Source organism: Gorilla gorilla, chromosome 13 (assembly GCF_029281585.2).
Source record: "Gorilla gorilla gorilla isolate KB3781 chromosome 13, NHGRI_mGorGor1-v2.1_pri, whole genome shotgun sequence".
NCBI lineage: Eukaryota > Metazoa > Chordata > Mammalia > Primates > Hominidae > Gorilla > Gorilla gorilla.
The window spans coordinates 36602229-36746407 of NC_073237.2; the positions used below are offsets into that span (position 1 = coordinate 36602229).

Here is a 144179-nt window from a genome sequence, read left to right on the forward strand (position 1 = left end):
CTGTAGGGTAATTACTAAATTACCCTGGAACAACAGGCATAAATAAACTGGGATTGCCTCAAGCAAGCTGCACTCTATTTGGAGCAAACTAAAGCCTCTCCACAGGAACTTTCACCCACTTATCCTCATTCTTCCTTTTGGAGCCATAACCATCAGTCGAATTTCATTTGATATTCTTTTAAATCAGAATATAGCTATTCTGGCATCCCTCCTGGTTCTTTAACCGTTTCTTACCCAGAATCATAATAATGTAAAACAAAATCAAATGTGATTGAAAGGAATGATGGGCCAAGTCTCCACCTGCTGTCTTCACCTTGACCCTTGTGGTGGTGCCTGAGGCACCTCCCACAGCATCCAAGGCATTGGTGTTTGAAAACCCTGCCGACTAAGTAAAGATCACTAGGTGACCTTTCCATTACTAAGTTTTAGATTCCTAGGTGACTGCATTTTGAATGCAGGAATAATATGACAAGGAAAAGACTAATATTCAATAGCCTTGCAATTCTCAGTATTTATACTGTAAATATATGTATATAAAAGTGCATATATTTTTATACCGTAGAGTATAAAAATACAACTAACATCCAAGTAAACTTTAACAAATTAACCAAATCAAATGTTAGCATTGCATCTGAAACTGTGTCTATTTCTCTTTCTCTTCATATCCCCTTCTCTCTCTCAACCTCCACCCCAAAAGGTAACCACTATCTGGAATTTGTGTGCATCCTTCCTGTCACAATTTAACAGGATACCTTTAATCAAGGCCAGGAAACTGGATGAAGCGGGGGATGAAGACCCCACTAACTGAAAAGGCAGCTCTCTGTCATGCATGGCCTACAATTGGCTGGCAAGACCTTGAGACTATTTTCCTTTGGAAAATATGAACCATTGGAATTAACGGTTCCATTAATTGAACCATTGGAATTAATAAAGACCCCAGACTTGGCTATCTTCCAAGCTAATTTGATGTGGCTAGTACAGAAATGCCAATTCCACACCGCTGTGCAAAAAGCTTAAGGTTTTCACTGAGGAAACAGGAGAATCTGGCACAGAAAACCTTCACAAACCAATGATTGTCCTGGTGTTTTATGCCCAGAAATTGATGGCAGCAGTCTTTTCAAAGAAAAATGGGGCACGTTTAAATCAAAAGGCTGACTGAAGGCAGAAGTTAACAAGAGAAGATACTGTAGAGAGAGGGTGGAGGCTGGTGGGAAGCTAAATCATTTGTGGTCTAGCCCCTTCAATCACTAAGTCAGAAGGTATTTTTTGAGATCCTATGTTTTGCCTTGCATAGTCCTTGCCCACATGCTGTTGAAGTCTCATGTGAGAAGATAAATGCAGGGAATAATTATTTTATTAACAAAGTGGTATGCCATTGAACAACTTTACACACGTGTACATTGAAGAATAACAGAGCGCCATGTAGCTAGACAGTGATTGTGAGAAAGAGCTAGTAAGTACAAAAGATATGAAAAGGTAAAGATCAGTTTGGCTGGCATCAGAGAAATCTTCATAGAGGTAGCAACAATTCAGCTGGGCCTTGAAGACAGGGTGGGAGATGAAGAAATAAAGAGTGGATGCATTTTTCTACTAATAATGAGAACAACTAGCATTCATTCAGTGATGGGCACTGCAGAAAGCACTTTTACATGCATTATTTCATATAATCCTCCCAACAACTCTTGGAAGTGTAATTCTACCCATTTTACAAATGAGAAAACTGAGACTCAGAGAGATTAAGTAATTTTTCCGAGTTCAGGTAACTGGATAGTAGCAGTCAGGATTGAAGCTCCAAATGTTTGACCAAACAGCCAGCGTAATGCTACACTGCCTAGGTAGAGGAACAGAGTGAGAGGAAGCCCAGACATGGGAGGAAAGGAGTCAGCAAGGATCAGATGTATTGAAGGGGCGACGGGGCATAGGTGATTGGTCAAGTTATTCCTCTGCTGAAAAGTTTTAAGTATCTGCCCCATCCTCTGCACTTTGCACAAAGAGATGTTCAAGACTGCTTATTAAATTTAATTGGCAATGTAAGAAAAGGCCCCAACATGAGAAGCAATTATGTAACTGGGGATCTTTGCTTATTATATTTTCCAGTTTGGCTAATATTTTAAAGTTTCACAGGGCATGAACAGATTTATAGGGGGAAAAATATCTTAAATACCACAGTACAAGTTCGGAAAATGAGAGATAATGCAAGAATGAGTGTAGGAGTAGACTTTCAAAAGCTGTGAAGATTTTTTTTAATTCATTCAACAAACATTTCCTGATTGGCCACTTTGTATAGTTTGTGTGCTGGGTCACTGGAGTTGTAGGTGCCTCCAAAGGGGCAAAACAAAGGGGGACACAGGATTCCACCATACTTTATAACAAAATAGAATTCAATTGAACACCTGCACTATGCATTAAACAGTGGGCATTTATCAACCCCCCTCTATGTACTGGATGCTCTAAAAGATGATAGATACACATTCTTGTCCTCAAGGGCCTCCAAGGGAAGATCCACAGTTGAGCAAATAATTTCAACACAATGCAATGAATACTACCTAAAGGGGGCTTATAAACTAAAACAAATGTTTATACCAAGGGAGGATGTAAAATCCTAATCTGTCTACATCTATTGAGTTCACTCAGAATAATTTTAGTAGTTTTCTGCCTTGGTTAATTAAAATGTTCATCTCTCTGTACTCCAAGGAGTGATCAGGTGACCTCTTGAAGAATTTTGAAGCTCTAGGATTCTGTTTTTGCACTCCCCTAGCAACTGAGAAATCAGGACATCTTTCTCTACAGGCAAGAAGAGGAAAATAATACATGAGTGACAGAAGATTAAGTACAGTACTGAGCTTTGCCAAGTAGACCAGGTAATATTCACTAAAGGTTAATGTTAATTTTTTAACATGCCATCAAAAAAATTTATTCAGAAATAGGTCAATGTTCCAATTTTACAATAGTAAGGAAACATCTATGAGCTTTCATCTAATTGCTAAATTCCAGTATGTCGGTAGTGGTCCACTAAGAGTCAAATTTTATTAACTAGAAAAGGTAAATTCAAGCAGTAGTATCCGATCAGTTTGTTAGAAGTACAAAATTTAAAAAAATTAAAATTCAGAAAGTTCAATTGCACGTATTAAGAAAAACAATTTCAAACCAACACTCAATGATCACACAAGAAGGATTATAATAGCAAAGACGTTCTTTCCATTAAAATTACTAAAAGAATATAATCTCAGGATATAGCTTACTAGTTTGTGTGACATGCCAATCACTTACTCTTTCTGGGCCTCAGTTTACTCTTCTATAAAATAAGGAGGTTGAACTAAAGGCTTCATCTTTATCCTTAGCAATTTAGAATTGTAGACACAGCAATTTAGAATTGTAGTCTAGGGATGGCAAATATTTGAACCTCGAATAACACACATCTTCAGTGAATTGGTATTTATGAGCTGCCTGGAGGGTGGAGAAAGATTCTGTGGCTTAGTCCAGGCTCAGCAGGAAAGATCCGAAAACGTTTAGAAATATCTGGATGGGGTAAATGAGATGAGGGGCACTCAAGAGCCGTGTTTGTTCTAGTTGAATCCTCATATTTTAAAATTAGGGTTCAGAATGTGATTATTTGGGTTCATGCTATGGTTACAAAGAAAAGTAATAAGTAACACAATTCTAAGTTGAATTTGTATTACCTCTCATCTTTACTCTCTTTTAAAAAAATAACAATTATTGTGTCATCTTGTATCTTGTCTCCAAAAGAAGTTAAAGTGGCTTATAATAGCGTTTATAATGCAGTGAGATTAATGAATACAAAAAAACGAGACAAAAGGAAATCTATTATTTCATTTCATTATACTTAATGTCAAATTAACTTGTCCAAAGCACAGTTCAGATTACGTTACTATCCTTCTCAATGATTCTCCGCAAAGTCTTTCATTATCTTTTCTTAGCTGCCCTTCCAAACCTGTATTCTAGTTGCACTGTGCTACCATTCTCCCTGCACAGCACAGTAGCCGCTCTTCAGGGTACGTCTGACCAGCATGCAAGTCATCTCCCCACATCTAGGAACCTCTGGATCTTCTTCCCCCGGAAGCAGTGTTTATTTATGACTTCACTCTCCTGGCAATAGTTCCTAAAACTGACATAATGTGGGGCAAGAAGATTCTCCTTGCTGCCTTTCAATTAGTTGGGGCAATCGTAGTCAACGATGTGAATGGAAAAGCAGAGAAAGCAAGTCTGCAGAGAGAAAGAATGAAGCTGAAGCAGGACAATACCCGGGTTCCTGATTGTATACCAGTCTTGATTCCAATTAGTTCCTAAGGTCTGGCTGTATGTCTGCCTGTAAGTTTCCCTCGAACACCCTAAATGCTAACAGTAATTTCCCCTTCTCTTAAGCACACTTTTTGGGTTACCGACAAGTCTTAATTAATCTGCATCGCTTTCTGTGCCTTTGCCTCGTCCCACACCCTGCCTTCAAGTTTGTGCTCAAAGTAACTTTCTCCAGAAAGCTCTTTTTCATTCCAGGAAGTAATGTCTTCATCTTACGAATTCCTACAGTAGTACTTTATCTGTATATTTCTTATGATACCTCAGCCTTAGATCACACCTTTATCATTACACGTTTGGTTTTTTTTTTGTTTTGTTTGTTTGTTTGTTTGTTTGTTTGTTTACCATAGTTCTAAGCTTCTTGTGGGGAAGAATCAAGGCCTTATTCATTATTGTAAATTCTACACACCAAGCAGAGTAGAAGTGCGTAGTTGTCAACCTATATTTGTTTAAAAAAAAATGGATGAACAAATGAACACCTTTTATTCATTCTCTACTATTGCATGAATTCCTAAGCCTCACTCCTCCAGGCTGGTATTACAGAAGTGGAGATTTGATCAGCCAATTTACCCAGTTAATGTGAGCAATGTAGACAGACAAATAGGATAATTGTGGCCCAGAACTCTACTCCTGGGCCGGAATGATGCTGTTTAGTTGTCAATATTGATCACATTTAATTAGAAAATTGCCAGATCTCTGCCATTCTTAGTGCTGTGTGGGCATCACCTAAAAGCAAAGGGATGACAAGCTGTTCTGAGCATCTGCAGTCTTTATGTAATAAACATGTTTTCATTCGAGAAAATTGGTGCCTGTTTCTGAGAAAGATCAGAGCCTTTTAGAATTTCAAACCTTGTCCCCATACAAACTTTCTTCAGTGATTATGATGAGGGAACTATTACTGTATAATTTCTAGAGTGATTAAAATAATTAATTGTTATTAAAATAATTAATTCGCACCATGTGAAGGAGTACTTGCAGAGTGGATTTAGAGTAGGGTTAAAAATCAAGATTAGGGTTTAAGAAATAATCACCTCAGGAAAAGAATGGAGTTGCTGGAGACGCATTGTGACTTTGTGAAGTGAGTTATTAACCTGTCAGGTACCTATGTCCCTTCCAAGCACTCCTTTGGTTTTTTATGACCCTATCAGAGCTCTTTCCAGATGAAAGCATAGCTATAATCACTGTGTTTTATGCCATCCACTCAGTTTCTCAAATAGCAGGTGACACTCCTGGTGTGACTCGCTATTTGAGCTGTCTATATATATGTTGATCCACCATCAGAACTGAAAAAAACCTGTCACTCTGAAGTAATAGTTAATAGAGGGTGAGGGTAGCAAAAAATGTAAGTGTTTATTTTGCTAGTACTTATCGTTTGAAATGGTCATCAAGCAGTAACCAATTTGCTCATCTTAGTATTCAGGCTTAAGCATGTTACATTTGCCTACAGTTACCAGTAAGTAAACGTCAGGTGTGAATCAGTAAATCATCAAGAATAAACCAAGGATTCAGATTATTTATATCTATGGCATTTTCTTATCTGTACTTATTGACTAAGTAGGCTTAAATTATGAACCTGCAATAATTCACCCATGTTTTGAAAATACATATTGTAAAGCCATAATTCACTATCTTGAACAGAAATAATTGATTATTATATCTTCTACATTTGAAAGTCTTTTTCTACCTGAAAGGAACAAGTCTCATAAGACTGTTGAGAGAGAAATTTGAAAGGAAAATCTTCTCTTAACCTGTTAAATTCCTTTTAGCCACTTAGGATAGAATAAAAGAAAAATGCAGAAAACCAAAAAGAAAATTTTTTAAATCACCCTTAACACTACTATCTTGAAAAAAGTAGTTAAAATTTTGGTTTTATATTACTTCAGTCATTTTCTATACATATACATATGAGTGTGATTAAAACTTATGTTTAAAATTGAAATAATACCTACAATTTATAGTGTTTCATAATATGCTTTCTCTCACTTAACAATATAGCACAGATATTTATCTGATCCAGATGTGGGCAAAATTTCTGTAAAGGGCCAGGTAGCAAATATTTTAGGCTTTGTAAGCCACACAGTCTTTGTCACAATGACTTAACTCTGATATTATAATGGGAAAGCAACCGTAAATATATACAATATAAACAATATATAAATAATTGGACACGGCTGTGTTCCAATAGCACTTTATTTATTAAAAAAACAGGTAGCAGACATATTGTGTTCATGGATTGAAAGTCTCAACATAATAAAGATACTAATTCTCCTCAAATTTATGTATAGGATTAACATAACTCATATTAATTCCCAGCAAAATATTTTTTGCAGATACAGATAAGATTATCCTAAAATTGATATGGAAAAGCAAAGGAACTAGAAGAGCTAAAACAATTTTTACAGGGAAAAACTGAAGAGGAAAGAATCAATGTATCTGATTCAAGACATATTTAAAGCTATAATAATTAAGTTTGTGTGGTCTTTTTTACGATACAAATATTTGTACATAATTATGAGGTATGTGTGAGTTTTTTACGTGTATGGACTGCATAATGATCAAGTCAGGGTATTTGAGGTGTCTATCACTTCAAGTGTGTGTCAGTTTCATGTGTTGAAAACATTTGAAGTTCTTTCTTCTAGTGATTTTGAAATATTCAGTACGTTGTCATTAACTACATTCATCCTACTCTGCTATTGAACATTAAATTTTATTCCTTCTATCTAACTGTGTGTTTCTACCCATTAACCAACTTCTCTTTATCGCCCTACCCTCATTACCCAACACACTCTTCCCTGCCTCTGGTAGCCATCATTCTACCCTCTATCTCCATGAGATCAACTTTTTACACCTTCTACACATGAATGAGAACATGAGCTAGTTGTCTTTCTGCCTGGCCTATTTCACTTACTATAATAGCCTCCGCTTCCATCCATGTTGCTACAAATGACATCATTTCATTCTTTTTTATAGCCAAATAGTGTTCTGTTGTGTATATGTGCCACATTTTCTTTATGTATTCATCCATTGTTGTGCATTTAGGTTGATTCCATACCTTTGCTTTGTAAATAGTGCTGCAACAAACATGGGAGTGCAGGTATCCCTTCAATACATGGATTTCTTTTTCTTTGGATAAACACCCAGTAGTGGGATTGCTGGATTGTATGGTAGTTCTATTTTGAGTTTTTTGAGAAATCGTCCTACTCTTTTCCAGAGTGGCTCTCCTAGTACATCACCAGCAAGAGTGTATATGTGTTCCCTTTTCTATGCATCCTCACAAGCATCTGTTATTTTTTGTCTTTTTAATAGTAGCCGCTCTAACTGGGGTAAGATGAGATCTCATTGTAGTTTTGATTTCCATTTTCCTGATGATTAATTATTTTGAGCATTATTTCATGTAGCATTGACCATTTGAATGTGTTCTTTTGAGAAATGTTTATTCATGTCCTTTACTACTTTTTAATGGGATTATTTGTTTCTTTTTTTTTTTTTTACTATTATTTCAATTCCTTCTATAGTCTGGATAATAGTCCTTGTCAAATGAATAGTTGGCAAATATTTTCTCCCATTCAACAGTTTGTCTCTTCACTCTGTTGATTGTTTCCTTTGCTGTGAAGAAGCTTCTTAGTTGAATAACTCCCAATTGTCTATATTTGTTTTTGTTGCCTGTGCTTTTGAGCTCTTAGCCATAACATATCTGCCTAGACCAATGTCCCAAAGTCTTTTCTCTATGCTTTTATCTAGTAGTTTTATATGTTATAAAGTCTTACATTTAAGTTTTTAATCCATCTTGAGTTTATTTTTGTCACTGACGAGAGATAGGGGTCCAGTTATAGTCTTCTATAAATATCCAATTTTCCCAGCATCATTTATTGAAGACGATGTCCTTCCCCAAATGTATGCTCTTGGCACCTTTGTAAAAAATGAGTTGGCCACACATGCATGGCTTTATTTTTGGGCTTTCTCTTCTGTTCCATTGGTCTATGTGTTCATTTTTATGCCAGTACCATGCTGTTTTAGTTTCTATAGTTTTTATATCATAATTTGAAGTCAGGTAACGTTATGCCACCAGTTTTGCTTTGCTCAGGATTGCTTTGGCTATTGGGGGTCTTCTGTTGTTCATAAAAGTTTTAGGGTTGTTTTTTCTATTTCATCGAAGTATGTCATTGATATTTTGATAGGGATTACATTGATTCTGTAGATTGCTTTGTTTAGTATGAAAATGTTAACAATATTACTTCTTCTTCCTATCCATGAACATGGTATATCTTTCCTCTTTTGGCGTATCCTCTTCAATTTTTTTAATCAGTGTTTTACAGTTTTCATTGTAAAGATTTTTCCCTTCTTTAGGAAAATTTATTCCTAGCTGTGTCATTTTATTTTATTTCATTAGCATTGTAAATGGGATTGCTTTCTTGGTTTCTTTTTCATATTTTTTTCTGTTGGCATACAGAAATGCTACTAATTTTTGTATGTTAATTTTGTATACTGAAACTTTACCAAATCCATTTATCAGTTCTAACAGTGTTTGGTAGAGTCTTTAGATTTTTCTAGATATAAGATTATATCATCTGCAAATAGGGACAATTTTATTCTCTCTTTTCTAACTTGGATGCCTTTTATTTCTTACTCTTGCCTGATTGCTCTGGCTAAGACTTCCAGTACTATGTTGAATTGGAGTGGTCAAAGTGGGCATCTGTGTTTGGTTCCAATTCTTAGAGAAAAGGCTTTCAGCTTTTCCTCATTTAGTATGATGTTCACTGTGGGTTTATCATATATAGCTTTTATTACATTGTGTGGTATGTTCCTTCTATTCTTAATTTGTTGAGAATTTTTATTACAAAGGGATATTGAATTTCATCAAATGCTTCTCTGAATTTATGGAGATGATCATATAGTTTTGGTCCTTCATTCTGTTAATGTGATGGACCACATTTATTGACTTACAGATGTTAAACCATTGTTACATTCCTGGGATAAATCCCACTTGAACATGTTGTGGGTTTTTTTGTTGTTTTTGTTTTGTTTTTGATGTGCTGTTGGATTCTGTTTGATAATATTTTGTTGAAGACTTATACATCTATGTTCATCAGAGATATTGGCCTATAGTTGTCTTTTTGATGTGGCATCCTTATCTGTTTTGATAGCAGGATAATGCAGAATAATCCTTGTCTGTTTTGATACCAGGGTAATGCCAGCATTACCCTGCTATCAATGTACAATGAATTAGGGAGAATTCCTTCCTCTTCAAGTTTTTAGAATAGTTTGGGGATAATTGGTATTATTTCTTAGAAAGTTCATAGTATTAGGTTGGGCATGGTGGCTCACGCCTGTAATCCAAGCACTTTAGGAGGCTGAGGTGGGTGGATCACCTCAGGTCAGGAGTTCAAGACCAGCCTGACCAATATGGTGAAACCCCCTCTCTACTATAAATACAAAAATTAGCTGGGCATGGTGGCACACGCCTGTAGTCCCAGCTACTCAGGAGGCTGAGGCAGGAGAATTGCTTAAACCCAAAAGGCAGAGGCTGCAGTGAGCTGAGATCATGCCAGTGCACTCCAGCCTGGGTGAGGACACCATCTCAAAAAAAAAAAAAAAGAAAAGAAAAATATAGTTTATAGTACCAAATGCCACATCAAAAAAGCAGCAAAATTACAAATAAACCATCCAAAGTTGCACCTCGAGGAATTAGAAAAGCCAGAACAAATCAAACCCAAAATTAGTAGAAGAAATAATAAAGATGAGAACAGAACTAAACAAAATAGAGACTAAAAAATTATACAAGGGATCAACAAAGTGAAAAGTTGGTTCTTTGAATAGATTCAAAAAATTGATAAACCACTAGCTAGACTAACCAAGGAAAAAAGAAGAGGTGGGTATGACTATAAAAGGGTAGCACAAGGGAGATTTGTGTGGTGATGGAAGAGTTAGTATCTTGATTGTACTTGTAATTACAAGAATCTATTCACACATTGTACTAATGTCAATTTTATGGTTTGATATTGCACTGTAGTAAGATTTAACCAGTAGAGGAAACTAGGTGAGGGGTACAGAGTACCTTTCTGTACTCTTTGCAACTTCCCGTGAATATATAGTTGTTTCAAAAGAAAAAATTAAAAAACAAAGCAGATTGCAGGCCATTTTGCCATAGTTTGGCTATAGTTTGCTATCCCTAAGATCTAGGTCATTAAGTGTTTTGATAATAATACTTTTATTAGCTGCATAGTGTTCTTCATTAAATATAAGAATTTATTGAACCCATTTTCCAGTTTCCAATTTTTCTCTTTATAAAGTCAAGACCTTATATATTTTATATCATTTTATACATCCACAATTATTTCTTCATAACAAATATCTAAAATTACAGTGTCAAGTTTACAAAGTTTATACCTTTAAACTTCTGAAATAACCTTTAAAATATGTATAAAAATTTACATTCCTATCAGCAGTGGACAAAAGGGGGTTACCTAGTTTCAGTTTTCTGCATATGGCTAGTCAGTTTTCCCAGCACCATTTATTAAATAGAGAATCCTTTCCCATTGCTTGTTTTTGTCAGGTTTGTCAAAGATCAGATGGTTGTAGATGTGTGGTGTTATTTCTAAGGTCTCTGTCTGTTCCGTTGGTCTATATATCTGTTTTGGTACCAATACCATGCTGTTTTGGTTACCGTAGCCTTGTAGTATAGTTTAAGGCCAGGTAGTGTGATGCCTCCAGCTTTGTTCTTTTTGCTTAGGATTGTCTTGGCTATACAGGCTTATTTTTGGTTCCATATGAAATTTAAAGTAGTTTGTTCTAATTCTGTGAAGAATGTCAATGGTAGTTTGATGGGAATAGCATTGAATCTAGAAATTACTTTGGGCAGTATGGCCATTTTCACAATATTGTTTCTTCCTATCCATGAGGGTGGAATGTTTTTTGCATTTGTTTGTGTCCTCTCTGATTTCCTTGCGTAGTAGTGGTAGCTCTCTTTGAAGAGGTTTTTCAAGTCCCTTGTTAGCTGTATTCCCAGGTATTTTATTCTCTTTATAGCAATAGTGGATGGGCATTCATTCATGATTTGGCTCTCTGCTTGTCTATTGTTGGTATAAAGGAATGCTTGTGATTTTTGCACATTGATTTTGTATCCTGAGACTTTGCTGAAGTTGCTTATCAGCTTATAGCAATTGTGGATGGGCATTCATTCATGAATGAATTGTTGGTATAAAGGAATGCTTGTGATTTTTGCACATTGATTTTGTATCCTGAGACGTTGCTGAAGTTGCTTATCAGCTTAAGGAGTTTTGGGGCTGAGGCAATGGGGTTTTCTAAATATACAACAATGTCATCTGCAAACAGAGACGATTTGACTTCCTCTTTTGCTATTTCAATACGCTTTATTTCTTTCTCTTGCCTGATTGCCCTGGCCAGAACTTCCAATAATATGTTGACTAGGAGTGGTAAGAGAGGGCATCCTTGTCTTGTGCCAGTTTTCAAGGGGAATGCTTCCAGCTTTTCCACATTCAATATGATATTGGCTACGTGTTTGTCATGAACAGCCCTTATTACTTTGAGATACGATCCATCAATACCTAGCTTATTGAGAGTTTTTAACATGAAGAGATGTTGAATTCTATTGAAGGCCTTTTCTGCATCTATTGAGATAATCATGTGTTTTTTTGTCATTGGTTTTGTTTATGTGATGGATTACATTTATTGATTTGCATATGTTGAACCAAACTTGCATCCCAGGGATAAAGCCGACTTGATCATGGTGGATAAGCTTTTTGGTGTGCTGCTGGATTCGGTTTGCCAGTATTTTATTTTTGGCATCGATGTTCATCAAGGATATTGGCCTGAAGTTTTCTTTTCTTGTTGTGTCTCTGCCAGGTTTTGGTATCAGGATGACGCTGGCCTCATAAAATGAGTAAGGGTGGAGTCCTTTGTTTTCAACTGTTTAGAGTAGTTTCAGAAGGAAGGGTACCAGCTCCTCTTTGTACCTCCAGTAGAATTCAGCTGTGAATCCATCTGGTCCTGGGCTTTTTTTTGCTTGATAGGCTATTAATTACTGCCTCAATTTGAGAACTTGTTATCGACCTATTCAGGGATTCAACTTCTTCCTAGTTTAGTCTTGGGAGGCTGTATGTGTTCAAGAATTTATTCGTTTCTTTCAGATTTTCTAGTTTAATTGTGTAGAGGTGTGTATAGTATTCTCTGGTGGTAGTTTGTGTTTCTGTGGGGTCAGTGGTGATATCCCCTTTATCATTTTTTATTGTGGCTGTTTGCGTCTTCTCTCTTTTCTTCTTCATTAGTCTAGCTAGAAGTCTATGTATTTGCAGGGCTTAAAACCTAGATGATAGGTGCAGCAAACCACCATGGGACATGTATACCTATGTAACAAACCTGCACATTTTGCACATGTATCCCTGAATTTAGAGTAAAATAAAAATTAAAATTAAAAAGGGGGTTACCCATACACTCATCAACAATGTATATTATCTTTTTTAAAAAATATGTCTCTGCAAAGAGACACTGTCAAAAAAGAGTATCTGAGGTTTTTCTATTTTTTCAATTTTTTTTGTTTGCTCATCTTGGTCCCCTGCCTAAGACAGTCTCCCCTTTATCTCGCTAATTTGTACTTAACTTTCAAGTCCCCAGTAAAACATCACTTCCTGCTGGAAGATTTCCCTGATCCCTTTTTCTGGGTTAGGTGGCCCTCTTATTCACTTTCCTGCCACCCTGTACTTCCTCTACCATACCAATTGTGATCACAGCTTGTTTAATTGTATATCTGTCATCACTAGATCTTAATCTATGTGAGGACAGGGGCTGTGTCTCTCTTGCTCCCTCTTTTATGCACAGCATTAGCGTAGTGCCTGACAATACATATTCATTAAATATTTATTGAACCAATAAATAAAAAAGAATCAATCAGAAATGGGATGTTCTGCTGTTTGAAAGTTTACAGCAATAATATGAGTACTCTGTTTCCAGTACCATGCAGGAAAAAATGGCCTCCTACCTATGAATATAAATATCAGGTCAGAATGGAGGACCACTCCTATATCAGAAAGATGAATTCACGAGATTATCATAGCTTTATGACACTGGCCATTAAAATTATCTAAATAACATTCATTTTGCTGACTATACTCTCTAAGTCACTTTTTAGTTATTTAGCTTTTAGGTATAAACTATAGACTTCCCAGATTGAGAATATGCATGTGTCATTAAAGCTTAAATTCTCTTGTCTTTAAAACAATTATATTTTTACTGAAAATTAATAAAATGACATCTGACTTGTGCATCCATCACTCATGAATTTTATTATGAGTACATTCCCAAGATCTCTATGATAACCTCTTCTGCAAGGGGGCAATCACACTCATGTGTTACCAAACGCCATTCCCTCTGGAGACTCTCTGATTGTTGGCTTCCTCAAACTACAACAGGCATGACTTTTAAATCGTTGTGGTTTTTATACCAAAGTTCTATTTCATTTGACTTTTCAAGATTTCAAATACCTTCTGAAACTCTTCTGGAAGTCACTAACATACTTCTGTGCTCCAACACATCAATAATCTCCTTCTCTGTAGCCCCTCCCTTAACCTGTCCCTCCAACACACCACTCAGCTTTTAAACTTCCTCCATAGTCGAGGATATCAGGTCTCACCCTCAAATGCTCAGGTAGCCCAAACCCAGGTCACTTACCTTGGACTTGTTCTAACCCCTAATTCTTGGGCCATCCCAACCCAAAGAAAGAAGTTAATTTGGGACATGTCCCTTCCCCACACCAAAAAAAAGGACCTCCTCTCCTTCTTGGGCCTTGTGGGATACTTCCAGCTGTAGATTCCCAAATTCAGCTTGCTGGCCAAGCCACTCTACATGGCTTCACATGGGCCCATTCTAGAAACCCTAAACCCAGCTTGCCCCATCAACTCACACTTTAAAAAACTAAAAAATGCCCTTATAACGGCCCTGGCACTGGAACTTCCCAACCCCACCAAGCCCTTTACTCTGTATGTATATTTTGACTAAGGCCTTGCTCTTGGACTACTCTGCCAAACGTACAGCAGCGCCCCACAGGCCATTGCATACCTCTCAAAACAACTGGACTCTGTCATTCAAGGCTGGCCATCCTGCTTAAAAACCGTGGGTGTGGCCACATTGCTGACCTCAGAGGCACAGAAACTCACTCTCTACCAATGCATTACTGTACTCATCTTCCCATAGCCTACAGAACCTCACAAGCCATCAATCTCTTCTAATTGTCCCACCATCCAACTTACAGCAGGTACCCACCTTATTCATGGGAAACCGTCTAATCACCTTCCAGAGATGTAAAGCTCTCAACCCAGCCACCCTCCTTCCTGTAAGCACTTCCAACTCTAAGCTCTCTCACTCCTGCCTGGACCTTTTAGACTCCCTCTCCCCTACCACCTTCCAACACATTTCAAAAACCCCTTTTTGGGGAAGACCTACATGGTTCATTAATGGAACCTTTTTTAGGGAGCCATGTTCAGCCATCATTGCTGATATAAACTCCTAAAATCCAATGCTCTCCCACCCCATACTACCTCTCAACAGGCAGAACTCCCTCTCAACAGGTGGAGCTAGCTATCCTAACCAGGGTCCTCACCCTAGCAAAGGAAAAGTGACATTTACACCAATTCCAAATATGCATACCACATCCTATACTCTCATGCCTTAATCTGTCAGGAAAGGGATTCTCTAAATACAAAAGGAACCCCCATAGGAAATGGCAAACTCATACACAAACTGCTGGAGGTGGCTAAACTACCGTTACAGTCCATCATTATTCATTGCAAGGAATACCAAAATGCCATAACCAAGGGGAACTCTCTGGCAAATTTGGCAGCCCAGTAGGCAGCCCTTAAAACTCCATCATTATTGCCCACTTTTCCCAACATACACCCTATATATACCCAGGAGGAACAAACCATCCTTGCCCAGGCTGATGCTACTCAGGAAAAAGTGGTTCTACCTCAATGATAAAATTGCCTTGCCCAAGTTTTAAAAACTTTCTGTACTTTTATATGTTCACAGTCATTTCCATTCCACCCCTACTCTAGCTCTTAAAAACTTACATACAGTCTCCCACCATGGCTTCCAATCTCAAAGATATTACTAAGGCATACTCCCTTTACACTCAAACTTCCCCTCAAGAAGCTATCAAACCACCTCCTTTCCCCACACACCAGGCCCAAGGACACCTGCCAGGGCAGGACTGGCAAATCAACTTCACACACGTGCCCCCTGTAAAACTAGTCTGATACCTTCTGACAATAGTAGATGCATTCTCTGGATGGATAGAAGCTTTTCCTGCCACCACTGAAAAGGCGCACACTTGCTTCTATTATCCTCACCCATATTATCCCTGGTTCAAACTCCCCTCTTCCATCCAGTCAAACAACAGGCCAACATTTGTTTCACAGGTTAACCAACAGCTGGCAACGGCTCTAAACATTAAATACCCTTCCATATTCCTTATCGCTCCCCCGCTCCTAATCTTCAGGTAAAGTTAAATGGACCAACGCCCTTTTAAAACACTAACTAACCAGACTCTTTCTAGAGGTTAAAATGGCCTGGACTTCACTTCTCCCATTGGCCCTCATGCGTTTGCCAGCCATTCCCCCAAAATCCCCTCAGCCTAAGCCCATTTAAACTCTTGTACAAACACTTCTTTATCCTCCAGCATCTCCCTGTATCTTCTTCCCCTTTTATGCAAGATACTTGGCTGGCATTACACCTTACTCAACATCTAGTAAGACAGTATGCAAACACTTACTTGCCCCATCCGGAAAGTCCATCCTCCAGACACTTCTCCCTGTCCCTACAACCAGGGGACTGGGTCTGGATCACAGACTCCTCCTCCTCCCCTCTCCAACCTAAGTGGATGAGTCCGCACCAGGTTATCCTAGCCACTCCCACAAAGGCAAAGATTATATCCTTTCCCCACTCGATACACCATTCCAAACTAAAAAGAGCTCCAGATCCATATCCAGAAATGTCCTCCTCCCAAATTTTTCTCCCTCCCTCAGAGGACCAACCTCACTTCACTTAACAAAAATTCCAGAAGTTGCCAATCCAGGAGGCCATGGTCCATAACACTGTCTGCTTCCAATTTCAAATCTTTTATCTCATACCTTGTTTCAGATCTCTCCTGGTATTCCCTCCCCAAGTCCCTGGATAATCCACTCCAATACTCAAATTAATCCAAGAGCTATGGCTGAAGAACTTTCCAAAATTTCACTCCTACTCAAATCTCCTTGTTCTCATTTTGTCTTCTTTGTCTGTGGGATACTCTAAGTCCCCACCCCTAACCTCTGGCAGTTGAGCCCCCTTTGTCAACCTCAAACATCACCTCTTAAATCAGTCACACTCCTGTCTTTCTTCCAACTGTTAAATTTGTTGTCCACACAAATCCAGCAGTTTACAGCCCTTCCTGTTAACCTAACTGCATAAGCCCGGTCCAAAATAAACCTGCATCTCACGTACTCGGCCAATCCATTCCCAAAACCTGTTTATAATCTTGCTTGGCTAAACGCCTTTCCCGCAATCTATCAAATCCATCCACATCATCACACAGGGCTGTCACCCTCTTTCGCCTCATGGCCTCTAAGCTGGATTCTATAAAACACCCCTTACTAACCCCTCCCCTCTCTGCTGGTACCCCACTCCATGTAGTCAACTCAAGGGCGCTCCCTGGAGAAACTGCACAAACAATTCCCTCAACTGCAACCTATATCCTTCTGCCCCATCAGGATCTCAATGGCTTAGTTACAAAAACCCATTTATCTCTGTCTCTCCCAAACCAAACAGCCTTCATCTCCTCTCCCACCAACATTCCCTATCAGGCCCTTACAGGCTACCCTTGCTGGCAGCTATTCAACTTGGAAAAACAAAAAAGGATGGGACAAAAAGTTTATTCAGGATTCAACCCCCACCTTGTCATGGCTTTCCACCATAACCTACAACTTTTGTCTGTCCACCCACAGTGTCTTCTTCCTTTGCAGTGCAAACTCTTAACTCTGCCTACCGGCCAGTTGGTCAGGAACATGCACCCTGGTGTTTCAATCTCCAAACACTAACATTTTGCCTAACAACCAAACTATTCAGGTTCCTTTAGTAATCCCTATTTCTTCCTCCTCCACACACACCAAGCAGGCTGTACACTTCATTCCCGTTAGCAGAACTAAACATCTCTGCTCTGCTGCACTTAGCACCAGGATAGGAGGTTGCCCCTTTCTTAGGGCCCCTAATTTTCTTCCTCAAAATACTAACAACTGGCCCATGTGTATTCACCTTCATATCCCGCTTTACCTCCCAAAGGCTAAACTCCCTTATCCAGACAACACCCAGAAACACATTAATACCATCCTCCTCCTCCACCAAGTTCGGTATCAACGTCTCAAGGAAAACAACTCTGAAGTCAAACACCCACTACTTCAAAACCCAAACTCTGAGTACAGTGCCCCTACTCAGCAGGAAGCAGCCAGATGATCCACAATGCCCCTCTTCCTTTTATATTAAAGTAAAAGGCAAGAATGTTAGTCCAAACTGCACTATGTTGTATGCTCCCTGCTATTTTGCAGACCTTGGTCAAAGTGAAACATTTTACAGGGGTTTGGGCTGTGAGAAACATCCTTCCTAACCACATGACCACAAGGCAGACAAAGGCCCAACTAAAAAAACATCCCTATCATATCTTGCTGGACAAAAGTCCATGGAAGACCACGATGACATCCCGCTGGAACAAGGGCAGAACTACCTCATCATGGGCGCATCTTATCAATATCCTGCCAGGCAGCAAGCCATACTGCCCAGACCCCTCCCACGCATACCTATGAATTGCCGCAGCCTGTAGGCAGTGGTGGGCTCTGGCATTAGGCTGGTCCCCCTTTTCTGTAGGTTTTATGCTGGACATAAAGCCTGCATTTGCTGCTGAGCTGCCCTCTTTCTGTGTGTGTGTCTTTAATCCTCACCTTCCCTTCAAAACCTAACAACTAACAAACCTCTGTGCTTTTTCTGATTTAGCCAGAATCTATTTTTGATTGTAATTGAATTTGATCTAAACTTGGGGAGGTATTTTAATGTTCCTACTCCTGATCAGGCTGCCATAGTCCCTCTTTCACAAGGAGTTTGTAATGTGATTCTATCCTTTATCAAAACTCCTTTTTTGAATGTAAATTTGCTACTCATGTGTAAGACGTAATTGCTTTTAACATACCACTAATTTATTTGAAGTAGTTAGGTTTATTGTATGTGCTGATTTTTAGAAAAGATCAGAAGATATGTTTAGTGGATGAGAGTTTAGTATGTGTGAAACAGAATTTCTTGAGAATGTACATTCTAGGCCATGAAAGTTATAATCAGTCGCTAAGGGAGACTATGGAATGAAAGGCAGTCTGACCTGGAAATAAGGGGAGAGTCTAGAGGAGTAGGCAATATACATAGGAAACATACCAGAATTAGTCCCATTACTAACTTGCTAAGAGACTTTGTACTGGTCACCTAACCTCTCTGAACCTCAGTTTCCTCATCTACAATCCAAGGGAAGTGAACGAAAAGAAAGATAAATTCCCTTCCAGCCTGGAAGTTCTGTGATTCCATGACACAATTTGTCTATCTTTTCAATACTCAATCTCAATTAGTGAAATTTATTTTAGAAATGCCCCTACAATCTACTTAGGATCCCTTCCATTAGACATCAATCTGTGATGTACATTTTTTTGGTCCAGATTCTCCTCCCTGTTCTCTGTGCTTAGCAATATAAGGAAACCCTCACTAGACTTGACTTCAGTTGGTCCATGTTAGCTCTCCCTCCCATCTCCAGCTTTCCTCTTCCCACTCCTTGCCTAGCCTGAACAGCTCTCATTCTTATGTTTTCTGGGCCAACTCTCTACTTCTATCTAAACCAATCTTTAGACCCAGAAGGAGGTCCAAGGCAGCACTCAGAATCTCCTTACCAAATATTATTCTTACATGTTCACAAAAGCTCTCCCTTTTTATTCTAACCTGAAGGAGGGACCTTACTTGAAGAAAGAGGGAAAGAAAACTTAGATTTGTTAAATAACTGCTGCTCATCACATTTATATATAATACTCATTACAGCTTTTTCTTGACATATGTCCTATTTCGCTTTTTTTTTTGAAGTTGAAAAAACTGATCTTCAGGGATATTAAATAAATTGCTGAAATCAAGAGGTATTATCAGGAGAGCTGGGATTCCAACTCCTAGACTGCATAACTTGAGAATTTGTCCTTTTTCTACCAGATCATAGAGTCTCCTATGTTCCGCGAAGCCTCAGAGTTCTGGAGTCTTATTTCAGGGCCCTCCAAGGAAACAGAATAAGAGTTAAGGTCCAGCTCTGTCTTTATTTAGAGGTTATCCAGAACGTGTCCAGTGGTATTTGTTTTATAATTCTTACTAGTATTTGATCTGAGGAAAAAAGATCCCACTGATTTAAAAATGTTAGTATAGCACTTGCTAAAGAAACAACACCTTAATCTAGAGCATCATCTTTTTCTACTCATACACAATTATTTTCATAGACAGTTGAGGTAATAGTCTCAGATGGAATAACCAAATCTCATCATTTATGTGTACTTAGCTACAATCTGAGAGGTAATGAAACCATAGTAGATAGTCAACAAATCTTACTCTGTGCCATTCCTTCTAGAGCTATCTAAATTTAACTATATCAAAGATGTCCTCAGGGTGGTATATTAGGATCCAAAGACACTTATGGTTTGTAAAAATTCTACAGCTGCTGTAGATGTACAATTTTAATTTTATGTTAAATATGCTTAGAGCTACATCGAGTCACATAACCATTTTTTAAAAAAAATTTTCCCTGTACGTGAATCTGCCCTCTTCTTTTCTTTGAGCCAATGAGTCATAATGTGTGAAAATAAAGATCTTCATTGAGGAAGAACGGATGTGCTGCAGGCTGCATGTGTGAAGAATGGTAGATAACGAAACATGCTCCTGGCCAGTGTTCTTTGAAGTAGAATGTTTGGCAATTTTGCATTTGGAGGAGGGATAATAACATCTGAAGTAAGCTACAGGGCTTAGAAGTGTCTAGCATCAGAACGGTCAATATGTGAATAGGCAAGGAGGAAGCCAGAAGAAACAGCAGCTTCTTCTGGGGAAACAGATAAGGAGCAAAAACTATCAGACAGCCTCAGACTTGGGAAATGGTCTCTAGGTGTTTGTTTGGCTGGAACTCTGGAGTACTGAGTTTTACTATTTCTGACCCTTTTATAATTGTGTTCTTCATCAAAGAAGCCACACTGGAAATGGAGAGCTAGATTGAGTGATTTGTCTGCTGACTGAAAGTTACTTACAATTTGTCCAGCAATGGCATAGGGACAGAGATGAAGGCCTCCCATTTCCTCCATGGGACTGCTTCACAAAGCTGGAAGATGGCCAGTAGTCACCATTTTGATCCACGCAATCACTACAAAGGCAGTGCACCACTGAAGGGACATCCCAAGATTCTTAACCGAGGCATTTTCTTACCCCATGAATATTTACTGCCAGGACCAGTGCCTCCACAGGGGCATAACAGGATATCTCAGACATGGAATGAAATCAAATAAGATTGTATTCATAGCCATCCTCAGCATTGCAAGTGATGCATAAGAGGTATTCACAACAAATTGGTAACTTTCATCTCTGAATTCATTTCAGTTTTCTTCTCTGCAAAGTTGAGATGCCTAGGAGACTGTTACATGGAGATGTCAGTATTCAGTGGGATCGTATTGAAGATATGGCTCAAGTTCAAAACTGAGAAGCAGGTTTATACAAGTGGGAAGGGGTGGAAGTGGAAGATAGCCAATGGTAACTGTACACTTAGAGGTCATATGTCTTTTCCCAAGGGCTGAGAATCACCCTGCAAGCCTTTAGCCTTCTCACTTACATTTCAGTTACCAGTTGGCCAGTGACCTGACTATGGACCATGTTTATTGTATACATTTTACGATAAAATAGGCGGCTAAAAACTGAAGTCACTGGGCCCAGTGTTAGGAAAAGGAGATTTCTTTGAGGACTTATTTCCCTTATAAGTGCCTACGTGCTTTCCCACACATCCCTGACCTGAAATCTAAGCTTTAGTAATTGCCTCAATATCTTCCATTCTCCATCAACAGAAGTGCTAGTGGCTCAGGTCATGGCCTCTTCTCTTCCCTTTTGCTTATAAAGAAGAAAAAAAACACACATTTTAGACTTCAATTATGAGTTCTCTCGCTTGACCCTGCTGGCTTTGAAACCATGAAATGATCTCTCTCTCTCTATGTTTCATAGTTCTCCTTTCAGAAAGAGCAAGTGAGATTCGATTGGAAAGAACATTATGAAAAAAAAAAAATTGGAACGAAAACTGAAACGGCTTCAAACACCAGATGCCAAAAGAGCAAAACTGGTTAATGATCTAATTTTTAAATATATTGTATGCTTTCTAGCGAAGAAAACGGAAGTAGGAAAACAGGCAACATAAATATGTCATGATGCCCACCAGCTTAAAAAAACATTGCATTCTAATGGGGCTGGGACTGGAGGGAATAAGGAAAAAATACAAGTAATGTTATTTGAATGCCTACTATGTGCCAGGTACCTCGACATATATTTTAAGTGTTACTTCATTATCTGTAACCTCCTCATATAACCTCCCATAACATTCGAGGTTTCAGGAATTGAAGTCTGTTTCTGTTTGAGCATTGGGACCTATTAGCTGCCCATAATAAAAGCTCTTTTACTATTTCTTTAAAAATAAAAACGGAAATCGTGTTCAAGAGGATGTGTCAAGAGTCCCCATGTTTAGACATTCACTAAAAGGATTCACGGGACTCAGATACAGTTGTACTCATGGCTAAGATTTATTACAGCAAAGTACTAAGGATAAACAGCCAGATCAGAAGGGGACATATGCATTCAGAGTAATCCATAAGCAGGTTTGCTTAGGCTCTTCCCTCCCATGAGGGGTCATACAGAGTACACTTTCCCCAGCAATGAAAATGCAATATGCATATTGTGTGTCTGCTCAAGCAAGCCTATAGAGACTCAGTGCCCAAGATTTTTATTGGGGGCTGTCACATGGGCACTCTCTGCCTAATACATACCAAAATTCCAGTCTCGCAAAAGGAACACAGGTATTTAGCATAATCATATTGTTAGTATAGTCTAGGCACAGTCAACCAACCTTATCAGTTAACTGTTGATGTGCACTGCTCTGACAGCCAAGTTCCCAGATGCCAGCCAAAAATCACCTTGAAAGCAGGACTCTAAAGATAGCTATCGCAGGAGTGCTATATCAACTCTTCTCTGAACAGATGGTGTAGTAAGTTAATGCTTTCATGTATATTCCTGCCCACTACCACCATCCTTTTCCAAACACACGGCAATGATAGATAAAAATATGAAAAGGTAAAGTAAAAAAGATAGCTGGGCTTGAAAAATAATCTTTATGGACCAGAAACAACATTGTAAAGATACAGCAATGTAGAGCTATAAGTGAGACTGAAGCACAGTATGTAACTACAATGAACCATGAAGAATGCAACAGTATTGGAATAGACTAGAGTATAAAGTCAAAATTTATTTATGGAATATTAGACCTACATTGGAAATTTGTCCATTTGCAAGTGGCCTTGCAAATGGAAAAGTTGGCATTATTCAAGTAGAAAGTACTCTTTAGAGTAGTTCACACACATTATGACTATTTACTCAGATTGAACCTAAGCAGAATTAAACTACAATTTTAAAACTTAACCAAATGACAGATCTGCTTGATCTCAGAATGCTTGATTTCAGAATCATGCGTTTAGTCCTCAAATGACATCAAATGTCCCACAAGTAGCTTTAAATGCAGCCCTGTCCAATAGAACATTCTAAGATAATGAAAATGTTCTTGCTGTCCGATATAGTAGCTACTAGCCACATGTGACTATTGAACATTTGAAACATGGTTAATATGACTGAGAAATTGAATTTTTATTTTATTTTAATAGTTATATGTAGATAGTGAGTTCTATATTGGAAACAGATTTTCTAATGGGTTCACTGCCTTGTTTACTCCTTTCAAAGGAGCTTCTTTCCAAATGTTTTTGACAGAGCTGTTGATTTTGAGAGATTGAGAGAGAGAGAGAACATGTCTTGGGGAGAGACAGCAACACCATTTACAAATGTATATACCCAATTATCAGAAAGAGAAATCTCAGCAGTATTTTTGATCATCCTAACTTAGCTCATCCATCATCTCTTCACATTTGTAACTTGAATCATTGAAAAAATCTAAATTACATCTCATCCATTTAAGTGGAGGGGCCAAGTGAAATTTGTTGAGTATCTAACTTCTTGATAATCTCACTAAGTTAGCTTTTTCCTTAAAAAGAAGAAAAAGGAGGAGGAGGTAGTGGTGGTGGCAATATCTAGCAGAATCTGTATTATGTATGAAGAATGGCTCAAGTTATACTTTACTTGCTGGATTTCACTTTTAAAAAAAAGCATGGACTATTTTCCATTTTTGCCTATGAATTTATATTGTTGTGAAACTAAAGACTCATCAGGACACCATCTGAATTCTAAAAATGGTATTGACATGCTGAAACATTAGGCTAGGTCATGATGAGTAAGCTTCAGGCAGTGATACTCATTTGCTCATTAACTTCATGATATGTACTGAATGTCTCCATCATGCAAGTCACTGTGCTAAGTCCAATGGATGATATAAAGGTAAATCCCTGACCTCAAATAATTCTGATCAAGAACCAGCACTGGGAGTAAGCCAACCTTTAAAGACATGTTAACACAGCATACTCCTGACCGGATTTTGTAAGTCTAAAATTATTTTTAAAATTAATAGTTTGTTAAAAATAGGTATTGAAGGATAAGCAGGGTTGTCTAAAGCCCCTGACAGTTCTCTCTAGGTTGACTGGCAATCAGTTAGCTGAGGCTAGGGACTGCCCTCCCCACAGTAGGAAGGTTTATACCTGACTTCAATGTCTCCCAAAGACTCTAGTAATTCCTATAAGCAGCTGGCACTCAAGCCCAGACTATTTGGCAGTCTATCTCAAAATATTTGTCTCCAGTGGCAAGGCTACTCTAACAGTTGCACTCTAAAAATGTACAGCAAAGGGGTGGAAACCCCCTTCTAGATACAATCCTGTCCCCAGGATGTGTCCAGCTGTGATCAGGAACACTAGTTTGAGAGGCCAGGAGACCTGTGCATCTTCTGACCCTTCTTTTTGTGAATTCCAGTCTGTGCTATATTCATACAAGCCATTTCAAAAAATAATACTATGGAAATGCCTTCATACTTTATTTTTTAATTTTCCATTTTGGATATCTCCATGTTTTTTTACGAACAGATAAAAGTTTGAATAGTCTACCTTTTGAAAGTTGAAAATCAAAGGAAGTGGGGAGGAAGGGGGTGGACAAGGAACTGAATAGAACATAGATTTGAATATGTAAAGATAAATCTAAAAGTATAGATCAGTTAGTATTTCAATTCCAAAACCAGTTTTTAAATTGTCATTCTAACTTTAATGTATGTGGAATTTGCGCAAACAAATGAGTATAAATATTTACACATGCTTATTTAAAAAGCTTTACTTATACAAATAAATTTCAACAACATCCTCAATAATTTAAATGTCTAGATGTATTTTTATAAGCAAATATTATAATTATAGATTTAAAGGATCCATTAATTTGTGTGCAGAAACTTAGGGGTTAGGGTAAAATCACTTTAAATACAGAAAAGTTCAAATTCTGGAAAATGTCTGTAGAAAGCTGTCACTTTCCAGATATTAGTCTGTGTACTTAATGAGGAACATAGCTTGCCTTCGCAATTTTAAAGGCAACCTGAGGTTTTTACACATTGGTATAGACAAGCCTATGCGAGACCTTCTCACATCGAGAACAGGTTTTTAAATAATGTGTGAAAATTCTGATGTTGTAATATAGTTAGTACTCTCACATGACAAATAAGAGAAGAAAAATCAATTCCCACCCTAAGAAAGAAAGAGTAGTCCTGCAGGGGCAATATACCAACTGAATGAACAATTTCAAATTTGGGCAATAGACTTTTTGGAAGAACAAATTTATATCCTTTGTGAAAATGCAGGGCTCAGAGTTTCTTCAAATAGTTTCACAGGCAAAAATCAGTAAATTTCTTTGGAGAGGGGAAGAAGAAATAGGAAAAGCAGTCAAAGGCAAAGCTGTGCCCGAATCTTTTATATTCCCCCTTCCCTAAGGCTTCCCAGAGCCCATATGACAATTATTTTCCTCCTCCATCCTCTCCAAATCAGGAAGCCTTCTTCATTTTCTTGGTAATCAGACAACAAAAAGGTATTTTTCAGCTTGCCCCTGGATATTTTTCAAAAGGAAGTAGAGATTATCCCCCAGCATTGAAGGAAAACTCCACTGTGGCCTATATTATTCTCTGATTATAAGTAAAACTACTTGACGAAATATAAAAAGCAACTACCTGAAGACTCTAAAAAGTAAAAAAAAAAAAATGCTTGATATTTTGTAGTTATGTGAGTTTTGTTGTCATGCTGTTATGCTAGGTCTTAGTCCTGTGAATTCTGGCTGCATTGAGATCTTTGAGATCTACCGAAGCTTGTTGCCAGAACTATGAGCGAGCTGACAGCACTGTTTGGTCTCAGTGACAGTGAATAGTACCCTCACACTGTGCAGCCCAGAGGGCTTGGTCAGGTGTGACATCCACCCACACTGTGCCCTAGAATGTAGTATGTGGAATATTTCCCTTCATTTGTACCTGCACATTTCTCACTTTCATTTCATAGCCTACGATATGCTGCTTTTTAAAACAAAGAGATATTTGCAAATTGTATTTTCAACACAGGCTTTCTTAAATCAAATTTTAAAGATTTTTTTTTATTTAGGACGTAACATTCTTATGACTTCTGATCAATAAATTTTCTAAAATCCTTTCAAAAAATGAGTATGTTTATCAGGATGGAACTTATATCTATATGACATGTGAACCATTCACTAGCTTACACAGTCAAGCTTTCTTTGGAAGGATAACATATGTATATTAATGCCTTAAATTTCTAGAAAAAAATTGTTTTTTTTTTGAAATTTTATTGCATGGGGCTTTAAGATTATGTGAAATAGGCTTTGTTGAATCCAGTCATCTCTTCCAACATATACATATCCTTCCCCCATCTCTATTCACGTAGAAATTTTCCCTCATACTCTGTCTTCTTTAGGGGACATCATCATCACCCTTCCTTATACTCCATTCTGCTGTTTATTACTGGAGCACCCTGAAGTTGTCCTTTTGTAAAACACATATTTGTTATAATTACATGTAAATGTCTATATTCCCATTTTACACTAAATTCTATAAGGACATTGAATATGTTTGTTTTGTTTACACTTACTTTTTATTATCTAGCATAGTGTCTGGTACATAGGAGGAAATCAATAAATGTGCTTCAATGGATGAAAAACTAAATGTGCTATTGCCACCAAGGAAAACTGCCTCCAAATTACATGTATCATGAAGTAAAAACATCCAATAAGATGTTGTTCACATCCCTTGAGGTAATAGCAATAGTTTTCACAAGAAGATATATTTTTTGAAAAGTATTTTCAACAAAAATGAATGTAATCATCTTCCTTTTTATTAATGAATACATAATTATTACATCACCATTTTTTGAGCTATTTGGATTAAAAAATATTTTATGGCCATACCACCCAGGGTAATTTATAGATTCAATGCTATCCCCATCAAGTTGTCATTGACTTTCTTCAAAGGATTAGAAAAAAGTACTTTAAATTTAATATGGAACCAAAACAAAGCCCATATAGCCAAGACAATCCTAAGAAAAAGAACAAAGCTGAAGGCATCTACGCTACCTGACTTCAAAACTATACTACAAGGCTACAGTAACCAAAACATCATGGTACTGGTACAAAAACAGATATATAGACCAATGGAAGAGAAAAGAGACCTCAGAAACAACACCACATATGTATAACCATCTGATCTTCTACAAATCTGACAAAAACAAACAATGGGGAAAAAATTCCCTATTTAATAAATGGTGCTGGGAAAACTGGCTAGCCATATGCAGAAAACTAAAACTGGACCCCTTGTTTACACCTTATAGAAAAATTAACTCAAGATGGATTAAAGACTTAAATGTAAAACCCAAAATCATAAAAACCCTAGAAGGAAACTTAGGCAATACCATTCAGAACATAGGCATGGGCAAAGAATTCACGACTAAAACACCAAAAGCAATGGCAACAAAAGCCAAAATTGACAAATGGGATCATATTAAACTGAAGAGCTTCTGCACAGCAAAAGAAACTATCATCAGAGTGAACAGGCAACCTACAGAATGGGAGAAAAATTTTGCAATCTACCCATCTGACAAAGGTTTAATATCCAGAATCTACAAGGAACTTAAACAAATTTACAAGAAAAAAACAACCCTATCAAAAAGTGGGTGAAGGTTATGAACAGACACTTCTCAAAAGAAGACATTTATGCAGCCAACAAACGTAGGAAATAAAAGCTCATCATCACTGATCATTAGAGAAATGCAAATCAAAACCACAATGAGATACCATCTCATGCCAGTCAGAATGGCAATTATTAAAAAGTCAGGAAATAATCAATGCTGACAAGGCTGTGGAGAAATAGGAACAGTTTTATACTGTTGGTGAGAGTGTAAATTAGTTCAACCATTGTGGAAGACAGTATGGCAATTCCTCAAGGATCCAGAACCAGAAATACCATTTGACCCAGCAATCCCATAACTGGGTATATACCCAAAGAATTATAAATCATTCTACTGTAAAGACACATGCACACATATGTTTATTGCAGCACTATTTACAATAGCAAAGACTTGGAACCAACCCAAATGCTCATCAATGATAGACTGGATAAAGAAAATGTGTCACATATACACCATGGAATACTATGCAGCCATAAACAAGAATGAGATAATATCCTTTGTAAGGACGTGGATAAAGCTGGAAACCATCATTCTCAGCAAACTAACACAGGAACAGAAAACCAAACAGTACATGTTCTCACTTATAAGTGAGAATTTAGCAATAAGAACACACAGACACAGGGAGGGGAACAACACACACTGGGGCCTATCGGGAGATGGAGGTCAAGGGGAGGGAGAGCATTAGGACAAATACCTAATGCATGTGGGGCTTAAAACCTAGATGACGGGTTGATAGGTGCAGCAAACCACCATGGAACAGTAGTTTTTTCTAATTCTGTGAAGAAAGTCAGTGGTAGCTTGATGGGAATAGCATTGAATCTACAAATTACTTTGGGCAGTATGGCCATTTTCACAATATTGGTTCTTCCTATCCATGAGCATGAAATGTTTTTCCATTTGTTTGTGTCCTCTCTTATTTCCTTGAGCGGTAGTTTCATGTCCCTTGTAAGTTGTATTCCTAGGTATTTTATTCTGTTTGTAGCAATTGTGAAGGGGAGTTCATTCATGATTTGGCTCTCTATTTGTCCATTGCTGATGTAAAGGAATGCTTGTGATTTTTGCACGTTGATTTTGTATCCTGAGATTTTGCTGAAATTGCTTATTAGCTTAAGAAGTTTTGGGGCTCAGATGATGGGGTTTCTAAATACAGAATCACATCATCTGCCAACAGAAACAATTTGACTTCCTCTCTTTCTATTTGAATATGCTTTATTTCTTTCTCTTGACTGATTGCCCTGGCCAGAACTTCCAACAATATGTTGAATAGGAGGGGTGAGAGAGGAGATCCAGCTTTTGCCCATTCAGTATGATATTAGCTATGGGTTTGTCATAAATAGCTCTTATTATTTTGAGATGTGTTCAATACCTAGTTTACTGAGAGTTTTTAACATAAAATATCTATTTGATTCTTTTATATATATATATCAATTCTTTGATGAGGTCTTCCATCTTTTTTTTTTTAAGAGACAAAGTCTGACTCTATGCTAGAGTGCAATGGCGTGACCTTGGCTTACTGCAACTTCTGCCTCCCGGGTTCAAGTGATTCTCCTGCCCCAGCCTCCCGAGTAGCTGGGACTATAGGTGTGTGCCACCACCCAGCTAATTTTTTTGTATTTTTAGTAGAGATGGGGTCTCACCATGTTGGCCAGGATGGTCTCAATCCCTTGACCTCATGATCCACCCACCTTGGTATCCCAAAGTGCTGGGATTATGGCATGAGCCAACGCGCCCGGTCCTTCCATCTCTTCATCTATTTTGTTAATCTTTCCCTCTATCTTGGGGGCATATTATAAAGTCCTTCTTCTACTAATTCCAATAGCTAAATCACCTGTTCATCTCTTTTTGTTGTTGTGTGTTGATTTTTATTGTTATTTTTTAACCTTAGCTTTTAGGCTATAGTCCTGTATCTTGGCATGCTAGGAATATTTTATTAAATGTTAGGTATTATCTTTAAAAAGAAAGAGAGAGCCTACATGAATTATTTTTATTTCCTCTACTACTGAGTTGAATCAGAACTGGTTGGTAATTCTGATAAGGCTTCATTTTCCTTTTCCTTTAGTTCACCTCTGCTCTTAAGGTGTGAGCTTCCTAGGTTTCAGACTTGAGATCAGTGCATTCACCAGGGCCATTTCACTTGGTAGTTCCTAAACTCTAATCTTTCCACATCAGTGCCTTGAAGCTGCTAACATAACTTGCTTTGTTTTTCAGAGGCTTTCTGCTTGGTTTCATGGCCTCCTGCCTCTTGTAGTTTCAAAATTCAACAAATATATTAAAACAGAAATGAGCCTTTATCAGGCTCAGTTCTCCACTCCTCCCTTCTATTTGGGATCTTGGACTCCAAGGTCTCCAATTTTGCCTCTCCAGCCCCACAAGATTTGCCAAAACTCTACTGGTTACTTCAATCCTCAACACAGTCCCTCTGCCTAGGAAAATCATGGGTTCTCAGCCTCTTGCCCTGTACCCCCAATAAGCAAATGTCCCCAGGAAGCAAATGTGGCTGCAGAAGGTTAGATCACCTGTCTGCAGTTCCCCTTTCTTCACAATCTTGGCCCTTGTAGACCTGGTTACTTTAACAGCTCTCTAATTTCTTTAAACAGATTTTTAAATTAGCATTTTTAATTATCTTCAGTGATAGCAATGATCTGCAATAAGCTACTCCACCAAAACTACCAACAGAAATCTTTCTTGAATTTTTCCCACTATATCTTTAATTCATTACAAAGACAAAAATATATGTTTAAAACATTTTTAAACAAATAATAAATGATGTATAATGAAAAATAAGATGTAGAAGACTTCTATCAAATAATTATTTTTTATATTGTTTATATGTATTTTTGATTATTAAGTTATATCAAGTTCTGTTTGTTATATTTATCAAAACTGTCAGCAATTACAGTTGTTACTCAGAAACACAAAGCCTCATGTAGTTGTTTTTCCTTCCTATTGCACTAGTCTTTGCAACTGAAAAGTGTGGATTTTCTTAATTTTCTACCTTTTGGAATAATTCCAGGAGACTATTTATATTTGCTTCTTCTTGGTTCCCTTAGATCTCTCTAATTTTGTAATACTTTATTCATTGATTTCATTACATGAGTTAGTTTGAATTTGAATGGTTTTCACTGGAATTGCATCAATGTCCTTTTTCAGTTTACAAGTAAAAGAATAATTGATTATTGAAGCAATAAAATAATGAAATACCACAAGTACCATTATGAGTTCATAAAAAATAATTAGGTATTTCTTTAGGTACTTTCACATTAGTAGGTACTTATTTTGAAGCACATGGGATTATTCTGCTTATATGGTTTATGCTGTGGAATAAACATAAGTGCAGTCCATTTAAATTCTTCACTGACAATTTAATGTAGAAATTGAGCTTGAATAGAACTTTACAAATAATATTACTTTCTTTTTAATATTGCCTTTTAGCAATAATAACTAACTTTTTTGCTTATAATCATTTGCAAACGAATAATAGTTTAAATATTAAGAATTGACATATATTGTTGGCTAATAATTAACTCAAAACTCACATGACATTCTTCAGAACATAATTAGATTAATATGCTGGCCATATTCACACAGAAGCTAATTATTTTTCTTTATTTAACATGCATGAGCTTAAAGAGATGGGTAGAAAAAGTCTTTTGTCAAGGAAAGAAAGCAACAGCTCTTAGCCTCATGTAACTTCTTATTTACAAAACCATAAATACCAATATAAATGGACTTTTCCCCTCTGAAGAACTTTCCAACCCCTAAGACCATCCCTATCTCCCCTAACAAACACACATCCACATACACTTTTGGGAGGAGCAGTACCAACTAACAATTTATACTAGACTGGCTAAAACCATGACAAACTTAAGTGTTTTCTTAAACTATTGAAAGAAATCAGAGAAAATTGATGTATTTTCCAAGTAATATTTCTCCCTAGTTTTTCATTTACCTGAGTCTTTGGGAATATGGACAGAATTTTTTTTTCAGAAAGGCTGTGGAAAGACTTACATTTTTAAAATGGCTGGTGCTTATACTCAAATGGAATATTAGTTGGGGGGACAGTATTATCCTTCATTCAACTAAAGAATTCTCAGGTTACAAGAGACCTTATGAGTCATCTACTCTAATCACCCATCTGAGGCTGAAATGCTCTCCTCAGCTTGTTCAACATGTTACCCAGCTGTCACTTCCAGTGAGTAGAAATGTTTGTCTCCCAAAGCAGTTTAGGACTTCCTTAGACCATAAACTGAAATCTCCTGGAAGCTTTTTACTGGCCCTCACTAAAACCCTTCCGACAATATAAAATAAGACTCTCCCATACGCAGTCTTTTAGTTAATTGAAGACCTCCATACTATCAGACCTAAGCTTTCTACTCCCCAACTATTACCCATTTGACATAGTTTTAAGTTTTTCTTCAAATAAATATTTAAGTGTCACTGGATTGGAAAGTACTATGTTTGGAGCCGAGGGATAGTCAAATAATTTCTCAACATACTTCTACAAAAAGAACTTTAAGGAAGCCTCTATAGAGGAAAATAAGCCTTGATGAGACTATTAGTCAGGGTACTCTAGAGGGACAGAACTAATAGGATATATGTATATATGAAGGGAAGTTTATTAAGGAGTATTGACTCACACGATCACAAGGTGAAGTCACACAAGAGGCCATCTGCAAGCTGAGGAGCAAGGAAACCAGTTTGAGTCCCAAAATCTCAAAAGTGGGGAAGCTGAAAGTGTAGCCTTCGGCTTGTGGCCAAAGGCCCAAGAGCCCCTGGCAAACCACTAGTGTAAGTCCAAGAGTCAAAAAGCTGAAAAACTTTGAGTCTGATGTCTGAGGGCAGGAAGCATCCAGCACAAGAGAAAGATCAAGGCCAGAAGACTCAGCAAGTTGGCTTCTCCCGTCTTCTTCTGCCTACTTTATTCTAGCCCTGCTGACAGTTGATTAGATGTTGCCCACCCAGATTGAGGGGTGGGTCTGCCTCTCCCAGCCAGTGACTCAAATGTTAATCTCCTTTGGCAACACCCTCACAGACACACCCAGGAACAATACTTTGCATCCTTCAATCCAATCAAGTTGACATTTAATATTACCTATCACATTGAGTGACTAGTAATTGTTCATTCATTCATATGTTCAACAACACAGGAGAGTATCTATTATGTGCAAGGCTCTGTGCAAGGTGCTGAGAATTCAGAAATAAGATGAAAAAAGTATCTGTTGGCTGGATAAGTGAAAGAAAAATTGGACTGATAAGACATAGCACATGCCCTCAAAAAACTCACAGTCTAGGAAATGTTAGTTCAAAAATTTCTTAATACCTTTTACACTTATGTATCAGTTCACACTGCTATAAAGATATATCTGAGACTGGGTAATTTACAAAGAAAAGAAGTTTAATCATTTCACAGTTCCACGGGTTGTACAGGTTTCTGCTTCTGGGGAGGCCTCAGGAAACTTACAATCATGGTGGAAGGGCAAAGGGGAAGCAAGCTTCTTTTACATGGCCAGCAGGGACGAAGAGAGTGAATGTCGAGTTGCTACACACTTTCAAACAATCAGATTTTGTGAGAACTCTCTCACAAGATAGCAATAGGGAAATGGTGATTAACAATTAGAAACTGCCCCCATGATCCAGCCACCTCCCACCAGTCCCCACCTCCAACACTGGGGATAACAATTCAATATGAGATTTGGGTGGGGACACAGAGCCAAATCATATCATTCCACCCCTGGTCCCTCCAAAATCTCAAGTCCTCCTCACATTTCAAAACACAATCATGCCTTCCTAACAGTACCTCAAAGTCTTAACTCATTCTAGGATTAACTTTAAAGTCCACAGTCCAAAGTCTCATCTGAAACAAGGCAAGTCCCTTCTGCCTATGAGCCTGTAAGATCAAAAACAAGTTAGTTACTTCCAAGATACAATGGAAGTACAGGCATTGGATAAGTGCTCCTGTCCCAAAAGGAGCTCCATTGACTGAAACAAAGGGGCTACAGGCCCCATGAAAGTCCAAAACCCTTTCATTAAATCTTAAAGCTCCCAAATAATCTCCTTTGACTCCATGACTCACATTCAGGACACACGGATGCAAGGGGTGGGCTCCCAAGTCCTTGGGCAGCTCTACCCCTGTGGCTTTGTGGGGTACAGCCCTTGCAGCTGCTTTCATGAACTGGCGTTGAGTGCCTGCAGCTTTTCCAGGCACATTGTGCAAGCTGTTAATGGATCTACCATTCTGGGATCTAGAGGATGGTGGCCGTCTTCTCACAACTCCACTAGGCACTGCCCCAGTGGGGACTCTGTGTAGGGGCTCCAACCCTGTGTTTCCTTTCCACATTGCCCTCATAAACGTTCTCCATGAGGGCTCTGCCCCTGCAGCAGACTTCTGCCTGGACATCCAGGTGTTGCCACACATCCTCTAAATTCTAGGTGGAGGTTCCCAAGCCTCAGCTCTTGCCCTCTGCACGCCTGTAGGCTTAACATCACATGGAAGCTGCCAAGGCTTGCAGCTTACACCCTGTGAAGCAGCAGCCTGAGATGTATCTGAATCCCTTCTAGCCACAGCTGGAGCTAGAGCAGCTGGGATGCAGGGCCATGTCCTGAGGCTGCACAGAGCAGCAGAGCCCTGGGCCTGACCCACAAACCATTTTTCCTTCCTAGGCCTCCACGCTTGTGATGGGAATGGTTGCCACAAAGGTCTCTGAAATGCCTTGGAGTAATTTTCCCATTGTCTTGGCTATCACTCTTCAGCTACTGTTTACTTATGCAAGTTTCTGCAATGGGCTTGAATTCCTCCCCAGAAAATAAGTTTTTCTTTTCTACGACATGGTCAGGCTCGAATTTTCCAAACTTCTATACTCTGCTTCTGTTTTAAATATAAGTTCCAATTTCAGGTAATCTCTTTGCATACACATATGAGAGGACACAGCTAAAGGCAGCCAGGTAACACCTTGAAAGCTTTTCTGCTTAGAAATGTCTCCCACCAGATACCCTAAATCATTTATCTCTGGCTCAAAGCTCCACACATATCTGGGGTAGAGGCAGAATGCCTCCAGTCTCTTTGCTAAGGCATAGCAAGAGTGACCTTTACTCCAGTTCTCAAAAGTCTCTTATCTCCATCTGAGACCACCTCAACCTGGATTTCATTGTCCATATAACTATCAGCATTTTGGTTAGAACCATTCAACAAGTCTCTAGAAAGTTCCACACTTTCCCTCATCTTCCTGTCTTCTTCTGAGACCTCCAAACTGTTCCAGCTTCTGCTCTTTACCCATTGCCAAAGTTACTTCCACATTTTTAGGTATCTCTGACAATGCTCCCTTCTCTGGTACCAATTTTCTGTATTAGTTTATTCTCACACTGCTACAAAGACATACCTGAGACTGGCTAATTTATAAAGAAAAGAGGTTTGATTGGCTCATAGTTCTATGGGCTGTACAGGTTTCTGCTTCTGGGGAGGCCTCAGGAAACTTACGATCCTGGTGGAAGGGTGAAGGGGAAGCAAGCTTGTTTTACATGGCCAGCAGGAGGAGGAAGAGAGCAAAGGGAGAGGTGCTACATACTTTCAAACAACCAGATCTTGTGAGAACTCTATCACAAGACAGCAGTTGGAGGATGGTGCTAAGCCATTAGAAACTTCCCCCATGATCCAATCACCTCCCACCAATCCCCACCTGCAACACTGGGGATAACAATTCAACGTGAGATTTGGGTGGAGACACAGAGCCAACCCATATCAACTTAAAAATATTCTAAAATATTCTGAATTATCACTCAAGGGTTTACAAAATTTTACATTTAAATTAGTAAGCATACTTATGTTTTATGACTTAGGAATATTTCCACAGTATGAGTCAGAAAAAGAAATGTTCAGATTAATTTAATCTTCTGGTAACCAGTTTACTGAATTATGCAAATCACTAATGTAGCCTCAGAAAATATTAAATGCTATTTATTGGCACCATATTTGGAATGCAGTACTCAGCACTTCCCAGAAGTTCCATCCCCTGTGAACAGAACCTGTATGTTTGCTTTCTATATTTGGCATCAGTGAGTTTCAGAAAAAAGATCTTCCACAAAATCAATGAGAAAACATTTTGTTTTAAGTTATAACTTCTTAATTTTCTCAATTATATTTCACTAAAGCTGAGAAAAAGTAACAAGAGGAGAAGTCACTTTGAAAAGCAGTCTGGGAGCTCTTCAAATAGTTATATATAGAAATCACATGACCCAGCAATTCTAGTTTTAGGTATATACTCAAGAGATATTAAAATATATGTCCACATAAAAACATATACATGAATGTCTATAGCAGCATTATTCATAATAGACAGACAAAAGTTGAAAACAAACCAAATGCCTATCAACAGATGAATGATTTAAAAACTGTGGTATAGTCATACAATGGAATATTATTTGGCCATAAAAAATAATGAAGCACTGATAGCTATAGCATGCATGAACTTTGAAAACATAATGCTAAGTGAATGAAGCCTGTCACAAAAGACTGCCTATCACATATTATATCACTCCATTTATATGAAATGTCCAGAATAGGCAAATCTACAGAGAAAGGAAGTATAAATTAAAGATGTCTTAGGGTTGGTGGTATAGAAGATAGGGTGTGATAGCTAAAGGGTATGAAGATGTTTTGTGAGGTGATGAAAATGCTTTAAAATGAACTGTGGTGTTGGTTGCACACATCCACAAACATACTAAAATACATTGAATTGTGCAGTTTAAATGAGTGAACTGTGTAGTATATGAATTACATACCAATGGAATTATTACAAAAATGAAAAATCATTGAAAACCAGACATTTTCCATATTGCGATGTGATAACTCAGTCAACAAGATCCTTTATTTTTCCCAGGATTTTTCTTTTTTTTGGAGGGGAGGGTTCTTTGTTTTTGCTATGGGTTGTAATTGTTTGTTTGCTTAGTAATAACTCTGAACTATTTTTAAGACAGTATTTTTTGGTCATGTGTGGTTGTGAATATTCTGTAACTTTTTGTAGCTTTTAAAAAATTTATGTTATTAAAAATGTTTTGGATATATAATAGTTGTGCCTATTATAGCATACATGTGATATTTTGATATGAGCATACTACATGAAATGATCAGTTTGGAGTGACTGAGATACCCTCACATTGGACATTTGTCATTTCTTTGTGTTGAGAGCATTCCAGATTGTCTAAGTATTTTGAAATATACAATATGTTATTATTAGCTACAGTCTCCTTATTTTGCTACCAAATACTGGATCTTATTCCTTTTATCCAGCTGTATTTTTGTACCCATTAACGAACCCTTTTTTATCTATTCCTTCCAATTACCTTTCCCAGCCTTCATTCAGATTTCAAGATCTAATTTTCTTCTTTAGAGTAGAAAACATATGTTATGTAAATACGTAATAGAAATGACAGCCCTTGATTATTTAAAGGCTTTGTTGTCACTAATCTCTCTGATTATGCCAGATTTATGTTACTGCTTTTGTTTTAATATCTTGATATACAGGACCACTGTCAGGACATATTCCTTGGCATTTCCCCCTGTAATGGCCCTCATTCACAGACCATAAAACAAATGTGTGTGTTGTGCTGATTTCCAACTATGTCTTCTTTATATATGCATTTCAGATATTAGGAAATACTATAACAGTAGACTTAAGATTCCTCTGTATTCTTTGTGAGACAGAGTAAAGGAAATGATTCATTCATCACTTGACTCCAAAGCCACCACTTTGATTTGTAAACCACAGGGGATTTTTGTATTAGTGTTTGCTCATAGCCAGTTTCCAGTTTTCAAAAAAATTGATCTTGATACTTGCTTTTACTTAATTCACACTTTTCAAGGGAACAGGCCACATTTCCCTTTGAGCACTAATATTCTGAAAAATGTTTAACCAGCTATTGCTTTAAAATATGTTAAAAAGGTACAATAAAGCAAGAAATAAATGAAGGAATAATAGAGAAAGGAAAGAAAGAATGAATGAAAGATAAAAAGACATGGGGTAGCTGGCAAGATGGCTGAATAGGAACAGCTGTGGTCTGCAGCTCTCAGCAAGATCAACACAGAAAGTGGGTGATTTCTGCATTTCCAACTGAGGTACCTGACTCATCTCACTTGGAATGGTTAGACAGTGGGTGCAGCCCACAGAGGGTGAGCCAAAGCAGGGTGGGGTGTTGCCTCACCTGGGAAGCCCAAGGGGTTGGGGAACTCCCTCCCCTGGCCAAGAGAAGCCGTGAGGGACTGTGCCTTGAGGAACGGTGCACTGTGGCCCAGATACTACTCTTTTCCCATGGTCTTCACAACCCGCAAACCAGGAGATTCCCTCAGGTGCCTACACCACCAGGGGCCTGGGTTTCAAGTACAAAACTGGGCAGCTGTATGAGCAGACAGCGAGCTAGCTGCAGGAGTTTCTTTTCATACCTGACTGGCCCCTGGAATGCCAGTAAGACAGAACCGCTCACTCCCCTGGAAACAGAGCTGAAGCCAGGGAGCCAAGTGGTCTAGCTCAGCAAATTCCACCCCCACGGAGCCCATCAAGCTAAGATCCACTCACTACCAGCACAGCAGTCTGAAGTCATGCTCAAACTTGGTGGGTGGAGTGGCATCCACCATTACTGAGGCTTGAGTAGGTGGTTTTCCCTTCACAGTATAAACAAAGCCTCTAGGAAGTTCAAACTGGGTGGAGCCCACCACAGTTCAGCAAAGCTGCTGTAGCCAGACTGCCTCTCTAGATTCCTCCTTTCTGGGCAGGGCATCTCTGAAAGAAAGGCCGCAGCCCCAGTCAGGGGCTTATAGATAAACTCCCATCTCCCTGGGACAGAGCACCTGGCAAGAGGGGCGCCTGTGGGCACAGGTTCAGCAGACTTAAACATTCCTGCCTGCCGACTTTGAAGAGAGCGGCGGATCTCCCAGCATAGTGCTTAAGCTCTGCTAAGGGATAGACGACCCCCTCAGTTGGGTCCCTGATCCCAGTGCCTCCTGACTGGGAGACACCTCCCAGCAGGAGTCGACAGACACCTCATACGGGAGAACTCCAGCTGGCATCTGGCAGGTGTCCATCTGGGATGAAGCTTCCAGAGGAAGGAACAGGCAGCAATCTTTGCTGTTCTGCAGCCTCTGCTAGTGATACCCAGGCAAACAGGGTCTGGAGTGAACCTCCAGCAAACTCCAGCAGACCTGCAGCAGAGGGGCTTGTTAGAATGAAAACTAACAAACAGAAAGAAATATCATCAACATCAACAAAAAGGACATCCACACAGAAACCCCATCCAAAGGTCACCAACATAAAAAACCAAAGGTAGATAAATCCACAAAGATGAGGAAAAGCCAGGGCGAAAAGGCTGAAAATTCCAAAAACCAGAACACCTCTTCTCCTTCAAAGGATCACAACTCCTTGCCAGCAAGGAAACAAAACTGGATGGAGAATGAGTTTGATGAATTGACAGAAGTAGGCTTCAGATGGTGGGTAATAACAAGTTCCTCTGAGCTAAAGGAGCATGTTCTAACCCAATGCAAGGAAGATAAGGACGTTGAAAAAAGATTAGAGGAATTGCTAACTAGAATAACCAGTTTAGAGAAGAACATGACCTGATGGAGCTGAAAAACACAGCACGAGAACTTCGTGAAGCATACACAAGTATCAATAGCCAAACTGATGAAGTGGAAGAAAGGATATCAGAGATTGAAGATCCAGTTAATGAAATAAAGTGTATAGTGAAGATTAGAGAAAAAAGAATGAAAAGGAATGAATAAAACCTCCAAGAAATATGGGACTATGTGAAAAGACCAAACCTACATTTGATTGGTGTACCTGAAAGTGACGGGGGGAATGGAACCAAGTCAGAAAACACTCTTCAGGATATTATACAGGAGAACTTCCCCAACCTAGCAAGACAGGCCAACATTCAAGTTCAGGTAATATCGAGAATACCACAAAGATACTCCTCAAGAGCAACCCCAAGACACATAATCGTCAGAATCATCAAGGTTGAAATGAAGGGAAAAATATTAAGGGCAGCCAGAGAGAAAGGTCGGGTTACCCACAAAGGGAAGCCCATCAGACTAATAGCAGATATCCTTGCAGAAACCCTACAAGCCAGAAGACAGTGGGGGCCAATATTCAACACTCTTAAAGAAAAGAATTTTCAAGCCAGAATTTCATGTCCAGCCAAACTAAGCATCATAAGTGAAAGAGAAATAAAATCCTTTACAGACAAGCAAACACTGAGGGATTTTGTCACTACCAGGGCTGCCTTACAAGAGATCCTGAAGGAAGCACTAAACATGGAAAGGAAAAACCAGTACCAGCTACTGCAAAAACACACTAAATTGTAAAGACCATCGACACTATGAAGAAACTGCATCAACTAATGGGCAAAATAACCAGCTAGCATCATAATGACAGGCTAAATTCACATATAACAATATTAACCTTAACTGTAAATGGGCTAAATTCCCAAATTAAAAGACACAGACTGGCAAATTGGATAGAGTCAAGACCCATCGCCATACTGTATTCAGGAGACCCATCTCATGTGCAAAGACACACATAGACTCAAAATGATAGAGGAATATTTAACAAGCAAATGGAAAGCAAAGAAAAAAAATGGAAGGGGTGCCTTCCTTGTCTCTGATAAAACAGACTTTAAACCAACAAAGATCAAAAAAGATAAAGAGAATTCCATAATGGTAAAGGGATCAATGCAACAAAAAGAGCTAGCTATCCTAAATATATAATAACCCAATACAACAGCACCCAGATTTATAAAGCAAATTCTTAGAGACCTACAAAGAGATGTAGATTCCCCCACAGTAATAGTGGGAGACTTTAACACCCCACTGTCAATATTACATCAATGAGACAGAAAATTAACAAGGATATTCAGGACTTCAACTCAGCTCTGGACCAAGCAGACCTAATAGACATCTACAGAACTCTCCACCCGAAATCAATGGGATACACACTCTTCTCAGCACCACATCGTATTTATTCTAAAATTGACCACATAATTGGAAGTAAAACACTCCTCAGCTAATGCAAAAGAACAGAAATCATAACAGTCTCTCAGACCACAGTGCAATCAAATTAGAACTCAGTATTAAGAAACTCACTCAAAACCGCAAAACTACAGGGAAACTGAACAACCTGATTCTGAATGACTACTGGGTAAATAACAAAATTAAAGCAGAAATCAAGAAGTTCTTTAAAACCAATGAAAACAAAGACACAACATACCATAATCTCTGGGACACAGCTAAAGCAATGTTAAGAGGGAAACATAGCACTAAATGCCCACAGGAGAAAGCAGGAAAGATCTAAAATCAACACCGTAACATCAAAATTAAAAGAACTAGAGAAGCAAGAGCAAATAAATTCAAAAGCTAGCAGAAGGCAAGAAACTTCAGTTCTGCTTCAGCAGAACTGAAGGAGATAGAGACACGAAAAACCCTTCAAAAAATCAATGAATCCAGGAGCTGGATTTTTGAAAAGATTAACCAAACAGACCACTAGCCAGATTAATAAAGAGGAAAAGAGAGAAGAATCAAATAGACACCATAAAAAATGATAAAGGGGAGATCACCACTGAGTCCACAGCAATACAAACTACCATCAGAGAATACTATAAACACCTCTACACAAATAAACTAGAAAATCTAGAAAAAAATGATAAATTCCTAGACACATACACCCTCCCAAGACTAAACTAGGAAGAAGTTGAATCCCTGAATAGACCAATAAAAAGTTCTGAAATTGAGGCAGTAATATATAGCCTACCAACCAGAAAAAAAGCGCAGGACCAGATGGATTCACATCCGAATTCTACCGGAGGTACAAAGAAGAGCTGGTACCATTCCTTCTAAAACTATTCCAATTAATAGAAAAAGAGGGAATCCTCCCTAACTCATTCTATGAGACCATCATCATCCTGATACCAGAACCGGGCAGAGACACAACATAAAAAAGAAAATTTCAGGCAAATATCCCTGATGAACATCGATGCGAAAATCCTCAGTAAAATACTGGCAAACCGAATCGAGCAGCACATCAAAAACCTTATCCCACGATCAAATTGGCTTCATCCCAGGGATGTGAAAGCTTGTTCAACATACACAGATCAATAACGTAATCCATCACATAAACAGAACCAATGCCAAAAACCACATGATTATCTCAATAGATGCAGAAAAGGCCTTCAATAAAATTCAACTCCCTTCTTGATAAAACTCTCACTAAACTAGCTATTGATGGAACGTATCTCAAAATAATAAGAGCTATTTATGACAAACCCACAGCCAATATCATACTGAATGGGCAAAAGCTGGAAGCATTCCCTTTGAAAACGGGCACAAGACAAGGATGCCCTCTCTCACCACTCCGATTCAACATAGTATTGGAAGTTCTGGCCAGGGCAATAAAGCAAGAGAAAGAAATAAAGGGTATTCAAATAGGAAGAGAGGAAGTCAAATTGTCTCTGTTTGCAGATGACATGATTGTATATTTAGAAAACCCCATCGTCTCAGCCCAAAATTTCCTCAAGCTCATAAGCAACTTCAGCAAAGTCTCAGGATACAAAATCAATGTGCAGAAATTACAAGCATTCCTATACACCAATAACAGACAAACAGAAAGCCAAATCATGAGTGGACTCCTATTCACAATTGCTACAGAGAGAATAAAATACCTAGGAATTCAACTTACAAGGGATGTGAAAGACCTCTTCAAGTAGAACTACAAAACCACTGCTCAAGGAAATAAGAAAGGACACAAACACATGGAAAAACATTCCATACTCACCATAAAAAAGGATGAGTTCATGACCTTTGCAGGGACATGGATGAAGCTGGAAACCATCATTCTCAGCAAACTAACACAAGAAAACCAAATACCACATATTCTCACTCATAAGTGGGAGTTGAACAATGAGAACACATGGACAAAGGGAGAGGAACATCACACTGGGGACTGTCAGGGCGTGGGGGGGCTAGGGGAGGGATAACATTAGGAGAATTACCTAATGTAGATGATGAGTTGATGGGTGCAGCAAACCACGATGGCATGTGTATACCTATGTAACAAAACTGCACATTCTGCACATGTACCCCAGAACTTAAAGTATAATAATTTAAAAAACCTTCTAAAAAAAAAATTCCATGCTCATGAATAGGAAGAGTCAATATTGTGAAAATGGCTATACTGCCCAAAGTAATTTACAGATTCAATGCTATCCCCATCAAGCTACCATTGACTTTCTTCACAGAATTAGAAAAAACTACTTTAAATTTTATATGGAACCAAAAAAGAGTGCATATAGCCAAGAAAATCCTAAGCAAAAAGATGAAAGGTGGAGTCATCAAACTACCTGACTTCAAACTATACTATAAGGCTACAGTAACCAAAACAGCATGGTACTGATACAAAAACAAGTATATAGACCAATGGAACAGAACAGAGGCCTCAGAAATAATGCCACACATCTACAACCATCTAATTGTCTACAAACCTGACAAAAACAAACAATGGAGAAAGAATTCCGTATTTAATAAATGGTGCTGGGAAAACTGGCTAGCCATATGCAGAAAACTAAAACTGGACCCTTCCTTACACCTTATACAAAAATTAACTCAAGATGGATTAAACACTTAAACATAAGACCTAAAACCATAAAAAACCCTAGAAGAAAACATAGGCAGTACCATTCAGAACATAGGCATAGGCAAAGACATCATGACTAAAACACCAAAAGCAAGGGCAACAAAAGCCCAAATTGACAAACAGGATCTAATTAAACTAAAGAGCTTCTGCACAGCAAAAGGAACTATTATCAGAGTGAACAGGCAACCTACAGAATGGGAGAAATGTTTTGCAATCTATCTGTCTGACGAAAGGCTAATATCCAGAATCTACAAAGAACTTAAACAAATTTACAAGACAACAACAACCCCATCAAAAATGGGCAAAGGATATGAAGAAACACTTCTCAAAAGAAGACATTTATGTGGCCAACAAACGTATGAAAAGAAGCTCATCACTATTCATTACAGAAATGCAAATCAAAACCACAATGAGATACCATCTCATGCCAGTTAGAATGGTGATCATTAAAATGTCAGGAAACAATAGATGCTGAAGAGGATGTGGAGAAATAGGAACACTTTTGCACTGTTGGTGAGAGTGTAAATTAGTTCAACCATTGTGGAAGACAGTGTGGTGATTCCTCAAGGATCCAGAACCAGAAATACCATTTGACCCAACAATCCCATAACTGTTTATATACCCAAATAATTATAAATCATTCTACTATAAAGACACATGCACACATATGTTTATTGCAGCACTGTTCACAACAGCAAAGACTTGGAACCAATTCAAATGCCCATCAATGATAGACTGGATAAAGAAAATGTGGCGCATATACACCATGGAATACTATGCAGCCATAAAAAAGGATGAGTTCATGTCCTTTGCAGGGACATGGATGAAGCTGGAAACTATCATTCTCAGCAAACTAACACAGGAGCAGAAAACCAAGCACCGCATGTTTCCGCTCATAAGTGGGAGTTGAACGATGAGAACACATGGACAAATGGAGGGGAACATCATACACCAGGGCCTGTCAGGGGGTGGGGGCTAGGGGAGGGATAGCATTAGGAGAAATAGCTAACGTAGACGACATGTTGATGGGTGCAGCAAACACCACCGTGGCACACGTATACCTATTTAACAAACCTGCACATTCTGCACATGTATCCCAGAGTGTAAAGTAGAATTTTAAAAAAAGAAAGATAATAGGACAAAAAGAGATAGAAGAGTGTTTATTTGTAGCATTCACCAATTTCTTTCATATAAACACTTTCCATGGCCAATATCAGGCTGCCATTGCAACATCACTGAAGAGGAAACAGGGCAAGCATATGCAGACTTGGCCCTCAAGAGACATATGAACTAAATTCATCATATCACTTCCTTTGGGTAAGTGTGTTAGTCTGTTCTCTCTCTGCTGATAAAGACATAGCAGAGACTGAGTAATTTATAAAGGAAAGGGGTTTAATTGACTCACAGTTCCACATGGTTGAGGATGCCTCACAATCATGGTGTAAGAGCAAGGGACATCTCACATTGCAACAGGCAAGAGAGAGCTTGTGCAGGGGAACTCACCTTTATAAAATCTTCAGATCTCATGAGACTTATTTGCTGTCACGAGAACAGCATGGGAAAGACCGGCCCCATTATTCAATTACCTCCCATGATACATGGGAATTGTGGGAGCTACAATTCAAGATGAGATTTGGGTGGGGACACAACCAAATCATATCAGTAAGCTTAGGAGGAAAATATAGACCATAAATATGTGGCTGCTTTGCAGTCCACTCTCAAGAGTATCTGCCCTTATCATTTGAGAATATTGGTCAGTGAACAGTCTCAGGCCTGAGAATCAAGTGAGAGATTGTGATTCCACTGTGGCAACATAAGTCAAGCTGCTTTCTACTGGAACCAAGGGATTTTTTCTATTTAAATGCAGATTTAGAGACCTGAAAAAGATGCATATCTTTTTTTTCAGCTTTATTGATGTATAATTAACAAATAAAAACTGTATACATTCAGGGTGTACAATGTGATGTTTTGATATCTGTATATATTGCAAAATGATTACCACAAGCTAATTAACATATCCATCAAAATATCAAGTATTCTATACAAGCTTAAAAAATAATATGGATAACAATTAGCTATAATTAGCTAATTAAAGTTAGCTATTCCTTTTATTAAAAAAAAAAATGTTTCCTCTCCCTATTTGCAATCCCACCATCCAGATACATTCACTGTTGACAATCTGGTTCTATTCTTTAATTCTTCCTGATCTTATTTTAATGCTTACATAAACACAGTATGACATTTAAATATACCAAGTCATAACATAAATATGCCTAATGAGTTTAAAAAAACCTTAGTGATGAACTCAAAATCCAAGATTCTTAAGCCTTCATACATCATTCCACTCATCATTCTTGCTCCAACATTTTCTTTTCTGCTAGTATCTTAGAAAGACTTGAAATTAGTATGGATTGTTTTATATTTGGGGAAAATATGTAAGTAGTGAGTACTTTATCTTAGGGTTATTTGGAGTTTTCAAAGTGAAATTTTGTCAACTATCATGTTGGACTAAATAACTCTGTAAGAAGCAGGGTGCCAAGCAGTTAATATAAAGAATTTAATTTGTTTACTTCTTCTGAGTTTTGCCATTGAGCTTTCTGTGGGAAAGCTCTCCCTAAAAACAAACTTTATTGGTTCTAATTAAGAATGCATCCAGTAGTGTTCTCTCAGGCTTTGGATGCCTGCTGGCTTAATTTTTAAGCTTCTCCATTCTCGATGAAAGTGCTGAATTGAATTTAAAAGTCTATTCTTACAGAATTACCCCTTAGTGTGCACACCACTCACACTTCTACAGAAAAGATTAAAATACTATTTACTACACATGGCAGACATTGTTTTTAAAAGATGAATGGAAAATGAGTCTATAGTTTAACAATAATTTTGAAATGAAAGGTTGTTTCAAACATATGGTTTTTGTTTTCTGGTTTGTTGTTACCCAAAACAAAGATAGAAGTTACCAATGAAGCCACAGAATTTAAGAAAATAACTATTATAAGTCAGCAGATTCATATATTTTAATTTCAAAGGCCAAAAAGTTATAAGATAGAAGTTATCAACGAAGCCACAGAATTTAAGAAAATAACTATTATAAGTCAGCAGATTCAGATATTTTAATTTCAAAGGCCAAAAAAGTTAATTTCTTTCTAGCCAAAGTCTATATGACAAACCTTGGGACTTTCTCATTAGGTAGACCTGGCTACAATACCTTTGATTAGGCATCATGAGTACATTTCCTTTATCAATTCTTTTAATTGACTATTGACAAGATGGCAACCTTTGCTGCCCTTGGTGACTGATCTTAAATGGACTGTTTTTGTTTTTTTGGAACCTATTCAATATCATGCTAACTGATTATGTTCTTTCTACAATAGAAGATATTTGTTTGCCAAATTGTATATTTAATTATTCGTCACATGTATATTGTCTCCTATTATGTGTCAGTTACTACGCTACACTATGGGGATATAAGAGCTAAAAGTCCAATAGAAGAAAACTTACTCATAAAAATAATTTAGGAAACAGACTGGCAGATGCCACAAAGAAGTGAAAGCTATGTACACTATGTACAGTGAGGTACAAATGATCCCAAAACTAACATTGCTTGGGAGACTCTTACTAGATTTAGAGAAGGAGGTATTTCCTTTTCAGTTTTAATGTCTTGTATTTACCTATCATTGATTTAATTACCTACTTATATGAATAACAGTTATATGGACAAGGAAAATATTTTTAAGGTTTTTTAAAAAGGCATACAGTGAAAATTAAGATTCCTTCAACCCTTCTCTGATGACTTCCCAGTTCCCCTCATCAAAGCCTGGTAGGAGTATAGCGAAAAAGCTACACATAAACAAGCATACAAACATACACGGGTGTACATACATACAGCCCTTTTTCTTTTCTTACACAAATGGCAGTATTGGTATTTCTTGACAGGAGTCTGGGAGGTGAAAGAAGAATCAGACAGGTGAAGGTCGAACGGGTTTGGCAGTGGAAAAGGTCTTCTGGGGCTTCAGGGACAGAATATGCATTGTGCTAATATATGAGAAGAAAGGAATTATGAAAAGATCAGTGTAAACTTTTGTTAAATGTAATATTATTCTCCTTCAACTAGATTGAAATAATTTATTTGGTATGATTACCGTGATCCCTGTTGGGCCATAAAGTGATATGATTTCTACAAAATTACTGTCTGTTATGTGGAGAATAAGTAGTAATGAGGGTAAAAGTGTGAGAAGGGGAAGAATATTGAAGATTCTATGTGAGGACATAGGATCTCTGCAGTAGTCCAGGAGACAAATGATGCTGTCCCTTAGTAGTGCTGGATGCTAGCAGTGGTGACAGCTTGAAAGGGTCAGATTTAGGATATAATTTGAAAGTTGAACCAACAGGATTTACCAACAGAGTATGAGAATGTGGTTTGTGAAGAAAAGAGGGGAATTAAGCGTGACTCCTAGGTCTGGGACCTAGGCAACTGGAGAGATGTAGCCATTTCCTAAGTGGAGAAAAAATGCAGGAAGCATGTGTGTGGGGTTGGGCGGGGGTGGGGTTTGTGCATGCATGTTTGTGTGTGTGTGCATGGGCACATGTATGCACAAAAGTTAGGGTGAAGAAAAAGCAAAGATGCTGTTTGGCTATGGTAAGTTTCAGCTGCATTTAGTGAAGTTGTCCTTAGGCAGCTGTATGTAGAGTGTGATAATCAGTGGAGAGTCCAAGCTTAAGATATATAGAGGGTATTAAAGTCTTGGAACTAAGGCCGGGCATGGTGGCTCATGCCTGTAATCCCAGCACTTTGGAAGGCTGAGGCGGGTGGATCACTTGAGGTCAAGAGTTCGACACCAGTCTGGCCAATATGGTAAAACCCCATCTCTACTAAAAATACAAAAATTAGCCGGGCGTGGTGGTGAGTGTTTGTAGTCCCAGATACTCAGGAGGCTGAGGCAGGAGAATTGCTTGAACCCAGGAGGCGGAGCTTGCAGTGAGCTGAGATTGTGCCATTGCACTCCAGCCTGGATGACAGAGTGAGACTCCCTGTGTCTCAAAAAAAAAAAAAAAAAAAAAAAAAAAAAGTATTGGAACTAGATGAGAACAGCCATGAAGTCAGTGTGATTTGAGAAATATGAGAGCCAAGAGCTGAACCCCAAGGCATAGTAACGCTTAAAGACCAAAAAGCGGGGTAAGGGGCCAGCAAAGGTGAGTAGGCAGGAAGAGCCAATAAGTACAGTGCTTATGAACCTGAGAGAAGAAAATATTGCAAAGATAAGAGGATAGTAAACTGGGCAAAATTTTCTAAAGAGCTCGGCAAGATGAGAAGGAAGTCATCAATGAATCTGGCAACATGGAGATTCTTGGTGACCTTGAAAAGTCAGTATTAGGGAGTAGGGAAGCACAGGAGATGAAAGTCTAATTGGATGGGCTGTGGAGATGAAAGGAAGTGAGGACATAAAGACATAAATGAGATATTTTGCTTTAGAGGGGAGCAGAGAAATAGGGTGAAAGGAAAAATGTGAGTCAAGGCAGGGATTTTATCTTAGGATGGGAAATATTTATTTTAATATTACTGCTTATGTAATTAAGGTGAGAAATATAACAGCTGATTGGAATAATCCAGTGGTAATTGGGCACATGTGGAATACTGAAGACATGCAACAATTTTAAGAGTCATTTCCCGAGTAGATGAGAGGGAAAACGATCCAGTGGCAACTAAAGATGTTGTCCTTCGTTAGCAACAGGAACAATTCATCCAATGGAGAAGCCAGAGTATTTGATAGACAAGCTACATAAATGATAAAGTTGCCAAATTAATAACAGAACTAGTTGTAAAAAGGAAGATAGTGCTACATCTCCAATGAATGAGGAGTGATAAAGAGGTTGAAAGATGATTACAATGAGGAAGTTTGCAGAGTGTATATTCTAATGGGTTATTTAAAGGAGATGCTTTTTGAGAAAGGAAGATAGGGAAATGTATTGGAAGTAGGAATAGGACTAAACAAGACACTTTATTCTCCTTCATATTATTTATATACATACTATATACATATGAGATAAAAAATAACCATCCCTTAAGAAGGAAGTAGAGTCCTTAGTGTGAGCCAGGTTTATAGTTAGAACTAGATGAAGAGAACATTCAGAGAAGAGTCGAGGATGTGGACAGTTTTGCTCGTGACAATCTAAGAGTTCAAGAGAGCAAGCGGAAGGGCTGCAGTGAGTTTGGAGTGGTATAAGGTAGAGTGCCATTGGGAAATTTGGAATACCATGTGGGTTTTATGTTTTGGAAAATAAGAGATGACCAGGGAGTCTTGACCTTTTGATGTTGAATGAGGTAAACAGGAATGTAAGGCATGGTTAAGATTAGGTCTGATGGTCTCCCAGGGGAAAGCGGAAAGTTGGTTCTGTCGATACAGCAGTGTCCTTCTTAGGAATAGTGTGCCATAGTTGGTATTGAAGTGATGGATGCTCATGGTGTGGTAGCATACGAGTGCTCTGCATTGATATCCTTGCAAAACAGAACATTGTGTTTAGCTGACAGCCTCCCACTGCCTCACCTTAGCAAAATCCACCACCGTGCTCACCCCAAGGCCGCATTCTTCCTGGGCTACTCCCAGCCAGACTGAGCATGGGAGAGTACTAAAAACAGGCCATTCCTGCCCAAAGTAAGACTCCTCTTTGCTATGGTCCGCCCTATTGGCCCAGTCAAGACTTTTTTAGGGCTGCCCTATAATCTGAGGCTCTTCCTACCAAATCCTCTTTCCATCTCCCCCTCTTTTCACAGATGTCAAAAGTATTTCTAGGTCAGAGGTTTTTCTTACCTACAGCTGCCCCCTTTCCCTATTACTTTCCATAGGCACTTTCCATAATAAACATCTTACACTTCTAACTCTGTCTTGGCATCTGCTTCTAAAAGAACACGAACTAACACACTTGTGGACTGGAGGAGAGGCTGTGGAGCTGGAGGTAAAGTGTGGTAGATTTTACCAGGAATCACAGCACTCCAAGGGCTTCTTTTGGCTCTCATAGACATGTTATGATCAGGGATGAACTAGTTTACCAGGAATAATGGATTTTCTGTAATCCTGCTATAGATGGCATCACAACCAGGATAAGGCATAACTTCTATTACTATGCATATTATTATCCTTCTTGTATGCCAAGTTAGAAATGCTATAAAGTAGCCATCAAGAAAGTCAGGAAAAAATGTTTTGAGGGCTTACTCTGTATCACTCATTTGTCTGGTGACTCTCATTCATTCAGAGTACTTTTACTGAGTATCAAGGTTTATAGGACACGATCTTGAGACAAAATCAGGGCTGACACTTACTTTTTAAAAGTAATTTACATCTTGCCTTATAGCAAGGTGCTTATAGCACCACTGGGTCTGTCTTAAAGTAAACACGTTCACAGTCTGCCACCTGATATAAATTCTTCTTACCATCTTGCTGACTGGATGTTTCCTGCTTCTCCCAGCTGCATCTCAATTTTCCTCCTTGAATGGACCTAACAAAGGGTCTCTTTCTTGCTATTGCATGTTGCGAATGTTTCAAAACTGATAACATACCTCCAGGACACTAGAACACATGAAAATCGGTGCCTCATGAAAGGAATTGCTTGTGTTGCCCACTTCAGGAGTTCTTGCCTAACAGGTATTTCTGCAGTTTCCCAGTAGAGAGCCCAGCCTGAGTGAAGCTAAGAAAATGTGAGCCTTCAACTCATGAGACACAGCACTGTGGGGTTCAGGTTCCTTTGAACTCTTGGATTACTTATTTGATTTTTTTTCCTGCCCTTTTCTGGAATGACGGCTGCTTAAAATCTCAAACCTCCTATACCTTTTTATTCTTCTCCTTAGTGAAAAGCTTAATTAGGAGCAAAATGTGTCTTTGCCTCAGAAACACATCTTAGAAGTTAACAGGAGTCCCTGGCCCCTGCTAAATGCTAGCCAAATGTGCTAAAATCAGTAGTTTGATGTTGCCCATAGAGACAGCTGGAGGATGGGGGGAAGGGGAGATCCAGGGAGTGTCTCACAGCTGGAGAACCCAGCAGGAAATTACACTATTGGAGACTTGTGACTAAGCAAACAACTAAATAGGAAAACAAAGAGAGAGAGAGAATGTGAATGAGAAAGAATGTATATGAAACCAGCCCAGCCATGTCACAGAACTGGTAAGGGGATACAGCTCTCTAGGTAGATAAAATTAAAAATAATTATCTGAGAATTGTCTAATCAGACAATTCCATTTACTGAAAGTGAATACAAAAATCCATTAAGTGCATACTATTCTAATTTCTGTGCATGTGTGCTGTGGTATTATTCACAAGTTTAATGAACTCACTTCTAGAAACTTAGAAGCCATTTACTATGGACTTTAGCTGTAAAATTGCAAGAGCTGGACAATTTGTAATGCCCTTTAACCTACACATGCCACTCCTGAGAATAGAGCACAAGAAAATAGCATATGAATGAAGGTAGGTATTCCTATCTATTAATTCTAAGGACAAAAGATTTTCAACCTAATGGAAATTGTTTTATAAATGATATAATACCAACACACACAAAGAAACTATGAAGATTATTTGCATTTAAGAATTAATTTCTATGTGTTACACAATGTTAAGTGAATCATTCCCTGCTGTCTTCAGAACATCAATAGATGGGAAATAACACTAAAGAAGAATGTTAGTTTCATCCATATTAAGAATAATAGAACTGTCCCAGTGATTATTAATTTCACTATTACCGGAAAAAGGTCCCGATCCACACCCCAAGAGAGGGTTCTTGGATCTTGTACAAGAAAGAATTCAGGACAAGTCCATAAAGTGAAAGCAAGTTTATTAGGAAAGTAAAGGAATAAAAGAATGGCTACTCCATAGGCAGAGCAGCCCCGAGGGCTGTGGGTTGCCCATGATTTTTATGGTTATTCTTGATTATCTGCTGAACAAGGAGTGGATTATTCATTCCTCCCCTTTTCAGAGCATATAGGGTAACTTCCTAATGTTGCCATGGCATTTGTAAACTGTCATGGCGCTGCTGGGAGTGTAGCAGTGAAGATAACCAGAGGTCACTCTCATCTCCATCTTGGTTTTGGTGGATTTTAGCAGGCTTCCTTACCACTGCCTGTTTTATCAGCAAGGTCTTTACGACCTGTATTTTGTGCTGATCTCCTATCTCATCCTGTGACTAAGAATGCCTTAACCTCCTGGGAATGCAGCCCAGTAGATCTCAGCCTTATTTTACCCAGCCGCTATTCAAGATGGAGTTGCTCTGGTTCACACACCTCTGACACCATCACTTATGAAACAGCTTCAGTCAGGGAAAACTAGAAATTCCAAAAGGTGATAGAAGAGAATTGGTAGGAGAGTTTTCTGAGGTAGAAAATATAATGGCTTTTTTCCCATCCTCTCCCTGAGGAGAAGACTGTTGGGGCTCAGAAACCAATACCCCAAAATATGACCCTTTGTACATGCTGAACCAAAAAAGGAGCTTCAAGGTCTACTTGACTCTCCCCACCTTTCACTACCATCTCTCCTAAAGCACAGGCTGAAGTTGTTCCCTGAAGTTCCCTTATCTTCCTAAAGTTCAGACCTGCCAAAGAAGAAATTACCTCCCATGAGTTTTCATTAACTGAACCCATACCACTAATTTAAAGAAAATTAAATTCTGTCAACAAACCTGGACAGACTTTTGTCACAATCCATTGTCTGCTCTGCAGGCCCAGCAGACTTTGTCCAAGATCATTGCATGTTCTTCAAGCCCATTGAATGCTCCCTAGTAATCATTTATTGCCCCTCAACAGATTTCCTCTTCTCTCCTCTCCCACAACATGTTTTGCCAGAATCCAAGCCCCCATTTTTTCTGTAACCTCAAGATGGTATATAAGCTTCTTCACCCTACTGGGAGTTGGGTCTTCATTCTGAAGACTCTCGTGGATACATGTTAAATAAATTTGTGTGCCTCTTCTCCAATTAACCTGCCTTTCTTTGCTTCTACAAGAGGGAGTGCTTCCTCTCACAATTTGATTGAGAGAGGTTCAAAAACATACCCACAGAATGATGTCCCTCTTTACATAGGGAGGCTATAAAATTGACATTTTAGGATAAAGCTGAGCTGTAAGGCAACAGAACAAAACAAGGAACCACTACTTGAAAATTTGGTTCCTATGTGAATAAAAGATAAAAGAAGATTAACAAGTAATCCTATCAAGATGTCATCCTGAAGCATTGCCAATTGCGGTATTTTCTAGTTTTGATATACAGATAGGGATGCGAATAAGATGATGACTCAAAAAAGTAACTTTGAACACCTCATTTATCAAATCAGCAACATATAGCATTGTGTATTTTAATAATTTTCAAACAAGCCTACTGTGTAGGCTATGCTTTCTGCCCTTTTGTAAGTTGATGTTCTTTTTAGCCATCAGAAGGCCTATGGTTTGAGGCCAAAGCAAGAAGATTTGATTTGAAAATATCAAGAATATGGAACTTTCAGGAGAATTTGGAATATGACAAGTGAAATATCCTAAAACATTGCTTCCCAAAATACACTGCACTAAACACTATAAGATGATCCATTGCAAAAAGGAGGGATTGCCATGAAGCGTTTGAGAAATGCATATGTGTTATCTTTATTCTTAGATATTCACAATTCACATTAGCATGTTTAAAAGTTCGAGAAATCCTTCAATTTTTAAAAGTTGCTAATGTTTAAACTAGCATATTTGATATACCTTCCAAAACCCAATCCTAATTCCATGACAAAATCCAGTTAGCATCTGTGGAATAAATCTTTGGTAGAAGTTTCTGAATCTATGAATTCTCTCTGAGCACAGAGATGGGAAACACTGCTTTTTCTTTCTTCCTCACCTTGTAGACAGTGACTGCAGTTATAGAAAAGTGAGAAAGAAAAGAAAGAGGCTAAATGAAAAGGCTATAACAGAAATTGGACAGGATGAATGTGGGGAGAGAGAGTACAAAGTAGCTAGAAAACCAGTATAGTGCTGTTTCCTGGAGGCCAAAAATGGCGCCTCAAAAGGCAAACATGCAAGTGAAACCATCACATCAAAGGAGAGACTTGTGACCCAGCTCAGCTGCTCACAAAGCTTATTTACCAAAAAGATTTTGGCTAAAAGGCCCAATGGTTAGAGCGTGGAAGATGAGTAGAAAGCAAAGATTCATTCAGACAACATGGGGACATTGTTTAGGTCTGGCTATGGGATAGGAGAGGGAGATCTTAAAACTTTACAGAAAAAAAATTGTTAGTTTTTTCTCTGGGAAGATAATCAGTGGCCTTGGTTGCAGGTAGTATGAAAAGTAAGGGTCTAAAATAGAACCAAGGAAGGAAACAGAAATGCTCCCAGGTAGGTTGAAAAACTGCCTTGCCAAGCTCCATAGAGCATCAGTATATCAAATGAGCATTCAAGGTCCAGGTCTGTCAATCCCACTCCCTTCGGAAGCAGTGGGTTTTTAAAAATGCATCTATGCTATATTTAAATGAGCAAACCTATCAGCCTCTTTTCAGAATTTACAGATGGAAAGTGGCTGAAGATTTTTCTCAGTGAAAATGACAAATAGCAGGGTTTGTCATTTGAGATATGCTATTACCTAAATCTGACTGAAAGGAAGGTGATTTGCATCAATTAATTGACTATGTTTAAAGTCTGTTTTCCCCACATGACAAGAACCTCCAGCCTGCTCTATAAATGGGCTGCAGGTAAGAGAAAAGAGGAGGGCTTCCTTCAGGGTCTTCAGAGTAACTGTGCTCCATTCTTTTCTCCTTCCACAGTGATCTGAGAGAGAGCTTGTCTCAGATGAGGTGCGATTGTAGTTGTTAATCTGCTTGTGGGGACAGGAATTTAAACAATACAGGTGGCTTTCGCTGAGAACTTAAGCTTAAAGTAATCTTTGAGCACCAAAAATTGTCCTTGGGATTTGGTATCCATTGCCCCATTTCATCCTCAAAACAACTGTATATGAAGGTGGGCACTTATTTTTTTTCTTTAAGTTCTGGGATATGTATGCAGAACGTGAAGGTTTGTTACATAGGTATACATGTGCCATGGTGGTTTGCTGCACCCATCAACCCATCATCTAGGTTTTAAGCCTTGCATGCATTAGGTATTTGTCCTAATGCTCTCCCTCCCCTTTCCCCCAACCCCGACAGGCCCTGGTATGTAATGTTCCCCTCCCTGTGCCCATGTGTTCTTATTGTTCAACTCCCACTTATGAATGAGAACATGCAGTGTTTGGTTTTCTGTACCTGTGTTAGTTTGCTGAGAATGATGGTCCCCAGCTTCATCCATGTCCCTGCAAAGGACATGAACTCATTCTTTTGCAATGGCTGCATAGTATTCCATGGTGTATATGTGCCACACTTTCTTTATCCAGTGTATCCTTGATGAGCATTTGGGTTGGTTCCAAGTCTTTGCTATTGTAAATAGTGCTGCAGTAAACATACATGTACATGTGTCTTTATAGCAGAATGATTTATAATCCTTTGGGTATTTACCCAGTAATGGGATTGCTGGGTCAATGGTATTTCTGGTTCTGGATCCTTGAGGAATTGCCATGCCGTCTTCCACAATGATTGAACTAATTAACACTCCCAGAAGGTGGGCACTTTTGTTATCCCTAAACTATGGATGGGTAAACTAAAGAAAAGGAATAAAAATGTAAGAGGAAAGAAGAGCTGAGAGAGGGAAACCAAGCAGGCACACATTGAACAGTAGACAGTTCAATCTAGAAAGTATCATGGAAATTTTTTTAGGCCAAGGGTTCTCAAACCAGAAGTAATTTTGTCCCCCGAGGGACATTTGGCAAAGATTAGTGACATTTTTATTTGTCCCAGGTGGGTGAAGGGAGGTGCTGTTAGTATCACAAACCAAGAATGCTGCTAACTATCCTCTAATGCACAGGGCAGCTCCCGACACCAAAGACTTATCTAGCCCCTAATATTAATAGTGCTGAAGTTGAGAAGCTAATTTAAATGAATCCTTTTATTTTACATAGGAGGACACTGAGATCCAGAGAGGCTAATATGTAGTATAATGGTTTAGAACTTGGACAAGTGCCTTAACATTTCCGAGTTTTCATTGCAGTATCAGTAAAGTAGGGATAACTATGGTAAGCACTTCATAGGGTTGTTGGGCCAATTAAAATGTTGCACATAAACCAGGTAGCACCCAAGCTGGTTCACAATCACACCTAGTCAATGGATGACCTGCCCACTAGTTAGCTTACAACTTAGATCCCCTACATCTTTAGAGGACTTGGGAAGCATTACCAACAAATGCTACTCTAAGACACCCACACCTTCTTCTGGTTTAGTCTGACTTTATTTTCCTCCATCAAGAAAGAGTACAAAATAACACCCAGCCTGCTGACTGATGACACTCAAGCAAAATGTGAAATCCAAGCAAGACCAGTCGAGATCAAGAGAAATGGTGGGACGAGAAAGGTTACAAAAGATCACTGAAAGAAAAATAAAGAGGAAATATGGCATCCCCAAGGAATTAGAGATAAATACTTTTTTTAAAAAAGCCACCAGCTGAACCTGGTGGGAATCTAGTTGAGGGCAGAGCACAGTGGGCACTAACCCCTCTAGGTCAATAATTGGCTTGGGTCTCTTAGAGTTGGCACAGCTCCAGGTAGAATAGAAGGAGGCTCTGTGCATTTAGAGAGACAAAGCTGGGGACACCATGTAAATATACACTCTCCCAGCAGCACAAAGTGCTAGTTACCATCCTTCCTGGAAAGAAAAAAAAAAAATCACTGAGGCCCCTGGTGGGTGTGCTAAAGCAAATATCTGAGCAACTAACTATTCAAAAGAACAGACTTTTGCTTTGATCACAGGATGAGGCTGGAAACTGCATTTTTCTGATTACACTGCATTTTATCCATTCCCTTGTTGATGCCAGACCACATTTATTCTCTATTAGAATAGAAGCCATTTTTTATTCTCAGCTGCTTTTCTAAAAGAGTTTTTTTTTTTCTTTCTCCTCACCAGTGCTCAGTCTGAGTAGAAAGGTTTCTAACATAAACTCTGAAATTAATGTCAGGCCTTCTACAGCTGGTAACCCTCTGCTTTCCCCCTGAAGCTATACTGAGCAGAGCAATTTGAGCTAAGAGAAAACTCCTTCCCTGTAGTGTTATGAATGTGATAAGTTATTCAGGGGAGTCCACCCAGAAAACAAGAACAAAAATCCCCAAACCAAACCTCTGCGGTTATTCAATGTAACACTTGTCATTATATTTATTTTCTTGGGGGGATTATGGACACAATGAGTAGCTAATAGACGTGTATTCCTTTGAGTCATCAGCAGTTATTTAGAATGCCATTTTATGCAGAAGACAGGGTAGGTACTGCAGTGTGAAAAAGTGATGGCCTAGCATTTGCAGTACAATTGATTTTTCAGAAGTAAGCCAAGCTATAAGGGCAGAGGACAGCACAAACAACCAGGAGCTGAAATCTCTGTCCCTATATGAATAAGAGATGAAAGATTAGTAAGAAATTCTACTAAGATGTCATCCCTGAAGCATGCCAGCTGTGGTATCTTTGGGGGTTTTGATTCATAGTAGGAATGTGAATGAAAAGATGACTCCAAGCAAATAACTCTATGTATTTACAAGTAACACCAGCTAATACTTACACAGCATTCACAATGAGTTAGGCACTATGCCAAAGCACTTTACATATATCATCAAATTTAATCCCCATAACAGGTAAATACTACTGCTATCTTCATGTTAAAGAAAGGAAAACTGAGGCAGAAAGAGGCTAAGTCATATGCCTCACATTGTACCACTATAGGAGATTATGAAAATCTTAAAAGTTGTAAAATAAATATGTTCTCTTCTGAGGACAGAATTATACTTCCACCCCATTTGAAATTAAGCCTGGTCTTGTGATTTGTGTTAACCAAGGAAATATGTATGTAAGCCACTGAATCACCTCTAGGTAGAATCTGGAAGAGCCAGCATTTTGTTCACCATGTTCTCTTTGCCCTGGTTTGGTGATCACCGAGGTATGTATGGGGAAGGAGACTCCGTCAACCTCAGTTTCTGCATAACTTGATGATCATAGGCCTCCTGCCAGTCTGTATGGGACATTTAGCATGAGCAAAAACCTCACCTTTGCTATACTAAGCATCTGCAAGTTCTGTCTAACAATGGAGTATACGCCAGGCTATACAATACAGTGGTACCTGATAGATTTAGAAAATGAATAGCGCAGACTAAGTGAATGGAAATTCAGAAAATTGGAATATCAGTATAGCCAGGTATTTTGATCCAAGCCCACTGGGTGGGAAGGATGAGAAACCCTTTCTAATTAGCCTTGGTTAATTAAGAAGAGAAACTTGATGTTAGGTTATAAAACTTTTAAAATCGAAAGCAGAGACCTAACAGCAACTGAGCCCCCGGTAACCCAGAAGTAACTTTGAAAGCCAACAATTTCAGTTGTTTTCTAAGAGGTTGCATGCACTCTTGAGTTTGTGTCTCTCAGCTTTCTTATTTTCTCTACTTTTCAACTCCTTGGCTTGGAACAACATTACTGTCAATCTCAAATAGCAGATCCATCTCTCCCGACATTTAAAATGTTCTGTGTCACTTAGTTCCGTTATTGAGAGACAGAATCTGCTTGGCTCAAATGGTTTCCCTTTGGACAGACATAAACTTCTGGTCCAGCGAACTGACGAGGAGAAGATCCCATGGAACATAAGGTTGTCTAAGGCCAATCTTTTCAGTAGAAATGGGATGAGGGGGCAAGTCCAAAGAAAAAAAAGTATGTGGATAGTGAAGAAGTTTCAAATGATTTATGAAAGAGGTGAGGATGTGATGTAGACAATCAAAGAGAGAAGTGTGGCCAGAGCATTGCAGGAAGGAAATACCAGCATGTGTTAAGATGGGCAATTGCTCCTGCTTGTTTGTAACCTACCGTGGCTGAAGAAAGAACGCTCATGTTTCTCAGAGGTGTGAGGTTAGAAAAGCGAGATGAGTCATCAACCGATATTCGTCAGTGACCTTTGCCTTTACGCAAAATTTATTTTCTAAGTCTGCTCTGCTCAGCTCAGCACCTGCTCTTGTAATTGTTTTCAAAGTCTATGCTGTGATCTCCAAGTCAGAGTGTGTGGCCCTTCGCCAAACTATACCATTTCTTTCATCTCAACATTTCTTAGTCCCTTTCAATTTTCTCTTAGCTTTTATAAAAATTCATAAGCATTTTTATATCCTCTACTAGACTGTAAGCCACCTTGAAGGAAGGACCTATGTTTTATACCTATTCCTAGCACCTAGCTCAGTTCCTTTTGCATAATAAAGCTTCATAATTGTTTGTTGAATAATTAGAAATAAATAAACCTTGCTTTAGGAAGAATGAAGGGTAACACTGACTTCCGTAGGCAACACCACACAGACTCGGAGTTTTTTGAAGAGCAAATCGCCTATAAGAGGAAGAAGAGAACTTTTAATCACTATCATGACCAGCCCCCCCGGCCCCTGCCCGAGCTCTTCTTTTGCCTACTGACTACTCTTGAAGTTGGTAGTGGGGCTCACTCTCTGCTCCCTAAAAGTAACAAACCATTTTTTAAAATAATGTTTTCAGTTTTAAATCTTGGAATAGAGTTCATAACACAGTAATGATTTTTATGAGATTATTAAGTCATATGTCAATATATTAGCTGGAAGTGCTAAGAGGCTTTAAAGCCATGATCTGAATCTTCCAGCTCTACCTAATCTTAGGTAAGTTACTTTATTTCCTTTAGTAAAACCTGGATAGAATAATACTTACCTCATAGGTTTGGTGCAAAGAGTATATGAAAACCACACATAAAGTAGTTAGCACACAGTAGGCTTCAAGAAATATTAGGTCTCTTCCTATTCTGTTGTTCCTTTGATGCGAACTGCTTTTTGCTAAGCTGAGTGATGCTACATAATTGTGTGCCATGTTGTGCTTTGGACAGACAGACCAGCTGCAATTTAGACTGCTGAATAGAACCCCCAGTGCGAAATTGTACAGCCACTCAGGCCCGATGGTCTTTGATCTCTCCAGAGTGCTTCATCTTCTCTGGTCAGTGGCTATGCCTCCTTGTTGCTCTGGAATAACAGAAGGTCAAAGCAGGTCTCCACACTATTCCAAGTGACAAGACTATCCAAAGCATTGCAATTTTGGCTCATTCCCTATTATGACAATGAGAGTAACAAGAACTGAAAATGGCACAACACAAATCCATTCTTGGAACCAACATTTTAATAAAAATGGGAAATTTTACAAAAGCTGTTATTCTCAGAATAGGTTTCTCATTGTAATTGTGTGAATCTGTATTTTTCTTATTTCTTGCTTTTTTTATAATCTTATGTTCAGATCTTGGTATTGGCTTTCAGTGAAATTTGTTTGGGCAATCAGGAAAAAAATAATGTCTAACTAGTAACAAGGTTGTAAAATTTGAATAGACTGAGGCAACACATGCTAAAGATATTTTCCTTTGCAAAACTATTCTACATTATACTTTTGACATATTAAGAAAAAAAAACATCAAACCAAGATGCTAGTGAATAAAATTTGCCTCTCAAGAGACAGACATTCTGTTACAACAGTGGTTCTCAAATGGAAGCAACTTTGCATCCCCTGGCCCATCCCCAAAAGGTAGTTGGCAATAACTGAAGATATTTTTTCATTGTCACAATTAGGGGAAGGGTGCTACTGGCAATGAGTGGGTAGAGGCCAGGAAGCTGATAAGTGCCCTACAATATACAAGCCAGGCTTCTACAACAAAAAATTATTCTACCCAAAAATGTCAGTGGTGACAAAGTTGAGAAACTTGTCTTAAAGGAACTTAAAGTTCTTAGGTGCTTGAATCCAATACCTTAACATTTAATTATTGAAAGATTTTGCATCTAATGTCCACGGGGCTTATCAAAGGAAAGCAAAAAAGGAAAACAGATAAAATGAAAATTTGTAAAATAGGAACTAAGCAATTAAGTATCAAACTTTTCGGAAGTCAATATAAGCCATTTAAGTAAACATTATATTAGTCATCTTTTTCAATTAGCTTATTCATAATTCCTAACACTTATATTCCACTTTAAATAACATATTCAATTTAAATGATTTCATCTGATCCTCACAAAAGCCCTCTGAGGTAGATATAATTAAGATTCAGGGAGGTTAAGTACTTGTCCAATGAAACACGAATAATAAGAACAGTCTGGGACAATGAGAAAAGTAAATGACAGAGATCAGGAGAACTGAGCTTCCTAAAGTCTACCATGTGCCAGTCATGCATCATTGTTTTACCCTGTTAAACCTTGGCTTCCCCAGCTATCTAATCGGGTTGGTAATTGCTAGCTCAGAGAATCACTACAAGGACTGAACAAGGTGATGAGTTTCAAATAAATTACCTCACACGGTGTGAAATAGACATAGAGGCGTCAGACCACCAGGGCCTGAGCCAAATATTCCCATTTCAAATCTAATGCACTTTCTTCCATCCCATGAGGACCCACCGTGTGTTTAGAACGCCGCAGGCATTTGAGGACACTGATTTCAGTAGCGAATGTGTATAGCATGCCTGAGGAAAGAAAAAAGGAAAAAGAAACACCTTAAAATCAATTAGAACTCCTTTACTTTCAACTGTATTGTTCAAAATTGCCAAGAGATTTCTTTCCTGGACAGGACAAGATAAGCAGAAACTTTCCATTTTCCATGATTGAAGAGTGTGCGTTTTTGTATGTGTTGGGGAGTGGAGGGCAGGGAAAGAAGAGCATCTCAAAACATTCTAAAGCAAAAAGGAACTTGATCATGTTCCCTGAAATGAGGAGAACACACTTCTACTTGTCAGAGCAATCTCAGACCAAGGGAGTGTATTTTTCTCAAGCTTCCAGCAAATGATTTTGGACCTAAATCAAAAAACGTGAAAATTTAAAAAGAAACATTGACCCAGTAATTCCACTTCAGGGAATTAATCAGAAAAAAATGCATATATACATACATACAATTTTAACATGCAATATAGAAATTTTAGTGTCATGAATACAGTTCTATAAATTATGGAATCTTTTATAAACATGAAAAATTGACACCAAATAAAATACCTAGCAAGAGGAGAATGGTTAAGCAATTACTGAAAATTATGGTAAAGGATAGCTATAACAACATGATGAATGTCTGCTACAATAGCAGGAAAAGCAGAAAGAATTACACATACAAAATAAACTCGGTTTTATTTTTTAAGCCTAAATAAGCTGGTAGGAAATAGCCTAAAATGTTACAGTGGTGAGATTAGAAACAATTTTTCATCTTTCTTATTTTCTATTTTCCAGCATTCTAAAGTGAGCATATACTCATGTTGTAATAAAAAAATAAATATAATGATTAAGCTAAGAGGACTTGGAAAAAAAGGAGCCAGGTTGAAAGAATACATAGAATTTTATGTGGAGAATTTGCTCTGCAAATATAATAGTTCAGTAAGGCAGGGGAAAGAAAAACTTGATTGTTACACCATTCCGAAGCCCTTAAGACCAAATTCCTCTCAGCCCATTGATTTCATCTTGACATGTAACATAACCCACAGTTCTACAATAAAAGAAACCATGAAATATTGGTGATGATTTCCAGAGTACACATATACACTTGTTGATTGAAGGTTAATTTCTCAGCAGGGTGGCTCATCATTGATATCCTGCCTTTTATGTGACGTAGGTTGCATGTCCTTAATTATTAAGGAAACCTGCTTTGAATTGGCTCTAAGTATCTAGAGAATATGAGTTAGACTGCAGTAAAGGCATAAAAGATGCTTAGGTTGGATCATATATTTTATTATGGAACATCAAAATCAGAGTAAGAGATAATTTGATGGTCTGAAATAGCCTTGAGGGCTACCAGTTGTTAGCTTGAACTATGTCCCATGTAATATCTTGTTTTTCCCTCTTTTCCTTTTCCTTCTTGCATAATTGCCCAACAAAACTTCTAATAGCACATGGCCTTTGGGGAAAATGTATTCAAGAGCTTGTTTAACCAAATTATCCTCAGGGCTCCACCTAAAGAGACATACAAACAGCTCTAAACTGAAGATTCCGTTTAAAGAGAATATAGATTCATAGCAACAGAACATGACAATTACCATGAGAATTACAGGCTTAAAAGCCATCTTTTGGTCCATTTAATGAAAACAATCATTTCACCCCAAATACATATCCTCTGTCACGGTTGTATAGAAGACTGCTTTGGGTGGTCATAACCAATCACTTTCTGATAATTATTTCCCCACCTAAAAAGTTCATCTCTAAAATATGTGAAGTAAATGTGGAAATAAGAGAGATGTGCTGGGGTTTGAGAAAGCCCAATATGAAGACCTCGCTTCCCTCCCCAAGTTTTAAACCCATCGAAAACACAGTACCCAGATTGAGATCTCATTTCCTGGTGGAATTAATCTGTGACAGTCCAGATGTCAGAAATAAACAATATCTAGAGCACCATAGGCCTATAGAACTTTCTGCAAAATGGATACATTTTATAGCCGTTCTGTTCAATATGGTAGCCACTAACCACTTGAAGTGGGTCTAGTGTGGTCAAAGAACTGAAATTTTAATTTTATGTAATTAATTTAAATTTAAACAGCTATATCTAGTTAGTGGCTACTGTACTGGACAGTGCAAATCCAGGATGTCAGGACAAGAGCTAGGAATTCAGTGACATGCCATGGTCCTGCCAACAATGTGTGGAAAAGCAGTCAAACACAATAAGAAAAGGTAACTAGGTGTTGGTCACAAAGGAAGACAAAGATCCAAGTTTTGAAGGAAGGAAGGGAGATAATAATAAGCATAATAATAACTACTGAGTAGCTATGGTAGGTAATATTATTGCCATTTTTCATTTGAGAAGAGTCTGGCTCAGAACTTGTCTAAGGTCATACATTTAATAAGTAGGAAAGCCAGAATCTGAAACTGACTCTAAAGTTTATCTTCTTTCTAGCGTGCTCAAAATGGGATTCCTAAGAGCAAAATCATCAAATCAAGCCAAATAATGATCATCAAATATCTTCACATATCCTTAGTCCTTAAGCCGTCTGATCTCTTTTAAGATTCACCTTATGCATCACTATGTAGGAGGTATATAGGAGAAACTACAGTCATTCAGCAGCTTCCTTCAACCACCATCTGTTGAATACCTACCAAGTTCAGGGTGCTGGATGCTGCAGATGCTGAAATGAATAGGAGATTAAGACATGATTGTAAGTGAAATGATGGTAAATTGTGGCTGGATTGTATCCTTTCAGCTAACTGTCCCCACTGCAGAGCCCTGAGGCACAGTCACCACTCAAAGACCCTGCAGGGAGGAACAAACAGCACAGGCTGTGGTTCTAAATTCCCATGCCTTCTCTTAGCCTGCAGAATTGGCTGCTCCTTTGCACAGAAGTGACCACGGAAGAGGAAAGAGTTCGCAGAAGCATCTCTAGGGTACCCAATTCACATTATATTCTGTATGAATGGTGCCCCCGACACTAAAACTGGTGGCCTTCTATGAACCTCTCTTCATACACGATTTTCCTAGGACCTACTCCGGTTCCTGTTTGACTTTTTTAAAAGGATAGAGTAGGGAGAACTCCTGGGCATATCTCAGCAAATTAGCAGCACAAAAGATGTGATTAAAATAGAAATTTCCTTTAAGCTTGTAGCAACCCAAAAAGAGAAAGTGGAAATCAAAGTTCCATGCTTGCTTTCTCCCAAGGAAAACTTCAGCTTCTAGCATTATGGCTCTGAGCTCCGCCTGCAGGTGATTCTGGGCCACCTATACTATCAGCAGTCTGGATCCTCAAGGAGCTCACCGCCAAGTGAAGGAGACACAGCAATAAATTATTGCTGTTCAATGATAGCTTCTATAGGAGAGGGATGTACAGATGCTAGTGGTAGCTCCAAGAAGGTACTAGTCAGAGTTTCACAGATGCCTTCTACAAGAGCTCTGTTTTCAGTAAGACGATAGGAAATTAGACCTGAGAGCTATTGTCTACATGCATGACCTATGGTGTTTGGTGAGATGCTCCCAGCAGTCAACCTCAATGCAGGGAGCCAGTACCTCCTAAGAGGTACCCAGCTTGACTGATGAGTTTTTACTGTGAACCAACCTAAACCAACTATTAATCAAGGAAAGAGAAAACATGAGATGCAGGTTTCAGGTTCCACGCCATATCTAGGTCCATCCTGAAGGCCTATACTCTCCTTTCTTTCAGAAGATTAAGGATACGCCTCCCCCACCACCCCCAAAAAAGGGATAGTCAAAAAAGGTGCTGTAAGCTTTTTTAAAGCCATTAATTAATCATGAACTTGAGCAATTCTGAATCTGCCCTGAGAGTGTCTGAGTTCAGTGGTTAATTTTCCAGATCATCTGCATGTAAGATCCACAAGGAAAGACTTGATTGAGTATAGGCTCCCCAGGGCAGAGGCAGTTCCATTCATCACTGATCCCTCAGTTCCTAGCATGCCTGGTACCCAGTGGGTGTTTATTATGTGTTAGTCCTCCTTCTCCATGTAGTAGTTCAGTTATGTTAATCACACATTTATGGAGTACCTTTGTGCCTAGCATTATTCTAAGGGTTGAGAATAAATAGAAATATAAGACATTCTGGTCCTTTGCTCTCCGATGGCTTACAAACAGAGAACACTCAGTAAATGTTCTTTGAATTGAATTGCTGACTGAGTGGTTCAACAGGATAGGCTTGGAACTACAAACTGACTCTCGACAGAATTCTCCAATCAACTGAGTAGGAAAAAAAAAACTGGTTTGAGATATATCCAAATGATATTGATCAGGAATATAGCTTGAAATTCTTAACTATGCTTGTGTTCACTGTCATAATACTGATGCTGATTTATTCCTTCCCATACCTATCCCCAACACCGGCTCCTTTCTGAGCAGTAAAGTTCAGGAGGAAGCCTATTATCCCTGATCAGAGAAACACACAGGTCTACACAAGATTTGGACTGATGTCCTTCATTGGCATCGTCCTTTTACCAGGTGGCCCCACATATTGCAGATGTGCCAAAATGGATTCGCTATCATGTTGACACAGCTTTATTGCATCTTCTCCAAAACAACTTAGAATTTTCCTTCCAAGGTGTAGCACTGAGATGGACAACTTAACTTCTGTATTTCCTGACTTTGTGAGTGTATTTCTAGATTAGTATTATGGAGATTACTCAGGGTTTGTTTTTTCACTCTTTGGCACTTTGGTCTATAAATCATGCTATTTATTTGTTTGTCCCTAACTGTCCAAAGGAGACTATCCTTGTCACTGGAAAATAAGGATGAGTAGCCATACAGTGGCAGAACACAGGCAATCACAAATGATCAGGGAAACAAAAACTAGCAACAAGATGAATGTACTGGAAGCAAGCATAACAAAGAGAGGTGACGGTGAGCACGGGCCATTGCTCCAGCTGCACAGCCAGTGGCTCTGTGCATAAATGCTCAGCAGGCTTCAGTGCAGGAGCTGGAAATAAGTTTATACCCGAGGCAAAATAGACGGTCAAGTCAACTTGAGGCGCATTAGAGGAACAGGGGAAAGGAGGGTGGAAGTGATTGACAAGGGCTACATGGCACTTCTTACATAATATCCCAACCTGTCTAGCCTCCTCAAGGAACACAGATCTGGCGATGAGCCAGTGTGAAAGGTCTTTCTGGCTTGTCTGTCTCCTACACCTCCCGCGTCCTAGACTAATGAAGGGATCATGTGTAAAATAGATGTGTGAAGACTCAGAGCTTAGTAACACACAGGACACACAATGGGGGTCATCCTTGTTCTCTTGTCATTAGTTCACTTGCCAGAGAGGTGAAGGGAGTTCCCCATACTGCCCTCAAATTGCAGCTTCCAAAATTTAGCTAGTTTTGAAGCTGGAGCAACTTTGATGTTTTCTTAACCCAGGCAGGCACTTCATTAAAGCACTACGGAATATACCAGCTATGTTTTCCCTGGAGTGAGCTGGATGAGATCCAGGCTGGGATCCAGACACACACAGGCAAAAATTATATAGGCAGGGAAGTAAACCTCATTATCTTTCCAAGACATAATCTTACTTGCTTTAGTTAATTGCTATGTTTTTGCAGGGAGGGGAGTTGCTTCATCAAAGACATGTTTTCAAGAGACGTGTGGTAGTCCATAGTCTATGGGCTGTTGTCCACATCAGAGGCGTGCAGTCTAACCATGGGTCCAAGCAAACATCCAGGAGCAGTATTTCCTCCAATGCGATAAAAGAGATGAAGCAAATTCCAGGTCAATTCAGGGAAACCCTTTGTTCCTGCTAAATGGATCTTGTAAAACTGATGGTTTTTTTAAATTTTATTTTAAGTTCTGGGATACATGTGTGCAGGACGTGCAGGTTTGTTACACAGGTAAACCTGTGCCCTGGTGGTTTGCTGCAACTATCAACCTATCACCTAGGTATTTAGCCCAGCATGCATTAGCTATTTATCCTGATGCTCTCCCTTCCCCCACCCCCGCCGACAGGCCCAGTGTGTGTTGTTCCCCTCCCTGTGTCCATGCGTTCTCATTGTTCACCTCCCACTTGCAAGTGAAAACATGCAGTATTTGGTTTTCTGTTCCTGTGTTAGTTTGCTGAAGACAATGGCTTCCAGCTCCATCCATGTTCCTGCAAAGGTCATGATCTCATTCCTTTGTATGGCTGCATAGTATTCCATGGTGTATAGATACCACATTTTCTTTATGCAGTCTACCACTGATGGGCATTTGGGTTGATTCCATGTCTTTGCGATTGTGAATAGTGCTGCGATGAACATATGCACGCATGTATCTTCACAATAAAATGATTTATACAGCTTTGGATATATACCCAGTAATGGGATTGCTGGGTCAAATTGTATTTCTGTTTCTAGGACTTTGAGGAATCACCACACTGTCTTCCACAATGGTTGAACAAATTTACATTCCTACCAACAATGGAAAAGCATTCCTATTTCTCCGCAGCCTTTTCAGCATCTGTTGTTTCTTGACTTTGTATTAATTGCCATTCTGACTGGCATAAGATGCTATCTCATTGTGGTTTTGATTTGCATTTCTCTAGTGATCAGTGATGTTGAACTTTTTTTCATGTTTGTTGGCCTCATGAATGTCGTCTTTTGAGAAGGGTCTGTTCATATACTTTGCCCACTTTTTAATGGGGTCATTTGTTTTTTTCTTGTAAATTTGTTTAACTTCCTTGTAGATTCTGGATATTAGACCTTTGTAAGATGGGTGGATTGCAAAAATTTTCTCCCATTCTGTAAGTTGTCTGTTCACTCTGATGATAGTTTCTTTTGCTGTGCAGAAGCTCTTTAGTTTAATTAGATCCCATTTGTCAATTTTTGCTTTTGTTGCCATTGCTTTTGACATTTTCTTTTCTTTTCTTTTTTTGTGATGGAGTTTTGCTCTTGTGCCCAGGCTGGAGTGCAATGGCACGATGTTGGCTCACTGCAACCTCTGCCTGCCAGGTTCAAGCAATTCTCCAGCCACAGCCTCCCGAGTAGCTAGGATTACAGGCATGCACCACCATGCCCAGCTAATTTTTTGTATTTTTAACAGAGACGAGGTTTCTCCATGTTGGTCAGGCTGGTCTCAAACTCCCAACCTCAGGTGATGTGCCTGCCTCAGCCTCCCAAAGTGTTAAGATTACAGGCGTGAGCCACCACGTCTGGCCGCTTTTGACATTTTCATCATGAAATCTTTGCCCATGCCTATGTCCTGAATTTTATTGCCTAGATTTTCTTCTAGGGTTTTTATAGTTTGGGGTTTTACATTTAAGTCTTTAATCCATCTTGAGTTAATTTTTGTATAAGGTGTAAGGAAGGGGTCCAGTTTCACTTTTCTGCATGTGGCCAGCCAGTTTTCCCAGCACCATTTATTAAATAAAAAAATTTTCTCCATTGCTTGTTTTTGTCAGGTTTGTCAAAGATCAGATGGTTGTAGATGTGTGGTGTTATTTCTGAGATCTTTATTTTGTTCTATTGGTCAATGTGTCTGTTTTTCGGTTTTATGTTTTTTAACCAGTACCATGCTGTTTTGGTAAAACTGATTCTTTTGGAAACTACAACTTGTCCTATTGAAATTAGGATTATTTGACATTGAGTTTATTTAAAACTGAGGGACAGCAGTCAGGGAAGGGCAGGAGGAATGCTGTGAAGTCATTGACGTATTCCCCAGGCTTTGAGCAGTATAGTATTTACATAAAAGGTTGAGTCCCTTAAAAAACGCTTGATTTCATGCAATAATTCCTGGTTCATTTGTCCATTGATTCATTGATTTATTCTTTCAACAAGACTTTATTTTCTGTCTCCCACTCATTGTGGTAGGCCCCATGGATAAGTTAATAAATAAGGCAAGTATCATTCGTCTCCTTTTATAGCTTAACCTGTTAAACATGTTTAAAATGTGGTTTTTAAAAAAAAATTTAAGAGTGTGCACTGGGAGCAATACATACATACAGATGAGAGGCCTAAATTATTTAGGGCACTGTGGAGGCCTTCCCCCAAAAGAGCATATCCTCAGGACACCGTGAATTTTTCTGTTAACTAAGAACCCAAAATCTCAGGGACTTATGCCTTATTTTTTATTCACCTAGATGTCTACTGCAGTTTGACAGGAGCTTCTGCTACTAATGGTTACTTAGAGACACAGGCTGATGGAACAGTCATCAACTCCAATGACAGCAATTACTAACCGAGAGGGATTAAAAGGGCTCTGAGGATTTGGCACTAACATTCAAATACTCCACCCAAAAGTGGTACACCCTGCTCTGCTCACATCTCACTGGTCAGGATTACTTTTGTGGCCTCACCCAGCTAGGAAATACAATCCTTCCAGGTACTAGGTTATGACCTGTTCAAGTACTGACTCCACTGCATCATGAAGGCAGGGTAACAGTGAGCCCCGTAAGTTGGAGAAGTGGCCAGGGGCCTCAGGAAAAGAATTCCAGACCAAGGCAAAAGCATGTGTGAAGGCCACATAATTTCTTCCTGGAGTGGACCTCTCTTCTGTAGATACAATTAATAATCTGTCTACCTGCAGGTTAGACTGTAAATTCCAAAATCCATAGTTCTAGCACAAAGTAGGTGCTCAGCACATGTTTAGAAATAAGGAAAACAAGGTTGTCTCTGGGTTGGATATAATGAACTAGATCAGAAATACTCAAAGTTTCCTTATAGTGCCATAACCACCTCCAGGCCAAAGCAGGTCTTGCTTGAATATTTTCCTAATCTATGTCTGTCTCACTCCCTTTCTGATAGAGCTAGTCTCTTCTTCCTTCTTTCTCTAACTATAAATTGTACAGGGAACTTCAAAGTACCTGTAACACCTTTTTACCTGTATGTGTTTATCCATTTCATCCTACTAGATAGAGGGGAGACTCCTATCTTATTTGGCTTTATACCAATGTATAGATCAGTGCCTGGGACATGGTAGTTGTCAATATCTATTGAGAAAATAAATGCATCTGAAATTTTAAGTATTAAGAGAAGGGTAGTTGGATAGCACTGGTAATACGGGAAAATTTGGTAAGTTAGATACTATCGATAGGGGGCCAATTGACTAAAACACCCTGTTTCAGTGACATATACATCTCCCAAGAAGGATGCTGCAAGTTATAGCAGCCTGGATTGAATTGGGTTTAAATCATACTCTAACATCATGCTCGTACATGACATGAGAGGCACAACATGCTATCAGCTTACATATACATTCTGGTCTCTCCAATAGTGTTTTCTTTGACATTTCTGTTTGCTTAGACACTGTCTGTCACAAGCCAATCCAGCGGTAACCATCCTAATCCAAGGTGGACAACAATAGCATCAACCTCGCATTTGTATGACACTTGAACTTCATAAAATGATTTAATGTCTTTTATCCCACCATCCAGAAAGGCAACTTTGTGATGTCCACCATAAATAATGATTTGTTGTCATTATCAACCAGAGGAAGAGAAAAGATCGTGTGCAGTTTTTCAACTCTCTTTCAGGTTTCATTTTGCAGAGTAGCTGAGATGCTATTCAATCCTCTCTACCAGCTCTATTAGCCTCAGTAACTGCCTGAAATAGCAAGACTGCAGACAAATATTCGGGCTTATGACCACAGAAATCCAAACAGAATGACAATTTTCATTCATTTGAGGTGAACTGGGTTATTCTAATTTTCAGGAATTGGATGTTCTTCTAGGAGACCTGTCCCTGTGGCAGTAGAAGGGGCCTGTTGCTGTCAGCACAGTTGCTCAAGGAATGGCTTGTGAGCTGCAATTTTTTCACACTACTAATGCATTGCCTTCACCAGGGAGCACAGCCGGTTGCTGTGGGATTGCATTAGAGGCTTTGGTGAAAAGCCTGGAGACCTCACTATCAAGGAGGAAGTGAAAGGTAATCAGTGGGACTCTACCAGTGAACTCTTCAGGGAACCTACCACCATTTATGTGTTTACCAGAGATATGCTTCTGATTGTAATGGGACCCCTGACAAATTGAGGATTTTTGCATTGCTGCACTTGAGTGGGACTAATAGAATGTCAGCATCAGCTTTCAATGCCTTTCCTGATGACCCATGCATAATAGCTTCCTGTGCGTGGGCTTCAAGAGTCTGTGACTCACTGTGCAGTTTATAAGTTTCTGGAAATGCTAGTCATTGGAGAATCCTCTACACCCTAAATTTTTATTATAAGCCCTATAGTATTTAATGGTTTAGAGCATTTACCTCCAGTTATACTGCTTGGATTCACATCTCCATTCCTCCACTTTCTAATTGTGAGGCTTCAGATAAGTTGCTCTCTTTCAAAGGCTCTGTTTCCTCATCTTTAAAATAGGAATAATAATAATAGCAACTACTTATAGTGAAGATTAATTAAGAAAATGAATGCATAGTGCCAGGCATGGCAAATTGTAGCAATTTCTCTTAATTGCCTTTTTATATAGGGCCCAAGGTAGGGTTTCACAAGATCAGAGAAAGACAAATCAGTTGAAATTAGAAAAAGAGAGATTTTAGTAAGTTGTCTCTTACCAAGTGTCAAGTACTGCCCTGGAAGAAAGGGCATGCCTTCAATAAGTATTTATCGAGGACCTAATATATACGAAGCAGTAGGCTTCAGGTAGATAAGTTGTCTGCCACTGGATGTGTTTAAGTACGGGCCAGGCAGCCACTTGGTGAGAGCAGGAGCCAGCACAGGGCATCTTTCACCACAGAAAACCTCATACAGCCTAGTGGGCTATTCTAGGATTGTTTTAATCGGATTACAAGGCTGAATAATCAATTTGTACCCACTTGAGTCAACCCAAAGTTGTGTGTGGGCCACTTCATTCTGATAGATGCCTATTAATAAAGAAGGATAAAAGAGAAGGGGAAGGGAGAACGGCAGGAAAATTACATAATTGCCTTTTCCAAATTGCTTGTAAGTCTTACCTGAAGAAAAATACATCATCATTAAGGCCTCTGGCTTCCATTTATGAAAATGCTAGAACAGCTCAATTGCTTTGCCCCCCAGCACTCTTAGAATTTTTTTTGTCATTGGCATTATTATGTTATTGAAAAGTGTTCAACATTATTGTAGGCTCTTTAGGATCACAACATGCAGGTTGCAGAGGTGTACCTTGAGCTTCTTTTCCCATTTATATTGACACTAGAAAGGAGAGATAGGTACAGAAAAGAGGTGGGTAGGCAGGGGCATCGTGTAAATATATAAGGTGCAGTCATGTATTCAGCAATGCTTTCATCGAGCCAAACCCTTTCCATCTGACAAGTTCCCAAAGCTCTGCCTGGAGGACACAGAACCTGAGGAATGAGCAGCTGCTTGGCTAAGGAGGTGGCAAGGCAAGCTGACAGCAGGAACAGAGCATGCGGTTAGTGGGTGAGAATGTACCAGGAGAAGGAAACTGGCAAAGGAAGGAGAGACTGAAAAAGGCCCACAAGTTACATTCCCAGAAGGCAGCCCACCCCAGTGAGCATGACACAATAGGCTCCCAGATGTCTCCCTTGTGTTATTCATCTGCCACCACAGTTCTCAATCTTGCATATGCATGAGAGTCACCTGGAAATCTTGTTAAAATGCAGATACTGATTCAGTAGGTCTAGCGTGGAGCCTGAGATTCTGCATTTCTAACAGGCTCCCAGGTGATGCTAATACTCAGAGTCTGCAGACTGCTCTTTAAGTAGCAATGTAGTAGGTCACAGGGGGGCACACTATGGCCTGTGGGTCAAATTTTGCCAGTTGCTTCTTTGGTAAATAAGCATAAGATTGGAACACAGCCATGCCAAATTGTTCACATATTGTCTCTGGCTACTTTTGCACTCAGTTGAGTAGTTGCAACAGAGACTTTATAGCTCACAAAGCCTAAAATACATTTAGTGTCTGACCTTCCCTTTAGGATAGAGATCAGAATATTTCTCTTTTTTTGAAGCTAAGAAAAAAAGAAGAAATTGTGTTATGTTGAGCTGAAGGAAATTGTATTATGAATTTCAGTAAATAAGAGGAAAATTCTGGCTTTGACAACAAAAAATAATGATTTCTATAAACATTTAGAGGAGATTAAGTCTGTAAATGAATTGAAAGAGAAACATTCCAGAACTCCATGGTTCTAGAGAAACCCTGGATCCTTGCAATCCTTCTACATTCTGTAAGACTGAAAAGAGCTAGTAAAATCTTGTGTGATGTCCTATGTTGACTATAAATTATCTTCAGAACCACAAAATTTATAAATTCGTCTTCCATCAGTTGAAAATAACATGCTTTTGCTCTTCACCACCTCATGATGGTTTCTTAGCTGCTTAGAGAGTTCTTTTTCTTCGGTGAGGAAACTATAACAGCAATAATTCAACCTTAACTTTGCATGACACAGCATCTTTTCCAAATTACCTTTCACATGCAGTATCACGTTTGAGCTTCACATTAAATCCTCCAATATAGGTAAACTAATTACATTTGATGCAAAGAAGCAGTGACACAAAGTCTTCGCTCAACAAGCTCACACTCTAATCAAAGAGACAGTAATAGACATAAACATCAACATGGTGTGACGAATGTTCATAGAGGGGTGAATGGGACACAGGTGCAAGTCAGAGGATGACATAGGCTGTGATGGGCTGTCATTTCAGAACTTACCTTACAGGTCTTTAAATTGGGGGAAGAGGTTGTAATGAATGAGAAGATTATCACAGCAAAAATATTAATAAAAATTTGAAGAAAAAAAGGCAATGGTAGCATTTTACAGAGAATATCATTTTGAGGTAGAAATTCTTGCATGGGAAATTAAAAAATTGAGGTTCAGAATCAATACGGATTAATTAATCACTGAAGGTAGGATGCATACTGAAGACTTCTAACTCCAAACATTATTTTTTCCCCTATGGCTATATTAACTTTTCAAGGATGATTTTTTTCAGGGATGAGGATATCATATGGGTTTATAATGACAGTTATGATAATGATGGTTAACATTCATAGAGTATGTTTTCTATGTCTTCCAAAGGACTGGCACCAATAGATGAATGTTACCTTAGAAGACTTCAGCTCAGTGCAATTAAAATCTTGCTAATCTTTTGAGCTGTCCAGCAAAAGAATAAGCTATATCAGAAAAATAATGAGCTCTCTCTTTCTTAAAGGAAGTGTCTACATTGAAGCTGAATTCACAAGGGGTTTTACAGAAGAGAATGCTTTGTGTTGGCTGAAAAATCGGAATGAATGTGTCTCCTTCAAACAGAGCCAATGAATTTCCCAAGGCCACACAGTTACAGTAACTCAGCCAGAGCTAGAACCTACATGTCCCAGTTCTCTTTCCTCTACTTCCTTCTTCTATTATGACTATTAATATCAGATATAAGTGACGGGATGATTAATGAGGAATCCAGCATTGTATTCCAGTAGAATAATGTTCAGTATAGACAATGATGTGTAAATAGCTATAATTCCCAGTGAAACTTTGTAAAGGACTTAGCCTACATTAAGCAGTTGGGAAATTTCCTCATTCTCACAGTCATTAAGATAACGTTCTCCAATTACTTTTTTTGTTCTTATTAGAATTGTTCTTGGGCCTTATTTCAGGTACTACCCAAATGGCACACATTATGGTTTGGTTTTATTTGATTGCTACTTTTTAAAACCATTCAGATACCATCAAGCATAGAGCTTCCTAAGGTACAGTAATTTAGCTAAAGAATATGTGTGAGGAAGCTGAGTATGTATGAAACAAGATAGAGTAAAACCCCAGGGAATTATGTGGCCTTTTGTTTTATAGCATATTGCAATAATTTATGATACCATGAATTCAGTCGCACGTTTACTTTGTGGAATGACCTATCAACCCAGTCCTCTTTCCAACATAATTCAAAAAACATTTACTGAACATCTCAACTCTGAGCCTAGTTTCTCACCAGGCACGTGAGTAAATGAAAACTATTCCATAATGATGTTACTGTAATCTCAAGGGGTTTTATTCTCATGAAGATTTACAAGTATGCAACCAACTGCTAGAGAAATAGAGAACCAAAAGAAGTAGAATAGACAATAAGTGCCACAGAAGGGGATTCAATGTTGAACAGGAATTTTAACAACATTAATTTTCATGTTTCAGCCACATTACAGGTTGACTAAAATACCCCCGATAATCAATTAATTTATTCTCTCTTGACAGCAATCCATTTGTGCATCCGTTGTTATGCCACATAATCGGCACAAAGGAACCATGTCCCATTCGAGTGAGATTAGCCAGTCTACTGTGGCTACGTTATGATTTTAATCCTTGTTTCCTGTAATGCTTCTATAATGCAAAACCTAATGATTTTTCTCTAACCTGCATGGTCTCCAGAGATAGTGCATCTGATTCGGTCTCTAAAGTAACGTAAGCAGTGTGGTTTGGGGGTCAGCACAGCAGGCTAGAAAGCAATAGAAACAGCTATACAGACAAAGAAAGTGCTTAAATTCTTTTCAAACTGAGTTTAGTTTTTAGTGCCAGAAAAAAAAGTGAAATCAAAGGTACCAGTATTCCTCACCCTTATGCTAAATATAGATTTTCATAAACTAGTCAAACACAGCTCTAAAAGATGGTTTATCTTGAGGTTAATCTCAGATGAGAAATTAATGTTTAATTAATTTTAGTCAAGTCAAGGGGTAGCAGATACGCCTCCTTTATTTTTGTTTAATTGGAATCTAATTACAAAGAGGTCATTCATTCATTCATTTACTCAGCAAATATTTTTTTAACTACGTGAAGCTGGGTTTTTTAACTAAAGCAAAACTCAATAGAAAGTTCTGTGCTGCATCTATTTTCCTAATTTTAGACATTTGTCTAACTTCCCAATGACATTACCCTTGCCTTGAGTGAACATTTGAGGAAATGTAGATCAAAATTATTTGTCCCCCTTTACCACTTTCTAATTAGCAAAAATGCCAAATCTCTGCCTTTAAAATTCTGAATGGCTTTGGCATAATGAAGCAGCATTATGGGTTAATTTAAGTAATACACTAGAAAACTTTCATCAGCTAACAAATGTACTTGTCTTTAAATTGATCATTTAATCCTCATGATGCCATATTGTTATTTCTTTACTTCTCAAGATCAGTGGTTCTCAACCTTGCCAGTATATTGGAATCACAGAAAGAACTTTAATAGATACTGATGCCTAGTATTCACTCCCATAGAGACTGATTTAACTGGTTTGGGGTCATAGTCTGCTTAGCTACTATAACAAAATACCTTTGGTAACTTATATTACTGGGTAATTTATAAATGATAGAGATTTATTGCTCACAGTCCTGGAGGCTGTAAAGTCCAAGATCAAGGTACCAGCAGATGCTCTACGCTTCCAAGATGGTATCTTCTAGCTGTGTCCTCACATGGTGGAAGGAACAAGGGAGCTCCCCCTGGAATCCTTTCTGTAAGAGCACTAATCCCATTTATAAGGGTAGAGCTCTCATAACTTAATTGCCTCTCAAAGCCCTCATCTCTTAATACTATCACAATGGGTATTGGGCTCCAACATATGAATTTGGGGGTGTGGGAACGCCAATATTCAGACCATACCAACAAGGTTTTGTTTCCATATCCTAGGTGTTTCAAATGTGCACCCAGGATTAAGAACCACCATTCTAAACTATGAGAACATAAGCATGTGATCATATTCCTCCTTTGCTAACAACCCTTCAATGATGCAACAGCCCTTACAAATGCTGGGGAAAATCCAGAATCCCGAGCACAGTTGTCAGTGCCTTCAGAGGTCCACCTCCTGCTCTTGTCTCTCCCCTTTTCCCAGCCCTCAGCAGTGTGCTTTCCATGCTGCAGGTCTTCCCACCTGCCACTCTCAAGTCTGACCCAACTCCAGTCCTTGGACAAACTGTTCTCTTTGATGAGATGCTTCTCTGTATTTCTTCATCTGAACAGTTTCTACTGATCTTTAGTTTTGGTTGAAGTGTCACTTTCTTACACAGAACATTTCTGTTCCTACCCATGACTCTCATCTCAAAAATGTTTCTCTGCCATATCTAACACTTTACTTGTTTATTACATGGAAACCGTAGGGGTATTGAGGACAGGAACCTTGTCTGTCTTCTTTACTGCTGTGTCTCCAGTACCTAACATAGTGTATCGTATCTAACAGGAGCCCAATAACTATTTGTTATTTAATCAGTCATGATCCAGTCAAGAAAAAGAAACCACACCAGGAATTTGAATGGGGAAAACTTTATAGAAAAAAGTTCTTAACTGATAAAATGTGATTGACTACTAAGTAGACTAAAAAGTACTCACAGCAAATGTTGGGGGCAGTTATACTCCTAAGGTAAAAAAGAATACCCAGAGAAGGAGCTGGAAAAGTTTGGAAAGCACCAGCTCATACCAATGGCTGAGATTTTTGACCCCACTGGAGAGGGCACAACTGCTACCCGCTGAAGAGCAGAGAACTTCACCGGGTCCTGTGGGCCAGAGCTGGTCTGCAGGAGGTCACATGTTCGGATGTTGGTGACTTTTACTAGGGTGTCATGGGTTGAAGCTGGCCCATAGAAACTCCCCTCTTGGGTGCCAATAGATTATAGTTGATCTGCAGGAAGCTTCCTATTGAGATGCTGGAGACACTCAGTGTCCCTCAGTGGAGACTGAGGGCCACTCACCGCTGCCAGATGTGCAGCTGAAGGAGAAAGAGAAAAGCACACAATAAAAGCCTCTGTATTGTTGTTGTTGTTGTTGTTGTTGTTGTTGTTGCTATGTCTGCAGTGTCTCTCTAGGCTCTCTAGTGACAAAACCTAAGACTGAACCAACTCTCAAATGTGAAATGTTACAGGGCCCAGCCCCAAAATCACAAAACAGGGTAAATAGCAGTAGATTTAAAGGTGACAGATAATCAATTGATATCTAGCACTGTTATCAATGATTGATAGATAGATGATAGATAGGTAGATAGATACACAGACAGATACATAGCTGGATAGATAGATACAAGATAGATAGATATCCCCAGTAAAACAAAGCAAATATTAATCCCTTCACAAAGTAAAAACAAATAGCATATTCAAATGAAAAGATAAAAACTTGATAGTCACTTTCTCCTATGTTTTTTTTATGTCTTCTTTAACATTATTTTCATTTTAAAGAACTAATTATATTTATGGGATATGATGTGATGTTTGGATATTGGGAAACGAGTAAATCAGGCTAATTAATATATCACCTCACATATTTATCATTTCTTTGTGGTAAAAAACATTTAAAATCCACTGGTTTAGTAATTTTGAAATATATAATACATTGTAATTAACTGCATTTTTTAATTTTCTTTTTTCTATTCAGAGCTTGAAGCCCAAACCATATTGATAATAGCCATTTTATCTATCCCTATTAGAGTTGGACTTCTCTCATCATGGGCCTGAAAAGCCATGTAACCGGGATGAAGGCAAATCTTGAATTAGATATTTGGAGCTTTTGCTCAACTGTAAGATAGATATTAAATCCTTTCAATTTTGCTTTTCAGGATATTCTGGTAGCAATGTTATAAGCAGTGAAAAAGCATAAACTAGAGGAAATAAATTAATCAGGATATTACTTGTCATACTTTCATATCATTAAGAATGTTTTGAGTGCCAAATGAAAGCTTTGATGCAAAAATTAGAGCACAGAATGGCAAGATTCTTTTGATCCTTAATCGGTGCTTATAACTTCTGCAGAACATCAACTGTAGCAAAGAATCATTAGTTTTATGCTACATTTAAACTTCTGCTTTATTTAATAAGCAAATAGTGAAAATAAAATGCACACAGCAGGAAGATGATCTTTAGCTGGTGTCAGGGATTGAAAAAATAAGCATCCATTCTAGCCTATCTCTTCACAAAATCATGCAATTGACTCAGAATGCAGCGGATTTCTGAAAGCAATTAAATTTGCTTTAAAACAGCCATGCATTTCTGACAGGTACAATAAATGACACAACCTTTTTAGAAATGTTTCTAAAGAGCAATTAACAATATCCATAAATAAGGAAATAGTCTGATATAAAAGAAAAGCTTTATTCTAAAGATATCTGCCAGGCAATATTGATAACACATTCCCATCCCATGAAAAGAAACTAAATAATAAGCAATAAGAGTACTGTGGAATCATCCCATAAGACATGCATACAGCCAGTAAAAATAAAACGTAATAGACTTTAAAACAACAAAAGGAAATGACTATCTTATAACCATCTTCTGTTAAGTGAAAAAAAGCTGATGAAAATAATGTCTCTTGTATAATCACGATTAAAAAGTGCAAGGGAGAAAACCTGGAAGGCGTTTTTTTTTCTTTTCCATAGGATGATTTTGTAGAAATACAGATACAAGATAAAAAAGGGAAGCAAATTTTGGTAGATTACCAAATTGTCCTCCTAAAAGGTATTGTACCACATATACATATACTTTCCTACTAGCCATGCATTTTCTATATTTTTGCGTATTCCATAATGTACATAGATAATGTTTATACCAGAGAAAAATAGCTAGTATATTTTGCTTTAAAACTTTCGAGGGAGTGGCCAAGATGGCCAAGCAGAAGAAGCTAGTGTGTGACTGTCACGGAGAGGAATAGAAGGCGCAAGTAAATACAGCACCTTAAACTGAAACATCCAGGTACTTGCATTGGGGTTAATCAAGGAAACAACTGGACCCACAGAGAATGGAGAAAAGCAAGACAGGACAATGGCCCACCTGGGAGCAACATGGAGCCAGGGGATCCTCCCCTGCCCAGGGAATGGTGAGTGAATGTGTGACCCCAGGAAACCACGCTTCTCCCACAGATCTTTGCAACCCTCCAGTTAGGAGATCTCCTTGTGGATCCACTCCACCAGGGCCTTCAGTTTTCAGTTTGACAGACAGATCTATGTGTAATCTTGGCAGAGCAGCCACTCAGGCATGCATGGAGACCCTGGAGGCTTAGATACCTGGCCTTTCCAGCAAAAGTAGCTACAGCTCTGGCAAAGTGGGAGGTTAGACTCTTATACATACCTCTAGGAAAGAAGCTGAATCCAGGGTGCTGAGTAGCAACAGCCTGCGGGCCCCATTTCCATGGCACCTAACAAGGGAAGACCCACAACCAGCTACCAGTAGTGGCATTGCACCCCTAAGAAGGAGCTCCCAGGGGGAGGGACATCTTTGCTGTTTGGGCACCTTAGCCATTCCAACCTTCAGGCTTTGGAGAGTCTGAACCCACCTGGGATGGAAGGGATCCCCCAGAACAGCACAACTGCTCTACCAGAACGTAGTCAGACTGCTGCTTTAAGTGGGTGCCTGATCCTGTTCCTCCTCACTTGGCTGGACCTCCCAACTGGAGCCTCCAGCCATCCCCACACAAGCTCTCTAGCTGACAGAGATCTGAACCCCTGGGACGGTGCTCCCAGAGGGAGGGGTGGGCTGCCATCTTTACTGTTTGGGTGACTTAGCCATTCCAGCCTTTGGGCTTCAGAGTGTCTGAGGTGACAGGGAGTTGAAGTGGACCCCCAGCACAGCACAGCTGCTGTACCAAAACGTGGCCAGACTGCTTTTTTAAGTGGGTCCCAATCCCATTCCTCCTCACTGGGTGGGACCTCCCAAGTGGGGTCTCCAGTCACTCCCTAAACGTGCCTTAGAGCCAGCAACAGGTCTGTGCCTCCCTGGAACAAAGCTGAGAAGGAAGGAGCTTTGTCCCAGAGGGAGGGATAGGCTGCCATCTTTGCTGTTTTGCAGCCATCACTGGTGACACCTCGAGGTTCTGGAAAATCTGAGGTGACTGGGAATTGGAGCAGGCCCCAAGCATACCACAGCAGTCCTACAGAAAAGTGGCCAGACTGTTACATGGGTGCCCGTTCCCATATTTCCTCACCAAGCAGGGCCTCTGGGCTTGGGCCTCCAGCCACCCCCACGAGAGCTATCAAGCCAGTACCAACTTGGCAACTCCCTGGACAGAGCCTCCAGAGGCAACTGAAAGCCTCTTGGCCACTGCCTCTGCAGTGGAGCTTCCCTTGCCACCCTTGGACAAATGAAGGAGCAAAGACCCTAAATGCCTTATCCACACCTCTAACAAGCTGCAGTAGACCCAAGAAAAGGAGTCCAGTCCACCTTCCATGGGTCCCACACCCCTCCATCAGCTCGTCACCAGACAGGGAACCCCTGGCTTGGGCCCACAGCACAAACCTTCCTTCTTGGTCTCACTGTACTGAGCAATTGCTGACCTGCATTTCTCTGGGGTGAAACTCCCAGGAATCAAGCAAATGACCCTTGGCTACAACCACTATTAAGATCCCTTTCTGTGTTGCCTCTAAGCTGGGGAAGAAACATAAACCCTGAGATCATTCCAGAGCTGCAGCGGACAGTCCAGGAATGCCAAGTTGTGAACTATAGCCAGCATTAAAGTGGAAAAGGAATCCACACTTTCAGAGCACTGAGAGGGAACACAGCTCCATCTATGAGGAAACATAGGGGAGCCACATAACCAAAGAAGAGTCAACCAACTGACCAATAAGCCTAAGTGTCACCTGCTGGATCATACCCAAAGCTTCAACACCAAAAATACCTCACTAACATACACCCCTCTGAAACCAGAGATGAGAAGTCAGCTTCAAATAAAGACCCTATACAAAGCCTCAGCCCAGTGAAAACATCCAAAAAAGAAGTCTATTGACTGTACTCAATCTACACTGCAGTTAAAGGAACAACCACATGCAGCGATGAGAAAGAACCAATGCAAGAACTCTAGTAACTGAAATGGCCAGAGTGTCATATGTCCATCAAATTACTGCACCAGATCTCCAACAAGAATATTTCAGAATATCATCCATGAACATTTCCCCATCCTTGCTAGAGAAGCCAATAGTCAAATTCAGGAAATACAGAGAACTCCTGCAAGATTCTACACAAGAAGATCATTCCCCAAGACATATCATCATCAGATTTTCCAAAGTCAAAATGAAAGGAGTGTAAAAGGCAGCTGGAGAGAAAGCGGGGGGAGGGGGGTCACCCACAAAGGAATCTCCATCAGGCTAACAGTGAACCTCTCAGCTGAAATCCTACGGGACAGAAGAGATTGGGAGCCCATATTCAACATTCTCAAAGAAAAAAATCTTCAACCAAGAATTTCATATCCAACCAAACCAAGCTTCCTAAGTGAAGAGATAAGATCCTTTTCAGATAAGCAAATGTTGAGGGACTTCATTACCACCAGACCTGTCTTACAAGAGATCTTGAAAGGAGCACTAAAAATACAAAGGAAAGACTGCTACCAGCTAATACAAAAACACACTTAAACACACAGGCTAGTGTCACCGCAAAGCAACCACATGAACAAGCCAACGTAGTAACCAGCTAACAGCACAATGACAGGATCAAATCCACACGTATCAAGGTTTGTATTGATATCAAGGTTAGTATTGATATGCATGGATTTGATCCTGTCATTGTGCTATTAGCTGGTTACTAACAGCTAACTGGTAAATGAGCTAAATGCCTTGACAAATGGGCTAAATGTCCCCACTTAAAAGGCACAGAGTGGCAAGCTGGATAAAAAAGCAAGACCCAATGGTATGCTGTCTTCAAGAGGCCCATCTCATATGTAATGACAGTCAGGATCAAAATAAAGGGATGGAGAAAAATCTACCAAGCAAATGGAAAACAGAAAAAAGCAAGGGTTGCAATCCTAATTTCAGAAAAAAACAGATTTAAAACTAACAAGAATCAAAGACAAGGGAAGGGCATTCCATAATGGTAAAGGGTTTAATTCAACAAGACCTAACTATCCTAAATATACATGCACCCAACACAGGAGCACCCAGATTCATAAAGCCAGTTCTTAGAGACCTACCAAGAGACATAGAGACATAGACTCCCATGCAATAATAGTGGGAGACTTCAACACTTCAGTGGCAGTATTAGACAGATCATCAAGGCAGAAAACTAACAGATATTGAGGACCTAAACTCAGCATTGGACCAAATGGTCCAATGATATTCTGACAGACCTTTACAGAACTCTCCACCCAAAACAAAACAACAGAATATACATTCTCATTGCCACATGGCACATACTCTAAAATTGACCACATAATTGGATATAAAACAATCCTCAACAAATGTAAAAGAACCAAAATCATATCAAATATACTCTTGGACTACAATAAACATAGTAGTCAACACAATGAAAATCATTCAAAATCATACAATTACATGGAAATTAAACAACATGCTTCTAAATGACTTTTGAGTAAAGAATGAAATTGAGGCAGAAATCAAGAAGTTCTTAGAAAATAATGGAAGCAAAGATAAAACATGCCAGAATCTCTGGGACACAGCTAAGACAGTGTTCAGGGGGAAATTCATAGCACTAAATGCCCACATCAAAAAGTTAGAAAGACCTCAGATTAACAACCTAACTTCACAACTGGAAGAATTAGAAATGCAAAACAAACCAACCCTAAAGCTAGCAGAAGAAAAGAAATAACAAAAATCAGAGCTGAATTTAAGGAAATTGAGACACACAAAAAAATTCAAAAGATCAGTAAGTCCAGGAATTGTTTTTTAGAAAAAAAATTAATAAAATAGATAGTCCACAAGCTAGACAAATTAAGAAGAGAGAAGATTCAAATAAAAACAAATAGAAATGAAAAAGGGAATGTTACTACTGGCCCCACAGAAATAAAAACAACCATTAGAAATTACTATGAACACCTCTACACAAACAAACTAGAAAACTTAGAAGTGATGGATAAATTTTTGGACACATACACCCTCCGAAGACTGAGCCAGAAAAAAATTGATTCCCTGAACAGACCAATAATGACTCTGAAATTGAATGAGTAATAAATAGCCTATCAACTAAAAAAAGGCCAGGACCTGGTGGATTCACAGCCAAACTCTACCAGATATACAAAGAAAGGCTGGTACCATTCCTACAGAAACTATTCCAAAAATAAATAAATAAATAAATAAATAAATAAATGAGGAGTAGGGACTTCTCCCCAATTCATTCTATGAGGCCATCATGATATTCATACCAAAACCTGGCAGAGACAACACACAAGAAAACTTTAGACCAATATCCTTGAGAAACATTGATGCAAAAATCCTCAACTAAAGACTTGCAAACCAAATCCAGCAACACATCAAAAAGCTAATCCACCATGATCAAGTAGCCTTCATCCCCAGGATGCAAGGTTGTCTCAACATACGAGAATCAGTAAATGTGATTCATCACATAAACAGAACTAAGGACAAAAACTACAGGATTTTCTCAATAGATACAGAAAAGGCTTCCCTTTATGTTAAAAACTCTCAATAAACTAGGTATTGAATGAACATACCTCAAAATAATAAGAGTCATCTATGACAAACCCAAAGCCAACATTATACTGAGTGGGCAAAAGCTGGAAGCATTCCTCTTGAAAACCAGCAGGACAAGGATGCCCTCTCTCACCACTTCTATTCAACATAATATTGGAAGTCCTAACAAGAGCAATCAGGCAAGAGAATGAAATAAAGAATCTCCAAGTAGGAAGAGAGGAAGTCAAACTATCTCTGTTTGCAGACATGATTCAATATCTGAAAAGCCTGATAGTCTTAGCTCAAAAGCTTCTTCAGCTGATAAACAACTACAGTAAAGTTGCAGGATACCAAATCAATGTACAAAAGTTACTAGCATTCCTATACACCAACAACAACCAGACAGCCAAATCAGAAAGGCAATCCATTCACAATTGCCACACACACAAAAATAAAATACCTAGGAATACAGCTAACCAGAGAGTTGAAAAAGCTCTACAATGAGAATTACAAAACACTACTCAAAGAAATCAGAGAAGACACAAATGGAAAAATATCCCATGCCCATGGAAAGGAAGAATCAATATCATTAAAATGGCTGTACTGCCCAAAACAATTTACAGATTCAATGCTATTTCTATCAAACTACCAATGACATTCTCATAGAACTAGAAAAAATTATTTTAAAATTTATATGGAACCAAAAAAGAGCCAGAATAACCAAGGCAATTCTAAGAAAAAACTAAAAGCCTGGAGGAATCATGTTGCCTGACTTCAATCTACACTATGAGGCTACAGTGACTAAAACAGCATGGTACTTGTACAAAAACAGGCACATTGACCAATGGAACAGAATAGAGAGCCCAGAAATAAGGCTGCACATCTATGAACATCTGATCTTTGACAAAGCTGACAAAAACAAGCAATGGGGAAAAGACTCCCTATTCAATAAATGGTGCTGGGATAACTGCCTAGCCATATGCAGAAAATTGAAGCTGGACCTCTTCCTTACATCATATACAAAAATCAACTCAAGATGAATTAAAGGCTGAAATATAAAACCCAAAACTATAAAAACCCTAGAAGACAACCTAGGCAATACCATCCTGGACCTAATGAATGAACAAAGATTTCGTGATGAAGATATCGAAAGCAATCATAACAAAAGCAAAAATTGACAAATGGGATCTAATGAAACTTTAGAGCTTCTGCACAGCAAAGGAAACTATCATCAGAATAAACAGATAACCTACAGAATGGGAGAACATCATTGCAAGCTATGCATCTGACAAAAGTCTAATATCCAGCATTTATAAGGAACTTAAACAAATTTACAAGAGAAAAATGAACATTTAACCCCATCAAAAACGGGCAAAGGACATAAACAGACACTTCTCAAAAGAAGGCCTACAGAGAGCCACACTAGCATATGGAAAAAAGCTCAACATCACTGATTACTAGAGAAATGCAAATCAAAACTGTAACGAGATACCTTCTCACACCAGTCAGAGAATGGCTATTAAAAAGTCAAAAAGTAACAGATGCTGGTGAAGTTATAGAGAAAAGGGAACCCCTTATATATTGTTGGTGGAAGTGTAAATTAGTTCAACCATTGTGGAAACCAGTATGGTGATTCCTCAAAGAGCTAAAAGCAGAACTACCATTCTACCCAGCAATCCCGTTACTGGTTATATACCCAGAGGACTATAAAGCATTCTACCATAAAGACACATGCATGTGAATGTTCATTGCAGACTGTTCACAACAGCAAAGACATGGAGTCAACCTAAATGCCTATCAATGACAGACTGGATAAAGAAAATGTGGTACATATATATACCATGGAATATCATGCAGCCATAAAAAAAGAATGAGATCATGTCTTTTGCAGGAACATGGAAGGAGCTGGAAGTTATCATCCTTAGCAAACTAATGCAAGAACAGAAAACCAAATACTGCATGTTCTCACTTGTAAGTGGGAGCTAAATGGTAAGAACTTACCAGAACAAAGGAAAAAACAACAGACATTGGGGTCTACTAGGTGGGAGAGGGTGGGAGGAGGGAGAAGAGCAGGAAGAACTCTTTCAAAGTCCAGTTCTAGAGTTAGTACTAATACTTTGATAAAACAAATAAAGATAATAAATTTGTCTACCTCTTTTATAACTACCATATTTCCCAAGAGTAAAAGATCGTATCTAAGGTATAAAGCTGTGTTTAATCCATTCAATCACTATATTTAGTTAAGCAAATATATGCACAAATTGCTAAATAAAACACTGGAGGGGGACACAAAAATAAATCAGAACTGGATTCTACCCTTAAATAACTCACAGTCCCATATATATGAATAACCATGAAACTAGATAAAGAGAAAGAAGTGCCACCAAGGAGGGAATGAACCTACAGGATGTTCATTATAATTTGAGAAGAGTACACATAGATAGCGGGCAGTAGCCATTTTGATAGGACCTTAGGAAATCTCTTACTAGAAATGCAAAGAAAATCATGGCAGAGCCTGCAGGGTGGTAGTTTTAGGTTTTTGTCTTCATTTTTGAAAATGATAATCCTCCTCTGGTGACACTTAAGTTCGGGAATATTTTCTATTGCTCATCTTTCATTTATGGGATTACATTTACTGCGTAACTATCAAGTTCCAGATATGATACCTGATGTTAGCATCAGAGGGAAAACTTTAGACAAAGTAAATTTAACAGAGTTTATTTGAACAAAGAATGATTTACGAATCAGGCGGCACTGAAAACTAGAAGAGGTTCAGAGAGCTCCTTGCCAGCAGCATAGGCAGCAGGCTTTCATTGGGTGAGCACGGAAGCAAAGTAAATAAACAACTTGACTGGCTACAGCCAGATGTTCACCTTACTTGGGCATGGTTCATTGGTAGATCCCTAGTTATGTAACCAATCAGCTAATTGACTTTCTGTGATTGGCTGAAACTCAATTCAAAATTAGTCAGTTACAAAGAATACATAAAGTTTTAGTTTGTTTGCATAAAGATTCCACATACAGAAACAACTCCAGGCTAATGGCCTTCTGCTTATTTTGCTTTTTTTTTTTTTTTTTTTGAGATGGAGCCTTGCTCTGTCGCCCAGGCTGGAGTGCAGTGACATGATCTTGACTCACTGCAAACTCTGCCTCCTGTATTCAAGTGATTCTCCTGTCTCAGACTCCCAAGTAGCTGGGATTATAGGCGTGCACCACCATGCCTGGTTAATTTTCGTATATTTTTAGTAGAGACAGGGTTTTGCCATGTTAGCCAGGCTGGTCTCAAACTCCTGACCTCAGGTGATCTGCCCACCTGGACCTCCCAAAGTGGTGGGATTACAGGTGTGAGCCGCTGTACCCAGCCTATTTTGCTTCAAAAGTAGAAATATGCACATGAAATAAAAAGATTTAAAAAACAATGTTTCTAAACTCAAGGTGCTTAACACTAACACTCTAATAAAAGAAACAGCCAAATAATCAGAAATAAAAATTCAGTTTGAGTTAAGTATGTTGGAGTAGAACTGAATCATATGGCAGGTGTGTGTTTAACTTTTTAAGAAACTTTCCAACTGTTTTATAGTAAATGTGTAGTGATATCTCATTTTGATTTTAGTTTTCCCTATTGACCATGGATAGTTCCCTATTGAGCAACTTTTCATGTGCTTATTTGTTATCCTTATATCTTCTTTTGTGAAGTGTCTGTTCAAATCTTTTTCCCATTTTTTACTGGGTTGTTTGCTTTCCTCTTATTAAGCTATGAGCATCTCTTAATATATTCTGGATACAAGTTCTTTTTCATATACAGGCTTGGCAATTATTTTCTCATCTATGACTTGTCTTTTCATTCTCATAACTTGTACATGAATGTTCACAGCAGCTTTATTTATAACAGCTGAAAACTGGAAACAATAAGAATGATCAATACAAATGTCCATTAACAATACAAATATGTACTCCACTCACTCCTTCTTCTGCTTCCTGTCCAAAACTTGGTGTTCCTCCTGTGACCCTGTGGCAAGTCATGCCTTTCATTTCTAGGAACTATGAGTAACATTAAACTTTTTTTCCCAATGACATTAATCTTTCCATGATGTCACTCAGTGACTTCTATATATACATAAACAAATTATGCACATCCATACAATGGGATGCTACTCAGCAATAAAAAGGAATGAGCAACTGATACATGTAACAATATAGACAAATATCAAAATAATTATGCTGCGTGAAAGAAGCCAAATAAAAAAAAATAGTGAATAAGTTTCGGTTATATGAAACTCTTGAAAATTCAAACACGTCTATAGTGACAGAAAGCAGATGAGTGGTTTGAGGAAGCCAAGGTTGGATGGGATCAGGGAAGGACTGTCAAGAGGGATTACAAAGAGCATAAGGAAACTTTAGGGGAGATAGATATGTTCATTATCATGATTGTTAATGGTTTTACAGGTGTATTCACAAGTCAACATATCAGATTGTCCAATTTAAATATGTATGTCAGTTACACCTCAATAACTGTTAAAATTCAATTTGAGAAATATGACAATATAGATAATTACAGGTTGCTGTAGAAGCTCAGAGGAAGAGCATCTACTCTTGACTCATGGGTCAGGGGAGAGTTCCCAAAAGAAGTGGCACCCCAAGGTGAGACTTGATGAAAAAGGCAGGATAGGAAAGATGTACATGTCACTCTCTCCCGTCCTAAGTACCAACAGACCTCTTCATTACTGATAGCATTCTCTCCCCTTGAACCTACAGGTCACCTTGTTCTGTGTTTTCTTAGATTTCATATTTGTTTACTTGGCATTCATTCATCACAGGGCCAATTGTATTAGCTATATTTTCTTATTTTCTGTATTCTTGATGCTCTGACATTTGGGAGCCTTAGAAACCCCTGGGAGAGACTGCCACTCCTACAGACGGCTAAATCCTAAAGAGCCTAAGACTACTTGCCTAAGAGCATGCCTTTTATATACAAACCCAGTTATCCTGCGTTGCTACCCCCAACTACCTCCTTATCTAACTCTCATACACTAAGCCAATATTTCCCTTACCTAAATCATTCAAGCACCAGACAACGAGAGAGACTACTCCAATAGCCCAAAGGCCCTAGAATTATTCATACTAACTAATTCTAAATTGTTTACCCTGCCTTGCGTCCCTTTCCTGAGAAAAACCCAGTAAAGGCCATGGTCTAAGCACTCCTGTTTCTGCTTCCTGACCAAAACTTGGTGTTTCTCCCATGGTGAGCTGCACCTTTCATTTCTAGGAACTGTGAGTAACATTAACTTTTTTTTCAATGGCATCAACTTTTCCTTGCTGTCACTCAGTCACCCTTATAAATTAAGACCCAGACACAAAACACACCTGAGAGTCATTCTCAACATTGTATTCTAAGTAGGAGATACTAATCAAATAGTATTAAGATGAGAGTTGAAATTTACTTGCCATCTCTGAAATAGGAATTATTCGGTTACAGAAATGATCCAAGGATTTTAGAATACTCTGTTTCCAATTCTGGTTCCCACGTGTTCCATCATGAAATGGAAACTGATAACTAAAAGATTGCAATCATTCCTAAGGTCTCCTCTAAACAGAAAGCATCTTATCAGGATGGATTTCCTAAAAGGGCCTAAGGTGGGAATTCTCATGCAAGTGATTGATTAGGGAGAGTGCCCTCAGGATACAGGGAGCAGGGAAGCAGGGGAGGGTAGGGGAGAGTAACTGAGCAAAGATGCCATATCAGCTGGAGCCTTTGTTTAATCTGACCCCACTGGGAAACTGGAAGAAAAATCACACAACAAAGTTCCTCTCAGTTTTGCATCCAGGGTTCATCAGTCATTGGCTGTGGGCTGTGGAGTGTGGCGGGGGTACTGAAGGGCAGTAACTGTCCTAGCAAGGTGGAAGAAATGAGAAGGGGAGCTGTGGGCTATTAGCAGCCAACACTCAAGGCACCTGGGGGATGAGAACCAGCCTGGAAAGGGGGATCTGGCCTGGACAGCAGGGCTTTGACCACAATAACTTCCCCTTTTCCCCTTTTCCCCTTTCTTCTTCTAATATTCTGATCTTAGGGTTTAGAACAATGATTCTATACTTAAATTTCTACAGGAAGAGGAATGCAAATGAATAAGATAGATGTATGTATAGAAAATTATTTCTCTACTTTAAGGGGAAACAAACAAATGCAATAATACTACTCAAATGTGACCTTGGTATCAGACAGAGACTGGCTCACTGGGGAGCAAACTCACCTCTGGCCTGTGTTTTCATGCAGGAATATGAATCCAGCATTGGTAGGTCTTCCAAATGTTGAAGAAAAGCCAACAATCTTAATGTGAGAGCTATTAATTTCTGACTGTAGTGCCCAACTAAAAACAATCATTTTATAAACATCATTCATGAGTTGACCTATGGGTATCAATATGTAATCTCTACTTTAGGAAAGCAATAAAAATATAGTTACTCCACACAAAAACTTTCCCACATTTTTAGAGTCCAAAATTTATAAGTAAACAGTGACAGACAGGCATCCTTATTATACCACTGTGTTACAGAAATCTAAAAATCAAAGTGATATGGAAAATACAATGAAGATAAAATATTAGGAAAAGAAAAGACCCAAAGCATAAAAGAAATTATGTGCTTACCCAAAAGAAATTCATAGAGCCATGCAACGTAACTTTGCAGTGGAATATATGAACTCTTTGAAAATCTGATTAAAACCGTAGACCCTTTTTTCAGAAACATGTGTTTATTAGTCCATCCTCGAACTGCTATAAAAATACTACTTGAGACTGGATAATTTATAAAGAAAGGAGGTTTAATTGACTCACAGTTCTGCATGGCTGGAGAGGCTTTAGGAAACTTACAATCATGGAGGAAGGCAAAGGGGAAACAAGGCACATCTTACATGGCAGCAGGAGAGAGAGAGAGAGACAGAGAGAAGGGAGGAACTGACAAACACTTTTAAACCATTAGATCTCATGAGAACTCACTATCACAAGAAGAGCATGGGAGAAATGTCCCCATAATCCAATCACCTCCCACCAGGTCCCTCCCTTGACATGTGGGGATTAAAATTTGAGATGAGATTTGGGTGGGGACACAGAGCCGAACCACATCAATGTGCATAGTATATGGAAGTGCACACACACAAATTTACATGCCATTCCTGAGGATTTGTGGACCCTTGAAGCCCACGATGGACCCCAGTTTAAGAGCTCTTGCCATGGCCCAGAGGAACAAGAAAGAGCAGACAAGGTACTGTAAAGATGCATCACCCGTAGAAAAGGAACTACATTTTTTTTTCTCTTTCCTTCATTAAGAAGGGTACGAATAGCTGGTTTCAAAAAGCCTCCAGGAATCTAAGCACCTCTGAGAACATGTCACAAAAGGTGAAGATACTGTGGATGATGCTCTCAGGTAACATCACCTGGGGAAGATGACTCCAAAGAGGCCCAACATTTTCAATCTCATGAGTAAAATGCTTCATGGAATTTAGTGGCATGGAGTATGCAGTTTCCTTATGAAATGATTGATTTGATGTTTATTTCCAAAAGTTATTTCAAATAAATTCTTTGTTAAGATATAGCATTAGGAGTGAGGAAAAAAGAAACTAGGTCAGCCCCAGCTGTGGCTGTATTATGAATTGCCTATAGCAGGGGCCGGAGACACTGGTGCAGCACTGAGATGTTATGTGGCCATCCTGCAAGAGTCACTAATCAATAGAGAACAAAAAGTGCCACTATGCCTGATTTTACAATCTAGAGCTTATGCACACCTCCCCTGGAGGTGAGCAGCCAAGTACATCTTGATAAAAACCCCTCCACTCGTGGGCCATGACTCTGATTATGTTGATTTTTCTCCACCTCGATTTTCCACTCGTAAAATGCAGCTATAGTGACCATTGAACAACAAATATTGAATGCAAGGCACAGAACCTTGGAATAAATGAGTTGCCTTCCTTCCATGGCAAGGAATGTGCCAACATTTCGTTGAATCTACTGGGAAAATAATGGTGTTACCTGGCTATTCTACAAATGGACTTCTGCAGGTGAGGCTAGATGAAGTATCCACTTGGTTCAGGTTATACCACTCCACTCCTTTACCTTAAAAATGTATAAAATAGAGCCCTCCTTTTTTATAGAAAAGCAAAGAATCTTCATCACTATTTGGGGTATCCTCATTGAGACCCCAAAGTGTAGATTTCCTTGGGCTCTATAATTGCAGAAGCAATTCTAAACTCTGTCAACAACAGCCTTATTAACCTAGATGGTGTTAATTTGCACAGTTCTCTACTTAGTATCAGTGTTTTCTTTGCATTAAGCAGGAGATGGTTCCTTACTCCAAACCTTACCACCGACCCCCACCAGAAGACACACATTCTACCAGCAACAACCTGTGTGGTATTGTAGATCAGCTCATGGAGATAAATTGAAATCCCCCAGGAGGTAAAATAATGTAATTTAAAGAAGCCCACATCCCACACATCTGCCTATATCCAGAGGGCCAAAACCATTAAGGAACAATGCAATTCACACGGTGTTTCAATATTGCTGTGCTTCTAGGTTGCTTCCCAGTAGATACAACTCCTGACAGTCACCTGGAATTGATTACCCTGCCTTGTCAAGCAGCTTCTATTGTTTTTATTTGTAATGAAACTGGGAACTCAATTCTCAGCAACTTCTCAGGGTCTCTTAGAGGCTATTTCATAAAATTAAAGTTTTTCTCCTACAAAAACTTTTTCTTCCAAAGTATACTACAAGGGTGTGAATCAAACCCAGCTTAGTAATTGACTGGGAGGCATTAGGCTACATACATTCTGACTGTTTAATGAGATGGTGAAGATAAAATTGCACTTCCTAAGCATTTATTATGTACAAGTCCCTGTTCAAGGGGCTTTATACGATCTTGTCCATTTTTATTCTCACAACCAACTTCAGAAAAAGGTGCTCCTACCAAGATCTTGCACCACAACAAAAACTCAGCATTGACCTAGTTAGAAAAAGAAAACTTTAAGGCAAGTGTAAACCTTTGTTCTGCCTCTTATAAGCTATGCAACCTAAGGCTGAGAGTCAGTTTCCTCATGCCTAATATGGAAAAGTGCAACATCCATGTAGCAGGATTAGTTTAGCTAATGAGTGAAGAAGCATTTAGCACATTATCGGGCACCAAAAGGCAGTTCCTTTCTCAATGATCTCTCTCTCAAGCTCGTGCTGTGCGTGTGTGTGTTTGTAGTACATGTGAGTTTGAAACCATTGGGTAAAAAATTCTCATGCATGATTCATCTAAAAACATAAGACCCTCATCAGACTCCTCTTTGGGCTATTTTTCATTCTCTGCCTCCACTTAACAACACATGTGCCTCTTCCTCTTTTCAGTATTCTTCCCTTGCCCTCACTGGCCCTACCGCTAACCCACACCCACCACCTTCTCTGCTCTTCTACATATTTGCCTCACAAAATGCTACCTCCTTCAGGTCAGCCAATCCAATTCCCCCAGTAGGGAACTCTTTGTCTTCAAAACATCTTTGTGACCTCCAAAGCACAAAAGCCTGAGGGGCCCCCTGGCATCATGATACCCATATTGGGCCTTGTGGAGAGCTGAAACACTGTTTCATATACACTTACTGTCAAAACTCCTGGTATGATTTTTGTTTCTCTAAAACCACTTCATTGTATGTGTATGTCCATTTAAAATGAACCCTGTTGATTTGAGACGAAGGTGTCCTATCTACACAGTCCCACCTAATCTGTTCAAAGACTGTGAAGACAAGACCAGTACCAGTATCCTAAGGGCAGCTGACAATCACACATGTGACTTCTTCTGGTTCTGCTCAATTACTGCAATCACCTTGTTTCTCTAAGTATTGACATGCAATTTTCCATGCCTGTTTTCTTTCTTGGTCTTTGTCTACATATTGGCTGGAAAATCAATGTATGTACTCTACTCTTTGCATCATGAATCTGAGAAAATTGAGGAAACTAACACTTCTGTGGCACAATTCCCTTAAATGCTACAAGGTGCAGTTACAATCAAAGCTCATTGTTTACTATGCATTCATTTTTTGCTGAATGCCACCTCAGTAATGTTGGGCAGCATGAGTAGAGTGTTTTCTATGTGTTAGGCCCTGTACTAAGTCATTGTCACAACCCTGTGAGGCTGATAATGTTATCCTTATTCTACAGGTAAGAAAACTGAGATTAGCCTTGTCAAAAGCAAATATGAATTGAAAAGAAGTGAAATATTTCCTAAGGAACAAATATGTAATCTATTGCAATGGAAATGTCATGGTTTTCAGACTGGATAACCCTTAGCTCGAATCCCAGGCATTCACCAATCTGAGTCCCCAAGGAAAGTTGCTTCATTTCATGAAGCCTCAGTTTTCTCACCTCTAAAATGGGAACAGTAATTCCTACTACACAGGGATAATTGTAGGAGTAAGTAAGCAAATATATACAGTCTGAACCATAAAATACCTCTGTAAGTGCTTATCACCTTCCTTCCCTTGTGATTGCAATGGGCACACATAGAGAAAATGGGAAGCTATGTATACAGTCAGACATTTTGGCTAAGTTATTATACAACCCAGCCAGCTGCCCTTTCAGAGTAATGCTCATCTCCATGTGCTAACCAATTTGGAAAATAATATATATTTATTACCCAGACACTCTTTAGGGCCTCTTATAGCTTCATGGAGATCTATCTTAGTTCACAGACCATTGGCCCAAGTAATCATTAAAAGCTAATAAGAGCGTGTTTTTTCAATTTGGTTGTCACACATGAGCACTAAGTCTTTACACTACAAATCTTCTTGCAACTTTTTTTTAACTCATTACATATTTTGGCAGTGAATTGTAAGCTTACTTCTATTGTCTTTTTTTTGTTTAAGAATGAGAGTGAATCATCTCCAATGACCCATTTCTCCTGCAGTGGTTTTGATTGTCTGTGACAGCCCACTCAGACAACACATGTTCTGTATGTGTGATTCTGGGGCTGAATCTGTATGTACCAGGCAAACTCACATCCTTGAAAATAATGGCTTAAAATAGGAATGCTGACACCACCTTAACTCAAATAGCACAAATGCAGGGCTGTAATTTTCTATGCTACTTAATCTCCTAGTACAAAAACCTCTGTTGCTCAAGGGAATTCTTCATCCTGCCCAGGGGGGAAAAAAATTCTCCCAAGGATGTAATAAGTTAACAAACCAAATTAGTATGTAGTCGGGCTCTTATCATCCACATTAACCTCAGGGCTCTATGGGGCTAATATCTTTAGTTGTGCTGTTTTTGCTTGCTGTCTCCAGACCACTAACCTCATTTTCTCTATGGGGGAATTGAAAGCTCTGCTCTTTGCAAATCTTCCTCTGATTTTTGTTCTCTTTGGTGGAGCAAAGCCTTCAGTTTCCGAGGTCAAATGAGCTAAGCCCCTTCCAAGAAAAGCTTACTTCTGACTGACACCATCAGGGGCTACTCTTTTTAGCAGACCCCTTGCGTCACTATCATTAAATCACTTCGCCATTTGAAAAGCAAGTTTCTTCTGCATGCACAGTTGAAGACCTAAGAAGGGACACACGGAGCAGCAGCACCACCTACTGGTTTTCCCTTAATAGTCAAGTAACTTTTGCAGCAGTGTTGTCTTTGGGTCTCTGCTTTTGCATTAGAGAATGAAGTTGTTCGCTTTGGGATTCTGTTCCCTACATGAGGATCAACAACTGGACCATCTTTAATATACTTTCTTTATAGTACTCTGCCTAATGAGATGCTTTATCTTTAGGGCCTAAATTTTGAGACAGTGTGAAATGGGAAAGGCAAAACTGGAAATATACACAATGTTTCTTGTTGACTCCTGATGTCATATTCTGCAGGCCCCCACGGGTATTCCTGTTCAAGTTGATATGCATCATGTTGACTCCCATTTGCTTAGTGAACACCATGGAATATGTCAGCTTCTGCCTGTATCAGAGGGGGAAGACAATGGCCCAATATGTAACTTTTGTTTGTTGTTGTTGTTTGTTTGTTTTTTGTAGTTTTTTGTTTGTTTGTTTTTGTTTTTGTTTTTGAGACGGAGTCTCGCTCTGTCACCGAGGCTGGAGGGCTGGAGTGCAGTGGCACAGCCTCGGCTCACTGCAACCTCTGCCTCTCGAGTTCAAGCAATTCTCCTGCCTCAGCCTCCCAAGTACCTCGGATTACTGGTGCCCGCCACCATGCCTGGCTAATTTTTGTATTTTTAGTACAGATGGGGTTTCACCATGTTGGCCAGGCTGGTCTCAAACTTCTGACCTCAGGTGATCTGCCCACCTCAGCCTCCCAAAGTGCTGGGATTACAGGCGTGAGCCACCACTCCCAGCCATATGTGATTTTTACCTGATATAGAAGAGTCTGCTTTCCCTTAAGTTGTAGGAAAGCTGCCTAATAAACATAACATTATGACAAAAATGTCTCAGAATAGCAGTTGCACGTGATGTTATGGAAAGCTCTGACATTTCCCAAAATGGCATGCCAATAAATGATAATCTTGGAATTCAGTTGCGTATCTGTCTGAATTCAAACCTTGTGTTCTCAATACCACAAATATACTCTTATGCCTAGTTGGCGCTCTTGAAAATAGGTCCCCTCGTCACAAGAAGAGACACATAAGAAATAATAGTGAAGGATGTTTCAAAAGCCAAACAACTCCCTGAGCCTGTTCCTAGGTAAGACATCTTTATCAATAACGGGGGCAGGGTACAGAAATACACTAAATATCAGGTACAACAAAGGAACTTATAACATGCCTTCACTAGAGAAAAAATTACAAAATTACAATTAATTCCAAAATCTGCCAGAAGCCCCACATACCTCTCAGTGGATTGCATTATAATTTCCATATCCAGAAAAATAAAGAGATGTTCTGCATTTTCAAGGTTTTGAAGTTACTTCTCTCTTTAGAAGATTATGTCAAGTATTTCTTGAAGAAGACAATACAAATAAACCCATGTGAAAATCGGAATTGTCCTCACCACTGCATTGTAATAGCTTTTTCAAGGTCACCAGTGACCTCCATCCATACAAATCCAATGATCTGTTCTCTGTCCCCAACAGCTCAGAGAGTAGAAATGATGTCCCCCACTTACAAGGGACTATGCAAAGATGAGGCCTCCCCTCTGCTGCCTACTAGGGCAGTGAACTCTCTGTGACTCTAGGTGGACTATGGGATACCTCACTGCATCCTTAACGTCATATTGTATGGCTTTTTATATTATTAAATAATACATATCTAGATGTTAAAATTACAGTAAAGGATCAGTAGGAATATAAATATTAGCCACTATCCCATTACTCAGATGACCATTGTTAACATTTTGGTGTATTTCCTGTATGGCGTGTGTGTGTGTGTGTGTATGTAAGAGAGAAATATATAATTTTTTAATTTTCTATTTAGAATATCCTTTTCATATGCATATGCATTTTGTACATATAGGTATAGATCTATTCATATGTATATGTGATATTTGCATTTAGCAAATCAGAAAATGTTTTAATCTTAATAGCTAACTCTATAATTAATGTCAAGGAAAAAAGAAGCCTTGAAAAACTACTTTGTTAAGTGCTTGGGGTAGGAAATAAACCCTGGCCCCCCTCTCTACCCTCCCACCTCTCCCTGCACAATCTAAGAACTGAAGGTTGGCTGGCACTGAGGCTTAGAGGAAAGGAGAAAACTGTAAAACAAAAGAAGGAATTTGTAGCTCCTAAAGCAATTTAGGAGGTAGGCTATGGTGGGCAAAGGTGGGCAGGGAGAAGAAAACAGGAACTCAGTATAAGGGCAGAAAGCTATATAATGCATCAAGACCAACCAAAACTTTCCATCAATTCTAGTCAACTTGTTGTCACTTGTATGAGTTTACGTGGTAAAACTGGAAGGGGGAGCAGGGTTCCCAGGTAGGACAGGACAGAAGTAGTGTACAAAGAAGCCAGAGCCATAAGGGAAAATAGCCACGAGGTCAGGAAAACAGATACCCCTTGTGGTATAACAGAAATTCAAAGGAGGGCTTCGGACTTCCACAATCTATGGTGTTGGTAGACTGAAGGCAATTTAATTCAAATCTGAAAAGTTACAGGACCCCAACTAATATCTGATTTCACATGTTTAAGATGATGCAGTTTCTGCAGGTTTTCTGTGCTCTTGTCCCCCAGTGGCCAGTGGTTGATTGCCGTTTGATACCTGCCTCTGCAAGCCTTCCCAGGAGATTCTAAAAACAGTCTCACTTTGCTCTTCCCTCCTGAGTGGAGATCTGAAGACTCTGATCGAGGGTAGGGACCTCTGGGGCATTGGGAGAGACTGCGGTTGGCTTGCACAGAGCAGTAAAGTATGAAACAGAAAACTGTTGTTCACTAGAGTCCTCTGAGAGCTAAACTACCTTCAGCCTAGGTTACCAACAGGAGAGACTTTCCAAAATGTGGAAATATTTACTATCTTATGAGCAGTAAAATAGGTAATTCCTATGTGTAAAACTTGAAATCCAGAATTTTTTTAATCTATCAAAATCTCAAGGAAATTTATTTTCCCAAGTGCTAAATAATATCCAATTTTCTCTAGCTATTGTGTGTGAGTTTGCACATCTGTGTCAGACAAGTTATTAATATATATAAATTGATGTTAAGGGTCTTTTTAAAATATTTCAAAATGCTAAGAGCTTGAGTTAGGAAGGTGAAATAGAAAAGAAGAGGTGTATATAAAAGTTGTTGGAAATGAAAATAGAACCTTGAGAGTGACCATTTCTAGAATTATGGAAGAATGAGGAATAAAATATGATTTCACCTTTCCCAGCTTGGGAGTTGAGAATGAGGAACAGAAGTAGAGAAGGAGGCTGGTTTGCCACTGGCTTGCATAAAGGCAGATAAGTTTGTTTTCTTCTTATTTCTTAAGAAATAAGTTGAGACCTTAGTTGGTCTCAACTAAGGCATGTTGGACCAGTGGAAATGGCCAATAGTCAGATAGAAGTGTGGGATGAAGTTGAGAAGATAAATCAGGGCTACTGCTATAGGTTTAGGAAGCTTCCACATGAATCAACTGAAGTCGGCAGAGTGGGTGAGACCTCCAAAGAAGAGACTGAAAAGTCAACATACTTCATAACACACCATTTACCTTACTTGAAGAATTAATGCTTTTCAAAAAGGATTGTCAGCAGAAGGCGTGCATAAGTTTTGGGGGGTTTCCTTTCACTTTATGGGCATGCAGTCTAACTTTAGTTCATGGATTCCTAGAGCACTTGAGTCCAGGATGCAGACAATCTGATCAAAATAGTAGAAGGACAAAGAAAGAGATCTTTTAAAGTAGGGCCCTGGGCATGCTTTAGAACTTCTACAGAAAGGAAAAAAAAAAAATTCCTTTAGCAGAAGCTAAAGACATGAGTCGGTGCCCTTGCTTCTGACCCTAACCTAAAGAAAGAAAATGTTTAGAATGCTAGAAGGAAGTCCCTTGTTCTTTAAACAAGTGGACTTTCCAGAACACCAGAGTCGGCTCTCTTTGACCAACAAAAAAAGAAGGTAAGCGAAAGCATGGGAAAGATGAAAATGCAGAAGGCCAAACATTATTGGAGGAAGGCTTTAGAGCTGAGTGTCACAAAGGAATCTGAGAATATAAATTCAGCATTTGTGTGGAGTTTATGGGGGCAAAAAGGAGCACATATCTAAAAACAACAGCATGGGCAATGGTGGCTGATTCCACCATTGATTCAATAATAATGTGTATCGGTGTCCTCATAATGAAATATGGCATTTAAAATAAGTTTACGAGTGCCCTACTTGAACTTTTTGTCCTTAAAAAAAAAATTACCCTGCACCCTTAAACTATGTTACCCATCATATTTCTCTAAGTGTGGACTTCCTGAATAAGTATTCCCAGAAGGCTTATTTAAAAAGTAGATTATTGTGCACTAGAGAGATCTACTCATTCTACATTTTCAACAAAAACTCAGGAGATCCTTTTGCATATTCAAGGTTCAAAAACATTGTGTGAAAAAAAAAAAAAGTTTGGTCTTCCAGAAACTCTGAGTCCCAGATATTTAAAGGGAAATTCAGTTTTTCCTAGTCTCTCAAACTGGCATAATGAACATTAGCTACTGTACTGAGCCCATAAGAGCAGAGGTTATGTTTTTTAGGCTGAATAGTTATAATTTTAGGTCTAGAAAAATTCTGTAATCCCTCAATTTGACAGGGTGACCCTGTTGTAGGATAAATCTTGCCAATGAAATCGCAGAAATAGCTGCTATTATAACCATTAAATGCACATATAAACACACACACACACACAGAGAGACAGAACAAAGACACTATATTTGGAAAGATTCTTAAATGATGGTAGTAGTGGTTGTGTGTTCATTGCTGTTTTCAATAAAGTACAACATTATCATTTTATTTTTGTACCAGCTACTGGAAAAAAGCAACAACCAGACAATTTGGAGTAAAGGAAATGGAAGAAAAGGAAGGTAAACAGTTAAGCTAAAAATCCATCAGAATTATATATTTTCAGCCCTATCTAGAAAAAAAAAAAAAAAACAACACAGTGCAATGCAATCCTCTTACCCTGGTTATGCATACACTAGGTGGGTCTGCCGAAGAATATCTGCTTCTATTCATTTCCAAACATACAAAGATCAGCCCCCTACCCCAACCCCCATCCCCTTTTTTTTTCTTTTACTTAAACCAAGACTTTTTCCAAATAAGGTAGCTTTTCACAAAATTGTTTCCCCTCCTACATCTGTGTTCCTGGTGTCAGAAGCTATAGAGGCTGCTATTTTCCAGAACTGTCATTGTATTCTGTAACAAAGCATCCTTTCCCTTAGCTGAGCTGAACACCAGAGTGCTTTTAAACTAAGTTTTAAAGAATCTAGGCATCTTTTACCTTTAGCTGTCGGATCTGACTTAAGCAATTTTCCTTCTTCCTCTTGATTGAAGCTCATTTTAAGCTTAAAGAACAGTAACTGTAATCCCAGTTCTCCTTCAAGGATTCTGAAAATGATTAAAACAGCAACACTTAATTCTTTGAGTATTAAGCCATGATATCTTAAGAAATCTGTGGTAGGGAGAATTCTAAAATGGCCTTGAAGATTTCTGCCTACTGGTATATATAACTTATGTGTGTAATTCTCATCTTGATTGTGGGCAGAATCTGTGAATTTGATAGAATATCATTATCATGATTAGGTTATATTCTTTGGCCAAGGTGAAGAGATTTTGCAGATGTAAATAAGTTCTCAAATCATTTGACCATAATGAATTAATCAAAATGGAGATCATCTTAGGAAGGCCTGACTTAATCAGGTAAAAGCCTTTAAAAAGAGAGACAGATCCCTTCCTGAAGGGAGAGATTCTCCCACTGGCTTTGAAGAAGTAGCCATGTTGTGAAAGGGCCACATGGTAAGTAACTGTGAATGGCCTCTATGTCCTAAGAAAAGCTTCCACCTGACAACAAGAAGGAAAAAGACCTAGTCCTCTAATCACAAGGAACTCAGCTAACCAGCACATGAACTTGAAAGAGGGCCCTGAGTTTCAGAAAGGAACAGACATCATCCTATATCATTTCTTACATTTTATTTCATTTTAAATTAACAAATAATTGTATATGTTTATGGGGTACAATGTGATGTTTTGAATAGTTAATAAAAATGTATTATATATTTGAAATACCTAAAAAGGAGGGTTTTAAATGTTCTCACCAAAAAGAAATGGTAAATATTTGAAGTGATAGGTATGCTAATGTGCCTGATTTGATCATTCCATTCAACATCTTGATTGCAGCCTTGGGAGACCCTGAGAAGAGGATCAAGCTAATCTGTGCAAAAATTCTTGACCCACAAAAACCAAGATAATAAATGTGTGATGTTTTAAGCCACTAAGTTTGTGGAAAGTTGTTACACAAAAATAGAAAGCTAACCTTCAGTTTGAGTTTAAAAGTTGCTACCAACAAGAGCAAAGATAAAGGAAGTTCAACTCAGACCTTCAGTTTGGTCTATAAGTTGTTATGAACAAGAGCAAAGATAAAGGAAGTTCAACTTAGACTTTCAGTTCAAGTCTATAAGTTGCTATGAACAAGAGCAAAGGTAAAGGAAGATGTGGCTGAGGAGAGGCTGCCCATATGATGGAGAACATTCTCACTAGTTATCAAGAGACCTCATTTCTGGCCCTAGCTCGCCACTAATTCATTGAATAATATTGGACAAGTCACTTTATTTCCCTGAGTCCTACCCAGTTTGCTCACACATAAAATGAAGGGATTGACCTAGATACACTCCGAGACCCCTCCAGTCTCCGATATTCTCCAAGCCTATGAAACTATGTCCCCCGTAGCATAAGCCAATCACCTTCCTTCCACACAGCACCAAATGGTAGCTCACCATTAGGTGGCATGAACCCCTAGAAAACAAAATGTCACAAAGGATGACATTGGAAGAGTAGAGAGAATCCTCCTTTCTTTTCTCCTAAGTGTCTCCACAGTGGCATGAAAAGCAATACAGAGATACTTCTGAATCCACATACCCTAGCAAGACTCAGGTCATAAAACTACACTAGACATCAAGACCTCAAAGGGTCCTTGGTCTCATACAAGACTTTTCTATGTCTCTGTGTACCTCTGTATGAATCAGGAGCAACTGATTACAATCTTCTCCTTATTATCACTGTTATGTCTCAAGTCATATAATAACACCTACCGTTAATTGAGCAGCTGATATTAATGTTCTATCTCAGATACTTTATACACACTATGTCTCAGAGAAGATCAATAACTTATTGAAGATTACACAGTTAGGAATTCAGGATGAGAATTTTTACCCAAGTCTACCTCAGGCTGAAGCATGTGTTTTTTCCTCTGCATGACACTTGCACTGGTGTCGCAGTACTTACCCACGTGCCCTATCCACTCAACAAACATCTCATGATCACCCATTCTTATGTCACATTATAGAGTGACCAGCTATCCTAGCTTGCCCAGCACTGAGAGGTTTACCAGGATGCCAGACTTGCAGTGCCAAAACTAGGAAAATCCCAGGCAAAATGGGATGAATTGGTCATCCTAACTGACCTGTGAAGAGGTCTGGGTATGCAAACCTGGAGTGCAGGAGACATATGGAGCTATAAAGTGAGATCCTAAATGCAAAACTTTCTCTGAAAGTCACTTTATTTCACTTCTTGAGCACAATCCCATGTCCCCTATCCTAAGTGTGGCTAAACCCAAATGTGGTCTGTCCACGCAAACTGTTAAAATAACCATGCCTGATACTCTATATTACACTCCCACCTGTCAGCTGGGAATCTGCCAGAACCTGGGTAGCAGGTTTTCCCAGTCATCTGCAGGTCTGCATCATCCAATCTAATACCCTGCCTGATATAGAGGAGGAATTGAAGCTTAACGATGCATCCTTTAACTAACTTTGCTCTTTGATCCACCTAATACCTAAATCTCTTGAGAACAAATTAAGACTTTATGAAGTCTTGAGTTGTTGTTGCTTTGTTATTGGCCTCTAATTCCAAACCCAGTAAATCTCTTATCAGCCTAATGGCAATATCTCAACTCTGGTACATGGTTCTTGATCTTCTCTTATAACTTTACAAGTCTACATGCTGGTGACAATACAAATAGGGAAGGCTGTTGACTGAGGGAACACTTAATCTAAAATTTATATTCTGAAGTATGTGAAACCTGATCCTGGTCTCTGTTTCTCACTCAGAGTTGACCACAGGGTTCAAGTGGGCTGGACAATGGGGCCTCCAGCTGTGGTAAACTACAAAACCAGCATCTCCCACTGATCCAGGCCCATGTTGTGTTCCAGGAGCAGCATCTCCAAGCATCTAAATCTCTTGGACACTTTTTATCGGAGGAAATCTAAACGTTTACAGTGCCAAAACCAAGATACATTGTTTGGCTGGAATACTGAGCATACAGATGGATGCAAACCAAAAACTCTGCCTACCAGATGACCCCCTCTGGGAGTCAAGAGTCTGTTTTGGAGTGGTCTTATGCTGAGATTTAGCCTGTTCAAAATAAAATGAGATACAGCAGCCATACAGGGCCATTGCCATGCACTATGGGTGATGGCTGCCTCCTGCATCAACTGACCTTTACCAAGACTGTCACTTCCTTGTTTTAGCATCCCCAATAAATGCCACCTCTTTTCCTCATGCAAGCACTGAATAAACTGAAAAATAAAACAAAGGAATGACAGATTATGGTTAGATTGAAAGATGTAGCTTAGTGAGCAAGAATACGTATGCCTGGAAGTCAGACATCACATCAGGCAGATTTGCACACTTCTCCCAAGAGAACTGGAGAAGACTTCCTCTTGGCAGAAGAGTGGAGAATTAATATTTTCTGCAGCCTTCCAAAGAGAAGAGGGAAAAAAAGAGCAGGGATACTTGCACACAATTTGCTCTTCTTCAATTTGCCAATCGGATAAATCACTCTGATATTCACTCACATCTTTATGAATGAGGAGGTTGAAGGGTAGGTAGGGGTTAGACTAATGGATTTTCCCCCACTTGAAGAAAACAACATATACGCCTATTAAGTCCAGCTCCAGGCAAGAAGTACTCTTGTTCCACTAAGACAAGGACACATGGATCAGGATTTTCAGAAAAAAGTGAAGCTCAGTTGAGTGGTGAAAACTGCAAGTGCTCTAGGAAGAGAAGGGAGCAACGGGAAGGGATGATACGAACGGGGCAGGCTTCTGAGACAGGGAGACACCTCTGGCAGAAGGAGAGGAATGAGAATAATTTGGAGAGCAAACAAAGGAAAGGATGATATTCCTGAAAAAGGAAAAAGCCAACCAGAATGGAGAAGTGCAGTGTGAAGGAGAGAGTGCAAATTTCGGACTCATAGGGGTGAGAATCAGTGGAGTATGTAGTGTTTCCACTTATCAGAGAAGCTAATGGCCTCAAGCTGAAAGCAATAGGGAGCCTTAGAGGTTCCTTGGCCAGAAGTAATAGGCTTAAACTGGGGTGAATGCATTTGGGAACCAAAATTACAACTAGTGAAAGCGTTTGGTTAAATGCATAATCAAGCTTTCTATCATACCTAGAGTTTTCATATCTATGCAAACCAAAATTGTGACTCCACTCTCTGTAAAAAACACAAAGTTGTTATGAAAAACACTTGTTACCAGACATTTGTATTTTCCACGGAAATTAAAATTTCTCGCAAGACGAAGCTTTTAAACTTGCTTTGGTGGGTGGCACAAAGCCACTGTCGGTACATGGTGGGTGCTCTGTGTCCGCCAGAGGTGCCCGTGAGGAAGGTCCCTCTGGCTGAGTGCTAAAAGCAGCTCGGATGAGGAGAGGCAGGAGCAGAGACAGTCACCTGCCACACCTTTGAAGGTGCCCTCTGGGTACTGTGCTCTCAAAAATCCCTCAGGAGATGCTTCAGGGCTGCCCAAAATATCCCAGGCACGATTTACTGGGTCAAAAGTTTAGAGTAAACCCTGAGGTTTGAAGCATTATTTAAATTCAACCTTCTGTCATTAGGCCAATGAGACCTTTCTCAAACACCCTCTCCCTCTGGCTGAGGAAAAACTGTGAGAGGAAAATTAGTCCTCAGATGTCTTGGTGGCTCTGGTCCTCTGGCAGCCTTTTCCCTCCCCCACGGTGCTTCCTTTCATTAGTGTGGAATCTTCCCACCTTTTCCCCCATTTCTCCCCTTAATAAGCTCCCTCAGAGAGGTTCCACTTCACTCTAGCTTAGATGTTGATCAAAAGTCATTTGCTTTTGACACTCTTGAATTTCATCTTATGATGAAAGGCTTTTTCTCCATGAAAAGAATTTGAGCCCCTGGGAAGCTGAGGAGAGAAAGATTTCTGTAAAGAGCTTTCCAGAACCACAGACATTACCTCCAAGGACAATAAGATCCTGACTTCATCCCCAGTCTCCACCTCTCCCTGTCATGCACATGGCTCTGCCCACACTGTTCCTCCCAGGCACCAGTCAGGCTGTGTCACCCAGAGGCTGCTCTCTCTTCTGCCCCGGGGAGATGAAAACTGCAGCCCACCAGAGTTGCCAGACTTCCCTGGCCCCTTTCACTTTGATCTCCTCACAGTCATTGTGAATGCCTGAGGATATCTGTGCCCTGAGGGCCTGCAGGGCAGTGCTGAGCAAGGGAGTCTCAGCCCTGCCTGTTGGAAGTGAGATCACAGAACATGGGGGATGAGGAGAATGTGGTGTACCCACATGTGGAGAACCTCAGGGTCTAGCTTGTCGTGCATTTATTCAATCTACAAATCTGATAGGGTGTCTAAAATACAGTATCTACCTTCAAATATAAATTCCTATTCATTTATTCATCAACAAATTTAGCCAGATGGGGTCTGAAATAAAGTTTTCAAGAGCTTTAGATACTAGAATTTTAATATTGGGAGGGATCTTGGAAGCCATCTGCCCAAATTCCTACAACAGCAATCATCTTTCTAATATGCCTGACAGGCATTGAAATAGAGGCAGCCCATTTTTTCCATGGACAACACCAGGTCTTAGAAATTACTTTTCTACAGTAAGCCAAAATCTGCCCTGTCAGTGTATTTCTAATGTCTAGACTACAGAGAAACCCCTATGCCCCACAAAAGTTTGTCAAATATGTGCGTGATGGCTTCTTGACTGTCCTTATAGTCAGCAGCAACATCTGATGGTTCATTCACTCATTCCTTACTAAGAGCTATACTTCCGTGCCCTTCCCATTCCAGTTGCAAGGCTGGAGACATTCTCTGGGGTCTCAGGGTCCCCTGAGAAACACGTGAGCAGATCTGCAGATGATCTCACAGAAGTGGATGCAGGATCATCCCAGTGCACAGAGGGGTTTTTGCTGTCCGTGAGCTGTTTCTATACTCCTCTCCTTCTGACATTCAGGTCCTTCAGAGTCATAAATGACCAAGAGAGGCAGGGACAAAAATGGCTAAAAGAGGGACAGCAATGCACTAGATCAAATAACAAGGATGCCACTGTCAGACTGACTGGAGATTCTAACAACTTTGGCAGTTACTAGCTGAGTGACCTTGAACAACTAACTGAACCTCTCCAATCTTGACTCATCATGCACGAAATTGGGAAGGTAACGTCTTTCTTATCGATTATTTTAAAATTTTATGAGATATTACATGTAAAAAGCATTGCACAAATTAAGAGAATAATTATTAGAAGCTATTGTTGTTGTTAGTGCTACACAAGTGTCCAAAGGACAGATTGGACTAAGAAAAAAAAAAAAAAGCTCTGTATTACTTTTTATGGCTTGCTATTGGTCCCTTCTTTCCAGCACAGTCCTGGCCATCTGGATTTAAAGCTGTTCCCTCTGTGCCCCTGCTGGTGAGAAGGGAAAATAAACATCATTCCCTTGGTGTGCTAGGTCTATATCCTGGAGAGAACCCAGTCTCTGCCAGGAATGAATTTGTTTCTCTGCAAGTCAGAGACTTTCTCTGTCTATCCCAGCTGAGCTCTGAGGAGATAGGGGTTCAGATATAAATCAGAGAGCAGCAGGACCAATGTTTCACCTTTTGCTGTTCCAAATCCATATCCCCATTGTGCCATCTGTCCTATTTATAAATGAGATCACATCACAGCCTACCCCACCAGTACCAGTGGAATTCCCTCTACTCACCTTTAGCCATTTATCTCTAGTCCACCAGCCTCTGCTAAACACTAAACTATCAAAGTGATTCTAGAAATTACTCTCTAGAATTGATGCCAGTCACTGAAACATTGGAAAATATCACATCCAATTGTTTCTCTTCTCCTGAGGTGACACATTCCCTGGGACTTGAGGCTCCCCAGAATTTGAGGCAAGTTACAAAAGGGACAAAAACAACCATAAGGAAATCCTGTAGATCCCGTGCATCTATCTATCCATCTAGTCACCCCAGCAGGAAGTTGCTATTCTGAATGTCAAGAACTAAGATGAGGTGGTTGCTAGAGGACAGGTCATTGTTGTCTTCAGGACCGACTACTTTTTTCCTCTGGATCTTTCTCTCTCAAATTGTGGAGTTGAGGTGACTGATTCTGTGTCCTTAGCAGGCAGTCATCTCTTATAAACCAGACTCTCTAATTACATGCTACCAAATGTTTATTTCCCCTTTGTTTCCCTCCAGCCTTCATGAAAACTCATCTCAGTGCTCCAGTCTTAGATGTCACCCAGGAGATTAAGGGAAGGGGCATTTGTACCACAGCACTGACCCAAACCTCTCCTGGCAGTGGCCATAGCCCCAGGAGGGTTTTATCGCTCTCAGGTTTTGTTTAGAAGTGACAGCCCTTCCTTCTGGATTCTTCTCTTCTTCCTTGTCTGTTCTCCAGCTTGTCTAGAACTTTAGTTTGGAAAGAGAGATAACATTTATTTATTTAATACATTTTGGTTTCTTATGAATCAATTATTTTGGAGAAAATATTTATCCCAGAGGGAGCACGAAACCCAAGTTTCCCTTTCTTCATCTTGGAAGAAACCCTGAGCCTCCTTTCCGCTTCACCACCTGCCTCTCCATTCTGTTTCTGCCTCAGGTTATGGCCTTTGTATTTCTTGCCTGGTTTCCTGCTAATCCTCCTAACAGCATTCTCTGACTCTGGCTTTCCTATACCTCTGTCCTAAGCATCTCAATCCATTGCCTGCCTCATTGAGCTAACTGATGCCAGAGTGGTCCACTCTGACTCTCAGATAAAGTCTAAGTGCTTTCTCAGGGCATACAAGGGCTTTTGTGCAAAGCACCATGAACTGCTCTCATTTCCTGAAAGCACACTGCTTTCTCTCACTGACTATCAAAACTGGCTTCCCAGAGCCTGCCACTACACTGTGCTAATAGCCATCTCAGTCCTGCCTTTGCTTAAAAAACCTCCCCTTTGGCTTCCTTTCATTCCCGCGGGTTTTCCAGGGCTCTCATCCTTTTCAGGATTCAATGGCCTCACTCAGGATATGGAAATCCAGACACATATGGTCCATGTTTCCTGGCTCCACATTTCCCACAGAAGGTCCACTCCTCTCCCCTGCATTCACTCTGGCTTCCTGCCTACAGTTGATCTTCATCCCGTCTGTGATTTTTTTCTATCAGGAGAACAAATGGAGAGAGGTTAAGAATCAAAAAGAAGAAAGGAAAAAGAGGAGAGATTGATTTTCCTTAAAGAAGACCTGGTCCTATTTCTGAAATGTCTCCTACTTTGAAAACCAGTGTACATCAGCTAGCATCCTAAAGGAACCTCAGTTCTCAGGACCTCAAATCAAGAGAGAGAGTCTACAGGATCATGAGCCAGACTGCCTGGGCCACCGTCTTTCTGCACCATGAGATAGGGACATTTGTTTATCACTTCCAGTTCCATTTGCCCAGTACCTGAGCTGTCAATATTTCAGTCTTTTATGCTCCCAATAGAGGCCAACGCCTTGGCACACTCACCCCCATTCACCACATTCCCAATTCTCTCTCACTCGTTCTTTTCCCTGGGCCATTTCCTGTCTCTTATGCCTCTATTGTCCTTCATCCTCAGATAATACAGATCTCCACAGTCTCATTCTGTCCAAAACCCTGGCCGAATCATATTCCACTACATTAAACCTCTGCCTATCTTCCCTAAGTCAGAAAACATAACTAGAGATGCCAGTTCCTGCTGGTGACTGTCAGGCTGGCAGCAAGTTCTGGCCAGAGGCAAGCAGCTGCTGGGCCAGGAGGTAGGGACTGGCTTGTCTAAGAACCGTTCTCTGTTCACAAAGCAACACCGTAAGAGCTTCTATTTCTTTTTTCATCAGAATGACTTTATTTTCTGATTTAAATAAAAAAGACAAGAAGAAATGAAAAACAAAGAGGGTGTGGAGAAAGAGAAATTCTCTTAAAAAGTGAAGGTGTTATAACTAGATAGTCTCAAATTTCCCTTCCTCTTTGTTCCTTGATGGCCACAGTGAAGCATATAAACGGGAAGGAATCCACTAAAATAAATGTATCCCTCTATTTCTGTTTCTAGCACTGTAAGTGCAGGCTGTGGACAGGTAAGAATGTCCGACACAGGGGACCCTGGAAGAGCAGCTCAAAGACATTAGGCCCTGGGCTCTCTAGGTTCTGTGCTGCCTCAAGCATATTAGAAAATACAATAATTGCAACACCACCATTCCTCCCCTCCGTGCTTTCCCTCACCCCACACTGAGGGACCTGAGACCCATGACACCCAAATCATAGGTCAACAAAGTCTATTCACATACTTGCTTAAGCAAAGGTAAGCAGTGCTGACCTCTAGCCGCCAGGGCAGCTTCTCTTAACTTCTCTCCTGCCAGTTGTTTCTACTTTTGACAACTCTTCCTGGTTGGACTGGGAACCCGCCATTCTTAGAAAGGTTCATTAAAACCCAGTCCTCTTGTCCCTAAGATGGTACATTCTTTTAGTTCCGAGACATATCTGACCATGGCCCTTGACTAACTGGGATAACTAGAATTTGCAAAATCTCCAGAATTTCCACTTACGTCAAATCAGTGACACCTTCAGTTTCAGTGCATTCTGAGGATATTCAAGGTCACACACACTATCATGTCATCAGTCATGATACTATCCCCAGATAAAGCTGCCACTCAGCATACCTGTTATTCTCATTGTCATCTCCAAGGAAAACAACAATTTTCCTTGCCCATTGACCTACATTTGGTGTCTTTTTGCTGTAACTGCATTAGAACAGAAATATTTTCTTGGCTTTCTAAGAGATTTTTGTATCTAAATCCCTGTAATTCACCCTAATAACTGACTCCAGCCTCCTGCAAAAGAAAAGCGCAAAAAGTTACTGAACAGAATAAACAAAGTCTCATTTAGGTTGCCCCAGTCTGAAAATAAGAAACACTAAAAGCCTTTATTCACACAATCAACCACCATTCCTCCTTAGCATTGCCCAAAACAAGGGTCTGGTTGCAAAGATATTATATCCAAAAACATTAAAAAGATAAAAAACAAAACCACCTACATTTCCATCACTCTCAAAAAGTTTATATTTTCATTTTTCTAATCCTTGCCTATCCTATACAAGAAAATAATTGCAATACAGTTGGATGCAGCCTTGGTATAAAATGAAGAAAACAATACAAAAGGTCAATGAAATGAAAAATTGTTTTTTGAAAAGATAAACAAAATTGACAAATCTTTAGCCAGACTAGTAAAAAAGAAGACTCAACTAAACAAAACCAGAGATGAAAAATGAGATATTACAATTGATACTGTGAAAATTCAAATGATAATTAATGGCTACTATATGCCAATAAATTGGAAAATCAAGAAGAAATGGGTAAATTCCTAGACATATAACCTACCAAGACTGAACCATGGAAAAATCTAAAACCTGAACAGACTAATAACAAGTAATAAGAGTGAAGCTTTAATAAAAATTTTCCAGCAATGCAAAGCCAGAGAGCCAATGGCTTCAATGCTGAATTATACCAAACATCTAAAGAACTAATACCAATCCTACTCAAACGCTTCCATAAGATAGAGGAAGAAGGAATATTTCCAAACTCATTCTGTGAGGCCAGTATTACTCTGATACTAAAACCAAAGATACATCTAAAAAAGAAAAGTATAGGCCAATAGGCCTGGTGAATTTTGATATTAAAATCCTCAACAAAACACTAGCAAATTGAATTCAACAACACATTAAAGAGATAATTAATCATGCCCAAGTGGGATTTATCCCTGGGATGCAAGGATGGTTTAACATATAAGCAAATAAATTAATGTATTACATCATATCAACAGAATGAAGGACAAAAATCATATGATCATTTCAATTTATGCTGGAAAAGCATTTCACAAAATTCAACATCCCTTCATGATAAAAACCCTCAAAAACTGAGTACAGAAGAAATGTACCTCAACATAACAAAAGCCATATATGACAGACCCATAGCTAGTATCCTACTGTATGGGAAAAAGCTGAAAGCCTTTCCCCTAAAATGGAGAACATGACAAGGATGTCCACTTTCACCACTGTTATTTGACATAGTACTGAAAGTCCTAGGTAGAGCAATCAGACAAGAGAAAGATATAAAGGGCATCCATATTGGAAAGGAAGAAGTCAAATTACCCTTGTTTGCAGATGACACAATCTTATATTTGGAAAAACCCAAGGACTCCACCAAAAAGCTATTAGAACTGATAAACAAATTCAGTAAAGTTGGAGGACACAAAATCAACATACAAAAATCAGAGCACTTCTGTATGTCAACAGCAAACAATCTTAAAATAAACCAAAAAAGTAATTCCATTTACAATAGCTACAAATAAAATACCTAGAAATTAACCAAAGAAGGAAAGATCTCTACAATAAAAACGATAAAACTTTGATGCAAGAAATTGAAGAAGACAGAAAACAATAAAAAGATAGTCCATGTTCATGGATTAGAAGAATCAATAGTGTTAAAATGTCCATACTACCCAAAGCAATCTACAGATTTAATGCAATTTTAATCAAAATACCAATGACCTTCTTCACAGAAATAGAAAAAAAATCCTAAAATTTATATGGAACCACAAAAGACCCAGAATTGCCAAAGCTATCCTGAGCAAAAAGAATAAAACTGGAGGAACCACATTGCCTGACTTTAAATCATACTACAGAACTATAGTAATCAAAACAGCACAGTAGCAGCATAAAAACAGACACATAATCAGTGGAACAGAATGAGAACCCAGAGATAAATCCATACATCCACAGTGAACTCATTTTTGTCAAAGGTGCCAAGAACATACATTCTCTTCAATTAGTGGTGCTGGGAATACTGGATAGCCATAGGCAAAAGAATGAAACTAGTCCACTATGTCTCACCATATACAAAAATCAAATAAAAATGGATTAAAGACTTACATCTAAGACCTAAATCTATGAAACTACGAAAATAAAACATTGGTAAAACTCTCCAGAACATTGGACTAGGCAAAGATTTCTTGAGTAATACCCCACAAGCCCAGATAACCAAGCAAAAATGGACAAATGAGATCACATCAAGTTTAAAGGATTCTGCACAGCAAAGGAAATAATCAATAAAGTGAAGAGACAACCTCCGCAATGGGAGAAAATATTTGCAAACTACCCATCTGACAAAAGATTAATGACCAGAGTATATAAGGAATTCAAACAACTCTATAAGAAACAATATAATAATTTGATTTAAAAACTGGCAAAATATCTGAATAGATATTTCTCAAAAGAAGACATACGAATGGCAAACAAGCATACAAAAAGGCGTTCAACATCATTGATCATCAGAGAAATGCATATCAAAACTACAATGAAATATCATCTCACTCCTGTTAAAATGGCTTTTATGCAAAAGTCAGACAATAACAAATGCTGAAAAGGATGTGGAAAAAAGGAAACCCTCATACACTATTGGTGGGAATGTAAATTAATACAGCCACTACGGAGAACAGTTTGCAGGTTCCTCAACAACAACAAAAAAAACTAAAAACAGAGCTATCTTACAATCCAACAATTCCACTCCCAGATATATATCAGAAGTAAGGAAATGACACTGAATTTTTGAAAAATGAAAAGCTTTTTATTGCAAGCTGGCTAATGAGGAAACAGGTGTCCAGCTCAAATCTGTCTCCCTGTGCTGGCTTTAAGGCAGTAATTTTATTAGAAAGGTTTAGGGGGTGGATTCTGGGATTGGTAGGTGATTGGTTGAAAGAAAGGGGAGGTCTAGAAAGTCCCTAAACATCTGCCATTATTTCTTCATGCCTCCTTATGAGTTCCATGTACAAACTTGGGAAGAGTTAGTATGAAATATGCAGCAGAAATTTGGGCTGTGAAGGTGGCACGCTTGATCTGCACAGACTTCATTTGGTCTTATTGGTTCCAACTTATTTTAGCCAGTTTTGTTATCTTACAAGCAGAGGGAGTTTCAGGGTTTCACCAAGTTGTTTCTGTTTTTTTGTAATCTACCATCCTGCAAGTGCAGGAATTTCTACTACACATTGTTTGCTTTATCTCTTTGGAGTACGATTTCAATTTCACTTTTATTATCTCACTAAATGGGAGATATTGTCACCATTAGCAAATAAGGAAACCAAAGCATAGAGAGATAATGAGTTGTCTAAAGGCACGCAAGAGTTAGTGACGGAACCACATTTTAACTCTGGGCCAGTGGTCCTCCCTTTCCCACAGAGCTGGGTGCATGTACAAGAAATCCATGAACTCCAAGGTAACTGCAGAAATTCTAGAACATAAACTCCAGAGACGAACATAAATATATACAAGTGGAGTCATGGAAGGACGCGGTGGCTCACGCCTGTAATCCCAGCACTTTTGGAGGCCGAGGCGGGTGGATCACGAGGTCAAGAGATCGAGACCATCCTGGCTAACACGGTGAAACCCCGTCTCTACTAAAAATACAAAAAATTAGCCAGGCATGGTGGCGGGCACCTGTAGTCCCAGCTACTCGGAGGCTGAGGCAGGAGAATGGCGTGAACTCGGGAGGCGGAGCTTGCAGTGAGCGGAGATCGCGCCACTGCACTCCGGCCTGGGCGACAGAGCGAGACTCCATCTCAACAACAGAAAAAAGAATGGGGTCACATCCTTGTTCAATAAATGTTAGTTATTATTATTAGCTTAATACTGATTTACTAAATGAATAAATTCTGATGTCAAAATTAATTCCATCCCAATCATCATAATAGCTACACTTCATTGATTGTTTACCCTGTGTCATGCACCATGGTATATGCTGTAAATGATTTATCTTATTTAATTTCCGCAACGTTTCTCTAAGGTATAATTTACTATCCCCGTTCTACAAATGAGAAAACTGAGGCTCTGAAAGGGGAAAAATTTGACCAAATTTAGACTAACATGTGACAGAACTAGGCTTCAAACCTAGACTCTGCCCCCAAGGTCTGAGCTCTTAATCATTGCATTGTCCTGCCTCGTGTCAATGGAACTCTGTTTATAATCCATCAAACAGAAGACGTAATGTTGCTTAAAAGAGAGAAAGGGATGGGGTGAACTTCTTCATATAAAGCAATTTCACAATGAAGTTGCTCAGTGGAGGATCTTAAAGGGAGAGAGAGAACAGAGATAGACTTTCAGGACAGTATAGACTTCGGGGAACAGCTGAGGTGTCGCATGTTACTATTGATAAAAGTGCAAAACCTGAGTTTTACTGGGATCCTCTGGTGCATCTCAAAGGCAACGCGAGTTTCTAAAGCTCGCAGCCATGTGGTCAGAGATGGAAAGGAATTTGCCAAATCTGAAAGAAGGAAGCAGGATTATTTCTATAGCATGATGATCCCATAGAAGTCTTCAGATCCAGGTAAAAGGTGAACCCTTAGTCTCAAAGAAACAAAGTATGAGTCCCATTGGCCAGCCAGTTTTAAAAGAGATTGAAAGCAAAGAAGAACAAGTTCCCAGCAAGGTAGCCTGTACAGAGAGATATTTCCCTTCAGGGAAGAAGACAAGAGGGAAGGACTGGAAAAGAGGCAACTTACATTCTCAGTGAGAGAGGGAACAGGTGTACCAGACTCCTAGTCTGCAAGTCAAATATAAATACCTGCCCCCCACCCCAACAAAAGCTTGAACCAACAGAATGAGAAGAAGATTTGAAAAGGGACAAGATGCAAATTAAATATACAACGCTACTAGTGTACCACTGAAGAGTTTGCTAGAATCACTGGGCTGAGGGAGAAAATGTGACAGCAGTGCCACTATCGCCTGGCAAGAACAGAGACTGGAAAAGCAATATTAGAGAAAGGCCAGAGGGCAATGTCATAGAAGTGCTTCTGACAGGTGTTGTCCTTGGGGAACAGCAGCAGGCCAAAGTGGAAGGAGAAAGTGTTACGGCTTAATGCCACTTGCCCTCCAGCTGAAAAGTCACATCATCACACAAAAGAAGGTTATAGATGAATGAAGTTTAACACAATTGTTCCTCTACCTCAAAAGTGAGCTTAGGCATTTGACTGAAATACTGTATACCGATATCTACATGCTAAAAAATGTAGAATGCCATGACATTTAAATTTATTAGCTGACAAACATTGTGTTGTGCCATCTGCCACTCTGTACTAAACTTCCTGTAACTAAAGATTCACAAACCCTCGAGAATAAGTATTAGGTAAAATAGATTCATTTTATATAATTGAACATAATTGTCCATGTAATGTTTTAACATAATATTACTCAACAGCTGTGCAGATAATAGAAGGGTTACTCACCATAGACCATATGCTGGCAATGAGATATGAAGACAGAACTCTAACGACCAGTGAACCCACAGCTTCACTGGGATGATGTATGGCTTGCTTCAGAAATTAGTTCAAGTTGAAGGCAGAAACCAAAGTAGAGTGCCACAGAGTGCCAAAAGCAAAGGGGCAGTGTTATCTCCTGACTCTCACTGTAGAGAGGGCATCACCCTTGCATTTCGTCAGTCTTAGCTCACATCGCCATCTGCTCTTCCCAAGGTTGGCTTTTTCTACATGGTCTCTCTTCCTCTTCCATAATTTTTCTAATGTTTTCAGTATTCTTCTTTTACAATCACATATTGACTAACCACAAGTGGGCACAGCTTCTCTTGCTTTATGTTCTGTTTGTTAAACAATATGGCAGCTGAGCTCTGGAACCAGAATTCTAAATTTCTAAATAATGGTTATTTGCTCTCTCATTAAACTTTTTCAAGTATCTTCATGTAAGTCCTAACCTGTCCCCATTATATGGGTAGATTTCATTATTCCAATTTTAGAGATGACAAAACTGAGTCTGAATATTTCAGTCGATCAAGTGCTTACTGAGTTTCTAGAAAGGGCCAAGCTAATGCAAGTCACTTGCCTATAGTGGTACAAATACTTAAGACAGAGCTAAGAAGTAGGATGTAATGCTTTGTTCTATCCATTAGTTCTTTTGGCAGTTCACTGCTAAATGACCTTGCTCAAGCTGTTTAATGTGTCTGTAACTCATGTTCAGCATTTTTGAAAGAAGAACCAAAAATCAACTAATTGGAATGTATCTACACATACCACTTTGATCAGATATAAATATTTTTAACATCTAACCAAAATCAGCCTACAAACATCAAGTCCATGTATACTATTTCAGGCCTTGACTCTATTAATTCTATTCAACTCTCCTTTTTAAAGCTTATAAACATTTTTTTTCAAACCTGCTTTGGTATAGTGGCCATTTCAAGTCTGTGGAATAAGATGAGATATATTTTGTTCTGATATATTATGCTAAGAAGTGTCTTACTTGCAGGCAAACTATTGTAAGTTGCCTCAATATTCACCGTATTATACATTTCACATTGTTCTGCCTATATTATTAAAGCTTGGTCTCTTGGAAAATATTATAAGGGAATTTAGCTATACATAAATATTGATAGGTGCAATAAAATAAGAACAGCATAAAAGTATTTCAGCACTAAAAGTTAAATGTGTTGGAGCCTAAGGAGAATCCTTTACTCTTTTGGTATTTGCAAATGACTTTAAACTCACATAAGATGATGAAATGATAAAAATGAAAATAACAAAATGCAAAAAAATTATTACAATATATTTCAAAAAGGAGTTAGTGGCTTAGAAAGACCCAAAATGACAAAGAAAAGTATAACATTCTAGAATTGAAACAAGTCACCACAAGTGCTCAAATACTGTTCTCCACCACAAGGTAATGACATTTTTACTAACATTCAGACAAATATAATAATCTCAAACTGTTTTAAGATTGAGAGAAGGTTATGAGAAAGAGTTACCGAAGCCAATATATATCAAACTTGGGGCTGACATTCGGTCTCAAATCCCCAGTGTTTGCAAGAATTTCAGCACAGGTGGTAAGTACAATCACCATATGTTCAAACTGGAGACATCTGCAGAATCAGAACCAAGAGACTGTCAACTTAAATGCATGTTCTTTTGGGGGAGAAAATTAGTTATTTTAAGATATAGTGAGAATATATAATTTAGCTTAATCTCAATTCACTTGAAGATCTGAGGATTAACCCAATCTGTCAAGTAGAGTTCTAATCACTGAGGTTCTTTTCTAAAACCATTCCAAAAAGGATCTGTACAATTTGGATGAGGGATTATGGTTTAAAATATAATTTAATTAAAAAAAGAGGTTTAGTAATCCTTTAATCTCTCTGATCTTCAGTTTCCTTTTTAATGAATTGAGGAAGTGGAAGTTGGGTTATATCTCTATAACAAGTCTACAGTTATCTAAAAACTATGAGAAGCCAGATAGAACATAATCCTTCTAGGACAGTTTTCACATCCAATTGTAAATGAATACATTGGTTTCCAAGGCAAAATCTCAACCCCCTTGCCCAATTTGTTACAGGAAACTCTCTGCTGCAAGAGCAAGCAGCAAAGCCTGTCAAATCAACTTTCAGAAATGTCCAGTTTTTATTATCACCTCCTGAAATCCACCCTTTATACCATGCCAGAACAATCGTGGTTGTAACATTCTTTTGGAGGTGGCTGCCCACTCATGACCCTCCTTGTCTTCATTTTACTCTTCCCTAGTCACAGTTGATCCAAGTTGGGTTAATGAGATTCTGTTTTCCTGGAATCTGGAATTAGTATTAATAGTTCCAAGACATTCTCTGTTGGTTGTTTGATATAAAATCTACAGGTTGGATAGCTACACAAGTGTCCATCTTCTGCTATATGCACAAAGAAGCAAAAACAAACAAACAAATAAATAAATAAATACAAAAACTAAGTCAATCTCCAGAAAGAGAATAGGCAACAGATACCGAGAGAGAGAGAGGGTGACAAAGAGAGAGAGAACAAACCAACACCTTGGTTCCTGATGACTGCTGATTGCAGGAACTTGTTGAGACCCCGTGTCCAATAAGATACCTCTATATCCTTATAATATATTCCCTTGGCTAACAAACAGAAACTTCAAGCCCACCACTAGAAATGCACAGGCAAAAGCCTCTTACTTTAAAAAAAATTAGATTTTTTTGTTAAGAAATCTTAGATGTTTTTTAAACAGCTCCCATAATTGTGAAATATCTAATCCTTGTAATAAATGTTTATTCTGTATAACTTATAGTTATTCTGCTTCCCTGAGAAACAACAACTGATATAGGAAAGATCTGCAATTAGGACCACCTGTTTCCTGTACTTTCTAGCCATGTAACCTCAGAGAAGTCACTTCTCTAAGCTTCAGTTCCATCATCTATAAAATGGGAATAATCATTCCCATCTTATAGAGGTCTTTGAAGGTTAGATATACTGAGGGATGTGTTGAAAGAGAACACACATGTAAAATGCTTAATTTGTAACATTGTAAATACCTTTATCACCATCCCTATCCCTACTATTCAACTAAGCATGTATTATAAATCTATTATTATGTTACAAGTTGCACTTCTTAATGAGAAGTTTTAACTGCTGGTCTATTCTTCTAGAAGGTACATTAGAAAATAGAACTTACGTACTTTATCTTAAATCAGAGTCGGCTATATACTGGCAAGAAGTGATACAACATCCCAACATAGCATCTTTTTAACGCTTGAATAGTCCTCTTTTTAGAGAGTTAATATCTTGACGGTAATTATGCTATGCTGTGACTTCCAACATATGCTTTATTTTTTTGCTAGTTCTTCCTTAATTTTTCACTTATCGGTACTGCACTGTGACATCTGAACCCAAGGAAGCCAACGCAATAATAACAAAAAGTGCTGCTATGACACTCTTGAGTCTAAAGCAACCTCAGCAAGTGCAGCATTTGGAGAGTTCAGCCAAAGGGCAACGCACAACCCAGGAAATGTGCTAATCGGTGGTTAAGACTCCGATGTCTCTACCAGCTGGAGCAGTGGTCTTAGACATTGCTTCCGAGGGAGTCAATAACATGGGATGTGTTAGTTTTAGTGCAGTGAAGCAGCTTTTGTATAGCCCCTTTTTTGAGGACACGTAACTCTGGCATGGCTGCAACTCCACGGACAATGTCCTCTCTTTTTAAGCTCATGAATTTCACTTTCCTAACCTGACAAAACGGTCTGTGTTCGATGACACATGGATGTGGGATTATTACACAGGAACCATCGGAGAGACAAAACTGTCTGCTCTTATTAGATGTGATGGCTAGGCAACACATACACTACTGATCTATAAAAGCTATGAGAAAAAGAAAGCTTTAAATTGGATTAGGGGACTTGAGGCATAATCTGAGATGCCAGTTGCTTCAAAAATGAAATTGTGCCAATGTCCCCTCCAAGAGAAGAAGGAGGCTAGGTGCCTAAAACGGAGAGACACCCCGTGGCATCATATCTAAAGGCCATGCAGTAAACAGAAATCCAGTGTGAACAGAAAAGTTCAGAACAGAGTGAAGAGGACAAACAAAGAGTGAAGCCTGCACTTCCCTGAGAGAAAGTGCCCCCACCCGTGGCAAAGCCATCAAGCCTCTTCAGACACATTCCAGATAGAGGAACACATTATGCTGCTGCTGTGAAGACAAGAGGAAAGAAATTGGGAATCTTTTGTATCCCATTTAACAAACATTTCCTGGGAACCTATTAAGTGTCGAGCACTATATTCAGTCTTGTTGGAACCAATATGACTAAGACTTCCATATAGAAATGTGTCTCCAAGGGATCTAAAGTAAGGGTCACAGTTTTGCCCAAAGAAGGAACTTGAAATCTATCTTGGCAAGAAGTAAGTTATGATTCTAGAGAGTTGTGCCATGTAACATAAAAGGGCCAATTGATTTGAAAGCAAAAAGGGAACGTTTTATACATACGTCATTTCTATCATAAGAACCTAGTCTGGCCTTTTGAGATTGCTGACTTTAAGCAGACCATGTCCCTAAGGATCACTAATGCTGATTGATACTCTGGTTGTGAGTTTGTGTCTCTGCAACTCATGTCAGCCAGTTCACATCATTGATTAAGCTCTCTCTGGGTCTCAACCACGTGGGGCCCCCATGAGCAGTCAGCTTTGTCTGCCTTCCCCCTCAACTTTCCTCCACTGAGACATGGATCCAGGGTTGATCCGTGTGACCTTAAGCAGACTAGAACTGTTTCAGAACACCCTCAGAAAACACTTTTGTATTGCAAGTGCAGATGAAATGGGAATAGGTCAGAGCAGCATGGTTAGGGGCTAAAGCATTCCTCTGCAATCTATGGCAAAATCCTTAATGCTAAATAAACAATCCTTTCCCGCCTCCCGGGTGCAATCTTGAAGGGGATCTGATCCCCTGCAAGGCGTTTCTGCTAAATGTCAACTTAATATAAATAAAGTTTACATTTTCATAGTTTAAATATGATCACCGTCAAAACAGTTTTTTAAAAAACAATTGCCTTTCCATCCTAAAGCAATTGTTATCATTAAGTTTATGTACTTCGCTCCACTGTGTTACTACATGAAGTTGCACGTGTTTTAACATAGTTGTTATTGTTTTTCATGTATATTTTTATAATCTGGCTTTATGTCACTTGATATTAGATCAGTACTAATTGATCCATAATCTTAATTTGTAGCTTCTTTTCAAATGCTGCATAACAGTCCATTTAAAAAACCCCAGTTGTCACTAGAAAGAGGATTTATGAGATTATCTTTCTGAATTGATTTGTTTTCTACTATACGTGTCTAGTGTTCTACTGTTAAGTGTTATTTTAGTGTTCTTTGGCAGTACCAGCTCTCTTCCCCCAACTCACCCACATCCCTTCTTCTTTTTCTTTCTTTTAACAATTCACATTATTCTATGGAGAAAGTGACCACCATTGTGAGCATCTGGGACAGTTCAGCTGAAACTTAGACTCAAAACTGTGGAGACTTGTGACTGAAACAGAAAAACTGTTCAACCTTTCATGACGTTGGGAAAATAAACATAGATAACTCTAATATGAAATGTTTGCTTTAGTCCTGGTGTCACAGTGAGCTGATAGATGACATTTTCACTCAAGTGCAGCACTCTACAGTTGGTAGCATACTTTATGGGGACCCAGAAATAATCCTCTCCATAAGGCTTATCATTATTACTTTAAGAGAGAATTAATCTTTCTCCCCTGAGTGTTTTAACTAAACTTTTGTTTTAGCTGTCAGATTTTATTCTACTTGGTTCTACCATTAATTGTTTTGTTTATAGATGTTTCCCCATAGATAATAATAACCTTGAGTGGAGTCATTCATTCATCATAAAAATATGGGCCACCACATACATGCAGGACATGGAGCCTGGTACAGGGTTGGCAACCAATAAACTTGAAAATGCATTGCCAATAAGCAAATGTTCACTGGTTGTTAACTGTGTACCAGGCACTGGGTTAAGTACTAGAATTAATTCACATTTTTTTCCTCAGAAAAATATGGAATTGATTCCTGTCAAATGCAAACTAACAGAGTCAAGCTTTAAAATCTGGCAGATTTGGTCGGACCTATCTACCTACTACAATGAGAAAACACCTACTTTAAACCTTTCTCTAACTCTGTGTCCATGCATAATAGAGCCAATAAATTAAGCCCTGTTGGTGAGGTAAAATATCTTGAGCAAAATGTAGACTGGGAAAGCACTATTAAACAGCAAGCCATAAAATAACTGTAAACCTGCTTATGAACTACCTTGAAAGTAATTTCAGGCGAGTGGAGAAGGAACCGATTACCAGCAGCAATAGCTGCCAGGATCTTTTACACCAGTTCCTTATAAATGGGAGTCACCTTAGCAATCTTCACCAGCCTCCTACTGAGAAGAAAAGTAACTTGTACATAAAGATTTGTAATGTCTACTTAAAGGTGACCTGGGATGGAGTTTGCCACTTTTAACATCCCACTTGTCTAGATCCATATAATCACTATAACAGTGAATTCTACCAGCTTATCTTAAATTGCCTGGCAGCCTGTATCCAGTAAATGGTCTTTCAATTCTCAAGGCTCGCTCTAGTCAAAATCACATTGGCCCCTGCCCTTGACTAACAAGAAGGCTTACAGGGTTTCTAAGACATAGCCCCCAGGCCCTGTGGATTTAGTTAGTCATTTCAGAGTTTAGATAAAGGTATCTCGATTATATATAAGCCAGTGCAGTGGACCTGATGTCCAATAACCAGACATGATGTTCCTCAGGATAACAGTAAGACTCACCACAAGGCCACCATGTAAGTGACTTCTTTATAGGTGTGTGGGTTTTGGCCAAAGTGAATATCAATGGCTCCTTCTCAGTCTCCTTAAATATAGCCGGGGATAAGGGCAATGTTCTCTGGGGTCATCCACAGCCATCACTTCTAAGATTTCTCTAGGTGGAAAAATCTCCTCCCATATTCAGATGGTTTACAAACATCAGTTGTTTACAGCTAATCTTTCTGTTTCCTCAGGATTCAACAAGATATACTATTCAATTAGACATACAAATGACTGAGTTTTCTTTTTGTTTATAAACATGGTGGAAAAATAAAAATACCTGTATTGAAATTTATCTAAGATAAATACAATATGATCATGCTGAAATATAAAGTAAACTATTGGGAGTTTATCACCTACTCAACCTTCTGTGTTAAAGCAGACACAGGGCCATTTTCTAAGAAAGATTCTGGTACTGATGTAGGTACTTGAGGCTCACTTTTATTGTTTTTTTGCTTTTTGTTTTTTGTTTTTTTGAGACAGAGTCTCACTCTGTTGCCCAGGCTAGAGTGCAGTGTTAGGATCTCGGCTCACTGCAACCTCCACCCCCCGGGTTCAAGCAATTCTTCAGCCTCAGTCTCCTGAGTAGCTGGGATTACAGACACGCACCAACACACCCAGCTAATTTTTGTATTTTTAGTAGAGACGGGGTTTCACCATGTTAGTCAAGCTGGTCTCAGACTCCTGACTTCATGATCTGCCTGCTCTGAGGCTCACTTCTAACCCTCTAGGATGTGAGCACACAATCAGGTGCATTTCTTAGAGTTTCAGCTGCCCCCTTCCCCAGGATCTTGATGTTGTCTTGATTGTCAAAGTACATGGATCTTGGCCAGGCACAGTGGCACATACCTGTAATTTCAGTGCTGTAGGAAGATGAAACAAGAATATAGCTTGAGCTCAGGAGTTCTATGCTGCAATCTATGATCACTCCCACTGAACTCCAGGCCAGGCAGCAGAGCAAGACTCTGTCTCAAAAAAAAAAAAAAAAAGCAAAAGCACATGGATATCTGACCTGCATGGAAATCACCCTGTCACCCTGTCAAGGTGCTTGGCTGCACTGATGACCTTAAACTCTCTGCTCTTCAACTCTTCCCAAAAGCACAGTTGCCCAAAATCATGTTTGTGAGAGATCCTAAAGCACATTCATGAATGCATTGCTCCAAGTATTCTAAAATTTGCCCTAAAGTCAGTAGTTCTCATACTAAAATGCACATCAGAGTTGTGTCCAATATAAGTAAATAAAAATTGGGAAGGGAAAATTGAGACTGCCACAACTAATTATGGGCATTGGGTGACTTAAACCTCCAGGGATAACTCCAGGCTACTACAGAATGACACAACCCCAATTGACAGGAATGGCCCTGGACAGGTGAGCAGTAAACACACAAACACATAAACTTCAAAATGCTCTCCCACACCATAACTGGATTTTACAATAACATAAAATTTTGTATGGCAACATACCAAAAGTGTGTTTATCTAATTTTTCTGTCTCATAGTTTACATCTGTAAATCAGAGATAATAAAACTGGTTTCCGTTGAGAATTTAAATACTGAGCAACAAACACAACACTTCTTGCCTATTATGTCTAAGCCTGCCCTGACCACTGATCTCTAGACTAGATTATTATTTGTAATTAAAGCATACTATTATTTTCCTTATCACAATTTGCAGTTAGATATTAATTTGCTTATATATGTGTTTATTATAATATCTACCTTTCTCATTAGATTTTGAGCTCTGTAAGGGCATGTACCATGGGTGTTTGGTTAAAATTATAGACCTAGTGCCTATAATATCCTCAATGATCAGATAACTGGATAAAGAATGAATGAATGACTTAGGGTTTTAACATTTTACACAAGCATTAAGTAATGGTAACTCCTTTTATTTTTTTTTATTTTTTTTTAATTTATTTATTTAATTATACTTTAAGTTTTAGGGTACACGTGCACATTGTGCAGGTTAGTTACATATGTATACATGTGCCATGCTGGTGCACTGCACCCACTAACTCGTCATCTAGCATTAGGTATATCTCCCAGTGCTATCCCTCCCCCCTCCCCCCACCCCACAACAGTCCCCAGAGTGTGATATTCCCCTTCCTGTGTCCATGTGATCTCATTGTTCAATTCCCACCTATGAGTGAGAATATGCGGTGTTTGGTTTTTTGTTCTTACGATAGTTTACTGAGAATGATGTTTTCCAATTTCATCCATGTCCCTACAAAGGACATGAACTCATCATTTTTTATGGCTGCATAGTATTCCATGGTGTATATGTGCCACATTTTCTTAATCCAATCTATCATTGTTGGACATTTGGGTTGGTTCCAAGTCTTTGCTATTGTGAATAATGCCGCAATAAACATACGTGTGCATGTGTCTTTATAGCAGCATGATTTATAGTCCTTTGGGTATATACCCAGTAATGGGATGGCTGGGTCAAATGGTATTTCCAGTTCTAGATCCCTGAGGAATCGCCACACTGACTTCCACAATGGTTGAACTAGTTTACAGTCCCACCAACAGTGTAAAAGTGTTCCTATTTCTCCACATCCTCTCCAGCACCTGTTGTTTCCTGACTTTTTAATGATTGCCATTCTAACTGGTGTGAGATGGTATCTCACTGTGGTTTTGATTTGCATTTCTCTGATGGCCAGTGATGATGAGCATTTTTTCATGTGTTTTTTGGCTGCATAAATGTCTTCTTTTGAGAAGTGTCTGTTCATGTCCTTCGCCCACTTTTTGATGGGGTTGTTTGTTTTTTTCTTGTAAATTTGTTGGAGTTCATTGTAGATTCTGGATATTAGCCCTTTGTCAGATGAGTAGGTTGCGAAAATTGTCTCCCATTTTGTAGGTTGCCTGTTCACTCTGATGGTAGTTTCTTTTGCTGTGCAGAAGCTCTTTAGTTTAATTAGATCCCATTTGTCAATTTTGTCTTTTGTTGCCATTGCTTTTGGTGTTTTAGACATGAAGTCCTTGCCCATGCCTATGTCCTGAATGGTAATGCCTAGGTTTTCTTCTAGGGTTTTTATGGTTTTAAGTCTAACGTTTAAGTCTTTAATCCATCTTGAATTGATTTTTGTATAAGGTGTAAGGAAGGGATCCAGTTTCAGCTTTCTACATATGGCTAGCCAGTTTTCCCGGCACCATTTATTAAATAGGGAATCCTTTCCCCATTGCTTGTTTTTCTCAGATTTGTCAAAGGTCAGATAGTTGTAGATATGCGGCTTTACTTCTGAGGGCTCTGTTCTGTTCCATTGATCTATATCTCTGTTTTGGTACCAGTACCATGCTGTTTTGGTTACTGTAGCCTTGTAGTATAGTTTGAAGTCAGGTAGTGTGATGCCTCCAGCTTTGTTCTTTTGGCTTAGGATTGACTTGGCGATGCGGGCTCTTTTTTGGTTTCACATGAACTTTAAAGAAGTTTTTTCCAATTCTGTGAAGAAAGGCATTGGTAGCTTGTTGGGGATGGCATTGAATCTGTAAATTACCTTGGGCAGTATGGCCATTTTCACGATATTGATTCTTCCTAGCCATGAGCATGGAATGTTCTTCCATTTGTTTGTATCCTCTTTTATTTCCTTGAGCAGTGGTTTGTATTTCTCCTTGAAGAGATCCTTCACATCCCTTGTAAGTTGGATTCCTAGGTATTTTATTCTCTTTGAAGCAATTGTGAATGGGAGTTCACTCATGATTTGGCTCTCTGTTTGTCTGTTGCTGGTGTATAAGAATGCTTGTGATTTTTGTACATTGATTTTGTATCCTGAGACTTTGCTGAAGTTGCTTATCAGCTTAAGGAGATTTTGGGCTGAGACGATGGGGTTTTCTAGATATATAATCATGTCGTCTGCAAACAGGGACAATTTGACTTCCTCTTTTCCTAATTGAATACACTTTATTTCCTTCTCCTACCTAATTGCCCTGGCCAGAACTTCCAACACTATGTTGAATAGGAGTGGTGAGAGAGGGCATCCCTGTCTTGTGCCAGTTTTCAAAGGGAATGCTTCCAGTTTTTGCCCATTCAGTATGATATTGGCTGTGGGTTTGTCATAGATAGCTCTTATTATTTTGAAATACATCCCATCAATACCTAATTTATTGAGAGTTTTTAGCATGAAGGGTTGTTGAATTTTGTCAAAGGCTTTTTCTGCATCTATTGAGATAATCATGTGGTTTTTGTCTTTGGCTCTGTTTATATGCTGGATTACATTTATTGATTTGTGTATATTGAACCAGCCTTGCATCTCAGGGATGAAGCCCACTTGATCATGGTGGATAAGCTTTTTGATGTGCTGCTGGATTTGTTTTGCCAGTATTTTATTGAGGATTTTTGCATCAATGTTCATCAAGGATATTGGTCTAAAATTCTCTTTTTTTGTTGCGTCTCTGCCTGGCTTTGGTATCAGAATGATGCTGGCCTCATCAAATGAGTTAGGGAGGATTCCCTCTTTTTCTATTGATTGGAATAGTTTCAGAAGGAATGGTACCAATTCCTCCTTGTACCTCTGGTAGAATTCAGCTGTGAATCCATCTGGTCCTGGACTCTTTTTGGTTGGTAAGCTATTGATTATTGCCACAATTTCAGATCCTGTTATTGGTCTATTCAGAGATTCAACTTCTTCCTGGTTTAGTCTTGGGAGAGTGTATGTGTCGAGGAATTTATCCATTTCTTCTAGATTTTCTAGTTTATTTGTGTAGAGGTGTTTGTAGTATTCTCTGATGGTAGTTTGTATTTCTGTGGGATCGGTGGTTATATCCCCTTTATCATTTTTTATTGTGTCTATTTGATTCTTCTCTCTTTTTTTCTTTATTAGTCTTGCTAGCGGTCTATCAATTTTGTTGATCCTTTCAAAAAACCAGCTCCTGGATTCATTAATTTTTTGAAGGGTTTTTTGTGTCTCTATTTCCTTCAGTTCTGCTCTGATTTTAGTTATTTCTTGCCTTCTGCTAGCTTTTGAATGTGTTTGCTCTTGCTTTTCTAGTTCTTTTAATTGTGATGTTAGGGTGTCAATTTTGGATCTTTCCTGCTTTCTCTTGTGGGCATTTAGTGCTATAAATTTCCCTCTACACACTGCTTTGAATGCGTCCCAGAGATTCTGGTATGTTGTGTCTTTGTTCTCGTTGGTTTCAAAGAACATCTTTATTTCTGCCTTCATTTCGTTATGTACCCAGTAGTCACTCAGAAGCAGGTTGTTCAGTTTCCATGTAGTTGAGTGGTTTTGAGTGAGATTCTTAATCCTGAGTTCTAGTTTGATTGCACTGTGGTCTGAGAGATAGTTTGTTATAATTTCTGTTCTTTTATATTTGCTGAGGAGAGCTTTACTTCCAACTATGTGGTCAATTTTGGAATAGGTGTGGTGTGGTGCTGAAAAAAATGTATATTCTGTTGATTTGGGGTGGAGAGTTCTGTAGATATCTATTAGGTCCGCTTGGTGCAGAGCTGAGTTCAATTCCTGGGTATCCTTGTTGACTTTCTGTCTCATTGATCTGTCTAATGTTGACAGTGGGGTGTTAAAGTCTCCCATTATTAATGTGTGGGAGTCTAAGTCTCTTTGTAGGTCACTCAGGACTTGCTTTATGAATCTTGGTGCTCCTGTATTGGGTGCATATATATTTAGGATAGTTAGCTCTTCTTGTTGAATTGATCCCTTTACTATTATGTAATGGCCTTCTTTGTCTCTTTTGATCTTTGTTGGTTTAAAGTCTGTTTTATCAGAGACTAGGATTGCAACCCCTGCCTTTTTTTGTTTTCCATTTGCTTGGTAGATCTTCCTCCATCCTTTTATTTTGAGCCTATGTGTGTCTCTGCACGTGAGATGGGTTTCCTGAATACAGCACACTGGTGGGTCTTGACTCTTTATCCAATTTGCCAGTCTGTGTCTTTTAATTGGAGCATTTAGTCCATTTACATTTAAAGTTAATATTGTTATGTGTGAATTTGATCCTGTCATTATGATGTTAGCTGGTTATTTTGCTCGTTAGTTGATGCAGTTTCTTCCTAGTCTCGATGGTCTTTACATTTTGGCATGATTTTGCAGCGGCTGGTACCGGTTGTTCCTTTCCATGTTTAGCGCTTCCTTCAGGAGCTCTTGTAGGGCAGGCCTGGTGGTGACAAAATCTCTCAGCATTTGCTTGTCTGTAAAGTATTTTATTTCTCCTTCACTTATGAAGCTTAGTTTGGCTGGATATGAAATTCTGGGTTGAAAATTCTTGTCTTTAAGAATGTTGAATATTGGCCCCCACTCTCTTCTGGCTTGTAGGGTTTCTGCCGAGAGATCCGCTGTTAGTCTGATAGGCTTCCCTTTGAGGGTAACCCGACCTTTCTCTCTGGCTGCCCTTAACATTTTTTCCTTCATTTCAACTTTGGTGAATCTGACAATTATGTGTCTTGGAGTTGCTCTTCTCGAGGAGTATCTTTGTGGCGTTCTCTGTATTTCCTGAATCTGAACATTGGCCTGCCTTGCTAGATTGGGGAAGTTCTCCTGGATAATATCCTGCAGAGTGTTTTCCAACTTGGTTCCATTCTCCCCATCACTTTCAGGTACACCAATCAGATGTAGATTTGGTCTTTTCACATAGTCCCATATTTCTTGGAGGCTTTGCTCATTTCTTTTTATTCTTTTTTCTCTAAACTTCCCGTCTCGCTTCATTTCATTCATTTCATCTTCCATTGCTGATACCCTTTCTTCCAGTTGATCACATCAGCTCCTGAGGCTTCTGCATTCTTCATGTAGTTCTCGAGCCTTGGTTTTCAGCTCCATCAGCTGCTTTAAGCACTTCTCTGTATTGGTTATTCTAGTTACACATTCTTCTAAATTTTTTTCAAAGTTTTCAACTTCTTTGCCTTTGGTTTGAACGTCCTCCCGTAGCTCAGAGTAATTTGATCGTCTGAAGCCTTTTCTCTCAGCTCGTCAAAGTCATTCTCCATCCAGCTTTGTTCCGTTGCTGGTGAGGAACTGCGTTCCTTTGGAGGAGGAGAGGCGCTCTGCTTTCTAGAGTTTCTAGTTTTTCTGTTCTGTTTTTTTCCCCATCTTTGTGGTTTTATCTACTTTTGGTCTTTGATGATGGTGATGTACAGATGGGTTTTTGGTGTGGATGTCCTTTCTGTTTGTTAGTTTTCCTTCTAACAGACAGGACCCTCAGCTGCAGGTCTGTTGGAATACCCTGCCGTGTGAGGTGTCAGTGTGCCCCTGCTGGGGGGTGCCTCCCAGTTAGGCTGCTCGGGGGTCAGGGGTCAGGGACCCACTTGAGGAGGCAGTCTGCCTGTTCTCAGATCTCCAGCTGTGTGCTGGGAGAACCACTGCTCTCTTCAAAGCTGTCAGACAGGGACATTTAAGTCTGCAGAGGTTACTGCTGTCTTTTTGTTTGTCTGTGCCCTGCCCCCAGAGGTGGAGCCTACAGAGGCAGGCAGGCCTCCTTGAGCTGTGGTGGGCTCCGCCCAGTTCGAGCTTCCAGGCTGCTTTGTTTACCTAAGCAAGCCTGGGCAATGGCGGGCGCCCCTCCCCCAGCCTCGCTGCCGCCTTGCAGTTTGATCTGAGACTGCTGTGCTAGCAATCAGCGAGACTCCGTGGGCGTAGGACCCTCCGAGCCAGGTGCGGGATATAGCTCGTGGTGCGCCGTTTTTTAAGCCCGTCGGAAAAGCGCAGTATTCGGGTGGGAGTGACCTGATGTTCCAGGTGCGTCCGTCACCGCTTTCTTTGACTCGGAAAGGGAACTCCCTGACCCCTTGCGCTTCCCGAGTGAGGGAATGCCTCACCTGCTTCGGCTCACGCACGGTGCGCGCACCCACTGACCTGTGCCCACTGTCTGGCACTCCCTAGGGAGATGAACCCGGTACCTCAGATGGAAATGCAGAAATCACCGTCTTCTGCGTCGCTCACGCTGGGAGCTGTAGACCGGAGCTGTTCCTATTCAGCCATCTTGGCTCCTCCCCGGTAACTCCTTTTATTATTTTAGATTACAAAACTGTGGCCATTTGACATACCATCTGGGAAAACTTCATTGGTTCGGTTACTTGCTAAAATGTTAGGCATATCTTTTCAAACACGATGATCAAACTCACCTGCATAATACAGATGATTATGTTTACAAGACCAAGTTCAGTGATAAAATCAGATAAATGCATGCATTAGCTCATTAATCCTCATAAAAATCTCTGTACAGAAACCACAATTATATCCCAATTTACAGAATAGTAAAACTGGGACTCAGAAAAAGAAGTAACCAGCCCAATGTTACACGAGTTAGTGGTGGCATCAAGTCTGCAATGCAAGGGGCTGACTCCATCACTTTCATTCTTACCTGCTACTCTCTTCTGCCTCCCAACTTTACTGAAACAAACCGCTGAACATACAAATTACCTATGAAATATTACCAAGGTTCTATATAGCACTAAAGATTTTTTTTAGCTTGGAAATGAGTATTTCGTATATACTCAACATCATTATTTTGGCTAGATTATATGATGAAATCCTAACTTTTGAATGCTGTCCCTGAATTTTTCCCTTTCTCTTTCAAATTGCTAACTTCTTTAATTCATTACTTCAGAGATGATAAGCAGTGTAAGTTTTTCAAAGACTAAGCCCTTGGGGGCGTTGCCAGATATAATCCCAAATCCCCAGTTAAATTTGAATTTCAAATGACAAATCGTTTTTTAAATGTAAGTATGTCCCATGCAATATTTGGACCATATTTCTAATAAAAAATATTTGTCATTTATCTGAAATTCAAATTTAACTAGGCATCTTTTATTTTTACTTGCTAAGCCTGACAACCCTTTTCTTGGGAAAACTTAGTTTATGGAAGAACTAAAAGGAAAGAAGGAGATTAGCACAGCAGAATATCTTAGAAAAACCAGGAGGGAAAGTTCTAGGCAGTTGAATCAAAAGCATCCTGGTAAGAACTTCCAGTGTTTCAATGTAGCAAGGATAATTGTAAAACTAAGATATAACTGAGAAGCCCAATTTCAAAGGCTGGGCCAAAATGAAAGCATTGTGGACAAAGAGAAAAGCTAGAAAAGCTATTAAATAGGGAAAATTTTAATATCTACTGGACTTTAATGAGGAAAAGTAATGCTAAATTCCAACTTATGAGGACTGAAATAGCTTATGAACCCTCTTCTTCAGACATGACTATCCCAAAAGATGAAGCAGGTAGAGGGGATTATGAGACCAAATTCTGAGCAAAAGATTTGAAATGCTGATTGTATGGCCTGTGCCTCGCCCTGAACAAAAAACCAGGGAAACTGCGATGAAGATCACACTACTCCTGCTTTTCAGGCACTTGGAGTCTGGCAGGCCAAAGTAAAAGGTAAACAAGCAATTTCAACACTAGAGTTTCCCATACACAGTGAAAATCCTCACAGGATTAACTGTCTAGAAAGTGACCAGAAAACTACACAAAGGAAATTGCTTCCGCGAGAGAGGTCTTAAAGAACAAGCCTGCGTTTGCCAAGGGGACAGTGTTGAGAAGGGCAGCCCCTTTGGGGTGTGTTTGATATTTCTGGAACACACAACAGAGAAAGAGAAGTGGGCTGAAACCAGGTCATAAGAGACCTAAGATGCACAAAGGCTGCTGAAACTTTACTGTACCCACAAATAATCCAGGGATCTCATTAAAATGCAGGTTCTAGTCAATACATTGCAGGTACAGCCTCTGAGATTCTGCACATCTAATAAGTTGCATTTAGCAGGTGACGCAAATGCTTCTGGTCTGAAAATCGACTTGGAGTAGTATTAACTTAAAAATCACAAGACCTTCAAATTTGGAAAAGGAGACTTTATTTCTTATAAAGGGTTAGGGCCTGCAAGGTGGCCACCCCACAGGCTAGTAAGCATGTCTTCAGCAAATATGGGAGACAGGCACTTGGATGGAGAAAGGCGTATGACAGGAATTTAAGCGGAACAGTTTGGTCAAGTACACACGTTCAGCAGGTTAAAAGAGGAGCTATGAATATTAATGACGGTGGTCCTGGAACATGCATAGTAAGCAAACATACATGTAACATATGACCCATGTTCATCTTGGGGTGGAGCGTTAACATTTAAATGTACACAATTAGGCCCTATACTTCAAAAGGTAAAACAGGGACACAAAGGCATTTGAGTGTGCAGCCTCTGTAAACTGGCCAGAACCAGTCCATGGTCAGTGGTCTCATTATGAGGAGGAAGTTTCTGAAATCAGTCTCTTGTCCAATCAAAGCTATAGTTATAGCTGGTAGAACAGGAGCTGGGAGTCAGTTCAGTGTCTGGTGAAGCGACAAATTGTTTTAATATTGTTTATCTGGAGGCCAGTGATTGTTTAGCTGCTACAGAAAGAGAAAAACCTTGTGGCAGTTACAACATCGTTTCTTCTTTAAGTGTAAGGGGAGTGTGACCTAACCCTTGCCTGGCATAGCCATAGGTTCCATTTATAATTTGGCATTTTATTGACACAGAGTGTGTTTTGTTAATCTTATAATCACTTTAATGCTGATCAGTTGTGTCTAAACTCCGAAAGGGAAGGGGTATAAACAGGCATGTCTGACCTCCTTTTCCATCATGGTTGGTAACTTAGTTTTTAAGGGTTTATTGGGTCCTCTTGGCCAAGAGGTGTTCATTTAGTCAGTAGGGGCTTAGGATTTTATTTTTAGTTTACAGTAGGAAGGCTGTATGCCACATTTTGGATCTTGAACCTTTCCAGCCAGCAATGGGGAGCCATCCTGTGGCTTTTCTAGCCTGAGAGGATCTAGAATTCGAAAAGAGCTAGACGCAGGCAGAAGACTATTTCTATGATCCAGTAGAGAAAAGGCCGTTTCCTAAACTACAGACACTGATGATAAAGAGAAGATAATGAATTTAGTAATACTGAAAAGGTAAAGTTAACATGACTTGGTGTTCAATGGAGACACAGATAAAGGAGACATGGCAGGAGATGATAGTCTATGAGGAAACTAAGCTTTTTTTTTTGGCAAAATTATAGGATATGATTTGAGGGATGTAACACTTATCTAGCATTTAGGATGTCCTACTGTGATTAATTTTGACACCCTTTTTACCACAAGATATTACTTTTTTAAAATGACGACTTGAGTTTTAAATGTATTGTAGATTCAGTCACATTACTTTAAGGTAGCTCCTGATATATGTCCTGTCTTTCCAAATAGTGTAAATTTTTCTCAGGCAGGAATTGGGTTCCTTATGTCCCTGGCAGTGAGCACAACACTTCCTCTTTGATTGCAGTTTTATTATACACAGACATCCCATTCCTGATCAAATACTTGGCTTCATAAATACGAAAGCATGGGAAAATCCCAAAGCATCAGTCCCAACAGTTTCATCATCTATTTTCCCTCTTTTCATTTTAAAAATCTGAAATAATGTAAGATTTCAATGCCAATACTACAACAGAGAGCTCATTCATTTCTCAAGTTCCAGAATAACATCCTGAGTTACAGATCTTGGTGGTCCTTCTTAATGACTGATTAGAGTTCTTGTCTTTACCTCCTACTGATGATTACTTGTTTTGATAAGATGCTGAGTGCATTGACTTAGTACCTGTGTTAATTGCTTTATCCTGTTAGAATCTGATTTTCAGTGTGTTGAAAAGTCAGCTTAAGCCAGTGGTTCTCAGCCCTGGCTACACATTAATATCGCCTGGGATCCTTTGTAAAAGAGCAATTCCCAGGCTCCACCCCCAGGGATTCTAATGTAATTGGACCAAGGTGGATCCCAGGTATCAGTATGGTTTGAAAGCTCTGCAGTTGATTCTCATGTACAGCCAAGTTTGAGAATCACTGACTGAAACAAACCTAAATGGGTATTTCATTTTTCTGAATTCAGCTGCTGCTATCACACCAGTCAACCCAAGAAAAAGTGAATGAAAACTTTGATCATCTCATGTAAGTCTATCTAAAGAAATCTGACCTATCAGGAACACCAATAAGAATGAGGAAGGAATCCAAACCATCAAAAAAGTTGGTATGAAGTCTGTACAGAAATGTGCTAAAGTAGAGAGCTAGATTTGATGATTTTTAGAAACAAAAAAAAACACAGCTCTATTATTTTAGTGGTTACATGACATTGGAGAAGTTATTCTCGCATCTCAGTTTCCTCATCTGCCAAGTATGCATAAGTCTTCCTCATGAAGTTGTTAAATAGATTTAATGAAGGTCCTGTATTAATATACTGAGGAAAGAGTTTGCTCACATTTCAACTTCTTTTGAAATTCTTACATCACTCAAGGCATACTATATTTCTCTTTTGCCACATTCTCAGCATTTGAAGGATTATTTTAACTAGTTAATCTAAGAGCATTTGCAACTTAATTTTATTTTTCTAATGAGTGCTTATCAAATATGTAGCGTGATATAAATGAGTACATTGTAACTTTGTGGATATCTTAATCTCATGTGCATATTTTAAAATACTTTTATTTTCAAGGTAAGTCAACAAAGAAGTGCTAACCAAGAAAAAATAATCTGGCACACCCAACACTAGTGCCCAGTGTTATGGGTCACTGAACACTAATATTCATTGGGCAGGTTGATCACTTGGCAAAGTGGCCTATCTCTGAAGAAGCCAGCACCTGGCTAGAGACCCGCCCGCCACAATAAGCCAGGGGTTAAGGGTTTGAGCCACAGAGGCTGACCATGTGAGAGCAGCTGGGTAGGCATAATCCCATGCCCAATGGTAACAGACAGGTCTATGTTCTCAAGAGGCCCAGCAGGCTTCTAACCAGGTGAAGTAATACAACAATTCCTCATCAATGCCAACCACACCAAGTTGTGAAATAGCATGGCTTTGTGTTTCTATATAAAATCATTAGATCCCACTCTTTTAAAATTCTGTTCTGTTCAATCCTCTTACAAAAATATGAAGTATGCCTGATTTTCATACCACAACTTCAGATGTTCAAAACTAGAGCTTTTTCTTTATAACTGAAGTTGATTTCTATCTCAAGCCCTTCATATTTCCTGATAGACAATTGATCTGGTCACTTCCAAGTAAACCCAACCACTTCAGTAATTTCTTGTTTCAGCATTACACTGAATGAGATTGTGAACTTTCCCCTTTCTCCCTTCTCTCTGCAGTTAATTCTAACTCAAGTGCTTACACAGTGATGTAGTATATATGAGAAAGTGTCTCTGTGGTTGTCCAGAGTTGACAACTCCTGATATATGCAATCATAACATCTTATACTTAGTGTTAACCCCCAAATGGGCTTCCACTGAAAGTGGCCAAATCCCAGAACTCATCTGGGTCTCAGATTGAATGGTTCACGCCACCACTCGTGGTTGCATCCCCTTGTCATGACCTTGAGAACACTTTGGAAATCCAGATTTCTGCATCTGCTGAAAAGTGTACTTTTATTAGGGACATGTGGTAGTTGCTACCCTTCGTCTTGGGGCAATAGAACAATTAGGATCTGTGAACAAGCCCTCTCTTTGACACCAATGCAGCTCTACTACCCCATGCTGAGTGGCCTGAGATCTTTGTGTGTCTCTCCCTTCCAGCCACCCAGATGGGAAACAGAACACAGATAGGGGAAGTTATGCTACAGTAATAAACAATACCCAAAAGATCAACAAAATTTTATTCCTCACTCATATAAAATCCACTACAATTCCAGAGAACTCTCCGTGACTCTTGATGTCAGAAGAAGCAGCAGGCTGGAAAGTCTAGCTCCAGTAATTAGATGCTTGGACATAGAAATGACCCAAGTCACTTTCATTTACAATTTAGTGGCCAAAGCAATTCACAAGTTCATACCTATCTTCAAGGAGAAGTACAATGTCTCATATGCCTAGAGGAAGAGCAAGGCTTGAATGTTAGTGTGCTATATCAATATCTTCTACAGCACTGTTTCCTCTATACTTACACTTATCTGAGGGTCTAATAGTCTCTTTGCCTATCACTTGGCTCATTACTTATTGACCCAAAAAGGGGCTTATCCCTAAAACCAGTGTCTATTTCTCTTCATGTTTCCAAATTTTTTCCCTCTCTTCAGTTGGGAGCATCTTTATCTAGTGAGGGAAGAACAGAGAAGACAGATTATGGAAAGATTAATAGAAACTTTTAATTTTCAAGGTCAGGAATTTGACATTCATTTCTCTGTCCTCTTGTCAAGCTCCATTGTGCTATGTACTCCATCCCAAATCTCCCGATGTGGAATGTCATCCTCACATGTCTTCTTACATAATGGGCCAGGGTTATGCGATGAAAAGTCAGTAGAAGTAGGTGAGTATCAATACTTCACATTTTTTTCCACCATCAATAATGTATTTCTCTTTTGTATACCACGAGTGGGTCAACTGGGACTGGATAGAGAAATCAAACATGTGTAATTTATCAATAGACAGACCGGAAAACATATCTGGAAAATGTGTACTTAAGTGTTGTGGTAATTGGTGAAGAGGCCAGCGACGATGCTACCATTTTTCTGGCATTTGCTGAAAATAAAAGCAAGGGAAATGGAAGTAAAAAAGATATTCAATTTTAGGCTAAGAAGCTCAGTATAAAACTTTAAAAAGTGGTGCCTTCTGAATAGCATAGCACTTATATGAGCACCTGTCTCAGCAAATCACAATGCCACGGTCATTTCTCCTTAATCATTGAAGGTGATTCAAGAGATGGGTTGCCCACCAGAGAGACGTTTCATGCTGAAGAATCTGATTTTAAAATATATTTAATAGCATTTTAGTTTTTATTTCTCTGGACCTCTGTGAATTATGACACTTCTGTTTTGCCCATTATAGTACTTTTCAGGATCTTAATCTCTGAGGCTACTGTTCTTAAAGCCAGGAACTCAGAGAGTTATGACATCTAGTTTATCTATTGCTACAATTAAAATATGTAACAAACAACCCTATAGTTTCAGAGCCATACAACAATAAATTATTACGCTTACATGTTGGGGACCAGCTGGGAGTCAGCAAGGTGGCTCTGCTGATGTTGATTGCGATTGCTTACATATCTGGGGTCTGCTGGTTGTGGCTAATCTACATTGATCTCGACTAGGGTGACAGGATACTCTGCTTTGGTCCATGTGTCACTATTCCTCCTGGGACCAGCAGTCTAGCCTGGGCATGTTCACACTGGCATTAACAAAGGCATGAGAGTGATAGAGCAAGCCCTGTCGCAAACAGTTTTCAAGGCTCTGCTTCTATCACATCCGTTAATATCCTAGAGGCCAAAGCAAGTTACAGAGCTGAAAGCCAGAGTCAAGGCAAAGAGTGGATGCAAGGAGAGGCGAGAATCAAGGCTAAGACATGCTATTTACCACATCTAGGATTCTGTCCACCAAGAGGGCCTGGGCAGGGCTGGAGTACAGACTGGCTTAGGCACTAGCAAAATGCTAGCTGAAGCTTCAAATAGGGACAAGCTCCTGACTGCTCAGTGAGGGAGACTGAGAAGATTAAATGGAACATGGCACTGAGATGAGCCAAAATAGGAATTCACGAACCTTTAATTACAGAAATTAAAAGAAATATTAAGAATGATTGCGAACTACCAGAGTATAGTATTATTATCTCTACTTCCCCCAAATACACAGTACCTTCTATTTTACAGAGTACTGTGAGACTGAGAAAGTGTTTACATATTCGTCTCCCTCATTCCTGATGACAGTCCCTGTGTTATGGTATGGTAGGCATCACTACCCCATTTTAAATGTGGGAATATTGAGAACTTTAGAAGTACAGTGAGGTGCCCACAGCAACAAAACTAGTAAGTGATCCAACTGAGACTCAAACCCAAGCCTAGTTTTTTTTTCCACTGTGTAATAAAAAACTTTAAAAAAATGGAAACAGTAACATTTAAAACATCTTCCCTATAATTCTCCGGCATAAAGGCCAAGGTGCCAGGTGTCATCGAACTTAGAAAGGGATAAGCAAATTGGTGGTTGCTATGGAGTCACCTTAGCACTTCAGTGTTTTTGAAGTTGGGGTTGACACTGAAGGCTATTAAAGTTAAAGGGAAACATGAGCCAATACTTATGTACGTTTCTAAGTAATGACAAAAATATGACATGATTCTCATGGAACTGGAAAAAGTAGTTCAAAATGCTACTAGATAAAGGGAGAGATTTAATGGAGGAATCAGAATAAATCAGTAGATAGAGCCTTTGATGAGAAATAATCATTTTGAAACAATTATGTAAAATAAAAACTATAAATCATGAATATAGAATAAAATACCGTTTGTTGTTACCAAAGAGAAAAGTCAGAAATGATGAAATGTAGGTATGAGACCTAAAAGATTTTTAAAAATGCAAATACATAGATTATTACTGATCACAGAGGCAATAAGAGATTAGTATAAAGTTGCAGAAAACTCTAAAGCTGTTTGATAATTGGTTTTTCCTCAGAAATTGAAAATGTGTATTATTGAAGAGGTCCTTAATGTCACTAGATGTAGCCCATACTGCAAATCTGTTGGAAAATAAACAGGAAGAAAGACTTGTACCTGTGCTACACTTAATATCAGAGTTATTTGCCTTTGAAATAACTTGAAGACTAGGAATAAATAAATTGGGGTAGGTCTCATTTCTGTGATCTGATACTAGACATGGGCCTGGTTTCTCAGAAAGCACTCACTAGGTGCGGTGGCTCACACTTGTAATCCCAGCATTTTGGGAGGCTGAGGTGGGAGGATTGCTTGAGCACAGGAGTTCATGATCAGCCTGGGCAACATGGTGAAACCCCATCTCTACAAAAAGTACAAAAAATTAGCCAGACACGGTAGTGCATGTCTGTAGTTCCAGCTATTCTGGAGCTTAGGTGGGAAAATCATTTGAGCCCAAGAGATGGAGCTTCCAGTGAGCTGTGATTGCACCACTGCACTCCAGCACCTGGGTGACAGAGCGAGACCTTGTCTCAAAATAATAAAAATAAAGCACTCACTGGGGGTGGCACAAAGGGTAAGTCAGGAGATGAGATGTGCTTCAAAAGAGTTACAAGGAGAAAAAAATTAACTAAAAGACCTTGATGGAAGAAAGGACCTATGGAACTCTAACGTGTTTAATAAAGAATGCCAAAACATAGCAAGATCTCATCTCTACAAAAAAAAAAAAAAAAAAAGTTTGTTTTTTTTTTAACCACATCTAGGATGTGGTATGGCGGTACATGCCTATAGTCCCAGCTACTTGGGAGGCTGAGGTGGGAGGATTATTTGAGCCCAGGAGTTTGAGGCAGCTGTGAGATATGATTGCAGCACTGCACTCTAGCCTGGATGACAGAACGAGATCCTGTCTCAAAAAAAAAAAAAGAATGCTGACATCAAATCCCATCCTGTGAGACAGAGCATCATATAAAGGGCACAACGAGTAGACTCTCAGAAATCTGGACTCAGAGACTCAGAAAGGCTGCCACTGGTTAAAAACAGCAGATTATTTAGTTGTTAATATGTGGAGGATTGCCTTTGTCTACTCCCAGAGAAACCCCAAGCAACCTGAGGAGAAAAACAAAGGCAAAGGAGACACAGGCTCTGCAAACCATTTTCAATAGCCATTGCCCTCCCCTGGGTCAGCCCTCACATTGAGCAATGATTTAGATACAAATCAAGAGAGAATGCCGATCAAATTATTTGAGGAAATAGCAAATATGTTAAATAACAGAGGTGCGATAAAAAGAAATGGCCTTGAAAGAGAAGAAACTGGTAAGATTAAATTCAATAGAGCTAAGTGTATTACTATGCCAAATGTAGGTTCAGAAAACCAGTTACGCAACTTGAGGGAAGAAATTTAAGAGCAATGTATAGGAAAATGAACTCCTTGTTTGAACTGGCTACAAGCTCAATGTCAGTCTACCTTTAATACAGTGATTCTTAACCTCTTTGGGCAAACATTCCTTTGGGAACATGATAAAAATTGAGTACATTAACCTTAGAAACACATATTTTTATACAGCATTTTGCACTTAGTTTCAGAAAGCTCATGGAAGTCTCATGAGGCATCCATTTATACTGTGATGGTTTAAAATACGAGACCTGTGCTAAACAAACCTACAGTCAGTCAAGGACCCCATCAGGTCTCTGCCACTCAGAATTTCTTATTATGGTTTTTAAAAAGTAAGATAACCTCTATCCACTCTGAGTTTCCTCATCTGTAAAGGGGAGATAATAAGATAATAATACTTGTCCTCTGGTGTTATTATAAAAGATTAATAAGATAAAGCACCAAAAGCTTTTCATTATTTTTGTCATAATTATCATATTTTATTATATTTTAAAATATTAATATATTTTTATTATATGTATATTTCATCATATGTATTATATTACCAAAGTCAGTTGCTACCTTATGTTAACTTTTAAATAACTTTTAGGTTTGGCTTACAGGACAAAAGAAAGGGTTGCTCCCCTGGGCTGCTTGCCACTTAAAACAATATCTGGAGCTTTTAGCTCTATTCTTGGCATCTTGTTTTAAGAAACACAGGTGTCACCTAGAACACAAGTAAAGGAGGCCAGCCAAGATAGTAATGAGATACATAGGGTATTTACAAGAAGACAAGTGGAAGAATTGGGGATCTTTGACCTAGCAAAAGGAGGATTTAACTAAATTCAACTACTTCAAATGCTACTGTGCCAGAAGAAGAAAAATTATTCTGAATTATTTCAGTGGCCAGAATTTGGGCCAAAAGGGTAGGAAATTTCAGCTACATGTAAGGAAGGCTGTCTTAGAAATTAGATGCCAGCATTTCTTCATCACTGAGGGATCAACATATTCATTCATTCAACAAACATTAATTAAGCATCCACTGTGCACCAGAGACCATGCACGTTACTGGGGATACAAAGATGAGTGAGACACAGATCTTGCTCCTTTAATAGACTCCAAGTTTGGTGGGAGACACAGGTAAAATAAGTAATGACAACGCAAACAGAGGCAATGGTATTGCCTGGAAAACAAGGCAGATATCTACTAAGAAAAGAGTTGAGATATAATAGATTAAAAGAAACAATCTAGGAACTACGCTAGTCATGCTAGGCAGAAGACAAAAGGCACAAAGGCAAGAAATAGCGTGATGTGTTCAAGAAATTCTGGGCACAAAGGAAAAGGCAAAAAAAAAAAAAAAAAAAAAAAAACAAGGAGAGAGCTTAGATGTGATCCTATGAACTCAATAAAGCCATTACAGGATTTTAGGCAGGGGAGTGACCTGGTCAAAACTGTGTTTAGGTATGGATGTATCATTACTAAATGTCTGGACACAGATCTTATATTTGTGATATTTCTACATGTTCCCATGAGAGGTCGTTAAACTAGTTAAGTAAGGCACTTCATGAGAGTTCAACATTTTTTCAATGGCTTACTAGACTTGTGTTATACAAGAATGTTTCAAGTGCGCTGCTTGTTTTGGGTATTGAGTCAAGTTGACATCTAAAAGCAAAATAAGAGACAGAGGTAAGAATCCAGGCAAGAGACATAAAGGCCTGGATTAGGTCTGCAAAGCTGTAGAAGGATTGGGAGATGGCATTGATACTCTCCGGGATCTTTCCAAAGCTTGGACTCTATGCAGTTCAGCCCTGACACAATCACAGAGTTGTAGAATTGTAAGGGACACTGACACCATCTCATCCAAGTCTTCCATTACAGAGACTAAACCCCAGGACGAAAAAGTAGCTTTCTCCCTTCTCCATAGAGCAAGGTAATAAAGAAGTTAAAACTCTGAAAAGCATCACCCTTCAACCTTGATCCAGTGAGTGACCTCTTATTCTGCCACATCACGCAGATTTTCATTAAATCTTTTTTGTAGCATATACACTTTGTTAATTAAGCCTACAAAAACAGGGTGCTAGGATATAAGCTGTTCGTCAACTGGAAAAAAGCAAATAATTTAAATGTTGCCATGAATTACAGGTATCTTATGAAGCAGGAAGGGTCTCCTATTTAAACTTCTCAGCGTAACATACAAAGCA

The 144179-nt window shown here is 39.1% G+C and overlaps 1 long non-coding RNA gene across 1 annotated transcript; it reads left to right on the forward strand.

The window, feature by feature from the left end:
- The first annotated feature begins 2757 nt into the window (after window positions 1-2757).
- Window positions 2758-103091, forward strand: LOC109028281 (uncharacterized). Its single transcript, XR_002007294.3, has 3 exons — window positions 2758-2861; window positions 101627-101685; window positions 102998-103091. It is a non-coding gene; the product is annotated as an uncharacterized lncRNA (long non-coding RNA).
- The last annotated feature ends 41088 nt before the right edge of the window (window positions 103092-144179 follow it).